General features: G+C 41.8%; 6 protein-coding genes across 7 annotated transcripts in view; 3 read left to right on the top strand and 3 right to left on the bottom strand.

Moving 5' to 3' along the window:
* Positions 1-31006: 31006 nt before the first annotated feature.
* phax (phosphorylated adaptor for RNA export) lies at positions 31007-33073 on the bottom strand. The gene is made up of 2 exons (XM_078281341.1): positions 32898-33073; positions 31007-32733 (listed from the first exon to the last, which is right to left on the bottom strand). The coding sequence occupies exon 2, from the start codon at positions 32724-32726 to the stop codon at positions 31503-31505; it is 1224 nt and encodes a 407-aa protein (XP_078137467.1). The 5' UTR covers positions 32727-32733; positions 32898-33073; the 3' UTR covers positions 31007-31502.
* A 531-nt stretch (positions 33074-33604) lies between these two features.
* pmpcb (peptidase, mitochondrial processing subunit beta) lies at positions 33605-44888 on the top strand. Its single transcript, XM_078281339.1, has 13 exons — positions 33605-33726; positions 34034-34171; positions 35754-35840; positions 36421-36550; positions 36807-37005; positions 43273-43352; positions 43530-43642; positions 43725-43868; positions 43955-44115; positions 44198-44283; positions 44371-44459; positions 44546-44621; positions 44707-44888. Exons 1-13 carry the CDS (start codon positions 33643-33645, stop codon positions 44769-44771), a joined length of 1452 nt encoding a protein of 483 aa, XP_078137465.1. The 5' UTR covers positions 33605-33642; the 3' UTR covers positions 44772-44888.
* dnajc2 (DnaJ (Hsp40) homolog, subfamily C, member 2) lies at positions 44828-63552 on the bottom strand. The gene is made up of 16 exons (XM_078281335.1): positions 63350-63552; positions 62439-62629; positions 59820-59895; positions 59631-59729; positions 59308-59530; positions 59099-59164; positions 58905-58996; positions 57698-57819; positions 56976-57125; positions 56791-56879; positions 56567-56636; positions 56228-56412; positions 54940-55040; positions 50499-50609; positions 50184-50335; positions 44828-44980 (listed from the first exon to the last, which is right to left on the bottom strand). Exons 1-16 carry the CDS (start codon positions 63402-63404, stop codon positions 44912-44914), a joined length of 1851 nt encoding a protein of 616 aa, XP_078137461.1. The 5' UTR covers positions 63405-63552; the 3' UTR covers positions 44828-44911.
* A 222-nt stretch (positions 63553-63774) lies between these two features.
* Positions 63775-69412, top strand: psmc2 (proteasome 26S subunit, ATPase 2). The gene is made up of 12 exons (XM_078281340.1): positions 63775-63946; positions 64249-64286; positions 64471-64552; positions 64724-64823; positions 65291-65422; positions 65535-65607; positions 65818-65913; positions 66097-66261; positions 66354-66441; positions 67118-67320; positions 67470-67566; positions 69124-69412. Exons 1-12 carry the CDS (start codon positions 63877-63879, stop codon positions 69279-69281), a joined length of 1302 nt encoding a protein of 433 aa, XP_078137466.1. The 5' UTR covers positions 63775-63876; the 3' UTR covers positions 69282-69412.
* A 2858-nt stretch (positions 69413-72270) lies between these two features.
* slc26a5 (solute carrier family 26 member 5) lies at positions 72271-90605 on the bottom strand. 2 transcript variants are annotated; one of them, XM_078281336.1, is made up of 16 exons: positions 90383-90605; positions 87549-87844; positions 86391-86530; positions 85390-85500; positions 81601-81782; positions 81154-81318; positions 80737-80972; positions 80330-80477; positions 78696-78809; positions 78504-78581; positions 78141-78236; positions 77458-77564; positions 77182-77251; positions 76973-77065; positions 74900-75006; positions 72271-72360 (listed from the first exon to the last, which is right to left on the bottom strand). In XM_078281336.1, exons 2-15 carry the CDS (start codon positions 87704-87706, stop codon positions 74917-74919), a joined length of 1788 nt encoding a protein of 595 aa, XP_078137462.1. In that variant the 5' UTR covers positions 87707-87844; positions 90383-90605; the 3' UTR covers positions 72271-72360; positions 74900-74916. The 2 variants fall into 2 exon arrangements, with proteins under 2 accessions (XP_078137462.1, XP_078137463.1); XM_078281337.1 differs by lacking the exon at positions 72271-72360 and adding an exon at positions 72790-73916.
* A 16369-nt stretch (positions 90606-106974) lies between these two features.
* Positions 106975-112592, top strand: part of LOC144512434 (chloride anion exchanger-like) — a 21090-nt gene continuing 15472 nt past the window's right edge. The window contains exons 1-5 of the mRNA XM_078243196.1: positions 106975-107105; positions 107924-108063; positions 110039-110149; positions 110233-110393; positions 111319-111483. Coding sequence (XP_078099322.1) covers positions 106975-107105; positions 107924-108063; positions 110039-110149; positions 110233-110393; positions 111319-111483 — 708 coding nt within the window. The remainder of the gene's footprint in view (positions 107106-107923; positions 108064-110038; positions 110150-110232; positions 110394-111318; positions 111484-112592) is intronic.

The raw sequence follows: 112592 nt of genomic DNA, 5'->3' as shown, positions 1-112592 counted from the left end.
CAGCAGGACATGCAGGGTTAATATCAGGGATGCAGCGATTGCAAATTTCTCAGCCGATACCCACGTGTAGAATTTTCATTTGACCGATGTCAATGTTTCTTGTTTTCTTTTGCGACAGCTAAACAAATAAATCTCATTATAAAAAAAAATATGGTTGGTTAACATGGGCAGAGTCGATCTGTTGGTCTGTGCTTTCTTGGCCTCCAGGTCACCTCTCCGTCTTTTATTAGCTTTCAGGTAATCGTTGTACACTTGAAATTAGGCCTGCACGATTTGGGGATAAATATGAATCAGGATTTTTTAGTTTAGAATTGATATCACAATTCTCTGCCACCATTTTTTTCTCACGAAGTGTAATGTTTATTGCACACATGAACCATGACAAAACAAAACAAATTGGCAGTACCAAACAGATTTTTTTTTTGGCACCTATAGCACATTGCTCATCACCACAAGCCTGTAAACATAGAGGCTTCAATGAATAACGAAAATAAAGTACATACTGGCCATTTAAGTACAGTAGGCTACCAAAAATAGTGATATATAACACATTGAACCAAATATGGCCCTGATATGGGCTCTATCTAAACTCCTTGAACATGTCTTTACATAATTAAAACATGTTAATGTCAAATGCTTTCAATAAATTAATTGAAGGAGAAAACAAATTAAAAAATCAAAAGGTAAATCGTGAGCAGGGGTGAATCGAGATCGCGATTTTATAACGATTCATCGTGCAGGCCTACTTGAAATGTCAGAACAGTTTTTGAAGCTGGGTAGGCTACTGTTGTATGAGTCAGACAAATGAACACAACATTTAGGCAGCGCAAAATAGATAAACATCGGCTACTGTCATCGGCACATTGCATCCTAGTTTTCCTTCACTTGTTCTGGTTGGGTTGAAGATGAAGAACCTCTTTTGTGAGTAAAGCCTGGCGAAGACATTTATTTATTGACAACAGCGTCTTTAACCTACAGTCTACAGTCTTCATAGATACACCGATTGTCACTCAAGAATGCCAATAATGGATTTAATAAAGGTTTATTTTAAGAAAAACGAGACAATAAAGGAGAGTTACAGAGGCACTGTGTTCACTTCTCCCAGTACAGTGTGGTAAGACTCAAAAGGCATTTGATTGAGACAATAGGCTCTTGAGGATTGGCAATTTCTTTTCCATTACTCATGTTTCAACATTAGAGCTGTAATGATTAGGTCAGTCATCAGGAAACTATTTTGAGAATGGATTAATCTCGTCTGTCGTTTTTCTGTCAAACATTCTTCTGTGAGGATTTGCTTTTCTTTCTCAAGTAGGATTAGTAAATTAAATCTCTTTGGGTTTAGACCGTAGGTTAGATAAAACAAATTTGGGCTCTGAAATTGGCATTTTTTATAATGTCTTATAATTTATAGTCAAAAGAAGAAAAAAAATCTGTGTGGCCAGGTTAGCTCAGTTGGTAGAGCAGGCGCACATATATCAAGGTTTACTCCTTGATGCAGCGGCCGCTGGTTCGACTCCAACCTGCGCCCCTTTGCTGCATGTCATTACCCCTCTCTCTCTCTCTCCTTTCGTGTCTTCATCTGTCCTGTGGAAATGCGGCCTCAAAATGCCCCAAAAAAATTAATAAATAATTTGATGGTAAACGGGAGTGTGGAGTCCAGACCGAAACCTCACAGCAGTAACTGAGCTTCTGAGTTTTAGTCTGGTTTGGTAAAAGAAGAAAAGGAGAAGAAAAAGTAACACAGTCTTGTGTTAAATCAAAGCATTTGTAAATGTGTCGACTGTTTTATCTTACACAGGCTCAACAACTACACTACCGGTCAAAAGTTTGGGGTCACACCTAATTTCCACCGGCTCCGGAACGGCGGTGGAGTCATTAGGTTTTTATTAAAATCAATGTGTGTATTTCCACTGACTGCAGAACGGCTGCGTTCCGACTGCGTCCCAGCTCCGGCGGTCCACAGCCCTCCGGAGCAGATACGCAGAGCTTCTATTTTTGCCGGAGGCCGAAGAGCTCCGCAGCAATTCAGCACAGGGCAGATAGTGCGGGACAGGAAGTCGAGCACAGAAACAAAATAAAACATCCGGTTAATTTTCAAAGTAAAATCCACCGTGCTCACGGCGGATCATATTTCTCTGCACTACACCTTGAAAACACAGCACAGAGTTGTTTCCCCTCTACTCCTCTGGATGGAAACAAACTGTTGTTGGTTTTGTGGTTCTATTCTACGTGAATTTGCGAGATCTCGTGGGTCCTCGTGACTACAGCTGTCAGTCATGGCCGCAGCTATGCCGCAACAAATCCGGACCTAGTGTGTATTGAAGGACGGCAGAGCACGGAGCCGACACACAGCGGAGCCGGTCCGCAGACGTTCTACATTCAGTGGAAATCCCCAGTTAGTTAGTTAGTTAGTTAGTTAGTTAGTTAGTTAGTTTCCATTCCACTCCATTATAGACAGAATACCAAGGGGCAGCAGTTTTCAGATTACATTATGTGCCTACATAATTGCGAAAAGGGTTCTCCAATGTTTTCTCAGTTAACCTTTTAAAATGATATCAGATAATATTTTTACAGTGTGGTATTAGTACTTTTACTTAAGTAAAGGATCTGGATTCTTCTTCCACCACTGAGCATTTTCCACATTTTATCGTGTCATGCAGCGTGGGATTTGCACTGGTCTGGTTTGGTCTTGGTCTTGACTCGGTCTCGATACACTCTGGTCTTGGTGATGACTTGGTCTTGGTTTAGGTGGTCTTGACTACAACACTGCCAGTATCAGCCTGCTTGATGAACCCTGATACAAAAGTCGATAATGGCTTCAGTGTTCCATTCATCAGCGAAAGCATTAAAAAGGTCTGAATGTGTACTGGCTGGAGCTGCAGGCTGAGAAGTCAAACATCATGCAAAGATGATAGATTCACTTTTGTGACTCATTGTCATGTTCTTCTGATATTACACCCGTGTGATGTTTACCATAATTTGGATGTGACTGTGAAGCCCCAGGGTGGATCTACTGCACACCTACTCCACAAGGTCAACTATGAAATCGTACAAATGGTCCCAGTCAAGAAGTGTCCGTTTTTTCCTGAATGCAATTCATTCCTTTAGAAATGCAATAATATGCCGCTGTAAACTAATACATGCAGAATTACAAACACAGGTTAGAATGGGAAATGCCACGAGGTAAAGACATTTAGACATCACGACATTATGGAGGAGCCGTGTCATTTGTGTTATGCATCTCTATTGCGCTGCTCCAGGCCGGCGTTCATCAGTCATGCAACAAGCCTTCAAGCCAAATAGGTAATGGAAAAAAAGTGAGATTACAACTGAGTTTTGCAAGGTGCTGATAGGAGGTAAACAATCTGGAGAGGAGAGGACTGAGGAGGAGGGGAAGGGAAGCAAGGTCCCTGTTCTAATGTGTGCTGATGTTTGTAGGTGGAAGTGTTGATTTATTGTTGCTGTGCTGGAGTTTTTTAAAGCTACACAGGAATCAAGAGTATACCAGAGTGTAAGACTAGTTATTGTCTTCTATGGCTATATTTGGGTGTTTCTTTCTGGGTGAAGGGACATAGCATTAAAACACTGTGTACGCACTGACAGACGGAAATATGCATACAAATGATTTTCGTCACATTTTTAAAGCCGTGCATACACATGGTTCTGTTTTTCTAATATTGGAATAGTTTGCATGTTCACAGGCCTGAGGCCTGTACTACGAAGATTTGGCGTTAACGAGGTAACTTGAGGTTCAACCCAGGGTTTTGTGTACCACGACGGTGGATCACTTGTTACCAGGCTAAATCACCGTGGTAACTCATGCTGAACACCTAACCTGCCCAGGAGCAGCTTATGTTGGAGATTAGAGATCAACCGGTGTTAAAGCACCGCCTACTGACCAATCAATACTCGATTGATAACGGCATCACCGTTCTTAGAAGATCCGGTGGAGCTCGGTGCGCAGAGAGAGAGGTGCGTTCATAAAAGTTAAAACATTTAAAGACAGACAACCCTGTTAACATTCCCTGATTGGTATTGTTATGAAAGATATAGATTTTCAGCGCAGGGAATTACGTATAGGCTATTTGTCGGCTTCTTGAGCCATGTGTTGCCAATGCGCACATCAGTTTGAATTATGTTTTTATATTTTTTATTTGCTCTCACAATCGCTTCCACTGCCAGGGTTGCAACTGAAATAATAGGCTAAAGCAACGGCAGTTTATGGAAAGCACAAGTGTAATTATGGTCAGATCTTGTGCCTGACTGATGGGGAAATGATATTGATAAGCGTTGTGATTTACGCATTTACAGCGTTGGCTATTTTTTTACCAGCTAACCTCCGAAGGACCTTAAGCTATCACAGAGCTACATTCAACAAGCGCCAGCCGCTGTACACCATCAGCTCCTCATTTACACTGAGGATGTCTGGAAAGGTCATAATGAAAAGACAAGAAAACTTGTCACCAAAAAGAGATTTCCATTATTTGACACCTGGACACCTGGAATAACGTGACATTTACTGTGGCTGATGCACAAATCCAAACACGTTCTTTTACATAGATAATCTAAATCAAACTGGCCTTGAGCACGGCGCTAAGTTTCATTCTTTTCATGTATAAGAACATCTTGTGTGTTTAATGTAAACCTGAATATCTAACCAGCAAGCGAGGACTCTGTGTGTGTGTGTGTGTGTGTGTGTGTGTGTGTGTGTGTGTGTGTGTGTGTGTGTGTGTGTGTGTGTGTGTGTGTGTGTGTGTGTGTGTGTGTGTGTGTGTGTGTGTGTGTGTGTGTGTGTGTGTGTGTGTGTTTGTTTGTTTGTGTTTATTGATATCTCTGGAACCTTTCATCCAATCGACTTTACACTTGCCGGGTGTATTGCTGGGTACCCAATGACGCAGGATTGCAGTTTTCGTGCAGTTTCGATACGCGACACATGTGACCTAAAAACCCCTACATGAGTGTAACTGTATTTGGAAACCTTTTGTATATGTACAGTATATTCATTTAAGCACCAACAAATGCAGTCTAATAACATCACTGCATTTACAGCTGTCTTGAGCTGTCTTAACTGACACTCGTACAGTCAACACTGTCTAGTGATGTATAAAATGGCACCATTTCTCCTTTTTTTCCTTTTTTCCATTTCACTTTTAATGGAATACTCCACGGCAAACCCAAGACTCCCTACATGGGCAGAGTGTGGCTTCAGCCAGGGAGCTGATGTGGAGTGGCCCACTGATGGAGGGTGAGGTAAGGTGTTATTGGCAGGGGCCAACCTGTTGTTAATGTACTTTTCTTTCTTTTTTTCAAATACTTTGTTTATTACAACTTTATATATATATATATATATATATATATATATATGTATATATCATGCATATATATATGTATATATATATAAACATTTAGGGTGGTTAAGATGCCACCAAATAAACCACAAACCTCTGTATTTGACTCACCTTCAAACAAACAATAACACATAGTATTGACAATTGAAACTATAGAACCATTCTAGCTTTTCGCTGTTTTTTCATATTAAGTCCAGACAATGTCTGACGAACAGTAAAGCACCCGCTTCCTGAAAACATTTTAGGTGAGAAATAATCAATACACTAACAGAGTCTTGGTTTAAATCTGATCAGCACTGCCTAGTTTTATAATTTCATCTGAGTTCAGTCTGAGTTTGAAAGAGAGAGGGGCGGCTGTCTATCGATCTGCTTCTACACTCTTTGTGTCCGTATGCTGAAGTACAATCTGTAGTTCAAGCAACATGAGGACATTTTTGCTGGCCTGTGAGTAGGTCGATCTGGGCACTGGTAAGACATTATTATGATACAGAGTTGGTTGAAGATCAGCAACGTATCCCTTTAAGTCAGTATTATACTGTACAGTAGCAACACAGCTTAACACCTGCGTAGAATATAGTCATTATTATAAAGCACTTCGCTGCAGCCTACGAAGATGTTTTGCTGTCTGCTGTTTTTTGCGTTTTTAATTTGTATTTTATCTGCACCACCACTTTCCTTCTGTTTCTTTTTTATCCATCATTAACATGGTGTTTGGAATGAGGGCCGCTCCTTTACTACCTACCTTACTGTAGACTTGGTCTGGTATTAATGGAGTGCGTGTATTTGTATAAGGAGACAGAGACCACAATCACTCACCTCCACTGTCTCTCTTTCTACACCTGTCAGTGTAGAAACAAATCACACTTACTGAGTGTTTATTATTTAGGGCGTAGTGACTGAGTGAACAAGGGAGTAATTGTGAACACAGCCCAGGTCACCACAGTCCTCCTTGAAGGAAGGAATAACAAACGTTTCAGGTTTGATGTGGTCATTACCTGTTTATGAGCCATCTCACAAACAAAATAAAGGACACACTTAACACAAAGTCTTGACACTGAAGCTTCTTGTCAGTGCAAATAAGTTATCAAGTGACTGTGTGGGGAGCTGCTGGCAGATGGTTTTAAAGAGACGGTGAGGGTTTTGACGGCGTAGTTTGTGTGAGATTTTCACGTACGTGATGTACAATAAGCAAGATCCTTGTCACCTGCACGTGTGTGCGTATAAGAAGGTCTTTGTCTTTTAAATCACATGCAGTGGAAATTAAGTGTGACAAAAGCTGTGTTCACACTTCATATTCATAACCATTCGCTGTTGCAATCCATGTCTGGTAACAATGCAACCTGACAGCAGTGATCTAAAGGCGAGTGACAATAACAGAAGACATCACATCTGTTTCTGTAGCTCAGCTTCTCCCTCTCTCTTGTCTCCATCACACTCCAATTTGTGTTTAACTGAGCTTTCTTCCCATTCTTTGTGTCCCATTGTCCTCCATGAAGCCAAAAGTACAACAGCTGTCTCAGGTGAAAAAACTTACTTATTGTCATGAGTTTTAAAAATACATGCGGGTCACTTGCTTCAACATGAGGATTTCCCAGATGTGACCCAGACTAACACACAAAAAGGGCTGTTTTTTGATGCCCATGCTGGTTAGAAAATATCAGATCTTTGTCACGTGTGGGGGCAAAAAGGAAATTATGGACACTGAGGTTGTGTGCTGTTCGATGACAACTAAAAACATGTCACAGGTTGTACGAAAACAGAGTGTCAGAGCTGCTGATCGAGAGAATAAACAGAGGCTGCTATTAACCGTAAGCAGGTGACAGTGAAATGTGTGTGTGAGTGTGTGTGTTGATTAGCCTCTTGTGTAGCCTAAGTCAAATCCGTTCACCTTTCTGTCAACACCTCGATTATCCAGAACCGCACACGCAAGACAGTGAAAGGAGAAATGCCTCGGTTCACACCAACAGAAATGGGGGGGCCAATTACATCTGCCAGTTACCATGCCGACGGAAGGCAGTCCCTTTCTATAAAAAGCCAGTAGTGTGTTACTTTACATAATTCCAGTCACTTTGGATTTTCCATTCTGCTCCTTTGAGACTATGGGAGCTACATTACTGAAGCAGGTTTAAGGAGGCACGTCCAATCGCATAGCTGCAGTGCCAGCAGCGCCACACCGTCACTGTCATCTCCAGATGTGTCTTTTTATTCTCATACCATTGGTGGGTGATGACCGTTGACACACCCCACTTAACTAGGGTTGGGCATTGTTTTGATTTGAATAATTCTGATTCTAATTCCGATTCTAACTTTCAATGCCGGTTCTCATCGCTTATCAATTTCGATGCTTTGAGGGGTGGAGAAACGGGTCACATGCTTATTTTATTTTGATTCAATGGGGATTTACAGTTTTACTGGGCTTTTTCACAATAAAAGGAAGCCACACTTTAGAGTGCTGCTTACTGTGCTTCATGGCTGCAACACAACAAGTGCCTGGAAGTACGGGGGCCGCTACGAAAACTGGTAGCACTGCATATTACGGCTCGGTAATAAGATGGTAATAGTGGGGTAACAATGTGATAATAAAGAGGTAATATATAGGTAATAACATGTAATTACCAAAGTAATAACTGGGTAATACATCACAGTAATAAGATGTAATACTGGGGTAATAAGGTGATAAGAAGGTAACAGATGTAATAACATGCAATTACCAATGTAATAAGTAGGAAAGGGTTCAATAATAACCATATGTATATCTGGGAAATGGTAATATAGTTATATTAATATTGTAATAACATGGTAGTAATGGGGTAATATATGGTGATGTTTTCACAGTATTATAGGCTACTATCAGCGTAATACCTTCCAAATTAGATAAAACTTCTTGGAATTTAAAATTGGTAATTACCATATTATAATGGAAATGCTTCTGGTAGTTTCCAGGTAATCTCTGCAACTCTGTTATTCTAATCTTACCACAAAATGTGTCTTTTCCTGCATGCATGTAACCCTGTGCAATCTGACCAGCAGCTAAACACCTTCCACCATCAAGCACTGGAGACTGGGATCGTCGTAAATCAGTTTATTTGACTTAGAAAGGGTGAAACTGGGAAATGAAACACAATGACTAGTTGCTTACATATTGATGAGTCACAAACATTATACAATCATAATTGTAAAAACAATATAACTACACGACATTGTAATGCCCTTTGCGTTTAACTGTATTTACAATTAGCTAGCTAAATTAACCAGACAAAATGTGGGTTAAGCACCAAAACGAATAGTTAAGATTACAGAAAAGTGAAGGGGGAGATCGGGCAGCTGGGAGATGTTCTCTTGCTGCTGGCAACAGCAATCGAACATCATAGCCGTCGCGGAGAGTCCCCGTGCAATCCCCACCCACACCCGTCTCTCAGCCTCGTTGAGTAGCTAGCTAGCGTTACAATAAACCCCGTCCGCCCGGTAAAATCCAAAAGCTAACATTAGCATGTGAAATATACTGTTATAGTGTGGTTTTACTCACAACTAAATCATTAGCCAGCAGCTAAAACCTGCTAACGTTAGCCCTGGCTAACTAGCTAACTAATACAGATTGAATCAAGAAAAACTTAATTATGTTGGGGAAACTGCAGCTATTTTATTGGCATGACATGAATAAACGTTACGAAACATAACATGAATAAACTTGAATGGGTAAACTCGTCCGTGCACAGATGCATTCTAATCGACGATAGCGTTTAGCAATAAAAACTCCCATAATTCCATACAACTTCCCAACGTCATCAAAAGTCTGTGTTTACAATCCATTGTTTTGGTTGAGAGACCCCTAGCGGCAGAAAGTTACATATTGTATGTTTAAGCTAGTTTGCCACTGTTATCTTGGGTTGTGCTACATGTAAGTATATTTTAGTTTATTTAGATAAACAATATAGGTTATACTATGTACATTGTATAACAATACATTACGTATTTCCTTTATTTCAGCTTACATGTTAGCTACTGTATATACTACTGCATTACAGTGGCGTGTAGTAGATTGTATAATGTTTGTGACTCATCAATATGTAAGCAACTGGTCATTGTGTTTCATTTCCCAGTTTCACCCTTTCTAAGTCAAATAAACTGATTTACGACGATCCCAGTCTCCAGTGCTTGATGGTGGAAGGTGTTTAGCTGCTGGTCAGATTGCACAGGGTTACATGCATGCAGGAAAAGACACATTTCATGGTAATATTAGAATAACAGAGGTGCAGAGATTACCTGGAAACTACCAGAAGCATTTCCAGGTAATCTCTACAACTCTGTTATTCTAATATTACCGTGTAATACAATAGAAACAGTCAGTTTTGCATTTTGCAGCACTGATTCATGGTTATTACACAGAAACTAACAGATGTGTTTCCAGGTAAGAAGTCACAAGATTAAAATATAATTTGTAAAATATTACCCTGAAACAAAAGCAAAATCTTTGGAACATAAAGGGTGGATGAATTTCAGCATTATAATATGGTAATTAACAATTTTAAATTCCAAGAAGTTTTATCTAATTTAGAAGGTATTGCGCTGATAGTAGCCTATAATACTGTGAAAACATCACCATATATTACCCCATTATTACCATGTTATTACAATATTAATATAACTATATTACCATTACCCAGATATACATATGGTTATTATCAAACCCTTTCCTACTTATTGCATTGGTAATTGCATGTTATTACGTCTGTTACCTTATCACCTTATTACCCCAGTATTACATCTTATTACTGTGCTGTATTACCACGTTATTACCACCTTCACTTAACTACAACCCTAACAATGTCTGAACTGCAGAGCATAAAGGTGTTGTGTTTCAGGTGTCTAAAATACATTTAGCTGCTGCCCCCGTCCACAGCAGTTTGCATTGCTTAGCTTCCATGTCTGTACTCCTGCTTCTCCACTAAGGGTGGGACATAATATTGATACGGCAATATATCGTTGTCCTTCTTCGTGTGATAACATAATCGATACGCTAGCGCCAAATATCGATATTTTAATGAAAAAAATAAGGCGTTCTAAAAAGATTCCCCTGCTCCCAGTGTCGCTACTTCATGGCTCCTCGAGGTGGCGCTCAACACGAGTGAGGGAAACTTGAGCATAAGTTAACTAGCTGAAGAGGAAGATGTTTTCAATGGGATGGCGGAAAGCAGTTTGAGGAAAATAACAGATGCCCCAGAAGGGCTGTCAAAATTGGCCAAAAATGACTTTTGAATATTCATTCTAAAAAAAGAGGTTTGAATATATTTGAATACCTTTTTTTGCGCATTATGTCCATAAGAGGGCAAAAAATGTCCTATATAACGTAAAACTTCATTACAACACCCTAACATTAGTCCTCTCTCTGGAGCGTGCAGGAGGCAGACATGACGGAGATTACACCGTGGCCACAGAGCTGTCTCTTGCCGTTCCCTGAATTTGTCCGACGATATGGGCGTCGGGTCTTACCAACAGAAATGTATCGTTGTCTCTGCAGATCAGATTTACATTAGCGTCTGTGTGCCGTCGTCTTCGCCCTCGTTGTTTGTTTACTTCCGGTAGCGGCAGCCACATGATAGAAACGTCATCAACACGCCCGCTCGCTGTGAATTCTCTTCCCGACCGGCTGGGCTTAGTCAGACAGGAAGCTGAACGTTAGGCAGCAGCGGCCCACGAACGATTGCACAAGGCAGATAGCCGCGGTAGTGCCCTTTTTTCTCCCTCTCTCATAATATTCAAATCTACATTTTTCTACAATCTACATACTTTTTGAATATATATTCAAATGTATAATATTCGTTGACAGCCCTATGCCCCAGCCATGTTAATGCTGCATGCTCTGTAGTATGTGAGTACCTCATAGAACCCCACTTCGAAAAAATCTGAACTATAGAGACGGAGCACATTTCATTTCCGCCCCTACCGGAGGGGAAAACAATTCCCCTCTCTCCATTGACTTGTATTGGGTGAAGGTGCCTCCTTGTCAATTCAGTCTGCTAGCAAACAACAACAAAAGTGCCAAAAAACTGCTGTGTGGTGGTATGAACTAACAACATAATAAAGAACCTATTGTTGTGGCTTTCCCCTCCAGTGGGTGTGGCTTTTAGAGTATAATGTGTTACGCTCGGTCTCTATCCCTTTAAGGTGACACCAAGCCATTTTTGAGCGTTTTTTGCTCCTGTCACATTGTTACTCACTGTGAGTTCATTTTTTACTCTATCCGCAAGTCTTGCATCTCAAATTAAAAAGCACAACCATGGCCAGAAACAGGAATAACTCCTAAATGTCTTTTTAGCAGTATAACCAGTTATAATGGCATAAAACAGGAAAAAACGAAAGTTAAATTTTTTAAATAATTTATTTTACAAAAATAGAAAAACAGTTGAGTCAGGTAATACAACATTTCACTAAGGGTAAACATGTATATCCAATAAAAAAGAAGAAGAAAAGAATTTTGGCTGCACATCATTCACACAAAGAATTATTTACATTTTAACAAACTTTACACCAGGCACTCTGCAGTCTAGTTCTGTGGTTTGCAGTCTCAGTCGTGGATAAGATGAATTTTTGTCACATGGCTATACACAGTAAACAATTATGGCTGCTCCCTTTAAGCTAAAGGCTTCCAGGCCTCAGGATGTGTGTTTTGATGGCAATGTCTGCATTATAAATATGTTGATATAAACATAGGCCTACTCTCTGTGGAACGCTAGAAATACATGGAGCGTGCAGTACAAACTTATGAGCCACAGTAATACAATTTTAAAAGCACCCACGTGACCATAAAGACTCACATTTATAAATACTGATTTTAGGTAGAGATGGTTTGAACATGAGCCAAAAAGAGGTTTCCGCTTCATGCTAAACCAGTAATGCATCTTTTTTTATTGCAGTGCATTGGATAGTGATTGGTCTTGTTGTTGTAAAGCAGCATCCATTATGGAAATATGCAAATGTAATCTCAGTAAACTGATTGGTTATGTGATGAGCACAATAGTAATTATGGGATGGTTCTACCATTGTGATTCCACTCTAACTGCACAGTAACACAATGCATTCTCCTTTGGCCACTGACATCTGAGCAGTATTGGCTGTCAGGCTACTGTTTCTCCATGGACGTACTTGATGGTGTTTTTTGCCCCCAACGGCTCCTTGGAGGCAGCGCTGCGACCGCTGCCTCCAAGGCACCTAACCCTAACCATAACCATAACCATTGCCTAATTGACTTCAAGGCAGCACTGCGACCATTGACTTCAAAGCACCTAACCCTAACCTTAACCTTAACCCTAAGCCCATTTTTAGTACAAACCAGTGATTCATTTGTTGAAAAAAACTTTTTTTTTTCTCTGACCTCACACTTCAATGCTTCTACTTCAAATTAATTGAAAATGAGTGTGCTTAAAAGTTTGTTTAATCTAAAGGTGTTCTTACCTGCATTCATCATCCATCTCACAGGCCTTCACGACGGCCAAACTGCAGCTGCACTGAAGCTGGGAGGATTTCTCCACTTCACAGACATGGAGATTATTAATCTCACACTGGAGTCAGCCCGCTGGCACTGATTTAATGAGCCAATTAATGTTAAACAGGAGTCGCACAGATTAGGCGCAATTCATATGAAAAATGATTCCTTAATGGTGTTGAACATGTAGATGTACTGTGGACTCTCCTCTCCCTCATTAGAATTAATATGGAGCAGTTACTTTGGATGAAGACCACTCAAAATGTGGGCATTGAATGTAATCTGGGGTTTTCCAGAATCTTCCAATATTGATCTTATTGTCTGACGATAAGGTTACTTCTGCATTCCAACTAAACTCAAAGACAAATTTCTCTTTCCCCCTCATTCAATGATACTACATTCTCATACCTATTGATATAATTCAGAATAGTCAAATGTGCCAATGGCAAAACTAAAGGTTTTGGACAACTGGCTTTACCAAATATAAATACAGCTCATTTATAAACACAAAAAAACTATGTAAAATGTTCAATATAGTTTACAGAATAACTTTATTAAGATTTCAAGAAGTAATGACATGGGTTTCCCAGAGCTGCAATCATAGTTGTTCAAAATTCAAAATGAGAGTTTGAACAAAATATGAACTTAAGGACCACTTGCTATCTTTCAGATGCATCTCATAGCCTTCATCAGTGAACGAAAACTTAATTTGCTGATGAAGACCAAAGTATTGTTCCCAAGATCAATAATGAACTTTCACACTCAACGTGAAATGATTACAGCTTTAACTGAAATGTTAAAGTTACTGACTACAGAAGTTAGTAGTCTAGCGAATCTATATTGGTTATAAAACCAAACACAATCCCAAGGGTTCATGGGAGAATCCTACTGCAGACTTAGAACCAATCAATATGCTGCCCTTGGCTTGATACAGTGTTATTATCAATTTCTCCAACACCCACTGTTTGAGATGTGGCTATGAACCCATCTCCTAACTCTATCTATAATAAAGAGGATTCATATTTGCATAGTTCTATACAGGGGCGTAGCACAAAATTCTGGGCCCTGTAGAAAGGCATTTTCTATGGGCCCCTCCCCGCATCCACAGCTATTCATTCTAGCATCTTTTTGGGCCCTCTTCACATGAGGGCCCTGGGTACTCAGTCCCCTTTTTCCACCCAGTCCGACGCCCCTGGTTCTGTAATATACCATTGGTCAAGGTTCAACCTATGTCCAGCTTTTAGCTGTTTTGCCTGCCAACCATTTTAAAGATGAAGAAATAAGTTCCAATGCCTTTCTGATGCCTTACAATTTATTGTAATTGAATCATGACACACATGCTCAAGCTGTACACTCAATTAGCGTTCAATCAGAAATGGACTCGACGTGTGACTCAGTGTTCTAGCAAACTGCTGACCAATCACAGCCTGCAGACATGCTGAACAGGATTTCCCTTGCATTATCTTTTCACCTCTCAGCCTCTGTTCTCAAAATGTGCCCGGGGAGAGTCAGGACAAAGCACACTTCTCTTAGCTTGATGCTTGTAAGATATACCCATAATTCAATGATAATTTTTGCTTTTTATTTTTTTGTCAGGAATGTCTGCTGTAATGTGTCAGACCATTTCAGCTGACAGGGCAGCGAGACTGCCTCAGACTTTTACACCAAAACGAAACATTTCTCTGGGTCATCTCAGCAAATTACCCCTGTTTATCTCAACCAGCTAATGGATGTTGAAAATCTAATAAACTAATACATATGTGAAATACTTAAAGTTGCAATAATTAATACTTTTATAGAAACAATGAATCAAATTACTATGCGTGATGTAAAAGGAGTCACTCAGAGAGAATTATCACCAACTCTGCAGTTCTCCTCAGTTCAATGAAGTAGTTTAGGGTCTTTCAGTTAATTGTTTTGGTTTTTACGACCAGCAACTTTGGTTCACTCTCATGGCTCTCATCGATTTCATTTCCAGCCTAAGCAGGCAGCTGTTTTCATCGAAACAGTTCTGATAAACCGACTAGCTGGTTAACACAGTGGAGCATTAAGCAGCTAAAGAGCCAGATTGGTTTCTTAGGAGTTGGTGGAGACCAAAACAGAGCTAAAAGGACAGTAACTTAAATTCATTAGGAAGCCAGAAACTTGACTCCAAATCATGGTTATTATAGTAAACTAAAACTGAATCCAAAACGAAAATAATCAGTGAAAAATATTGGTAGTAAACTGAAACTAAATAAAAATTCTAACTAAACTGAAAACTAAACTAAAACATTATTGCCTTGTTAAAAAAAACTAATAAAAACAAACGTAAATTCATTTCAGTTGTTTTTTTTTGTTGTTTTTTTTTAGCAATAATATTTTACTGCCGCAAGGTAAAGTAAAGGGGACAGCAAGAATTTCCATCAACTCTTGTGACATTGAACCATAAATTGAACGGACTTGACATTTAAGAATATGGCGCTATCCGCAATTGCTTTATATCGGACCCTAAAGTAGCATGAAGATTAAACTTTAAGGAAATTCCTTTACAGTTCTCCAATCATGTATTTTGTATGTATGTATAGTCTACACAGGGCTCCAGACTAACTTTTTTCACTAGGTGCACAGTGGCCTCCAACTGAAAATGTTAGGGGGCGCAACCAGAAAATTTAGGGTCACACACCGTAAATCAACATGCTAACCAAATATTCACATTTCTACTAATTTCCACTGTATTACTAATAAACACTTAATTGATAATAGATGCATAAATTACAATGTGCTGTTTCAAATTCAGTGTCACATTTTGTGCACTTTTGAAGATGCAGCATAGAAGGTAAACAGACCACAGAGCACCATCGCTGTCATGACAGTACAAATATAAAAAATATATATATATATATATACCATACATTCTGAATAAAAAAAAGTTGTATTTTTTGTTAAGTTTTAAGCCATTCTTCCTTTGAAGGTCGAGCTGGCTTTTGAATTTGGTGAAGGGTAGTTCCTCCTTACCAACGAAGTAGGCCGTGTTTAGGATTGGGTATCGTTTGGAGTTTTTCCGATACCGGTGCTAAAACGGTACTTTTAAAAGTACATATATATATATATATATATATATATATATATATATATATATATATATATATATATGTATATGTGTGTTATCTGTAATTTTATTTTCAGACACGGAGCGTTTCATTTAGTCGCCTGTCAATGGCGTCATATAACCTCTCACCCTCTAGTTACTCGTAACTTCCGTCAAAACATGGCACCCAGATGATATGTTCAGGAGTAATTGTAAATCATACAATGTCACAGAAAAAAATACTCGTAACCATAATAATGCTTTTTTTTGCCACGCAGCATCATTTTGTGATTGATTACATGCCACTTTGCAACACATAATACAACAGAGACCTTATTTATTGATACATATCAATATTGATCCAGCTTAACGTTACTACAATGTGCTGGTTGACAAGTAGCTAACGTTAATGCTAAAGCTTGGTGGATAACATTATAGGGTTACAACATCGTTCAACATGCTCATAAAGTTATTTTTAGTATGATTGTTTTGACCATGGTCTAATCCACGAATGAGTTCACCAGTAACATTAACGTTAGCTGTATAGATAGACGATTAATCTAATGCTAATTTAGCCAGCTAGCTAGCTAGCACACTCCCATGGCAGCTGACCGCTGCCGCGGGACATATAACTAGCTAGTTACCAAGTGAACGCAACGTCTGTGTTGTTTCTCCGACAACGGCAGCAGCAGACTGTTAAACGTCCCGGTGTTGGAATCCTCTACAGTGAAATACAGACAAACTTTTACACCATTTAACTGTCAGCATTTTAACCGTGTTTAATCCAGCTGCTAGCTAATGCTAGGCTAACGTTACCTGCTGCCAAGTGTAGTGTTAACTAGCGTGACATGCGGCGATGTTTCGGTTGCCTCTAACGTCCGTTTGGGAGCATCAGAGAGAAGCGCAGGCATTTAAGTGGCACTGACATGAGGCACCGAAATCCGCGTTGCTATTCGTTTCGGTAGATAGCAGTCGTTAAGGCACCGGTGCCGTATTAGCACCGGGTCTCGGTACCCAACCCTAGCCGTGTTAAATTTCAACATCATCTCTGCCTCATATCCTTCCCCGCAGTTCTGGGGTAGCGCTGCAACATTCGCAGTTGATGGAGTACCTCAACCAGCTGAATTCTTGCAGCCAGTCTTCCCGAAAATGGTGGGTTCGGGCCTTTTTCGCCACACAAACCTCTGACTCTGAATCATCAGCCGACTGTGACACTGTATACTCTGGCACTAGCACACTAGCCGCAGGTCGGAAGAACGAGTCAATAGTTTGCTTGCTCATTGTTTAGATGCACGTAGCAGGTTGTGATATCTGTCTCCTTCCCACAGACGTTTACGTACGCTCGATTATCTCTAGAACCCTCCCCCTCCACATATTAGCCACTTACAGTGGCCATTCCCTATCCTTCTCACACTCATTGGCCTGCCATAGATTCCGAATTCATTGACGAGCCCCTTCCACGTTTAACGTGTAACGTGTGCGACTGGATGTAAAATTCGGACGCACACTTTAAAATTTTGGTCGCAAAATGCGACCATTTGGTCGCAGTCTGGAGCCCTGCTACATACTTCTGAGATATTATACCTGGCCTGAACAAAACCAAACTGAAACTACTGTAAAACTAAATATATAAAAAATAAAACTGAACCTTTCTGGAAAACTGAAATTAAACTAAACCTAGCAAACTGAAAACTAACAAAAAAAATATGCAGATTTAAGAGTTGTTTAAGATATCTGTAAATGGACTTACAATGACCTGTACTGTGTTGTGATTTTTTTCCTTCCATTCCTACAAAGCTCTGATTGGCTCAGTTTTTTTTCCAACCAGGGAAACAACCGTTAATGAGTACAAATACTGACCTACTTGAATCACTGGAAAATAAATTGAGATGTGGGCAGTGATTCAGATGTCTGGAACCAGGCTAGGCTACAGAAAACATTGATGGGGATTGAAACTTTAATTTTGCCACATTAGAAACAAGAACAGACACCATTTTACAGGTCACAGTCAACTCCAGACAGACTGGAAACCCAGAATTTTTCTTTTCCATGCCGTCTCACAGTATGCTTTATCAGCGACCTATATTCTCACTTATGTGAGAGACAAATGTGAGACATGTGCAGAGCCTAGAGCATTACAGGGCCATGATGGGACCAAAGCAATCCTAGTAGTCTGAGAGTCTGAGCGATTACACACTGGTAGATATAATAGAAGCACCATTATGTGAGGGCCATAGAGGAATGACAGGGGTGGTGAAGTCACCCAGCAGATTAATGAGTTTGCCATCCAGTTCGAGGACACCGCCACTTGGTCCAAGCCAAAACATTTAGCAGAGAGTGACCTGTAAAGAGAGATGTCAGTTGGGAGACCATGCCAATATGCTCATATGATTTCAACACACTTAAACATAGTGAATACTGTTAGAAAGGTACTCTATCAACATATCAACCAAAAAAAATCGACTGTGGATCCAGAAGACTTATGTTCTCTCCAGATTATATATAAATCACGCTCTCCTACCCCCTCCCCTCAAACTGCCGCACGTCATGCCAAAACTGTGACAGAGAGTTGAAACTGAAAAAAAAGATTGAATAAAAAAAACAGACACTGAAAAAAAATGTTTGGTGTTAGCACCTACACCTGTCAGAAATTAAAAAAATGTAAGTCTTTGGTGGTCTATTTCCAATTTAGGGGGAGGGGGGGGTACAGGATCTACAACTAACATTACACAGTTATTCCAACAAAGGTAAACTAGCTAATGTTATGCTAATTGAAACAAAATATTGGCTAATCATGCATAATTAATCTACCGGTATCAGCAAAATGAAACACTTAATGTTAGCCTACCTTTGTATTTGACTGTATACCAGGGACGTCACTAGGACAGAGTATTTGTAACTTGCATTTGCAAAATCTTTGCACTCACATCTTTTGTTACTGTATTAGAGCTACACTTATGTCAACAACCAGTCAAGAAACCAATATGTTAACAAGTAAACAGTGACAGACATATCCTCTTCTTCCATTTCTAATCTGTTCCTTCTGTCTTATCCTTTAAGATAAAACAAAACCCTGATGCTAATTTCATGACTTCGAAATGCAAATTAGTCACATTAAACAACATACAAAATGTCCAAAAACAGACAAACAGAGGCCAGACGGCTAATAAGTTGGTAAGTTAAACAAATATGACAAATAGCAGTACAAGAAAAAGAAAATAATAGGCATCACTGCATACTTTTATCATGTAAGATATTAATAGGGATCCTATTAAAAGTGGCTACTGTCTAAATACAATAACCTGATGGCGGAAGGAATAAAAGATTTGGAGTAATGATTACTGTATATACTGTATGTACTGTATGTAGGATTGCTTTCATTTTATTTTCACATATCTGTGGGCATGTGCTCATCTTTAGCCTAGCCTACATTTAGGCAACATCTACATATTTATTTAATTTATCACAGCCAATGAATGCAGAAAGTTAAATTGGTTAGAATATAGCTAGCATATATAATAAATATAATGCAATAATTTAGTTTAGGCTATGCGCAGTACCTAGACCTGCCAACAAATGCTTATTGTTAGAAGAAAACCAAACAATCCTTAGACCTATAGACCACTACTGACCTCAATCATGCCGGCTCCCTCAGAATCAACTGCCCTGCTAATCTCCTGCTTCTCTTTCTCTCTGCTGAAATATCTTCCAATATCCATCTGCTCAAAGAATTGAAGGATACAACGGTAATAGCATTAACAGGGACCCTATGACATTTAGTTTTCAGTGACAACAACATTGTATGGGGATTGATATTGTTTTAGAATATGCCTACTATAGAGAGAGGTTATATTATTGGCAATGAATAAAGAGTTGTGATCGATTAACCATTTCTTGTATTTCGCTCGTTCACTCTAGCTAGACTATAGCTGAGATGGGGGCTGACACACAGCAAAGGGCAGCAGGTCGGATTCGAACCCGCGCCACTGCAGGACTCATGGGGCGAATGCTCTTACTGGGTGAGCTAGAGGCCGCCCCGAATGGCCTTCTTTTGACTGAAAGTACTGCCCAACAACACTTTTTTTGCTCATGAGTTCCATTTTCACTTTCTCACAGCCTACTGCATTGAACAGTCCACCTACGTAAACACCTTCCCGTAATCAACTGCGGCGTCATTACGTAGGGTTTCGGTACGGTGGAAAAAAATTCTAAGGTTTGGCAGAAACTGAACCTCATCAAAAAGCCCAATATTCGGCCAAATCCGACGCCGAATCCTGGTGCATCCCTAATCTAAAAGCAAAAATCCTATTAGATGGAGGACCCTGAGACAAAATCTTGTCAAATGGGGGTCCGTGGTCTAATTCAGTTTAGGGGGTCTTTGACATTAAAAGGTTTGGGAACCACTGAGTTAGGAAGCAGGCTTGCAGATCAGGTCATCAAGTAGTTCCATAAGTACCAACATTGCTGCCAAATTAATCGGTCTCCCCACTCTCACACTTTCAGATCTCAATTTTAAGGCCATCACACGCATGGCAACCACAATGGCACAGGAAAACACACTCCACTTCACCATTCTGCCCTCTGGACGCGGGTACAGGTCCCTGAGGTGCAAGAGAGCTCGCTTTGGCAAAAGCCTGGTGCAAGCCATAGCAGCCCTAAACGAGAGACCGAGATAAATACCTGCCACCTGCCACTGTGTTACCTGTCTGTATCATTCCCCTGTGCATGTCATTCTGTTATGTTTGTAGTTTTTGTTTCTCTGTAAGCGTGCTGTGTCCATAACGTACGGTTTGTGACAAAGAATTTCCCCTTGGGGACAATAAAGTCTAAAGTAGCCACTACTGTATGTTCCAACATGGTTTACTTTGCTGTGCCACATCTGATGTGACCAGGGAATTTAAAGACTTGTACGAGTACAGTATTAATAACAGGGAGAGCTGCTTTGAAGGCACGGTTAATGTCATTGATTGAGCTAAAACAAATTATTCAAAGATTTGATTTTCTGGTTTAAAAAAAAAATGTTTAATGTGGAAATGTAATTGCAGCCCGTTAGCAAAAAAGGAACTCTAGTCAAAATAAAGACACTATACTCTAAAGTTACTTATCTAGGAAAATTGTAGCGTTTTGGCAGACACCAACAGAATCTCTCTTCCATTCTCTGCCTATCAATCTGTCATTTCCTTTAGACTTTTCTGTCATACCACTCCCCTGAAGCAGTGTCCTTCAAACAGAAAAAAGTGGACACAGTGATGGAGTCTATATTGGTTTGCTCATCCATCATTGATTCATAGAGACACACTATTTGTATGCAAATTATCCCTCTTTCAGCTCTGAATTGGGCAGTTAATGGTGTTCTCGGGGCAATCTGTCAGTCTGTGTACTTGACGAGGCTTTCTCATTCGTTGACATGTCTGTCCTGCACTGTTGCGTCCGTGAGGCTTGTCTTTCACAGAGGAGTGATCCTATGTGTATTGTAGCGCTGATCATGGTGAGTGGTCTTTAGATAACTGTGACAAGCTCACTCTCACACATTCATAACCATTCACACACATTCATACCCATTCACACACTCCCCAACACCTCAACAAACAATTTACGAGTATACAGAAAAAGCTAACTACCAGATACAGAATGGCTGATGTGCAATCAATCCTCAGCCAATAGCAAAGCAGTGTGTGTGGTTGAACCCACTTGGCTGAGCCCACTCACTTGGAGTGAGCCAAGACGAAGGGGACGATGATTGTTGCTAGCCGGTGGTCACTCGCCTGCTTCTCCAAACTGAGCGTGCCGACCGCCATCTACAGTGACCCCGATTAAAAAAAAATCAGAAATTATGTCTATAATCAGGATAGGAATTTCAAGGCGGCCACGACAGCCATGGCCTTCATTCTTTTCGTCAGATTTATAAAGCCACATGTACACCTGGTTCTGCAACGAAATTGCAGTTTCCGCGTCATTATGCGTGACCGCTACGCACGGCCGTGGCTATTTATAAGGCACATACCACTTATTCATCACATGGTTCTGCAAACCATCATCGCAGTAAAATCTCAATCAATATATTTTGAAATTGAGTGTTGAAGTGCTTCACAATTCAGGATCAAATTAAACAATAATGAAGAGGCTTGTAGGCTTGTAATGATGTTCAAATGTAAATAAAAAGAATGATGAAATACATCACTCTTAAATAATTTAAAATTAAGTTTTTAAATAGCCTTTGACTGCATTGCATTTCACAGAACGCTGTGTAGCCTACAAAAATAATAATCAGACTTAAAATCATTGTTTTATTTGATGGATATGCTGCACTGTACGGAAGAGGATTAGGGCCACGTGAAAAAAATTATTTGAGTTCTGAGTTTAAATTCAGAATTCTGACTTTATTCTTAGAATTCTGACTTTAAACTCAGAACTCAAATAAAAGTTTCATGTGTCCCTAATCCTCTTCTGTAGCCCTGGCATTTCGCCTTTGTGCCCTCAAAAAAACCAAAGGCCATATGGTGAAAATGCATGCCTGCCTTTAATGCCTTGCCCTACCCACTGAGCTACATCTACCACAAACCACCCACTCACATTTGGTTTGTATTTTAAGAGATTTATTTTCCATGAATTTCTAATCAAGTTCGTCCCACGTCACAGCAAAAGTGTTAACCCACTGTATATCTGAATAATGAGAAAATGGAATCACATCACGCTTGAGGCTTTGTAAAAAAAATAGTCATAAATGGTGCCGGAATAGTTGGCTGCTTAACCGCAACTAAAAAGGCCACCCACGTCAAGCCATGAGGAACATCACGGGAGCACTTTAAAAGATGCCACTTATAGTTCATCAAGGGCTGTTTGAAAGGAAACCAGTGGCATTGGAGCGACATTCGGACAAAGGCTTTGTGCTTTATGCTTACACTTACTCTTCCTTTCTAAATCAACATCAACCAAAACTCCATTCCCCTACTACATGGCCAACTGCAGATGCAATGTTCATCAAACCCATTAGGTTCTTCTTATCGTTAAATCATTTTGTTTACTGTAGGCTACTTCATGTTAAGCATACAGCTAAGATAAACAAGGAACAAAAAACTAGAGATGAAGACTGGCTTCAGCTGTACCTAAGCAACCGGCAACACAAGCTGTGAGAAAAAGAAGAAGCACTCACTCACTATCACAACTGTACAAAATACAACTGAAAGACACACACACAAACTTTGTCACATTTATATTTCAATATTGACTCTTTACAGAACAACTTCCAACTGTAGAATTATCTTCAATTATATTCACCAGACAGGTAACTAACAATGAGAGCAATAGTGAAGGTGAGTGGTATTTGCACAACATATAGGGATCATGTAAGCGTAAAGTACAAGAAAATATATATTTTGTTTATTTTAGCCACTAGGGGGCAATAAGATGACTGTCCAATAAATCCAATATTCACTCTATTTTAGCTCTGTTTTATTCTCCATCGAGTCCTGAGAAAAAGATCTTACTTCTAAACTGCTAACTATTCCACCATGTCCACCATGTCACTTATGGCGCTTTTCCATTACATGGTACCTGCTCGCTGCACTTTTTTTGGGTTTTCCATTACGAAAAAAAGTACCTGGTACCTGCTAACAGGTACTTTTTTTAGTACCACCTCAGTCGAGGTTCCAAGCGAGCTGAGCCGATACCAAAAGGTGACGTGAAAGCGACAGACGGGTGTCCTGAACAAACCCGCCATTTTAAAATAGTTTAGCCAGCTGTGTTTTTTTTTTTTGCTGCCTCCAGCTTCATTTGAAACTAAATGTGTCTTCTGGCAACAACAACACACCTCCCACGTTCTGTGTGTGTGTCGCGTTAGGTCACGGCAGTTTACTGCGGCGCCGCTTGTTTTACACTTCTGCGGAGGCTCCAGGCAGAGCTTTCGCCGTAGCCTACGTACACACACATGCTGGCTCGACGCACGCACCAGCGCACAAGTATAAACATCAGGCCACTTACATAGGCTACGGCGAAAGCTCTGCGTGGAGCCTCCACAGAACTGTAAAACAAGCTCAAGTGGCCTGATGTTTATACTTGTGCGCTGGTGTGTGCGTCGAGCCGGCATATAAGACGACCAGCCACGCTGAGGCGGTACTAAAATCTGCAATGGAAAACGGACGCACAGTGTGTCGAGTCGAGGTGAGTCGAGCAGGTACCATGTAATGGAAAAACGCCATTACTTTGTCTGTGTGTTGTTTTGTGCTGAGCAGGTAGTGAACAATGGGTTTATCAGAGCTTTTTGTTAAACAGCTTCTGCTGGAAACAGTTAACAGTGAGCTAACAAAACACCAAAACAATGAGCTAAAAGACGCTAAAGAGCTCTGTAGAGCTGAGGGAAACTGCAGTGTGGTGATAATTCTCTTTGGGTTTGATGCTACGCGTGACAAAAATCACATTATTTCCCTCTTCCTCTTATTTCAGGCCACTATGATCCATTTCATGCTTGGTTTGAAAGGATGCCACTTAATTTAAATTGAATGTGTGAATTTCTTGTCAGCCTATGATCAATTTCATGCTTCATTTGACTAGAGTGTCACATAATTTGAGCTGCTGCATCACTACAAAGCAAAAGCAAAACTTTAAAATATTGACATAGAATCTCAATATTGACTTAGTATCTCAATATATTGACTTAGTATCTCAGAATATAAACTAAGAATCTCAAAGTAATGAGAAACTTTAAAATATTGACTTAGAATCTCAATATATTAATAATAGGGCTGTCATAATAACGCGTTAATTTTGATTAATTAATCAGAGAAAAAATAACGCGTTTAAAAAAAAATAACGCAGATTAATCCATTCCATATTGACGTTTGACCCGGAGCCGTTCTAGCCACCATTGGACTGTAAAATGAAGGAGGGAGACGAGAATGTTCTGCCTGGATTATTAATTGGAACATTTACTTTAAAAATCTTCTTCCTGCCAACCCTGGCTACCGAAATCTGGTGCCACTGATATGTCTGTGGTTCTCTCTGATGCTCTGAAAACGATACAGGCAACACAAACCCCGCTGCACGTGACGCTAGTTAACACTATACTCAACAGCAGCTAACGTTAGCCTACCGCTAGCTAGTTAACACTATACTCGACAGCAGCTGACGTTAGCCTACCGCTAGCTAGTAGCTGGATTAAACACGGTTACAATGCTGACAGCTAACGCTAAACGGTGTAAAGTGTGACTGTGTTTTACTGTAGAGGATTCAACACCGGGATGTAACAATCTGCAGCTGCCGTCAGAGAAATAACACAGACGGTGCGTTCAATGAAACTGATAAACTATAGCCTCGTGGTGCATTTGAAGTTATTGTAAATGTCCTTTTCCCATCTGGTTGTGGTTTTTGTCGTTCAACAGCAATTTACTAGTGAAATAAGTTATTGTTATACATTATTATTAAATCATTTCATTTTGACCATATGGCCTTAGCAATAAACAAGCCGTTCTTTAATGTCACCGACTGTTGTTTGGTACCCTTTTTTTTCTTTTCTTTTTTTACTTTCTTAAAAAGTATCGGTTCAGGCACCATTAATTATGTATGCGATTAATTTTGATTAATTAATCACAGAGTATGTAATTAATTAGATTACATGTTTTAATCGATTGACAGCCCTAATTAATAATAATAATAATAAATTTAATTTGTATAGCGCTTTTTGAGGACTCAATTGACTTAGTATCTCAAAGTACTGACTTAGTATCCAATATACTGACTCAGTATCTGAGAATATTGACTAAGAATCTCAAAGCAATGAGAAGCTTTAAAATATTGACTTAGAATCTCAATATGAGTCTAAAATCTCAATATATTGACTTAGAATCTCAATGTATTGACTTAATATCTCAAAATATTGACTTAATATATTGACTTATTAACTCAGAATATTGACTAAGACTCCCAAAGTAATGAGAAACTTTAAAATATTGACTTAGAATCTCAATATATTGACTCAGTATCTGAGAATATTGACTAAGAATCTCAAAGTAATGAGAAGCTTTAAAGTATTGACTTAGAATCTCAAAATATTGTAGTTGTGCATAAGCCATATGCAAAATGTTCCACTATAACAAAAAAGAGTCTTTTGGCCCAAAGTGACATCATCCCCAGAGCTGACATACTTTGTGAACGTGATCCATCGTCTCTTTCCTCCTCCCAACTAGGTCACCTTTGTTTCGGTGAAAGCGATGAGTCACTGCCTGTTCTCAATTGTCCTCTGATGATGTTATCTAACTCACCTTTGCTGCTGTTCTTCTGGCCACTTGCTACTGCTCAGAGAAGACATGTTACTGTGAGAGAAAGGCACATTGAAAATTACAACCTCTCCCTGCCGGAACATGGATCTGTTGTCTAATTGTGGTGGGAACGTTCTTGCCTCTCTGTCACCGTCTCCAAGATTAGCTCTGATGGGTCAGCAGGAGTGCACCGATAAACTTAGATTGCATTTCACTTCTGTTTGTGTGATCATTAGAGGAAGCAAAAAGTCTTTGAACAGCTTCCTCCGATTTTCTAATTTGTGTCATAGCAGGCGGTGAGCCATTTGTCCATGACACAGCTTGACGATTGTGAACGGATCTCAAAAGAGCAGATGCTCAAAGAGACGCGGTGTCTGTCAAAATAATGCTAATGTTCTGCACACATAAAAAAACACACATCACACAGTTATTTTATTTGTTGACAACCTCTCTGAATGCTGACATCATGCAGAACCTCCCTTCCTGTCCAAAGAATCAAGTCTTTCAACCCTGGTCCTGTTTGATCCTATGGAAATAAGAAACAGCGTGTTGTATCCTGGCAACAAGTTCGTTGCCAGGTGACAGATACAGAGGTCCTGAGACCAGAGACTGCATGCAACAATTCCACATGAATAAGACAAGGCAGAACATAAGTCACCTCCTGCAATTCACATATTTCTTTGATAATCCTGCTTTGATGGTCATTACCATTAAAGCAAACAATACAAGTCTATTGAACATATATGAACAGTAAACTCCCTCATTAGTCAATGGGGACAAATGCAATAAACCCCGCTCGCTAGCAGATGACAGGACGGTATTGCAGAATTCTGATCGCCGCACCTTTCGCAAACCTTAATCAGCTTGCCTAATTGCCGCATGGAATCATAATGTACACACTGGCGGCTTATCAGAGAAGACATATTCGCCAGCAAATATGAAAACAGCCATAAATGGTGAGATTATTAAACGTGTTTCTGCCAGAACACTGGGCCTTTCATGTGGCACCCATGAGCAGAGATAATGATCATTTCCAAGGCGCTGCAGCTGACAAATCCACCACCAAAGGCTTTCATTCTCCCCCGGAGCTGTGTGGGGCGACTGTATACTTTTACTTTGATTTAGATGCAGCTGCTTTAGCGGGGGCCATTTGTTTACTGAGGTCTATTTAGCTCAAGTAAAAACACATAATGTGTAAAGCAAATATTGGATGGTGAACTGTATGTTAGGATCACATAACTACACACGTAATTATGTGTAATGTGAAAGGTACCTATTAGTGAGAAAACACCAGAGAATTAGGGACCGTTTGGTATTTATGGAATGGACCACCAGAGGAAAATAGGGGAGGGTCATGTCTTTTTATTCTTTGTTGAGGGGAGGGTCACCCAAAAAATTTTAGTCTAGGGGGGAGGGTCACCGAAACTTTTGTATTCATGAAAACAGCAGCGTTTCAAAGTGGCTTGTTTGGTGCATACTTTTCCATGTAGAGCTCAGTCTCGGCCCCCCATCGCTAGCAGATGGGTCTGACCCAACAAAAATCCCAACATGACCGCAACACGAGTTTGGAGTTGCTTTCTTTGAGAATGCAACCCTATAGCTAACTGCGCCACCTGTTTCCAAAGCATCGTCACTGACATGAAGATGGAATATAATGAAGCCGACTAGCTGAAAGGTTTCACGTTGGCTCTGGACAGGTATCCAGGCTGCAGCCATACACTCTTGTGCGCCCGTGAGCACCCACGGAGGAAAACATAAATCGGCGCCTATGATAGAGGAAGACTGACAGATCTACATGTTATAATTTATTTACAAGACTGTCAAAGGGAGACGGGTATCTTTCTGCCCCGTCAGATGCTCTCCCTCTCCTCTGCCTGCTCCGTAGCCGGTCAGCGAGCTCGTTACGCCCGCAATCTCTTGTGGAGCATTATAACTTCAAAAAAACCACAGGTTCCAGTTAATCTTATAATGGATATGTGTGTTGAGATATTTAAACAAGCGATCGGGGAAATAAACGCTTCTTGTCCGCGAGTCTCCTGAGAGAGCTCCAGCCAGCTCACAGCGGGGTCTGTGAAGGTGGACAGGCTATGCGGCAAGCCAGCGACCCCGGCAGGCACCCGCCGGCCGTCACGTCAGACTGTGGAGCTTCTGAACCCCGACACAGTCGGACCAAATTTGCAATAGCCATCAATTTTCGTAATATTTGAGCTCTGCATAGTTGATTTCTCACATAAAAAAGTCTCTGAAGTGAATTTAGTAATGAAATAGCAGGCGAACAATGTATAAAGTTTCCAGTTGTAGTTCCAATGAGACAACCTGTAGGGGGACCGTAGCGCGAGCTGTAGTTCCAATGAGACAACCTGTAGGGGGACCGAAGCGGGAAACGTTCTCTAGTGTTGCTTTAACTTTGAATTTCTGATTGGGCGGCCCAGTGTGCTTTGTTGAATGGTCTCAATGTTTTATTTCATGTGAATACTAGTTTACTAGATGAGTAACTTAGTGTTTGAAGTAATGCAGGAAGTGTGCATTTAGTTTCCATGATTATTGTGTTTCCACAACTATGTTAGTGAGTAACTCTACTAAAATGGCCACCATAATAGTGGAGTGTGATGTGTAAGATGAGAAAGCAGATGTTAAATCGTGTATGTCATGGTTATCTGTACATCTTTGCCAAGCGTGAACTAGTACAGAAGGCATCAATAAATTGTTGGTGAGGGTCAGGCCTTTTTTCCCAATCATTATGGAGGGTCATAGAAAAATGTATTGCTGGTGAAGGGAGGGTCAAGTCTGTTTTGACTATAGATCCCAAAACTCCTCCGGTAGCCCCTTTAATAAAAAACAAACAGTCCCTTATCACTTGGATCTCTACGGACCTTTTTAGCATGTTTTACTTCATTCTTTAGGGTTTTACTCTACTTTCATCAACACTGTTTTCAGCAACAACAACAAAACAAGTTCTGATAAGCCCATTGTATGCCATCTGCCCAGCACCAGATAAAGTAAAGGAAATGTTAGCAACTAGCTACTGTGATTGGTTTAAAGAAATGCAAACCACCCCTGGCTGTTTTTTCTCCTTTCCAGGAGTGTATGCTCCTGTTGCCAGACCTTCCTTTGCAGCGCTGTGGAGATAGGTCTGGAAATGCGACACTAGGTAATGACTGAACATGACTCCAAATAAATGCTATTGTTGCTCCGTGTCTTCTGGATGTGTAAATGTTTGTTCGCGTTTGCTAACAGGTTAGCTGCAACAACTCGTAAGGCGATATGTCAACTTGTTCTTCTGCCCCTAAGTGGCCAAAAAAATAATAATACATTGATGCAATTTAAAATAATACCTTTGTTTTTTTAATTGGTACCCTTCCATTAATTTAATTCCAATGAAATGCTCTTTGAGAGTCTTTTGGTCAGTCCACTGCAAACTGTTTTGCTACAGGCAAACAATACAACAATACAATTCAACAAATGATGATGATAAATGGAGCTGTTCTTACAGTTACATTCCTTCAGAAATCCACAATTGCTTATAAACTCTGCATAACTAAACCAACTAAAATAACATTCTTATTTTCCCTATACTTAGTACTACATTCTATAGTTCATGCTAGGAAAGTTTCAGGATCTTATTAGGACACAACTGCCCGTAAACAAAAGTGGTATGAATAATTCTTCCTGCAGATGGCTTATGGGACACTTTTGTGTATTTTTGTGTTTTTAGAAGGCCATCAAGGACAAAACATAACATTAATCCCGTATTTGACTCCTTGCCGTTTCAAAGAACACCACAACCTTGTAGTGTACGGTTCATACTGTCGCCACCGCCATAACCAGCCCTTTACTGCCACCTACTTATTGAGTCTGGTAAATGGAAAAATAGATATTAAAAAAAGATGGAGACAATAAGCAACGCTGTGCAGATCTGCCATTCTCTGCCTCCCTCTAGAAATGCATAGCTCTTGAACAAGACAACCCCTGATGGAGGTATAATGCAACTGATTAGTGACTGGAATCATACCAAAAAACTCCAGTAGGAATTTGTACAGTTAATAAATGCATCACCACCATTTTGCTAAGAATGACTTATGTTCAGTATTAAAGGGTTGATTAACCCAAATTACAAAAAAACATTTCCTCACTTACCTCCAGTAGGCCTTTAGGTTTGGTTTCATTTGCCCATTTTTTACCTCTACCCCAATACAGGGGAGTAGTTAGAATTGTATTGTTGGTACTCACAGCGAATTGAAATATTTAAATAACATCCATTTTCTGTTTTTCTGTCTTCATAGAGACTATTTCTTTGGTGTGTGGATTATGCAGAGTAACTAAGACATTGTGTCTTTGCATTATAAATACGCTACCTGCTGCCACGGATGCTATATTATGCTGCTATCTATTTGAAGATCAGTCAAAGTGGATAGATTCTCATTTAAGTGCAGGTGCTGCTATCTATAGACACTTTATTCCATTATCCAATCCCACACTCTTTTTTTACTTGGCTTAATTCCTGAGTCAGTGTATTTTTTTATATTACAGTACACTTTTGTATATACCGTTTGTATATTGTGTAGCACCTGTATTGTATGTATCCTTTTATGGGATTACTACTTTATCTAAACATTAGGCATTTAATCCTTGTGGGAAATAGGGCGTGTCCGCCATCTAGCGGACAAACTTCTGCACTACAATAGCTGTCCAAAATACTGTATCTTTGTCTTGAGGTTTTCTGCTTTTCTAGCTCTTTTATGTAAAAAATAAAACCTGGATTCTCTATAATAACCAGGGACTGAAAGTATCACAATGCAAAAAATTAGCCAACAAGCAGCATTGAAAAAAAAAACAACAGTAAGCAATCCAATTACTGTTTTAAGTGATTTTACCCGAGTCACCTTTATTTATATTCCAGTCACACAAGTTAATTTCATAAATCAAGACCTCATTATATCCTAATGGAAATTATAAAAAAAGAAAGTTACTATATTTGAAAATCAACAAGAGTGCATCACTGTTACTCCAATATGCTTCAACAACTTAGGTAAGTTTTTGAAAATTAAGAATTTGATTTAAAAGGCAAACATTTGTAACACAAATCACACTAACTTGCAGAGAGCCATTCTGTGTTTACATGTGCTGAAATCTACATACCCATGCTGAACCAAACAAAACCAATATTTCTGTTAACATAAGCTCTCCTTTTATTGTAGTTAAAAGACAAAACAAAAAAAGGGACACTGGGGTGAGATTCTGTACTCAGTGGAGACGGTACTTGTACAGTGCTTTCAGTGTTGTGTTCTAATTTTAATCCTTAATGTCCTTGTTCAAACCTCCCAGAGTTCAGACAGCAGGCTCAGAGCTCAGAAGACCTCCAAGTCTGCAGAGTTGTACACCACAGGTGTCTCCTCAATGCCCACAGCAGCTTCCTCCTGACCCTCCTCTTCTGCAGGCTCCTCCAATGACTCCAAGGCCTCGTTGGTATCACTGGCGAAGGTCTCCCTGGAGACGTCGTCATGCTCCTGCAGGTTCAGTGTGCCGATGGCCTGCTTCATCTTCTTGGCCACCATGTGGCGCCTCCTCTTCTGGGCGGCCTTCTTGGTCTTGAAATCCTTCTGTTGTTCCTCAAAGAATATCTTCCTGACCTGGGCCTTGCTAATGCTGGGTGTGTTCTTCAGCAGGTTGAGATACACCCCACCAGGCGTCCGTCGCCTGCTGCCGTCTATGGTGTACACGCCGCCGCTTTCCTCCAGTGTGGCGGTCTCTCCGAGCAGTTCTATGGCTTTTTTCTTACCGATGACTGTAACAACCCGCTCTATCAGGTCTTTTTTAGGCTCTCGCAGTCTGTGCGCGATCTCATCAGTCACCTTATCCTCAGGGTCGTCCTCTGTGATCTCATACCGGCCCTTGATGTCCATCTCAGCCCTGGGGCCCAGTCTGTCTTTAGCTGGCCTCTTCCTCTTTGCATCACCTCCTGCCCCCTCCTGTGAGTTCCGGTCATTCATGTACTCATCCAGCTGGGCGTCCAGCATGCTCACTTCTCCCTCATTTTTCGACAGATTCTCCAGCTCCCTCTCCTTCTCCATTATCTTACGGGCCAGGACAAAGTTATAGGTCTCCACATTTCTGCTGGACATGCTAACTTCACCATCCATGCCAAATATGCCCAGCTCTGCAGCTACGGCATCCTGGCACTGCTCTTGGACCACAGAGCCCCAAATGTTGTTTACCTTGCGGCCTCCCATCGCGCCGGGGACGGGCATGCGAGTCGGCTCTGCCCGGGTTGTGCAGGCAGGTGGTTGGGGAGCGTCGAATACTTTCTGGCGCTTCTTGCGCCAAACAGCCGCCTCCTCGTCCGACGAGTCCAGGTCACTGTCGCTGGACTCCACCGTCCTACCAGTGCTGCGGTAGGCGGCGGAAGACTGCTGGGCAGCGGCTCTGCGGTGAAAGGACTGGCCGCTAAAAGCTGTAGGAACCTGGGGTCGAGCTTGTGCTGCGGCAGCGGTTCCCATCTCAGATTCCGAGTTGGACCCGGAGATCTCTCCATCTTCCATATCCCCGTCCATTAGATCTCCGCCATGCGCCATTTCTTGTCTGGAAGTCACACAGAAGATACTGGCTACTGACTGCTGGTTTAATGCATCAGCACTACGAATTAGCACTTGCTACTTGCTAACACAACCAAGCTAGCGATACTGTAGAACTTAACATTAAACCCGGGCAGAGAACCAAACAACTCTGAATTAAAAGATAAATACCTTTAAAGATCGGACACGGCAGCTGACTCTGTGCTCTGCATGTAACGTTGATTGTATTTAAGCCCTGCTTGGCTCTTCCACTCACTGTGAACGGCTAAGAAGAGGTTGATAATCAAGACAAACTTAAGACCCTCTGAAGAAAATTCGCGCTAGGCTAAAGTCACACTTCCGTCTTCCAACTGACAGACCCTTTCAAAGTAAACGTAACCACGGTAAAATAAAGTAGGAAAACGTTGACACTTTCTTCATTAATACTGAGAAGAAAAAAAAACTAAACACCAAGAAAGTAAAGTACGTTTAATATAATCAGTAAACAACACACATATTTTAACTACATGTAACAAGTAATTTAATTCATATCATAGACATAGAGACGCTTACTGCACACTTAATTATAAATAAAATAATTTCAAAATAGATTTTTCATTAACTCTGGGGATATAATTAATGACCAAAGTGCACTGAATAACATAGTTTCATCCATCTATCTATTAATTAAATATACCCTCTATATCTTTTTCATCAACCATTATTTCACGTTTTTACTTACCATTATTTACCATTACAACTTTTAATTATATAATGACTTTTGCAGGACTAGTTGTATCTTTATGTTATTTTTTTTAATAGTCTCAAAAAGTCTTCTGGTTTTTATTTTTTTAATAAAATCAACTGCTCATCCCGGGCGGATGTAGCGTGTATACTTGAGTCTGTAACGTCACTTGCGCAACTGTGACAGATAAACATGGCATCGTCCGTACATCGCCTCGCGTCTGCTGGGAGATATCTTCTTCAAAGACGTTTACTGAAGACAAATTCTTTAAGCAGGGTAAGAAGTATGAGTCTACAGTAATGGTTTTATGCACGACGTCCGCGACAGTTGTTATTCCTCGACAGTCTAACTGAGAAAAACCGGTCAGGATCAGTGTTTGCTAACAGTTAGCGTGCGACATGCTCGGCTGTTGAAAGATGAATTCTTAGTTATGCCTTAGGTTTGGTCTGTGCAATACAGTAAAACGACGACATAGCTCTGTTAGTTAAGTGTAAACAGGTGGCTGGTAGCAGCTGACGTCACTGTTCTAAATTTGCAATATCATTATGACGGCTGTTAATTCCTGCGTATCCTCCGCCCGCAGCTCACAGCGGGACTGCAAAGACCCTTGGCTACTCAGGCTGCTCACCAGGTGGTTCTAAATGTTCCTGAAACCAAGGTGACCACTTTAGAAAACGGACTCCGGGTGGCTTCTGAGGACGCTGGGCTTACCACCTGCACGGTAAGTTAAAAGTAACCCCCCAAAACAAAACACACACACACACACACACACACACACACACACACACACACACACACACTTACTTGATGTCTATATTGTCCGGCTACTTTTATGCATTTACAGTAATAATAAATAAAAAATCCAAGAATAAAATGTTATGCCATCTTTTATTATTGTCACAATAACTTAACTCTTTAAGTTAAAAATAATATTAAGAAGAATTGCCTCACAATTGAATACGTCCAAACTATTAAAGGGTAACTACCGTTTTTTTTCAACCTGGACCCTATTTTCCTATGTTTTTATGTCTAAGTGACTGATGGGAACAACAATCTTTGACATTGGTCCAGTATTAAGCAAGATCGCTGCAGTCGGCAGCGGCAAAACAAGCTACAATGTAAGTTAATAGGGCAATTGTCCAGCTGGAATTTACCTTCACAAAAGTGCTCGTTTTGCCGCTGACAGGCTGAGATTAGTATTCTACGTGGCTGACAACATTATGGAAAGGATCCCTACAGAGATAGACCTTTAAAACCTATTTGAGACCTTTCTGTTTAACCAGAAACAGCTCTGAAGTCGCTAGCGCTAAACCCACCAGACTCCATTTAAAAAGCAATACTTTAAGCGTGTATATTGCCAACATATTGCACATGTAAATCGCTAAACTATTTCAACCAAAACTAGAGTTGTGATGGTTGGGAAAGTGGATAGACGACCCACAACGGCTTTTCATAGTTTAATTTTGTTTCTGTTGACTTTGAATTGAGTGTATTTTACGATGCTAAAATTACTGTTTATTTACATGGAGTCTGGTGGGTTTGGCGAATGCAATTTTGCGGATGTTTTTATATTTAAAAAAAAGAATCTAACTCTTTAACAGAAAGGTCATAACGTTGTCAGACACTAGAATATAAATCTGATCCCGTCAATGGCGAAACAAGCACTTTTGTGAAGGTAATGCAAGCTAGAGAATTGCCCTATTAACTTACATTGTAGCTTGTTTCGCTGCTGCTGACTGCAGCGATCTCGCTTAATACTGGAACAATTTCAAAGAGTGTTGTTCCCATCAGTCACTTAGACACAAAAACATAGGAAAAGAGGGTGCAGGTTGAAAAAAACGTTAATTACCCTTTAACACCTTGGAACTTTTTGAAGTTAAAATACTGTTTTGTTTATATGTGTGGTTTTTAGGGGAACAAATAAAAAAAGCTGACAAAAGAACAAAACATTTTCATACAGACCTACTGTAATGTACAGGACAATATTGTTAGCACCTTTTAAAAAAAAAGATCATTCTTTCATTTGTACTAAAAGTCACCTGAGTTGCAAGTGTTTGTGAGATAATATCTAGAAAAATCCAATTACGTGTGTGCGTGCGTGTGTCAGACAGCAGGCGTGACATTAGATCCCCTTCAAATCGAGATGGTACATTTCAGGGTTCATTCCAATGCATAATAAAGAGATTAGCTCCATCAATACAGAAGGCAGCCTTTACTCAGGTATTTGTCTGAAGGTCTGGTACAGTAGCAGCGGAAAGTGTGAGGATATTAATCTGAGAATATTCATTTCTGACTTTGTCCAGGTTGGCCTCTGGATAGACGCAGGCAGTCGCTACGAGAATGAGAGAAATAATGGCACAGCACATTTCCTGGAACATATGGCATTTAAGGTGAGATGGAAACAGTGCAACACAGTTTTTACTACTGTTAACTAGATATTTTTTTGTCTTCTAGTGTACTGTATCTTATTATCTTCCTTATTTTTATGTATTCAGTTATTTGACCTGTGAAGCACTTGGGACTCTGTGATAAGTGCTATATAAATAAACTTACTTAGTTACTTATTTGCACATACTGTATTATGCAACAATTCTAAGGATAAGTTTACTTTAGATTTTAAAGTGCTCATATTATGCTTTTTGGCTTTTTTCCTTTCCTTTATTGTGTTATTTATCGTTATTCTATTAACAAAGATGGAACAGAAGTGAGACGTCTCACTCTGTAGCTAAAACAGAGAGCTCAACACACAGGGTGAAAAGAGGAGCTGCAGCAATGTGCAGTACAACAAAAATATGGTGTTCTTTGAAAATGAAACCATGTAAACCTATTCTGATATAACCTCTAAATACAATTATGAACCTGAAAATGAGCATAATATGAGCACTTTAAAATAATGAGCAAAATAGACATGTTTTGTCCTCCATGAAGCAAAACTTACCAAAGGTTTGTTCCCCTGTGTTTATGTGACAGGGAACCAGGAAGCGCTCCCAGCTGGATCTGGAGTTGGAGATCGAGAACATGGGGGCTCACCTGAACGCTTACACATCCCGGGAGCAAACTGTGTATTACGCCAAAGCTTTTTCTAAAGATCTTCCACGAGGTACAGTGCAGCAGGGCAGAGCGGCTGAATGTTACAGTTAGTGGTGTAACGGACCAACCCTCACGGTTCGGAACGCATGTGAACCGCGGATCAAGTTTAACCCTAATAATAGTGTGAAATATGTTTTTACTGGTCACTGCTGTTGTCTGAAAAACAATATATATATACAGTATATGTGTGTGTGTGTGTATATATAAACAGTGTGGTTTGCCAACCTTTATGTAAATCAAATTTTCCGTGTTTTCTTTCTCCCAAGCCGTGGAGATCCTGGCTGATATCATCCAGAACAGCACACTGGGTGAGGCAGAGATCGAGAGGGAGCGAGGGGTGATCCTCAGAGAGATGCAGGAAGTAGAGACCAATCTGCAGGAAGTGGTTTTTGATTACCTGCATGCTACTGCGTACCAGTCCACAGCTCTGGGCAGGACCATCCTGGGCCCCACAGAGAACATCAAGTAAGAGCAAACATGCACAGCCCGCTTTGGTCTACAGAACATGTCCATGACATTTAGATATACATTACATGTCATTTAGCTGACGCGTTCATCCAAGGCGACTTCCAATTAAGTGTTTTCAACCTTGAAGGTTCAAACTCCAGACTCATCCATCTGTATTCTCTGAGTCGTGATATTTTGAGAAAAATAAAGTTATAATAGGCTATTACAAGAGTAAAGTCACTATATTTCAGAAAACAATCTACCTGCACCATAGCCTGCTGTACAATACGTGATTGCTCTGCTGATACGGTAGATCTCAGACCTTCTGACAGACACAGAGCCCCGTTTGAGGCTCTGGTCTCTGAATCACACAAAGTTTAGGGAAGTGGCTGAACGCTGCTCTACATCGGAGGTGGAAAACCGTAACTACGGCAGAAATATACGGAGCTCAAACACGACACATCTGCTGCAGCAAGCCCACAGCAGAGCGCGTCCTTTATAAACCCGAAGCCGTTCGATGCGGACCTGCACTGCAGAGAGAAATAAACGCAAGTCGTCCTCCACCTGCAGCCTTGATCTGTATTTGTTTTTAATCAGGGTCAGTGCGATGCATTTTAAAGCTAATAGACGCACGCACAATTAACTATATCAATAGAGCTGCATACAGAGTTATTTTTTCTTTGCGAAAGAAAAATAGAAATGTAAGGAAATATATCTATGTATAAGCATTTACACATACATCTGCACCCCATACACTTCTAATCATACATCTATACATATATACGTATACACATACAATATATGCATACACTCCCAAACTTTTACCTAAGAAACATAGGAGTTGATTTGTATATATAAAAAAAAGTCAACACACAATAACTTAGTTCATCGATTCATTTATCAGTCTACCAAAAACACCAAGAAAAAGCAAGGAAGTGCATGAATGAATAACTAAATCTTTTTACATTTACATACATTTAAAATCCATTGTTGTTCATAATTCTTATGCGTGCGTATGTTCGTGCGCATATTTACTCCTCTTAGGTGTGTTTAACTACGCTTTACATTATTTTATCGATCTAAATTCTTCGTACTTTCCCGTTTTAGTCGTTGGCTTTATGTTGGATCCATTTAGCCCAGCGTCTTTCGTACTCAAATTCTTCATTTCTGATTCTGAATGTTATTCTCTCCATTTCTGAAATTTCATGCATTGTTTCTTTCCATCTCTGGACTGTTGGTATTAATGTTTCCAGCCAGTTTTCTGTGATCTGCTTCATGGCTGCAATTCAGAAAATTCTATATAAATACTGGTCCGTCTCTAGTTTTAGCTCAGGTGGTGATTTTCCTAGGATCGTGTGTGTTGGATTAATAGTTTCTTTCAGATTTAAAGTTGTTTTTATTGCCGTTACAACCGTTTGCCAGATGATTTTAACATAGGGCAGAAAAAAAAAAAGCGCCTTCTCTTTTTCTTTTCTCCAGCAGTGTGATCTCCTAGTGCTATTAATTTTACTAAGAACATTTGGCGTATTGACAAATCTGGTATATACTTTCCGTACAAATTCCTTCCAATATTTTGAGTTTGTTGTTTTACGTATCCCACCACACACCTGACTCCAATCCTCTTCACTCGGCTTCTCCCCCATTTCAACCATCAGCTTTAGTTGGCATCCGTTATTGATATTTGTATTACTTTCAATAGGAATCTCTCTGCCAACGAGAATAAAAACATATACGACCACAGCCCGTCACTGGTGAAGTCGACCTTACGTCTGAACGAGCATTAAAGGAAAAGCCAAATGTGTGAAATTGTGCGGCTTTCGCAAATCACATTCCGCCGATGCCCGTTTACTGTATCTAACTGACTACATCAGGTGGGAGGTTAGATAAAGGTCATTTTTGCCGTACGGTCACGTAGGACCTACAGAAGGCCTTTGATACCGTCGACCGTGGCATTTTGGTACGCAAATTAAAAGCCGTCGGTTTTACCGACTGTGGGGTCCCTCGAGGGAGTGTTTTGGCTCCACTTTTTTTTTCCTTCTATATACTATAAATGACCTTAAGTCTGTATGTTTGTGTGAACTTGTTTTATAAAGAACTCTCAGTCTAGAACTATTGAATGTCCGCAGGTGGATGTCAGACAATAGGCTATCTTTGGATCAAAGATAAAAGTGAAAAGATCCCCCGGTTTTAAGGTCTTAGTTGGAGATAATGAGATTAATGTAAAGCACTCAGTTAGTTACCTTGGTTGTGTGCCGGACTGCCACTTGTCTGGAGCGGGCGAAAAGCAAAAGGTACTTACCAAGGTAAATCAATGAGTACGTTTCTTGACCAGAATCTCTAGGTTTCTGGACAAGAAAGCGACGTCAACTGTGCCAAGTGCTCTAATTCAGCCTTATTCTGACTTTGACGGTAGGCTATCGGAACATCGTACCGATTATTCCATCGATTAATCGAGTAACAAAGAAATACTTTTGTTTTATCAAAGAGCAATGACGTACAATAGTTTGGTTACATTTTCGGAAAAAGCTACATTTTTATTGCCTACATTGCTTACGATAGCATCTCTGAAAAAACTAAACATTAAGTGCATTTAAGTGCCATATTACATTGTTTTTTTCAGACTGCTCAAAATAAGGTTATGAGGCTTATTCCGAACCTCCCCAGGAGATCTCATCTTGACACTTTTCATTTTGAGACTACAGACCCTTTGCACGCGACGTCACGCTCTACTCGCGCGAATCACCAACGCCACGGCGGAAGAGCTATGCCGTTACTGTAGACGGACGGCAAGTCAAACACGTACGTGTCGGCTCGTATAATAAAATGGTTAATTGTTGTTGCGCGGCGGGCTTCTGTAGGCTTTGCGTTACGTCTGGTTCGAGTCATTGCGTTAACGAGGGGAACGCACTTCAAGGTTCCTTCGACATTTAACATATCGCAAACTGGCCCATATTAAATCGCTCATTTGACGTAGAGCTGCCTTAGGTTGCCTTTAATACGATGGGGAAATTCAAATGTCAGTACAAGTTATTCACGTTTACAGTTTGACAGCAATCTCTACTCGCCTTTTTTAGGTTTTCCTTTCCGAAAAAAAAGTCCCTGGTACCTGTTCCAAGCGAGCTGAGCCGATACCAAAAGGTGACGTGAAAACCTGTAGACTACTGATCGGTCAGAGAGAATCGCCACTAATCACTGCGTCATCATTGCTAGCGACAAACGGGGGTGTCCTGAACAAAACCGCCATCTTTAAATAGTTTAGCCAGCGGTGTATTTTTTTGCTGCCTCAGCTTCTTTTGGAACAAAATTTGTCTTCTGGCTGCGGCAACAGCCACGTGCCGAGAATCCAAAACAACACGCCTTCGACGTTCTGCGCGTGTGTCGCGTTGGGTCACGGCAGTTTCCTGCGACGGCGCTATGACGACCAGTGAGCGCTCGCCTCAGGAATGAGGCGGTGCTAAATCTGCAATGGAAAATGGAGGACGGGGCACCGCGGCCGAGTAGAGTCGAGCAGGTACCATGTAATGGTAAAACGCAATTAGTGAGCACCAGTTGGTTTTTTTTGCGTCACATCAATATAAGTAATAATAACTCTTGCGATACATTTTTTTTAAATCTTTTTATTCATCGATTCCCCGTGTCAAAGACAGTCATATACTGACACACACACACAGTGCTAACTCAACAGATAGACCTACCGCAGCTCGTATGTAACACGCGGCTGTCCTGATGGCTGATTTAGTCACGTAGACAGTTCCTGGCAGCTGTTAGTTACAGCGTTCAGGAACCGTTAAGCAGAACAAAATTAATATTATTATTATTATTACTACTGGTAAAGTTACCGGGCACCGGACATTTTCTCACCGGTTCCCAACTCCCAACGTGCAACTGTCATTGTACTGTAGCCTACGTCAGCGTTGCATTATCTCATCCCATCTCACCAACAGTTTAATACTTACTCGCACATCCAAACATAGTCAGAGAAGGGCTTCTTCTTTCCGATCGCACGAACGTTCCGAAACAGCAGTCGCATCCTCTCAAACTGCGCCGCTCCATCGTGCCCTCCGGGCGGCGGATACGTCCCTCTGCTTCTTCCAACTTTTCCCGTATCCCGTTTAGAGATGGTCCGATGCCATTTTGTTTTTTGCTTCCCGATACCCATTCCGATACCGAGTGCCGATCTGATACCGGTGCGTCGTATATGTTATTACGTTTTAACAGCTGTATACTACTATCCCTGTGTGGATGCGATATGATTTCTAATCTTTGTCGTTGGTCTGGCTCAGGTTAACCTCTTTGTGAAATATCAACGCCACAGAACTGTCTTTTATTATGCAGTTTGACGGTCAGCTGTGATGGAAAAACAACATAAAGAAAGTACTTTAACGTAGATTTTCTTTGGGGCTTTATTACGTGGTATCGGATGGGTGAATAAACTCCAGCGCGTTCCGATACCGGTATCGGAACATCTCTGCTCCCGTTCACCGCGACCTTCAGTTCAGAGTTTGTTCGATAGCTATTATATCTGCGAATGAACCGAACCGTGACTTCAGCGTACCGTTCCACACCTAATGTTTTGTAGTTTTGAGTAAGTTGGAAGTCGTTTAAATGATTTATGAAAAAAGCTGAAAAAAAGTGTGTGACGATTTAATAGCAGTTTTTGTGCGCGTGTACATTTTTGCCACGAAGGTGTTTGGTGTTTGTAAATTTGAGGGCACGAGGGTTAAGAAACCTCAAAGTGAAATTTTCATGCCGTGGGACCTTTTAGAAATGACGTGACTGTTTGCCGTCGTCCTTAGATGTGCACACTATGTAAATATACTCTTGAGCACGATCATGAGGTGTGTGTGTGTGTGTGTGTGTGTGTGTGTGAGAGATATTGTAATGTTAAGTAGTAAGCCGTTTTTTGACTTAAGAAGGAAATTTCTTGAGTTTACTGCATGAAATGCGTCCATTCCGATTGGGGTTATTTTTGACCCCGCTCGTAGGCCACGCGTCTGAGGGTTAACTAACAATGTAAAGGTCAACAAGCCACTGACACGCGTGTTCAGATTTGATTCATTGTATCCCGACATTTGCAGCGACCTGAGCCTTTTTGGTAAGATTACATATGAAATGTCAGGCCAGAGTCATTTTATTGTACCCAAAAGGAGTTTCCTTTTTATTTTGAAAGAAGTATTGAAAAAAACGTCTTGTAACTTTTTTGGCAACTTTCACCGCGTCCTGCAACTTAATTGCAACAAACGTCCGAAAGACGTGGCAACTTTTTAACAAAAGCTCCCGCGGAATCAGGCATTTGGGGCCACAACAATTTCCAAAAAAGGGTTTGAAATCCTTAGGGGCCTGAGCAATGTCTCTGAGTGTTTGCATGTGCCTGTGTGAGGGATCAGAGTAGTTGCATCAGGTGTGTGATGGCGGGGGATGGGGAAAGCACAGCCAGCACGGTAACAGTGGAGGTTTTCCATTCTGTTGTTGTTCTTATGGCTTTTTTGTTAATGATTCAGATTGTAAGTTTAAAGATACGTTGTGCAGTGAGTCTTTTTCATGTTTAGGCCTTTGGCGTGTGCACTGCAATTCATCAATGTGTTGTTTTGGCAGTATGAGTTCAATTGATATTTATCTTCAGCTGTTTGGTTTGGCGGTGTTCTTTAACTGAAGCTGAAGGCAAGTTGAGATGATTGGGGCCGAAAAGTGTTTTGTACGGGGTGACTTTGTAGTCACATTTGAGTCGGGCATTGTGGCATGTGCTGTTATGAGGTGTGTGTGTGTGTGTGTGTGTGTGTGTGTGTGTGTGTGTGTGTGTGTGTGTGTGTGTGTGTGTGTGTGTGTGTGTGTGTGTGTGTGTGTGTGTGTGTGTGTGTGTGTGTGTGTGTGTGTGTGCGCGTGTGTGCGCCACTGTGAGCAGGCATGGTGTGCTCCTGGAGTAGTTAGAGTGCAAACAATAGGGAGATGTTGTCTTTTGAGGGGATGGCAAAGTACGTATGTATCTGTATCAAGGTGTTGCCTGGGGACTCGGACACATGGTGGAGTTGTGTGTGTGATGGCCCTGCAACAGTGGGGCGTCCTGCTGGGCCCGTGGCCCCAGCCGGGCGACTCCTAGGTCTTAGTCCTCCGACGTCTTCGTCCGCCGAGGCTGCCGCCTCGCGCGCACGCGCCTTCAAGTAGTGGCGCCGCTTCCATCGCTCAACGAGCTCCAGCTGGATGCTCGTCAACCTGCTTCCATCACTGCACGGCAAGGCAGCCGACCACACTTTGTGACTTCTGTTGTGTGTTTCTACATCCTTGCAGGACCATCAACAGAGGAGACCTGGTGGAGTACATCACCACTCACTACAAAGGCCCCAGAATAGTGCTGGCCGCTGCCGGAGGTCAGAACTGCTCCTTTGCTTGCTTTTGCATATCTTTCGGCTTGTTCTAAACCTGACTCTGTGTGTCTGTCTGTCTGTATATCTGTGTGCGTCTCTGTCTGTCCATCTATCCCTACATGTGTTTGTCTGCCTGCACATTTCTGTCTGGACATGCGTCTGTCTCTCTCGTTTCACCAGGTGTTTCGCACAACCAGCTCGTCGATTTGGCCCAGCATCATTTTGGAAAACTCCCGGCCGCGCACCGCGGGGAAGCCCCAGCACTTCCTCCGTGCCACTTCACGGGAAGCGAGGTAAGTCGAGCGTCAAACGTGTGTCCGGACTGACCCGCGACGGAAAATCCAACCCATCGACGTTCTCTTCCCGTCTCTTCAGATCCGCGTGCGCGACGACAAGATGCCTCTGGCTCACGTCGCCGTGGCGGTGGAGGCGGTCGGATGGCCTCACCCCGACACCATCCCTCTGATGGTGGCCAACACGCTCATCGGGAACTGGGACCGCTCCTTCGGCGGAGGCGTGGTGAGTGGCGATAAAAGCTCGGTCCCATTCGCTTGACTTTTTGTCTGTTTGGGTCAATTAGAAAACTGTAATCTTTGCCGACCCAGAATCTGTCCAGCAAACTGGCTCAGGTGGCCTGTCGGGGAAACCTGTGTCACAGCTTCCAGTCCTTCAACACCTGCTACACGGACACAGGCCTGTGGGGACTCTACGTGGTGTGCGAGCCCGGCACCGTCGACGACATGATGCGCTTCACTCAGATCGAATGGTGAGTGGCCGCCGAAGGGACCGGCGCCGCGCAAACTGTCACCGTGTCTAAATATCTCGTCGCTTTCTCTCCCCCTCCTCAGGATGTCTCTTTGCACCAGCGTGACGGAAAGCGAGGTGGCGCGAGCCAAAAATCTGCTCAGGACCAACATGCTCCTGCATCTCGACGGTAAGGCCACCGTACGTCGGGGCGCGCGTGCCGAAGATCCCCAAACGTCGACTGACTCCATTTTTTCCCCTTTCTCCTTTTGCCCAGGATCCACCCCCGTCTGCGAGGATATCGGCAGACAGATGCTGTGCTACGGTCGCAGGATCCCCCTGCACGAGCTGGAGGCCAGAATCGATGTGAGTTAACGTTGTCGTCTCATTTGAATGTCTGTCCCGTTTCGACGGATCCCAAAAGTTGACGCTTGTTTTCTGCCCGTCCGCAGGCCGTCGACGCCACCGCCATCAAAGACGTCTGCACCAAATACATCTACGACAAGGCTCCCGCCGTCGCGGCGGTCGGTACGTCCCTTTGAAGGCCAACTTTGGTTTTGCCCACGTGCGCGTTCTCCCGACCGCATCGTTAACCTTTTCCTTTTCTTCTCAGGTCCCATCGAACGGCTGCCGGACTACGACCACATCCGCAGCGGAATGTTCTGGATGAGGACCTGAACGACAGACAGAGGACAATGTTCTGGACGAGGACAAATTGCACACGGACACGCCTGCTGTATTTATGTAGCTTCTTTAATACAAAATAAAGACCGACACAACAATGTTAAAACAACAGATGCTATCGTTTGTGATTCTTGTCATTTTTTACTCTTGCCCGCGACGTTTTCCTGTGCAGCTTTCTTGGCTTTGACCATCTCCACCAGCTCCTGTCGGACAAAAAAAAAAAAAAGAAAAAAAATGGGTCAGGATGCCGATACGCCCTTTTTTGGATTCAGCGTAAACCTGTATTTTTACGTTCTACTAAATATTAAAACCGAGCCGAAATAACAGCAACCGCCTGCGCGGGCGAATATAGAGTGAGCTGACCCAAGCGAGCGACGGTAACGCTCGAGTTTCTCGAAACGTCGGTTACTAGGGCTCAAACGATTTGCCTCGAAGACGCTTCGGCATCTCGACGTAGATAGATTCGGAAACCGACTCCATCGCTGGAGTGTAATTTGCCTCCGCCGAATCGTCAATTTTAAGGGGTAATTCTAATACAGAGACAAATGAAGCCATCTCCAACTATTTTGGATTTGGTATTAAACGAGCGATGCGGCGACCGTTCCGAGTGGGATAAAAAACAAATCACGATTTCGTCGTCGATCTCGTTTATTTTAACGCCGGTGATGTTCCGATTGCTCCCGATGGCGATAGCCGAGGGCTCGATTGCTGTCGCGAACGCAAGAGGCGAAAGGGGACGACCTCGGCGCACGCCTCTCGAAAGGTTGGGATGGAATATCGTTAGTTAATGCCGACGCGACCGAGTCGGCGTGCCAAACTTTTATCCGGTTAGAAAAATAATTACCAAAACGTGCAACGGCTCCGTGGAGATATCGACGCTCGACTCGATCCAACGCTTTCTCCGTGTCGGGACGTTCCGTTTTCGCGGAAATAATATTGAGGACCCTGCGGACGAACCTGGACGAGTGCTCGACATGTAAAATGTAGCCCGTGTCTTACCCCTAAATCTTTTATTTGGTATAACAAAAAAGTATTAATCGGCAAAAAATCTATTATGTGGGCAAAAGCTGGAATAAACTTGCTTTGTGACTTGCTTAGCGAAAATGGATTGAGGTCTTTTGAAGAAATTAAGCGAGAATATAACCTTACGCAAGAGGACTTTTGGAAATTCCTACAAATTGGGCACTGCATTAAAGCTACTCGGGGGAAGAACCCTGACCCCGTGACCAGGATTCAGGAGTTAGTCCAGGTCATTTTATGAGATTTTCAGGGAGGCTTGTCCACCCCGCGTCAAAGGGTTGAGACTGTGCTGGGACAAACGGATCTCAGCTGATAGATGGATGAAGTCGGTTGCGTCCTGGCGTAACTCTTCTCGTGAAGCACGATCTCAGCTTATTCGGTACAAATGACTTAACAGAAATCCCCGGTAAAATGGCCAAACTAAAACTTAAGGACAGTGACGCGTGTCGGAGGTGTGAGAAGGAAGTGGGTACTCTGATACACATGTTGTATTCTTGTGCAAAAAATCTATTCGGATTACAACTCGCCAAGACCCCAGCTCTGTGTATTCTGGGTCTGCTGCCAGACAATAACACTCTGACCAGAAGACAAAGACTATGGATACTGCAACAGGATGTAGAATAATTCTGCGGCGCTGGAAGTCCTCTACCCTGTGCCGTTTTAGGGAATGGCTAAGTATGAGCGAGTCACTTTCAGAGTAATGGGGAGAGAGGATGTCTTTAATCAAGTCTGGGGCTCCTTCCTGATGGCAATAGAGGGGCTGTCTGTCTGAATATAAGGCACCTCTTCTGATCCTATCCAATACAGCGTTTGACTGGTAGAATAATGTGGTGTAATGTAAGGAAGTTCCTCCCCCCCCCCCCTTCATTTTGTCAATTGCTTAAGAAATTTCAGCTGACGCGATGGGGCAGGGGTCGGCAACCCGCGGCTCTTTCTTCCCTCTGATGCGGCTCCCTGTGGCTTTTGAAATTAATGAACGAGTATTTAATTCAAATGTATTTTATTTTACTTTGTTTCTTTTTAAAATGTAATTCTAAATTTCAAGATTATGGTGATCTTGTGACATCTAAATTAGAGATGCACCGATTGACCGGCAGGTGACCGGAATTGGCCGATTTTCACGTCGTCGGCCGTGACCGGAGACCTGCCGGTCAAATGCACTCGGGCGCCGCGTGATTTACATCGCCCAACAGCAACATCACACGTGCACACGCAGGGTTTTCGCTGTATGCATGTAGCAGCTGCACACTGCCGCTCAATCCGACAGTCAGCCGCGCTCTCTCTCCCCTCCGAGGCTGAAAAACTGGAACGTGAAAACCGCACTCACGCGGGTCCCGTGAAATATGACCGCTACAACTTATCGGAAAATAGCGTTGGGCGCGCCGACTTTGATGAATTTACTGTTTATCAGGATGACGGCACACGGAGAGAGGACGGCATTTTTGGTTTGCTGCCGATGGATAATTTAAGTTCGGCGTTTTTTCATAAGTACGAGAAGGACTAAAATAGACTGAGTATTTTACTTGAAAGCAACCTTCAACCCAACGTCTTTTTTTTTTGTGCGTGCAGAAATGCAATTTCGTTTTCTCCGCAGTAGTTCATCGATCTCATAAATGCAACATGTTATAGTTTGTTTATGCATAGCAATAACATGTCAAAAGGGTTTTGTGGCTCCCAGTGTTTTCTTTACTGTGGGAAACGGGTCCAAATGGCTCTGCGATAGGGGAATCTAAAATCAGCTTTAGCTTCTTCGCTAAGCGAAGGGAGCATTAACTGATCAAAAGAATCTTGAAGAGATTCATTAGTAGCTAAACGCTCCGATGAGTATTTTTGTGTACATTTTGTTGCGTTTTTTAGCGCCGCGCAAGTAGTTTCCCTGCCTTCTCTCCCTGATCGTAATAGGTCTGCTTCAGTCTAATTAAGCCTACCGAGGCTTTATTGGTAGATAGTGTACCTCCAGGTGCCGAGTGGGCTTTTTACAAGCGCGTTTTTGATTTAACGATATACGAGGCGCAGTTATTTGCGATTTCAATTGATCGTAGAACGTATAGATCGGGGCCCGCCGCAAAGGAGGGGGTAATTGAACCTTAGCAAAGTATGCTCTTTAAGGATGGAGCCTTAGGAGGGAATGGGTTTAAGAGGATAGGGAGGTGTCCGTGTGTTTGAGCACATTGAGGATGTTTAAATGTGTGTCTTAGTTTTTTGTCCCATCAATTTATGTTGGGTTCTATTGACAGTAGCTGTAGGAGCATTACAAAGGAGGTCCGTTAGATTGTTACTCTGTGGCTCGTAAAAGTATCGCTCGAAACCTTCCCGATACGATACAAATTGAGTACCTTAACGGACAACGGGTCGGGGAAGCAGAAGAGCGGGCATCTTAATATACGCAATCCATCCTACGCAGCAAAGTAGAAGGAAATAGAACGCGGTACGTATTCCTCTTCGAGCCGCGATAGGCGATGCCGCCTCGGTTAAACGCGCGGGTTTCCGATCCGCACCTCGCGACGAGACGGACGCCTTACGATTCGGATCTCGTACCCGTCGGAACGGACACGAGATTTCAAAAATGGGCCGAAAGCGGTCTGGTAAAATATAGTGACCTCTACAAAGATGGAGCGCTAAGAAATGTTCGGGATTTACAACAAATCTAGACTTCTACGGGTTTTTGCAACTTAGACATTATACCGACAAAGTGATAAATAAGGCGGACGTAGATGAGACAAATTCAGGTATTCCTGAAGGTCTCCTTAATGAGTTACAAGTCAGACCCAGGTCGCAGGAATATCTCAATACTGTATCGAGTGGAGAGGACTCGATCTATTTAAAAGATAAATGGAAAAAGGAAGAAAAATTCACTCTGCGCTCAAGAAATATGGGGGAAATTATTTAGACGACGACGGAGAAGAACGTCTGCGCTGTCCTGGCGAGAATCTGTATTTTTTTTTTTTTCACCATTTAATTATTGTGTGCGCTTGTATAACCAAGTTCTTTTTTCTACCTTTTTTCGAATTTTTCTTTTTCCTAATTTTCAAGTAATGTTCAAGTATGTCATTCCATCCTTTTCTACGTATATTATTGATTTAATTAATTTCTTCTTGTGCTGTATTACGTACGCCAATGTTTAGTGGTCAAAGTTTACGCGTTAAACGCGTCGGACTAAAAGACGACGCGGATCGAGCGTAGCCGCGAAAAAGATTCCGTTAGAAATGGATAAAGACAAAGCCCATATGGTATACTTGCGTTTAGAAAAGCGGGAACGCGAGAAGATAAACAAACGATCAAACGGCCAGGTACGGTATAGCTCGTATAACTCAAAGAGGAGCAGCGATATTCATTAAACGACGTGTGAACTTTGAAATAGAAAACTGCTTTACAGATAAAAGGAGGACGGTACGTTTTAGTAGTAAAATAGGATCAATGGATTTCTCTTGCGTAATGTATGCTATCCGCCGGACGTGGGTCCAGAACCGACGCTCGCGTTAATCGATTTGGCGGTTGCAAAGTCTACGGTAGTTCTAATAACGGCAGGGGACCTCGACCTGGCGAAAAATGCTAATATATCAAGGACGGCCCGTTTAGAAATAGGACTCGTAGACGTACGGAGAGAGCTCCGTCCCGATCGAAAGGAATATACTTGCTGTTCTGGAAGGCGTGGAATTTATAACAGACTAGATTATTTCTTTATGTAGAGAAATAATGTAACTCTGGCGAAAGAACGTAAAATTACTTCTATTGATATGTCGGACTGTGCGGCAATTTCCTCGACTGGGGTGAAATATATACGGGAAGGAGCTAAAGCGGTAACGAGAGGACGCGTCATTTCGTATTCTTCAGCTAAGACAAAGGAAAGGTTAATTGAAGAAATAAAGGATATAGAAAATAGACAGTATAACAAATAGCTGGTTAAACGGTCAAAACTAGAGAAGCTACGTACAACTGAAAAGGGAAAAATGAATGCGATTCGCACGACGACGCGAATGCGACTTTGGATTGCAGTCCTTCAAAATATTAGCTTATAAACAAATAAAGAACTCGCGCGTTACAAATTTAAGGACCGACCAATCTAAAATAATAACCGATAAGGATCGGATTGTAGAAGAATTTGTTCGTCGCTATGAAAACTTGTATGGGCCAGAGGCGAGCGAGGATAAAAGAGCCGTACGGGCTTATTTGAGAAAACTCGAGTACACCCAAAGTAGCACGAGAAAATAATGCGAAGCTAACGAAATTAATTACGCGACAAGAGGTTAATAAACAAATACGAACCCTGAAAATAGGAATATCCCCAGGGGGGATTTACAAATCAATTTTATAAAGTTTTTAAAGATCAAATTAGCTCCTTACTAGCGAACGCATACAATTACGCATTATCCATACGGTGCTTACCTTGTATCTCTTCATACAGTCTTTCTTGCTGCGTCCCGGGACGGCGGCAGCGATCTTCTCCCAGCGCTCGGGTGTGCTGACCGGGTAGGTCTTCAGGGCTTGTTCCAGAAGCTTCTGTTCCTCGGTGGTCCAGGAGGCAGCGCTACCGGAGCCTGAGGGACGAGACGCGGCGGGTCAATATGGAATATTTGACGTTTCCTTCGCTACGAATTCCGTGCACGACCACCCGCGCGGTGACGTGACTGGACTAGAGCGTTTCAGGTCTAGATCACATTCTCTCGTACAGACGCTGAGCAGCTGTGCAGATACACTCACCGTCAAACCTCTCCGAGGGCACAGCGTTGTCTATGGTGGGCGCCACTGCACCGTGTTCCTTCTTGAACTTCTCAAAGGCTTTCCTGTTTATCTCGTCTTTCTGTACTGGATCTGTGGAGAGGACATTAACAGGATTGATGAATTGATGTTTGTAGCTTCTTGCATGGCAAATAGTATTTAACGGAATGTTAATAATGTATAATAAAACATTTCATAAAATGATGTCTAAGCAGACATGTGTATGTAATGTTGATTGATTGATTTATTATGTACAATGTGTGTACAAAGGTTTTAAAAAGCAAGCAGAAAAGAAATGTGTGTGTCTCTCTCTCTCTCTCTCTCTCTCTCTCTCTCTCTCCTAATATTTCAAGCTCAGAAGAGAACTTGCTGTGGACCTGCCCTTTCACTCCCACTCCTATTCCACCCCATTTCAATGAAAAACTACCTTTTATTTAACTTAACTTACGAGCTTTCCCCCCGGCCGTGGAAGACGCAAGGACTCCGAGCCTTCCTACTCTAGCCGGCCAGACTGAAGCTCATCCACGGGCAGGATTGACACATTTTTGACTCAAGCGCCGAAGTCGAGGATTTTCTCAACACGAAACGGGCGAATGGAAATGACAGAACGGCCGCTGGACAAGAGCTTGCTGGAAGAACGTGCCCGGGACTGATGGCAGATCCCACGTGTTCAACTTTAACTAGGCCATCTATCGGACGCTGACGTACGTTGCTCGATGTAACCTTCGCTCTGTTGTTTTTTCCTTTTAACGGCCTAGCCTTCCTGCTCACTACCAATCTACAGTGCATTCAGAGTGTTGACTTATTTCTATCCAACACTGTTATGCAACTTAACTTTGAAGGTGAAGCTAACCATTTAAGCTAAGTTCATGGCCAACTTTGTACAGCTCCTATGGTTTGTATAGCCTTTACAATCTAAGGTAGTTCATTTATAACTGTCAGTATCTGACAGCTATTTTTTTCTTTAAGGGGGGACGGGCGGATTCGACAGGCAGTTGCCCCCTCTCTCAGTGCCAAGTGCCTGATGTTATTTTGGGAGAGATGTTTTTCTTTTTGTTTTGTTTTTTGTTCTTAACTCACCTGGTTCTCGGTGTGAGTTTTAGGGTTGTTGGCGACAGGGTATTGGGGGGGCTAGATCTTCTTATCTTTATTGTAACACAGCCATCATCATCTCTATTTGTGTCCATAATACAGGCCTATATGTTTGGACTCAATTGCTTAATACATTGTACAATGCTCAGCCCATTCTAGGCCTACAACTGAACCGTGCCAACTTTACAGTTAGCTAGTTGGAACACGAACGGATTGAACGGGCCAGTTAAATGTGCGATCCTATATTTTTCACCGCGCTAGCTGAAATTACGTCCGACGTGTGCGATTTTGCTATAATCGTGGGTGCGGATATGAATGCGGTTATAAGCCCGGCCTTAGACTGCTCGAGCCCCGCGGGACACTGTTCTCGCTCTCAAAGCTCTATTTCAGCCTCTCTGTCCAAATTTATATCTGACTTCAGCTTACTTGATGCATTTCGTGCTGTTAAGCCCTACAGTTAAGCAATATAGTTTCTATTCTAATATACATAAAACCTACTCTCGCATTGACTACATCTTAACCTCTAGCTCAATCTCCGAAATTCATAATGCAGGGCTTTCTCCTACTCCATTATCTGACCGTAGCATCATTTTAGTCAAACTTACCTTAATGAACACACCTACCGGAGCAGCTCGCTGGCGTTTTAACACGACTCTGCTCAAGAGTGAAGAATATTGCGACTACTTTCGGAGAGAGCTGAGCAATTTTGTGGCTGAGAATATAGGTTCCGTTAATGACCCTTGAATATTTTGGTACGCTCTGAAAGAAAATTTCTGGGAAGAGCTAGGTAAATTCATGCTGGATATGATCCACGCAGCTGTGGATAGGGGCTCATTTGACCGGGACACCAACTCTGCTATTCTCACCGTTCTCCCCAAACCAAATAAGGATCCCTCCCTCTGTGGCAATTACAGACCCCTGTCACTTTTGAATTCAGAAATAAAAAATATATGCTAAAGTCCCGGCTTCACGGATTGAGATACTCGTGACTAAATTAGTACGTCGTGACCAGACCGGGTTTATAAAAACGCGCCACGCAGCCGTTAACTTCCTTAGACTTCTCCGTACGATACATTTTTCTAAAGATATCAAGTCCCCGTGTGCTGTTCTATCATTGGGTGCGGAAAAAGCCTTTGATAGACTCGAATGGAACCATCTCTGGCTGGTTTTGGAAGCTTTTGGTCTTGGTACTAACTATATTAAGATGATTAAGGTACTCTACTCTAATCCCTAAGCTATGGTATTTTCAGGCAACGTATTTTCCTCCCCCTTCCCAGTTTCGAGAGACTCCCGTCAAGGCTGCCCTCCGTCTCCTCTTCTGTTCGCTCTCTCCCTCGAGCCTCTTGCGCAGACAATTAGGCGGCACCCCTCTCTCTCGCCCATATCCTTTTGTAACACTTCACATCACATATCATTTTTCGCGGATGACATTCTGTTATACGTAAATAACGCGCCAGTGTGTATTCCGACAGTATTGGAGGTGTTTGAGGAGTTCAGCGCTCTCTCGGGCTATAAAATTAACTGCAAGTCTTCGCTGACGCCCCTGAACTCATCTCTCGACACTTCCACATTGCCGACACACAATGTACCCCTTCCCCCACCTAAAGGCTACTGGGACAAGATGCATAGTATAATATCAAAGTTTACCTATCTGGGGTGGGGGACGTCCACGCGTCTAACTACTCTTCAGCTCAATAAACGGAATGGGGGTCTTGCCGTCCCTAACTTTAAATTTTATTCTTGGTCTTATGTGCTGCGTCCGCTTTCCAATTGGCTGGACCCCCAGATACAACTATCATGGAGACCTATAGAAGAACATTTGGCCTCCCCTCACCGTCTTCAAGATTTAATACACTCAGGCCTTTCCATTAAACGCTCCAAACTAAAGCTGGGCCCCATTATGTCGTTCCTTTTGACTGTGTGGCACTCTGTGGAGAGGGTGACCGGCTCTATGTTGAAGCGGCACGCGCAAAGTCCTATTTTTAATAACTACTCTCTACTCACTGGCGGGGTACCTTTCTCTTTCAGGGAGTGGAGTGAGAGAGGCGTTAACGTCTTGTCTGATGTCTGTGATGATGGGGGTCTGAGGGTGTTTACCGATCTGCGAGCTACTTATGATATACCGGGTACATCTTTTTTCCTCTATTTGCGCCTAAGATCTGCGATGCGAGCGTACGGTGTGCCCTGGGGTACTCCCCTCCCCGCTCACGAGCTACACACGTTGCTAGATGTAGGAGTAAGATCGAGAGGCCCGATTTCTGCTCTTTACTCTTTTTTACTAGCATCCTCTTGCGGACCTCTGGCAGTTCATCAAGTGTGGACCGGTGACCTTGATCTACCCAGTGGTGAAATGTGTTTGGTTGACTGTCTGGAACAATTTAGACGAAACATCAAAAAACCTTAATCGCAAACTTATACGCTTCAAACTCATACATAGAATGTATCCAACGCCAAAAAAGATACACTTCATGAAGCTTGTACAGTCGCCCGTTTGTGATCTATGCTCTCTGGGTCGTGTGGGATCATTCTTACATATGTACTGGGACTGTCCTTTTGGAAATTAGTATCTTCCACTTTATCAGCTCTATTGGAGGTAGACGTACCATGTTCTCCTAAAATACTGATTCTAAATGACACCTCATCATTGAGCCTGTCCTCTACTCTATTAGCAGGGTTGACTACAGCTAAGAGAATGCTGGCCTTGCGCTGGAAGCCCACCCACGCACTCACACGCACCCAGTGGCTACAGTCATTTTTGAGCATACTCTACATGGAGTTGTCTGTAGCAAGAATGCATGGAGCTAGTCAGAAAACAATCCAAACCTGGACCTCTGCGGTGGCAGTGGTTAAAGATTTACTGAGTTGAGCTGAAGAATGTGTCTTTATTTGTAATTCTTTTGTTTATTTCTGTGCACTTACTTTGGCCTATAGGACACTGATATGACCAATGTACTATGTGCTGTATCACTATGTGTACTGTATGTAACATAGACGATCATGTTGGGACATTGAGGGAGGGGGGATGTCGCTATTCTGGGGGGTATTCTGGAGGGGTGGGTGGAGGAAAGTGGATACTACTTGTTGTATTACTGTCTTTGAATTGTGTCATGCCCTTCTCTTTTGAAAATAAAAAACAATTGATCACAAAAAAAGAAGAGGACTTGCTGTATTCCTTAAATGCAAAATGGATCTTAAAGTGAATATATGTAACTGTTTTACTTTGTTTCTGAAGGTCTGTAATTTTTCATACAATGGTCTTAAATGACTTGCATTAATAAGTGGATTCGATTTAACACGCGACTAAACTTATTTTCTTCCCAATCGAGCTCACCTAGCCGTTGTAGATTCTTGGCTTTGTTGATGACGTCTTTGGCTGTCCTCTTGGTGCCGCTGGTGGAGTGTAGGTTCATATAGTTGGCGATAACTTCCCATCTGGAAGGAAAAACACAATCAAACCTCCAAACGCACTGCAAAGCAGGGCTGCGCAGTAAATTGTATTTAAAAATCCCAATCTTTTTACATTTTAACAATTCCGCTGTATACGAATTAGCGGGGAGCTCCGTTGCACCAAACCAAGCGCTTCTCATTTTTCCTCAAGTTACATTTACGGGAGCAGAAATAAAAGATAGAAAAGCAAAAGAGTCGGCAGAAAAGCTTTGGAGAAACAAGTTTGAAAGAAGACAATCCTGTCGGTGGTCAGGAGAAAGAGTTTGTCCAACGCCGGTTGTGACAAAATGAAAGGAAGGCCGAGGTCAGGGCGTACATTTCTCCTGACGTCTATTCTAACACGCACGCCTCGATGCAAACAACCAGGACCCCCTGGCGTCAACGCCTGTTGCGTTGATCCTTTGCGCCTGCCTCGTATAAATCAGGGGTCGATGCGTAGACTGTATCATCTGGATTGCCCCCCGGTGGCTGGCTGGCAGCAGTATAGGTCATAATGTTGGCGGAGAGTCGGCTACGGCTGCGTCCCCGAGATTCTACTTTTCAAAATAAAAGCTTGCGTCTGGTCCGCTACGACTTTTTGAACATAAATACTGCAATAATGCTTTGATTGTGCTAGCAAAGCAGTTCTGTTTATGTGCGGGCGGGCTTTATTCAGTTTGGGAAATTCCATAGTTACAACACTAGTGAGCTAGCAAAACAGTTTTGTGTTTAATGTTAAATATACGCGGGATTTACAAAGCTGGCCGACTAAACGAGGATGGACTAGAAATCGGCCTGTGTATTTTTTGTATTTTAAGAGCGAATTTCTCCACAACGGCGACGGCATTTTTGCACGCTCCGAAGCCCACCCTCGCTGGTGTACTGTCTCTATCGCTGCCACAAGAGAGTTTTAAAACACAAGCACTGAACTGCCCGGGAGTTTGTGTGACAACTCAGAGCCCTACGGCTCTTTTCTTTCTCCGTAAAATAAAAAGGTGCCTTCAAGTGTGGTCAGAAAATTTGACGTCTATAAACGATGTGACAGACAATTACTGACAGTAATTGCGAAATATAAAGTACTTTATTATATTACAGGGTCTGCAAGTAACGTTACGCAAATCAGCCAATTAAGGGACACTGTCGCACAACCCTGATGTGAACACAGCCTAAACATTGTGTGTGCGTGTGTGTACCTGGCGTTGGTCCCAGCAGGGAACAGGTTGACAGCTTTGATGAGCAGCTGGAGATCCTCCTCGTTCCAGCCCTTTCCCCCTCCTCCTCCTCCTCCTCCGCTGGCCTGCTCAGCGCCGCGGGCCGCCTGCCTCATCTGGACCTCGGCCTCCTTCTCCCTCTGCAGCTGGGCATTGACCTCCTGCACCTGGGGGGGGGGGGGCATTTATTTCACATACATCAGCAGATGCTCATTCTCTTAAAAGGGCGGCCCCCCCCTATGTATCTCCTCTATTAGCTACCAAATAAATAACATGGGAAACACCCTAAGAAAATATTTTCAAACAAAAGTGCCTTTTTACCTGCTTCTCCACAGCTACCTTGCTGTCCTCTTTGGAGCCTGAGGCCAGGATTTCATTCAGGGACTGCAGGCTGAAACAGACAAGCACCATAAAATACTGTTACACATCTCCCCAGGGCTGTTTCCTGACAGGCTCTCAGCTGAAGACAACAGGACTAGGATCATCTTAAATTAAAGAGGCCTCTGGCAAACGTGTCCAAGTGACGATCCCGTAGTTGACTGTACCTCGTCAGCTCCAGGCGATCGCAGAGCTTCTCCACTTCCTCCATCATTTTCACACTGTCGGCCTCGTCGTCAGCAAAGTAATTCCAGTTCTGTGGAGTGAGGAAACATTAAACACGGCGCTATTGCTAATGCCGGTTTCAAGTGTCAGGAATACTGCCGGTGTGAGAGCTGCAATGAGAGCGAACCTTGCAGGTAGTCCTGAGTTTCTGCCTCTCCTTCTTGATGGCTTTCTTTTGGATCTCCTTCTCTTTCTTGGCCTGCTGGGCTACCTGCTTGGCCTCCTCTTCCTCCTTCGCCTTCGCCAATCGAGCGGCCTCCAGCTCAGCCTGCCGGGCCTGTAACGCGCACGGGACACCGACTGATGAGCATGTGCCAAAGTGACATCATTTCAAAAAGCAAACTTCAGTCACCAAAACATAAACTCCGACCTATCGGAAGCTTGACATCTGTGTGTTACGCAGTCCGTCTTTGATATACAGCTCATGCGCTGCTGAAAATAGTCCCTGACAAATGCGCTATTTCCTCCTGTTTGACAAAAAACTACAGTGACCAGTTGTTTTAAGACATTAGCGAGCCTTTCTTCTTTTTAATGAAAGTACGTATTTGTGCGCTGACTAACATCTTCGGTAGGAACCGAGGGACTTGGAGATGAGAGCCACAGACAGGGTGGCGAAGTCAAGGTGTTGAGAGTAGGACTAACGCATGTTGGTTTTCGTCTTTTCATACTACAGTATGTCATAGTAGACATGCGCAACTTCCATATAACATGAACACACAACAACATTTTTGACTCTGTGTAAACATCCGATTGAAAGGTGAGGACGACGCTTATTGATTCACCCACAACGGACTAAGTGAATGGCCATGTTATGTCAGCAGGTTTAGAATCAATGTGAATGAGACTTACTCGCTCCTTCTCCTCCTGCTCTCTCTTCTTGGCTTCGACTTTAGCCTTCTTCTCAGACTCCTTCCTGGCTTTTTCTTCTTCTTTGAATTTCTTTATTCTAGGGTCACAGCTATAGGCAGTATCTGCAGAGAAGAAATACAAGTCATCAGTCTCAGGCTACATTTTTATTTTACACTACTGCGTTTTGGTTTTTTAGCGGCGTTTTGAGCCAAAAAACAATCTCCGTGCACACAAGAGCTTTAGCTACAGTAGCAGAAATGTTCTCCGTTTACGCTAAAACGGCTCATGACCGTTCGTGTATACTGGGCACGCCCACGACGGTGTAAATTGGAAGCAGCGTGTATACTGCGCCCAGTTGCTGGTAGTTGACATGGTAGTTGCTTTTACTACAGAGGAAGAGCAGCAATGGCGACAGATTTCCTCTTCTTTGTTTGCACCGACAGCGAGGTAGAATTGTCACTGAAAATAACACGTGGCGTCAAAGGCGGCAGTCTGTCTGACGTTAACGTTACTCTGTGGTTCAAAGTCACGGATGTACAAGTTGAAAACACGTTGGAGAAGGCACAACAATGGCCAAGAGTAAGAGCAGGGGTTTATTTAGCTTGGAGCAAGGACGAGGGGGAACTGTTACTAAAGGTATGTAAGCCTACCTAACAGATAAGACTCTCTGGGGTTGTTTGTAGTCTGGACGCACTAACCGTTTCTAAATGTCTCCGTTTTAGGTGCTCTGAAACTCCGGAGCAATGTAGTGGCGAGACGTAAACGTAGCAAAAAAGATTTGTTTTTTAACCAAAACGTAGTAGCCTCACTAATATTCAGCAGCAGTATCTGGGGATTTCTGCCCCATATTATAAACTGTTTCTTAGTATAGACATTGTTTTTTTTCTACTATCTATCTCTCTCATATACACATACATATATATACAGTACATATATATGTATAAATATTTTTTTGGGGCTTTTATGGCCTTTAATTGACAGGACAGCTTGAAGACAGGAAAGGGGAGAGAGAGGAGGGACGACACGCAGCAAAGGGCCGCGGGTCGGATTCTAACCCGGGCTGCTGCGGAGGACTCGGCCTAAGTATTCCTGGGTGAGCTACAGGTCGCCCCTTTTCCTACAACATTTAATATCCATACGTGGCCTTATGCTATTTGTCATGCGTTTCATTCATCTCGCAGCGTGTGCTGGCTCTGAGAGACTGTACCAACTAGTGTTCGTATTCTGTTCATCTCCTCCTTCTTCCTCTGAGCTCTGGAGGCTCGATTCTGCTTTTCAATCCATCTCCTCTCGTCTCGACTGCGAGAAGAAGAAAAACGTCAGTCGGACACTTAAGTTATTGCACAGGGTCTGAAATGCGTTTCAGTACAATGGATTACTGTCTCACGCACGCTAGCTTACCACTCGGCCTTTTCCTTCTCTTCTTCATCCAAGTATGAGAATTCCCTCCATGAATCAAAGTTGTACCTTTAACGAAAATTGACATACAAGTCAAAACGCTTTCTCTTCTCTGACTTGTTTTTTGACACGGCCAAATCAACCAGGCACTCATATCCCTCTGATCAGATCAACATTTCTTGTTAGGCAGCAGCAAAAACTCTCCCACTTACCAAAAAGAGTAAAAATTGTCGACTTCTTCAAAGGAGGACTCCATGGTTCCAAGTAAAGGGACGTGCTTTTTGGAAGACCATCTGGCATTTCTCTCGAAAACGGGAGAAAACACCTCCGTAAAGTTTTCCTTGCCTTCGCTCTTTGAAGGCACGGCGTTGTCAAAGGTAGGGTCTACGCTGTCGAAGGCTCTCCTCTTCACAGGGTCCGACAGGATTTCTATAGCTGAGGTTCAAACCACGACAAACAGAAAACAGCGACGGTGACTTCAGGGCCTCCGGTAATAATATTAGTGCCGATACCAATAAGAGGCAGTGTTGTGTACCTTTAGTTATACAGGTAAAGTAGTCATTGTCTCCCTCTACAATCTGCTCTCCTGCAGCTTTCCTCTTGTCAGGATGGTGCTTCAACACAATCCCCTTGTCTGTTGAGAAACAGCAGATGTGAGCGGAATACGTTACTTCCACCAACTAGAGAAATGATCCATGAGAGCAGAAGGAGGAAATATACTCACGGGCAGCTTTGATCTGTTTTTGTGTGGCTTTGTACCTCAAGTGTGGCAGTCCGAGGACAGCATAGTGATCTTGATTCTGACAAACAAGAGTAAGAAAAAAAAAAAAAAGAGTTCAAATGACAAGCTGATTCGTTGATTATATTTTGAGTAGTCTATAAATAACTCTACTAAATATGAATGAAGGGTTACTGCACCTACTGTAAACTCGCGTGTCCAGCTCAGAAATATCGATCAAACATCACAAAGTGGTACAAAAGTATTGGCTGCAACTAGCAACAATTGTCGTTTGAATGGTTTCCCAGATCCCACTGTGTCGCCTTGAGATGACTTTAGTCCAACCACCAGTCCCAAACCCAAAGCGACCGGCAAAGCACCGTCAAGCGTAGATTTGTGCCCGATCGCTCCTGGCTGTTCGTAGACGTGCGTTTCTCCGTGCCGGTTGTAAAGCGATCCTCTGCGTCTGTAGTAGGCAATTCCGAAAACGGCTACTCACTCGCGGCTCGCGAAAGAAATAGAGGAGACGCCGTAACGAATGCTGCAGCGCGCGGCCGCTCCTCTACTGATTGCAGCCGATATGAACTGACAGGTTGGATAACGTGGGCGTCGAAATGAAAATCGCTTCGCGGCGCGGCTTTCCGCAGTACTTTTGCCGTTTTATATTGTTAATTGAATATGATTGACAGTTTGAAACAAGCAGTTTGACGATGCCACTTTGTGACCTGTGATGGACAACTTCCACCAGTTTCTGCTAAGGGTGTCACGATTTCGATTTTAAATCAAAATTAAGTCACAATCTCGAATTTCGAATAAAAAAATGGAATCGGCAGTCGATGCTGCCACGCCCCCACGTCACGTCCGGTCGGCTTGTCAGGCGGCCACCCGAGCCCCCAGGAACAGCGCCATGTCTTAAAGCAACCATGGGCTTAGCGGTCAACGGTGGAACTGCACCCCTCTGACCCAGAAAGACTTTTCCCAGAGACTTTGCATGGCGAAATAAGCTTATTTGAGCGGATACATTTTTTTGGGGGTACATCAACTTACCAGCCCGAACACTTAAAAGGGTTTTTAACATTCACTAGTAGCTGAATCCAGACTAGGCATGATGAACGCGCATAATGAACGCGAGCAGACCCGCGGGACTCCGCCCGCCCACGTCGCCTTGCACGCCCCCATTTCACGTTCTGCCAAGCGGAAAAAAAAAAAACACGTGTTGAAGTGCTGCGAGTCAACATCCTCTAACTTAGCTACAGCCAGTCAAAAGAAAGCATGGCAACTGCAGATGCAGGAGACCCATCGACAGAACTTGGGCCCCCTCCTTTTTCACTGAAGTTGCCGGTGTGGAAGTATTTTGGATTTCCAGTGAGTTATGTTGACAACGTTCGCCTTGTCGACAAAAAAGCCACAGTTTGCAAGCTCTGCTATGTGCGTGTGCCATATTCTGTGTGTTTACCATTGCACATTAGCCTAGCAGCTAGCTGAGTTTCCTTCCGTTTATAGCTTAATCCCGACAAAACCGGACGGTTGAATTTCAGCCTGCATGCACGTTTTGTAGCCCAAACAGAGCAGCTTACGTTGGTAGAGAGAGCAACAAGTTAGCGGACTGCCGAGTCACCCTCTCTGCCTGCTCAGCTGCTAAGACCGCTGTGCTGCGAAGTAGAGCTGGGCAATATATCGATATTATATCGATATCGTGATATGAGACTAGATATCGTCTTAGATTTTGGATATCGTAATGTTGTCTTTTCCTGGTTGTAAAGGCTGCATTACAGTAAAGTGATGTCATTTTCTGAACTTACCAGACTTACCCACTTTGTCATTATAGCCACATTACTGATGATTATTAATCAAAACTCTCATTGTGTAAATATTTTGTGAAAGCACCAATAGTCAACACTACAATATCGTTGCGGTATCGACATCGAGGTATTTGGTCAAAAATATCGTGATATTTGATTTTCTCCGTATCGCCCAGCCCTACTGCGAAGCGTCTGCCCTCCCAAAGTTTTTTCTCTTTTTTTCTTTACTTTATTGACAAATTGTCAAGTTTCCAATTGACTGAAGATTCAAGTTATTGTTACATCATGTTAATAAATGTTTTAAATTTGACAATGTAGTGTGGTACATTGCGAACAAAGGTCAGATATTATATTGCATAAATGTCTAGTCTAAAAATGGCATAGCAACCTGTGCTTTAAAAAAAAAAAAAAAAAAATGTTTAAATGTAAAAATCAAGAATGTAATCGAACCGTGACCTTAGAATCGAAAATGTAATCTAATCGAGGATTTGGAGAATCGTGACACCCCCTAGTTTCTGCATCTACACACTATGTGTTCAAGCTCCCCAGTCAAACAACACAGGGATTACCAGTCTGGCCCAGTCTTAATTTATAGCAGTCACACATTTCTCAGTCCTACGTTCCTTTTCAAAAGGACAGGAGGAAGATGTAGTAGTCGGAAAGCTGATGTCAACTGTGATTAACGGAGAATAACTGATCAAAGTTAAGTTATTTCCTCAACTAATCAAAACTGCAGGGTGATGAGTGTCTCCTCCTGTGATACATCAGCTCTAAAAAGGAAGCAGAAACTTGTCTTCCTGCGACATAATATTCTGACCGATACCTTCCAGTCTTTGGGGTCAAGTGTTCGCAGCATCGGGTACTCCTCCAGCTGAAACTCTTCATCTTCCGACTCCTCTGAGGACTCCTCTTCCTCCTCCAACTCCTGGAAGGAGACGGATGCATTCCGGTTCCTCCTCCTCACGTAGGCCTCGAACCATCGACCCACAGGCTCCACCTGGATCTGCACGGAGGCTGAGGAGGGGACAGACAGGTCAGAAACCATGCCGGTTCTCATCCACAACATGGAGCCCCACTGGATACCAACTATGTTGGCCGATGCTGATGTTAATATTTGACTGTTTCTGTCACATAAGGATCCCATAAACTGTCTTTTAAAGAATTGAGACCGAGACATGTACTGTTCTAGGGTTTTCCCTATCATTATAGGGTTTAGGTGCAGCACCCGAGTCGTTTTTGGCAGCACCTAAACCGAATTCATGTCAAATCCCCAGTGGACTTCTTTAGCAAGTTTTGTCTTTAAGCTTTTTTTGAGTGTTATGTATCATCTGTTATAGCTTTTCCAACGTTTTAGACACAGACGTGGTAGTAATAATGGTCCAAAATGATGTCAAATGACATGTTTTTTAATTGAATAACATCACATTTTCTCAAGTGCTGCCAACTAGCAAGTGTTCAGCTCATGTCAAGAGCGCTAATAAATCACTGCGGCAAGTGCAGCCATGAGTGGGCAGCAGCTCGGTTACATTATGAAACATACAGTCGGAATGAACCGAGGAACAACACAAATTATTAACAATAAATGGACACTTCCCAGCTCTGAATTAGCTGATAAAATTAGCTTAGTCCTTACTGTCTGCGTGTTAGCTGCGTGCTAACGAGTAAAGCAACAGTCTTGAATTACATTGGAAAGTTAGCTTAGCTAGCTAACGTTACCTTCCTTTCAGTGCTTACCGGCAGCGGCTGTAAAGACAACTGTCTCATCACCGTCCAGCGCTTCTAACAACATCTTAGAAAAATGGGCTACGCGAACATTCAGGTGCCGAAATTATCAAGTGAAAGCTTTCTGATGTGCTGAAGTCTGTGGCCCGATCATTAACATACCACATGGGCCTCCCTTCCTTCAGAGTGCCGAAAACGGCTTGTGCTCTCACTCCGTTAACTCCGTGTTGCAACTATGGTTCCTAGCTGTTATAGTTCAGCATTAAGCGTTTTATTAAGCAGCGCCTCTTTGTTGGAAACCCACTGGTATAAATTAAAACTCATTTGCAATGATTGAGTAATATTTATGATAAGAGTAATGTTTATGTGACAAAAATATATTTGTTTATTGGTGGTACAGCCTGAATAATATTCCGACCTGTATTTCCGGTGACTGTCGGAAAGCGGCGGAAACGCAAAGCTGCTGTGTAATAGTACAGTTTGTCTGCCGGAGAGCTCGGTCTTTTTTTTGTAAGAAAGTGTTTATTCCGAGATAAGAAATGCCGGACTATTTGGGAGACGATCAAAGAAAAACTAAGGATGAGGAGAAGGATGAAGGACCTATCAGAGGTAACGTTATATCTAAGAAAAATAAATGTAACGTCAATGTTAAAAGCTGAAAATGAACGTCGACAATAGCTACTTGGCTAACGTTAGCTAGCTCTGCTCGTTAAATAGACTGCTCGTTTTCCCCTATGGCCATGGTAACTTTCTGCGGTAACATTTAAGATGTTTGCAGTGAATGCAGCTACTGTAAAACGTATAACCTTGATGTAACGTTAATGATAAGCTGCATCGCTAAGTTCGACAACAGTGCTTGCGGCCTAATTACAGAATGCAAACCCCCGTTAATGTTGTTTTCATCTTCACAGCTTTGGATGAAGGGGACATTGCCCTGCTGAAAACATATGTAAGTCCGGCCTAAGCAAAGATAGCACCAGTTGACATCTAAAGCGGTGAAATTGGTCACATTTGCATTATTATTCACATTTACACTCTGTTAGATTTTTCACGACACACACACAAGCCTGAAATACACACATATACACCTGCACATCCAATTGAGTTCTAATGTTGTTGCTGTGTGTCTTCAGGGTCAAAGCACCTATTCCAGACAGATCAAACAAGTGGAAGATGACATCCAGCAGCTGCTCAAAAAGATCAACGAGTTGACAGGTGGGCGATGAAACCAGGAATACACTTAAATGACAATAATGCCGTGTGTGACAGTGGGAAATATGTTGCTATTACTCAAAGTGTTCTCTCAGTAAATCACTGGCGTCAGATGTTGTGACTGGATGCTGGATTGGGTTTGAAATTCCTGTTGTGTTTTCTTGGCTTTGACAGGCATTAAGGAGTCCGACACAGGCCTGGCTCCACCAGCGCTCTGGGATCTGGCTGCTGACAAACAGACTCTGCAGAGTGAACAGCCGCTGCAGGTTGCGAGGTAAAACAGACTGGCTGATAGTTAAAAAAAAAAAAAAAATCAATCACATTGGTTTTGAGTCATTATTGGTATTGTGGCATAAAACAAAATAATGTGGCAATATTCTTTGGATATGGCTGTTTTAGCTACATCAGGAGGGAAAGTCAAAAATTGAATGTTATATGGCCTGTGAGGAACAACACTATCTCCTAGCTTTAGCAAGAATGTCATCTTCCTAACAAATGTGTAACGCCTAATTTCTCATTTTTTAAGATACTAAATATTTACTTTGAGAGTTAACTTTCTCATGTTTCCTACTGCATTCATCTAAAAACCTTGTGTATGTATTGTCCATCCCGTCAAAATATATTCCACCTCACAAAACGTAAACATTTTACAATAATGGCTTGTAAACAGCGTTTTACCATGCTACCTTGTTTTTCATGGTTGCATTTTTAAAGGTTATCCATTGTGTATTATTCAAACAGATGCACAAAGATCATCAATGCAGACTCCGAGGACCCCAAATACATTATCAACGTCAAACAGTTTGCCAAGTTTGTGGTGGACCTGAGCGACCAGGTGGCGCCCACTGACATCGAGGAGGGCATGAGAGTCGGGTGAGGCGGACGATTTATTTAAATGTCTCAAATATTATTTAAAGGTCACATTTATGTTGAACGTCTCTAGGGATATAATCTGCTAAATGCAGTGTCTCTTCTGGTCTTTCAGTGTTGACAGAAACAAGTATCAGATCCACATTCCTCTGCCTCCTAAGATTGACCCAACTGTCACCATGATGCAGGTATGAATCTGCTTCACGAGAGCAACGTTCTCGTTAAGAAGCCTGTGAGAAGTTTAAGCTCTTACGCCATCTATGACCTTTTTACAACATTGTCCCAATTCATTTTTGAAAAAGTGACAGCCGACGTCCACCTTTACTAAAAAAATTGCAACGTTGGCTTCTGCAGTTTCCAGAGTAAGCTGCAGCAACAACTCTGTTCTGGTGTTGTAGGTGGAGGAGAAGCCTGATGTGACCTACAGTGATGTTGGGGGATGTAAGGAGCAGATTGAGAAGCTGAGAGAAGTGGTCGAGACCCCCCTGCTCCATGTGAGTGTTCACAAATAAAGACAATCCCACAGCCTAATAGACAGACCTGCCATCATACATGTGTTCTGTAAAAAAAAAAAAAAAAGTTAAGTTTCCAATTTAGTACAGTTAACAGGACTATTGTCTGCCACGTGAAAGATCCTGACTGATGATCCAGGTTTGTCTTTCTCCTCTGCTCACCAGCCTGAGAGGTTTGTCAATCTCGGTATTGAGCCTCCAAAAGGTGTGCTGCTGTTCGGGCCACCCGGCACAGGAAAGACCCTGTGCGCCCGCGCTGTGGCCAACAGGACTGACGCCTGCTTCATCCGAGTCATCGGCTCCGAGCTGGTGCAGAAGTATGTGGGAGAGGTGAGTGGGAGAAGAGCTGGAGAAACACACCCGGCAGAGAATGGCAGCGGTGAGATCATGTATTACATTTGGATTTCTGTCTTTGTGTGTAGGGAGCCAGGATGGTGCGTGAACTGTTTGAGATGGCCAGGACTAAGAAGGCTTGTCTGATCTTCTTTGATGAAATTGATGCCATTGGAGGTAAGGCTCACCCCACTGTCACATTCTTTTATGTTACGATTTCATTTCAAGTACATTTTCACTAATGTGTCCGTGTGATGATCATTTTAAAATAGCTTAAACTAAAAGGGTCGGGAACAAACTAACCGATCAAGGCAGCGGTAGAGCAGCGACTCCTGTGTTCTTCGAGGTTAAATTACCGCTTTTGTCAAAGGTGTCTGGTGGCTTTTAGAGAACGTTATAATGGCTTCAGTTCCCCGTCATAAAGGGCGGCAAGGTAAAGCGGTGAAAATATTCTAAATATAGCATACACTTTAACAGATTGATTTTCGTAGGTGGTCCTCATTTTAGGAGCTAAAATGCATTTAGCTGCTTCCCCCCGTCCACAGCGGTACATTGCTTAGCTTCTGTGTCGGTACTCTTGTCTGCTTCTTCACACTGGGGGCCAAACTGACTATGGATGACTATGTACTTGTATCAAAAGATCAAAATCCCTTTTAAAATAACCCATAAAAATGTATATTAAAAACTAATTTTAGCTAGTTTTGTTACATTCCTTCTATGTACAATGTTTTTCTTTTGTCTTATCGTGAAATACTCAATGTTATTTCTTTTAAAGCAGTGATGGAAAAACCTATCCCCATATAACACCTGAACACATTGACATGGAAACGTGTGCTGTGTTTGAACCTGCCAGGTGCTCGTTTTGACGATGGTGCCGGCGGAGACAACGAGGTTCAGAGGACTATGCTGGAGCTCATCAACCAGCTGGACGGCTTCGACCCCCGAGGCAACATCAAAGTGCTGATGGCCACCAACCGACCGGACACCCTGGACCCGGCCCTGATGAGACCCGGACGTCTGGACAGGAAAATCGAGTTCAGCCTGCCTGACCTGGAGGTGAGTTACAGTAAAAGCACACCGGACTCGGAAGTGGAGCTATTTTCATTTCGGGGCCCATGTTATCCAATTTGTCAAGTTATACCAGCTGCGATCAGAAGCAAAGTAGCTGTTTTTCTAGCCTCAGCTGTTTTTGTTTTGTGTTTCAGGGTCGCACACACATCTTCAAGATCCATGCCCGCTCTATGAGCGTGGAGAGAGACATTCGCTTTGAGCTGCTGGCTCGCCTCTGTCCCAACAGCACTGGTAAGACTGACACAGCAGCACTCAATCTCCTATCTGACATTTGTCTTGTAAATAATCTTCCTATAGCTCTATTTGACATTAGTGTTCTCTTGCTTCCGGTTCTAAAAAGTATCGCTCCCAGTAATACTGATGTTTGTTCATCTTCTCAGTTGCTTATTTTACTGGTGTGGAGTATTGACTACGAGGTATTCTAGATCAGGGCTCTTCAACAGGGGGTCCTCAGAGTCAATGCAGGGGGGGCCTCCAAATTATTGTTAATTTTGGAAAGTTTTTTCAGAAATTTCAACAGTCTTAACATGAATCCAACAACATTATAAGCAAATATAAATCCCCACTGCTTACTAGCCTAGCTGGTCACCAATTCAATCCACAGATACATTTAATCCTAAGGATTCACTGTGCCACATGTATGTTTTAACATTAAAACATGATTTATAAACCATGCCAACAATTATTAGGCTTTTTTAATAGCTTAGTATTCTATGCAAAAAAGGTATGTATAAAGGCGTAAGGCGCCTTACACGTTATTGTAGACCCAGTTTAATATGCAACTTCATTTTATACAGTATATGTAATAGGGGGTAACAGCTCCGTCTCTCTTTCAGTTAAGGGGTCCTTGGCTTAAACGTTGAAGGCCCCTGCTCTAGAGGACGTGTGCACTGTAATGAGTTGTCACTGTCAAATAAAAACCACACATCTCTAAATTTAGCGATTTAAAATTTTTCAGTTAAACCAAAGGAATAAAGGTTTGTGTTGACAAAATGCTCTTCCTTCTCAAGCTATTTAAAGGATTTTGAATCAGTCGTCACAAAACTGAAACTCCGTTTTTATTAAGGCAGAATGTGTAGGGTTTGTTGGCTCGATGGTGTTTTAAGCCTCCAACCTCTCCTTCAGGCAGCGCTGCGACCGTTGACTTCAAGGCACCTAACCATAACCATTGCCTAATCCTAGTGCCGATTTGTTGGTTATAAAGTTGTCCCCTTTTCCACTGGCTCACTCTCGTTTCGGAAGAGCTTTGTCCGCTTGGCGTTTCGCCTCGCTACATTTGTGTATGTTTTTTAGACGCTGTGTCCGCCGTTACTGTAGCTTCATCTTGGATGCGCGCTTACGATCTGGCACCTGGTCGTTACGTTTTTATAGAGATTGAGGCCCAGAAATGTCCCGAACGTAGCAAAATAAGAAAATACAGGTCTTGACAGATGCAGATACACTCACACTTCTATTATTTGTGTATTATACATACATTGTTTTTTTTAGGAAAATCCTACTCATTGTGCCTTTTTAAGTTAAAATTAAAGTAAAATGAAAAGTTTGTTTTGGAGGGACATGGTTTTCACTGGACAGAATGACTTCATTTCAGGGGAAATCTAGGGTTTGTTTACCTCCTCCTCCAACAGACTCTCATAGGTATAAAGACAACACTGTCTTTATAAATGTTTTGGAAACACGGCACAATGGTCCAAAAGCTTGTTTGGTTGTAATGACGTCTTAGGTCTGAAGACATTTTTCTCAGCACATGTGAATTAAAAGCTTTTTGATGCTGTGTGTTCCTGCCAGGTGCCGAGATCCGCAGTGTGTGCACAGAGGCGGGCATGTTCGCCATCAGAGCTCGCAGGAAGATCGCCACAGAGAAAGACTTCCTAGAGGCCGTTAACAAGGTCATCAAGTCCTACGCCAAGTTCAGCGCCACCCCCAGATACATGACCTACAACTGAGTGTGTGTGAGAGATTGAGAGAGAGAAGTTCCACTTTGGCTTTTTACTGTCAAAAGAAGCCCAAAACGGAGTCAAAAATATTGTCCTTTTGTTGTCATTCTTGTTCACTTAAAAATAAAGTTTATTCCAGATTTGAGTCTGTGATTTGTAAAATAACCACATTGTAACTTTTAAGGCATCCTGTGTTCTACAGTAACAGCACAACTACAGCTTCTTTTTCTTAAATAGGAAAACACTTGTACAATATTAGTGTTGCACTCAGACTAAAACCGCAGTGCAGATTTACTGCAACAACATGATGCTGCAAATTGACCAATGATAGTGCTTTCGCTGGTTTAAATACACAATTACACAGACAAACATACAGCTGAAAATTGAAAATCCATCAGGACAAAACTTCTCAGTAACAAACATTACATGTGATACCAACAGGATATTGACGCAGTTTTAGTTTTCATACATTTTTACCAAAAACTATAACATTCTAACAAGGTCAGCTTACTGTAAAATGTACTTATTCCAACACAACTAATGTATTTCTGATTGGATAATAAAAGCCTCAAAACTGCCCTCTCTCACACTGCGTTGGCCACCTTAAGTTCACTAGGTTGTCAGACTTGTGTGCTTCATGAGAGGGAAAAGATGTTCTACAAACACTATTCAATATGAATGATTGCTCGGTTCATCCCTACTGTGATGCGGAAGCATCAAAAGGTAATCGCACCTACAGTACGGTTGTGTGGAGGACCTCCCAAATCTGCTGTCCCAAGGCAAGACCTTGCTGCTGTGATACAGGTGTCTTCTCCTGTCAGGTTGTTCCATTGGTTGGAGCAGCTGAAAGGCTGCCCTTTGAGTGCTGACAGCGCAGTACTGCATCATGGATGGTGGGGAACACCATCTCTGGGGTCATGACCCCAGTGAAAAACTGTAAGGTGTCCAGCTCAGACAGTAGGCTTCCTTGTAGATTAAAGCAGAGATACAGGATCAGTCAGACCACATGCAAACTGTGTTCACATACTACAGGATTTAGGTGACAGCATTTACATCTCACATCTGCTGTACCATGTGTACCATAAAGGAACCTGATCACAGCCCACCTGCAAAAACTAGGTATTCAGTTTGACCGGATTACACCACAGCAGTTGGCTACTTTTAAAAGAATGTATCTAAAACAGTACAATACTGCTGTGGAGAACATAGAGGGCCTTGCTAGTTTATAGAAAGAAATTCATGAATTGTATCATTGTAGTTTGTAGTGCCGTAGTCTCGCATTGCCAGACCCTCCTCCACAGCGCTGCGGACGAAGGTTTGGCTAGTCCACACAGCATTCCGGGATGGGAGAGAAACGTACTCTGGTTTATTGGCATTTCTTTAAACCAATCACAATCGTCTTTGGCGGTGCTAAGCGCCGCACGGTGCCTCTGCAAAATAGCCTCTGGAAGGAAGTTGTTTTGGTGGAACGTGTGCGTTCAAAAGTTGTTTTAGTCGTGCGAGAGAAAACTCAGATTGGACAGAGTCTAGCTAGCTGTCTGGATTTACCCTGCAGAGATCTGAGGAGCAGTTAACCATAGTCCTCACAAATCCACCGGAGTTTAGATTTTCAGCACAAAGAAAGCCGAAGGAAACGGACATCCGGCCGAAAAGAAGGACATACGGCGGAATTTCCAGCGGCAACGGAGCAATCCCGGAAGTGGAAGGTGATGGATATAGACTAGTAGTGCTGTTGACCTGTGTTCAGGGTCCAAAAATTTACGTTTTCGTCCAACAGCCAAATGGCGAGTAAATTTTACCAGCCATTTAATAGACTACCATTGTTTTTTTTGGCTGATGAATGAAGCAAATCTACCAGCCACTTGCATATTTTACCAGCATTTGACTGGTGGATTGTGCTAATTTTGAACCATGCCTGTGTTATACTAAAAAATAAATGGTATGGTGAAAGTATATAGTAAGGTATGGTGGTTAGTTGTAGCCTCGTCTATCTAAAAACTGGCTACTAAGTGCATTTGGACAATACTGATTAGGTTTGATAAAATAAACTATTCATTGATGGATTTGTCAAGTAAACCCTCTGCAATACATTCTTGGTCCCCAATATAATGATGATTATAATGTCATACTATAAACAATGGTGTGTACGTCCTGACTTTGCAGGCAGAGATGAAGCAAAAGTTTAACAAAGAAAGATATTTCCACATCAGAGTTGCGCGTTTAATCTGGGTAAGGCATCTAAACTAGGTTCCTCTTAATCATACAAATTAATCCAGGTTAGCCTGTATTTTAAAAAGGGTACTGTGTTTAAATATGGCCAGTGTGACTGTTATTACATTTCCACATTTAATAAATAACGTAGGAAAGCTTTTTATTGCACACCTTTGTCGGGCAGGTGCACAGGATATGATCAAAAGTAGCAGATCAGAAGCTTAGAGAAAGTCCCGCACACTGACGCAAGCAATAATTTATTTAGAAAAATAAGTTTCAGTCTTAGACCTTCATCAGGTAAATTTACCTGATGAAGGTCTAAGACCGAAACATCACATTTAATAAATGACAGTAGCAATTACTGTACAGTATCTCTATCTAACACAGAAACGTCACTGTGAAGACTTACTGCTGCAGCCGGCTATCACCACTCGAACGTCCACAGCTGCATATTCCTTAATAACCTGCAGAGACAAATACTGATTTACTCACTGAGGTCAAATCCTGAACCAGTGTTCCTTCTGCATCACACATTTTCCTACAAGCATTCCTGACTTACACTGGATTGGAGCATTTATATAAAACACTTAATTTATTCCTCCCCTTGTCGTCCTAATACCCAACTGTTAGAAACCCTGTTGCAGTGAACGCGATGTTAAAAAAAGGAAGGACGAACCTGTTTGATGGCTTTGGCTCCCACAGAGTCGATGTAGCAGGCAGGGGTCCAGTCCAGGATGATGGAGTGGACGGTGCTGAGAGGTTCAAGGAAGACAGCCTCCTCTGAGACTGACTCGCTGTGTCTGTCCCCCAACTGGCCGTTCCCCTGCTCCTTTTCCACGTTGTTATAGGACAAAACCTCATGCGTCACTCCCCGCTCCTTATTGTAGAACCATTCAAACAAAGTGATCTTTTTATAACAGGAATATAACCCTTGTGATGTCTTCCGGTCGACCAAGAAATGAACGCTTTTTAAAATGCTTTTGGCACTTTTTTGTCCCGCTTTTCAACGCTTTTTTTTTTTTTTTAAATTCATGGTCAATTAACCTAATTAAATGGCATTCTACCTATTTTTTTGTTAAAAAAAACAAAAAAAAAAACAGGAATTATTTAAACTAATAGTTAAGATCAGTGGATGTTGAGTGAATCACAGACTGGTTTGCAGTGGGGCAAAAAAGTATTTAGTCAGCCACCAATTGTGCAAGTTCTCCCACTTAAAAAGATGAGAGAGGCCTGTAATTTTCATCATAGGTACACTTCAACTATGAGAGACAAAATGAGAAAAAAAAAAAATCCAGAAAATCACATTGTAGGATTTTTAATGAATTTATTTGCAAATTCCTCTGGAAAATAAGTCTTTGGTCACCTACAAACAAGCAAGATTCCTGGCTGTCACAGACCTGTAACTTCTTCTTTAAGAGGCTCCTCTGTCCTCCACTCGTTACCTGTATTAATGGCACCTGTTTGAACTTGTTATCAGTATAAAAGACACCTGTCCACAACCTCAAACAGTCACACTCCAAACTCCACTATGGCCAAGACCAAAGAGCTGTCAAAGGACACCAGAAACAAAATTGTAGACCTGCACCAGGCTGGGAAGACTGAATCTGCAATAGGTAAGCAGCTTGGTGTGAAGAAATCAACTGTGGGAGAAATTATAAGAAAATGGAAGACATACAACACCACTAATAATCTCCCTCGATCCGGGGCTCCACGCAAGATCTCACCCCGTGGGGTCAAAATGATCACAAGAACAGTGAGCAAAAATCCCAGAACCACATGGGGGGACCTAGTGAATGACCTGCAGAGAGCTGGGACCAAAGTAACAAAGGCTACCGTCAGTAACACACTACGCCGCCAGGGACTCAAATCCTGCAGTGCCAGACGTGTCCCTCTGCTTAAGCCAGTACATGTCCAGGCCCGTCTGGAGTTTGCTAGCGAGCATTTGGATGATCCAGAAGAGGATTGGGAGAATGTCACATGGTCAGATGAAACCAAAATAGAACTTTTTGGTAAAAACTCAACTCGTCGTGTTTGGAGGGGAAAGAATGCTGAGTTGCATCCAAAGAACCATACCTACTGTGAAGCATGGGGGTGGAAACATCATGGAAACATCATGCTTTGGGGCTGTTTTTCAGGACGACTGATCCGTGTAAAGGAAAGAATGAATGGGGCCATGTATCGTGAGATTTTGAGTGAAAACCTCCTTCCATCAGCAAGGGCATTGAAGATGAAACGTGGCTGGGTCTTTCAGCATGACAATGATCCCAAACACACCGCCCGGGCAACGAAGGAGTGGCTTCGTAAGAAGCATTTCAAGGTCCTGGAGTGGTCTAGCCAGTCTCCAGATCTCAACCCCATAGAAAATCTTTGGAGAGAGTTGAAAGTCTGTGTTGCCCAGCGACAGCCCCAAAACATCACTGCTCTAGAGGAGATCTGCAAGGAGGAATGGGCCAAAATACCAGCAACAGTGTGTGAAAACCTTGTGAAGACTTACAGAAAACGTTTGACCTCTGTCATTGCCAACAAAGGGTATATAACAAAGTATTGAGATGAACTTTTGTTATTGACCAAATACTTATTTTCCACCATAATTTGCAAATAAATTCATTAAAAATCCTACAATGTGATTTTCTGGATTTGTTTCTCATTTTGTCTCTCATAGTTGAAGTGAACCTATGATGAAAATTACAGGCCTCTCTCATCTTTTTAAGTGGGAGAACTTGCACAATTGGTGGCTGACTAAGTACTTTTTTGCCCCACTGTATGTCAAAGTTTAGTCAGGAGACTGTTTTGAAACCATTTTTTTCAAATGCTATGAACCTGAATAAAACAATGGAAGTAATTAATTTTACCTGCAAAGAATGTTGTATGGGTTCCATACAACGTACATGCATTCATCCAGGTTATTTTGGGGCACTTAAGTTGTAAGAAACCCATATTTCTGATATAAAAGCTTTGAAAACAGGTCAAATTTGAACCTTAAGACAAGGGTTAACAAGCCACAAGGTATTTCACGGTGTCATTTTTGTGTATTTTTTTTATACTACCAGTGCGGGGAGCCAGAGTCCAACATTTTCTACATAGAGGCACATGTATATCTAGCTAACAAGACGAAAATGGCTTTTTTTTCCCCATTTCACTTTTACCAAACAAACTATAGTATTCATGACATGATAAAATAGTTTTTTTGCCATCTCTTTACAGAGTTCTCCACCGAGGCCTAAGAAACATCGTCAGTCACTTCCTGCTACTGTACAGCAGCCTTGGGAAACAAGGTTTTTACAATCCCTCCAGGATTTTACAAGCCCAGGCATAGGCACATAAATGCAAATATGCAGCATGCTGACTAAACAAAGCTGACTGTGTACATACTGAACAAGGAACCAGGGAGAGAAGAAAATTAAAGGAGAACTCACCTTGGCACACATCGTCTTCAGTGGAAAGCTGTGGTTGCCGTTTGACTTGTCCTTCTTTTTTTTTGGGCTTTCTGGGCAGCTTGCAAGTGCTCGGAGTTTACGCCAGTCTGTAAAGACATCATCAATATTAGCCAACATGTGAGTCAAACAGTTTGACTGCTAGAAGGGAGTACAGTATGGTTCCAAATTTGAACCATATACATTAACTGAAGAAATCACAAAATATTCTTGCTGTTAAGAGTTTATAGGAGATTTAAGTAAGGTTTTTTTGTGATCATTACATAAAACTCTCGCATTTTAGAAAGGTGCATTTTGTTAAAAAAAATTCTCACAATCCAGAGACCGTTTTAAAAACTTTATTTCCTTGTAATGGTTTGCCGAAAACCTCGGCTGAACACTCAGTACAATGACTGAAGTAGATCTAATGATAACTTGTGCGTAGGACATCTTATAGCCTAATCCAAACCAAGAAACACAATTAAGCTTTAATCTCTTGAGTCTCATTCTAATGTCCTTCATGACAATTAGCAACTGCTACTTTTCCTGTCCAGGCCAACAGCTGTTAGCCTCCTTGAAAACCCTTGAACACAGCCACTTGATTGAGTTGTTTTGATTCTCCCAGGATGCAGTGGAGGCCGAGGCAAGTGTTTCAAAAGTCATTTTAAAATTTCCACAGTGAAGTTGAATCACTTTAATCTTTTGAGGTTATTTTATTTCAGATTATCACTAATAATGTGTGTTACCACTCACCACCGTACGTAGATGTGACGTACATTTTTTAACAGGGAAACTAGGAACAGGAACTATGGAACGAAAGAAAAAGGAACCTTTTCTTGTTGAACGTTAGATGAGAAGATTGATATCACTCCCATGTCTGTGTATTCTAAATATGAAGCTACTTCTGTTATCTTATTTTAGCATAAAAACTGGAAGCAGAGCCAGTCTAGAGAAACGGCTAGCCTTGCTTTGTCCAAAGGTAAAAAAAGTTCTGTAGCTTCATATTAGCTACACAGAGATTTTCTCATTTAACTTTTCAGAAAGTGCGAGTTAGATTTCAGATTCCTTCTGAAATGTTATTAGTATTTCCTAAATTGTCCAACCGTTCCTTTAAATAGGATAAATTCACTAACTTGTTCAACGTGTTTTTGGACCCAGACATAGGTGCAGTCATACTGTCGTCCTTGTTTTTACACATGGACTTAATCTCAAAAACCTGAGCCCCATTCTTCAAACGTGGCTCTACTAATGAGGCTGAAATAATCCTGTTCTCTCCTCCAGATCATTTGGTTCTTTGAAATCAGTTTGAGGTTTGAGATGTTAATCCTGGATGAAGTTATCTTCAATTATTTTGAAATAAAAAGGCAAAATAAGTTGAAATCATTGAGTTTGTATTCATATTATTGGCTTAAGTGGCAAACGTGATTGCAGTTTACACAAGGTAAGTGTGTCGGAAAGCCTCCCAGCATGCACTGGTGCAATAGGTTCATAGACATGCTTCGGACGCAGAGACGGCGGCTCTGCAAAATAGTCTCAGGAAGGAAACTTGTTTTGGTGGAACATATGCACCCCGCAAAAGAAATCGCCTTATGCAACATTAAATGACGTTAACTGTTCACACAATAGAGTAGCATGAGTTATTTATCGCCCTGTGTCACGTTACTTCGTCCACAACAATCCTGTCACCATCAGTCCCAAAACGTCCCAGTTAGAGAGTAAATGCCGTAACATTAAACATAAACTTTGTAAATCTTTACAATTACTCCCCGAAAGAACCAAGCAGGCCTGCCTTGTTGCACCATCCAAAGTTTACATAGTTTGCAGAGTAATGCAGAGTTTTGCAAGGCGAGGGACAATACCCTGGACTCTGACAACTGCTCACAACTTTAACAATCAATCCGCCACCACATTGTTTTCACATAATTACATGTCACTGGGTATCAGTAGTGATGATCTACATGGTGCCAACGCTGTTTGTTAATTCCAGACTTCATTGCACTTTAAACAACCCGTTTCATTCCATCAATAAAAGTGTTTTAATATTCCACTCCCTCTATAGATGACATGACATGTTACCTTCTCCTTGAGGGCGTTCACATAAAGATCACAGTTGGCGAAGTAGATTGAAGAGTTATAGTGGAAAATCTTAATCCCCTCATATTCAGCCGCCTGGTAACAAAACACAAATCACAGGCTTTTAAGAGTTCAGAACAACAGACTTAATGTGAACTTTTTTAGCCTGGGTTCAAACTCAAAAAAGCATTTGTCTCTTCGGACAGTCTCACCTCTTCATACTCATCCACATCACAGTACAGCCCTGTGCCGGGAACATGACCCAGGATGGCACTTTCAGGGCTGGAAGGTGAGGAGAAAGGTCAGAAACACAAATAACTTTGACACTAAATTATTCTGTTAGCACTCTTGGAGCACCACCCAAACCAGTTCATACAAATGTATTTACATCAGGTTTATTCAGTGAATGTAGTAAATTATGTCACAAAAGAGAATCACACATTCGGACTAAAACACGAGAAAAAGACAAGCAGCTGCCTATTCAATACCTCTGTGTTCTGTAGATGACTGTTAGTATGGCGAATGCGATGGCCGCCAGGAGGCCATAATCCAGTCCCAACAGCACAGATGCTACGAAGGCCACGAGCCAGATGGCCTGAGGAAGAAAAGGGAAGCAACAGAAATATACCGACATGAAGTGTTACAGCAGTGACAGCTACATCCTCTTTTCCTTCTCTAAATGGGAAAAAACAGGGCGTTTTATTTATCACACACTGATAAGATCAATGGCATGTGATAGAGGATCCCAATCATATTCCAGTCAACACACGTCTCATGGCTTTCAGTAATTGAAGAGAGGAATCACATACAGTCTGACAATAATCTAATGATATTTAAGAGTTACACTTAGCATCTAAATAGTTAGATAGTAGTTTCATATCCTTTTTCTCACTCTAACTCCAACTAAAAGTGCAGAACGTTTTTGTTTTTACTTTATAAAACATAGAAAAGGTGGGTAGGACCAGAAAAGTATTTCTTTTAACTTCTTCCTTCTCCTTTTTGAACATGATCAATCATTATTTGAATCAGTTCCTGGAACGTTGAAAGATATTTTTGCTGATGATTTTGTTTGTGGAAGTTTTATAGCTGTAACTCAAATGCACAAGTTCTTAATTATCTGTTCAAAATAAACCAAATAAACTAAACTTTTGATTTTGTTTTGGCGACTGACCAGTTCGATCTTGCTGTTCCTCCACAGAGTAGGAATGTCTCGGAACTGTTTGAACATCCCCAACAGGTTCACCATGATGATGGCGGCCAGTGCAGTCTGGGAAACAGATCAGAAGATAGTACAACATGAGAACTAAACAAATGCCAGAAACAAATTAGGAAAGACTCTTGGCAGTCTTTTTAACTCATTACAAGAAATATTACACATTAACTAGTTATTGTGACTTGTAATCTGTATCAGTGGAGGTGTCAGCCGTTGTTTGTTCAACAGATTGGGGAGAAAATAAAAGGGTTCTGCAGCTCCACCTGTGACGCCGAGCTGCCAGACAGGAAGCTCTGCGTCATCAGCAACAACGTCACCCACCTGAGGGAGTGGCTGGAAGACAAAACCAATGGCCACCACCACCAACAGCACCATGAGAGACCCGAGCAGTCCGGCTATCTGGAGAGAGAGACACACACACACACACACACACAAATTACAGTTTTACAACACCAATTTAGTCTTATCAAGTAAGATAGTGTAATCACTCCTGTACTACTGTGTGTGCGTTACCTGGGTTTTTCCACCAGTGCTCTCCTGCACCAGACTCCTCGACATGGAACAAGTGATGGCGAAGGTTTGGAAGAAAGAGCTGATGAAGTTACACAGGCCGAGGGCAATCAGCTCCTGAAAGCAAAAAGACACAAAGGTTTGGTCTCAGACCATTAAGATACATTCAATGGAATGTGAATAATGTAAACGTGTTCTGCAGATTGTTACCCTGTGAAAACAGCTCTAGGAAATTACCCCAACCTATACTGTAGTGTGTGGGTACAAGTAAGCAGATGACAGTAAAGAACGCATAGAAACCCACAATGAACTCCAGAAAGGGTCAGTTGTGCTAAGCTGAAGTTACAGTGATTTTACATATCTAATATATTGTAACATACAGCATATTCCCTGAAATAAGGTCTTCTCATTGCTGGGATATTTGCCGATTTAAATAGCCTAGCGCCGCCTGTGAATCTATGTGACTGTAATTGGGCAGTACTTAGTACTTAGTTTCCACCGTGGCTCAAACAAAACAATGCAGTACTTTACATGCACTGTCGTAACCTGATTACTGCAAATCCATGTGTTTCGATGCAACAGATCAGTGACCAGATTTCCCCTCTGCATTGAACCTTATTTTAGAGGCGTAACTTATTTTGACGTTATTCGTGACAGAAGACGCTGCATTCAGTTTATTTTGGCGTGTTGTAGCAGACTGGCAGGGCAGTGAGGGACAGGCAGAGCACAGCTTTTCCGCACAGCACCAATGTGTCTCAATTTTACAAATGGTTCATTGAGCATCGGAAACCAGCTCATTTAGACACGTCTTAGTTTTGGTTTTAGTCGGACTTTGATTGGAATCAATTTAAATACAAAAGATATATCGCTAACGTGTATTGATCTTTTTGTTCATCCCACCACTCTTTTGTCAGCAATTTTTTCACCGTCTCAAGTCTTTGTCCTGCACATGCTCACATATAAAAAGCCAATTAGAAACCCTTATACTTGGAAAGAGAAATCAGCCTTCTCTATAGCCAAATCTAGCTCGAGAAATTAATCTTACTTAATTACAGAAAAGGAACCAGGCGGGGCGACTTCTAGCTCACCCAGTAGAGTGTACGACCCATGTAGGCTGAGTCCTTTGCAGCGGCCCGGGTTCGAATCTAACTTACGGCTCTTTGATGCGTGTCATCCCCTCTCTCCCCATTTTCCTATGTGTCTATACTATCTAATTAAAAAACAAAAGCCCCCAAAAACAATTATCTTTAAAAAAAAGAAACCAGGTTTCTCTTTTACATGACATTTGAGAAATCAGCTTATTAGAGGAGGCCATCTGTGACCACTATTTTCCACCAGGCGCCATCTGTGCGGCGTACCGGAGATACTAACTTAATAATAAACACGTGATTGTTCTGTAAAGTACTTGTAGAGACAATAAAATCTGCAGGTCAGGCAGCAAGACTCTCCGCTTCTGAGAAGCTCCCGGTGTGGTTTGCCACGTGGCGGAGGACGGAACAAAACCGAAACGAAGCCGGAACGCAGCGCAGACGTGCCCAGTGGAAATAGGGGTTACTCGGTTACTTGTCAGGTTAGCGTTGAGTTCATTGTGCCAGGATGCGTAGCTCGCCAGCAGCTCCTCAGATGTCCAGACTCACCTGGTTGCCATCCACGCTGTAGCCGTGCTTCAGGGCAAAGGTCTTGGCAAGTGAGATGCCCATTGAGAATCCTACAATGGCTACAGCAAAGGAGTCTGTGACCAAACTGGGTAACAGAGAGAACTCCGGGGCCGTAGGAGGGAGAAGCCTGAGAACACATAAGATAACACTTCTAGTTCATCCATCCCAGTGTGTCAATATGTTTTGGCTGCAATGTTATGATGGTTAAGGCTTGATGTGGTAAACAAGAGCCTAAAACTACAAAATGAATACAATTAAGAAATATAACACAAGTCCCAGTTGTAAAGTCCCATGGCTTTCCACGACATGCACACAAACTACACCGCTCTATATTCCACAATATTTGACAGAAAGTCCCCTGACAAAATGAGAATGTAAGAACCTACCCGGTTGGTATCTTCCCAACCACGTCCACTTTGTAGTCATCTGCTAAAGACATGCCATAAGAGACGCTGGTTGACACAATGACTACGATAATCTCTCCAGGGATGGGAATGGGCAGTTTCTTCTTGAAGCGCTCGTTGAGGTCTTTGATCACGAACAGGAAGACGAAGCACACGAGGCCCAGGATGAGAGTGGAGACATTGGTGCTCGTGATGTCATAGAGTACCGCCTTGACGCTCTGGGGCAAGAGTGTGACCATTTATGATGCATTTGAGCAATTACCAAACAAACAACAAAACCAGACCAAGAAGAAAAAAACAAAAAGGCAGTAAAAAAGGTGAATTCCCTTCCAACTCAAATTCAAATCAAGTAGTGCACACTTTCCACCTACAAACCATTCAGAAGCTATTGCAACTCACATAAATAGCAGAGAGGGGCCCACTGAAGCGCTGTGTTTTCACCCCCAGCAGGTACTTTAGCTGAGAGATAACAACGTGCACCGATGCTGCTGTAGTGAAGCCTCGCACCAGGGGCTCTGTGAGGTAGATCGCCACAAAACCAAACCTGAGAAGACCTAGCACAAACTGAAAGAAAGGAAAACAAAATGAGAAAGAATGAGGTAAGGGGATAAAAACAAGCGGTTTCAAACAAAAACACCAAGTTGTTGATACATCAACAGTGATTCAGACACGCTGCTGCTTTGGGTAAACAGTGATTTTTGAGCGTGAGAAGATTTCAGCAAGCTGTATCACTTTACTGCTATGTTTTTACCAAATAAGACACTCTGTGGGGGCTGAGGGAAGATAGACCATCTCAATAGCAGCTTTGAGTTGCTGCCTGAGTGTGCCGGTTGTTTTGAGGCTGACCTGGATGATTCCCACCAGGGTTGTGAGCACAACGGCGACCTGCACCCTCCTGGCATCACGAGCCTCCACGTCCAGGACGGCAGACATGTTGGATCCGTTGGCAGGCAGGACGTAAAACATGGAGTCTGGGGCCTCCCTCACTGCAACACTCCCGATCATCAGACTTATCACGGCAAAGGTGCCTGCAGAACACACAAAGACAAACAAAACAGTAGTTTTGCATCACGGCTCAATTGTGTTAAGTACTTTCTTTTCAGGCTTTGTTCTGTAGAGTATTATGATGTCCACTGTAAGTGTGAAATCATGCATCTCTTTGAGTGAAAATGCCATCTTGCCTAGCACTTGAACAGCAGACCAGTTATTCCCTCTCCCTTTCTGTCAGAAGTTGAGGTTATTATTTCCACAGCAACTTGCTATCAGACTACTTTACAGTGAAGCCAACTGCTTCCTGCTGTTCTATCCAGATCAGCTCTTTTGTTTAAAAAGGTTGAGGTTTGGTTTATCATATCCTTTTGTCAGACTTGGAGTCCTTGCTTGGAAAGAAAGTAGTCAGATGGGTGAGATGAGGAGAGTGGGGTCACTGAAATCACACAACCCTGCTGCTCACATCAACTGTGGCCAAAACAAGCACATCAAACCCCTCCTAATCTAGACAAGTGAGTAACTTGTGAAGCTCTAGGTAACTGAGCTGACCCTGTGTGTGGGACAGAGACAGTTGGCAGTTTGAGCTCATTATACTGTTCTTGGCACTGACTATGGAAGGCAACCTGGCTGTGTGAAAAGGCCACTGCCTGCCTTAAATGCCACCATTAATTTATACCAGGATACATATGAACAGACTTAACAACATGAGGATGGGATTAGTACAGCAACCAAAGGTTGATGATGAACCCATACTGACGTTGCCAACAGTTTTTTCCACCTCCAGCCCTCAATATACAGCTACACGAGGGAGTAAGCAGCGGGTGGGAACAAAATGTAAGCACAGTTATAACCCAAGACCTTTTTATTAAACATCCAAATTAATAGAATATGTAGCAAGCACAGTGGCATCTCTGTGTTCCAGTAACAGAACATGTGTAAATATACCTGTTGTTTCCTATATTCTTACCAAAGCTGTAACTTACATACAACCTACATGTAGATTGTGGGGATCTCTGAATATAGGATATGATACATTAATGTCAATCAAGCTTGGCTTTGCATTGGAACATTATGCCAAATGTCTAATCGTTCTAGTCATGTGGCCAGGCACACAGGCTCTTATCAGTGTTGGCCTTCATTTGCAAAGCAACACCAAACCAAACAGTCCTCCTTCAAACATCCTGTCTGATTCACGGACGTATTTCACCTTAACCCTACTTATGCATGTGTGCGCGTTTGTGCGTGTGTGGGTGCGTTACTGCGTGCATGAGTGAGTGAAAATGCCATCTTGCCTAGCACTTGAAAAGCAGCCCAGTTATTCCCTCTCACTCTCTGCCAGAAGTTAAGAGGTTATTATGTCCACAGCAACTTGCTATCAGACTAAATTTGGGACATAGAGCACTTCACAATGATGCCAACTTCTTGTCGTTGTTCACTCCAGGTCTGCTCTTTTGTTTAAAAGGTTGAGCAGGTTTAGTTTATTGTGCGCATGTGTCATATGGACTCATTGCTTAGAGCTGACATTTGAGCCCTTTCCAGGAAAGAGAGCAGCCGGATAGGTGAGATGTCAGGGTGGCGTCAGTGAAATGTCACAATCCTGCTGCTGAGGTCAGCTGAGGACACGGTCATCACATCAGAGTTAAAACATTTCCTCCACATGGCATCTCAAAAACTTTTATCTCCCAGAGCAGTGTGTGTGTGTGTGTGTATGTGTGTGTGTGAGAGAGACAGAGACGGTTGGCAGTTTTGGCTAATCATCGTGTTCTTGGCGCGGACTGCGGAAAGCAACCTGGCCGTGTCAAAAGGCCACTGACTACTTCTTAACAGCCTATCCTCCATTAATTTAGAACGTGAAACATTCCAAGAAACACGGGATTAGGACACCTCAGGAATCCCTTTCCAAAAAATATTATGCTACAAAAAAAAGGAACAAGACAAGTTTGTTAATGTTTATCATTTTCTAAATCAAGATGTACAATTAAAAGCTGAAAAACATGGGGTAAAAAAATTACGGGAACCCCTTTCCTGGAATACTGCGGCAAAGGCTGGCCAGGTGCCAAAAGTTTGGGTCAACCCAAAATCTATGATCACATTTAATTGTTTGAAATTTTTATATATGCTCAAGTCACGCTTTGGATTTCTCCGCATGTTTAAATGTCCATAGGGCTGTAGAAAGAGTGATACTCAACACTGAAGGAGGTTTTTTGTAAGCCTTTCCAAAACCCAAAACAAGTGTAAGGAATGAATTAAACAATGTGTCTTAACTCACTTGCGTGCCCAGCTAACCAACTTACCAACTAGTAAATGAGCAGTTTAGCCAAGGACCACGTCATTAACTAACTTCATTATTTTGTGGGGTTACAGGTTACGTTAAAAAAAGCACAGTTTAGGAAAAGCACATCCACTGTGTAGGGCTTCCTCACTGTGTGGAAGCTGTTTCTGGATGCTATCAGAGTTTAGGGTTACATTAGCAGCTCTGTGCTGCTGCCAACATTTTATGAGACACATCAAGTACTCCTCTTCCTAAGACCTTTAACTCTTGTAATGTTACAAGTGAAAATACCAACAAGTATGCAAGTTAAGCAGCCAAACAGAGAAATGTTAGAACGTAATAACAGTGTGATTAGATTGTTCTATTATACATACAGCTGCTTACAACAAGCTCTGCACTGCAATACAAGATCAGTGCTTCTTATTTCCATGGCGATTACATGGATCATCAGATAGTGAGGATGCTGGCTTTTTGCCTGGGATCTGTTAGCTTTAGCCCCACTCTACTGGCATGATATCACATAGTAGGGCTGCACAATATATTGTTTTTTTATCATCATCAACTGTTGCATAAACGCATCGCAAAAGGCTGCAACATATCGCGAAAGACACTCCGAACATTCTCTTGTTAGTTGAAAGAAAATATCTATAGAAAACTGCACTTTAAAATGTAACTGTCATTCTTTTTTATAGGGGTGCCTTTTATATTTAATTCAATGTTCAGTTTGTTCAGAGAAAGAATGATGGAAATGATTCTCTTTCATTTGTTTTGAATTCAACATGCAATTTGTCGTATTTCAGCAGAATACTAAAGGCAGCAGAAAGGCAGAACTGAGTACACTTTAATATCCGTTTATCGCAAGTTATCGCGATATTCATAAACGTTATCGCAGAGTGCATATTTTCCTCAGATCGTGTAGCCCTTTCACATATGTACTTGTAACCACGAAGTGCACTTTTAAGACCCTTTAACAAGATTCTCGTTTTAAAGCAAGTCAGCTTGGAACATTAAAAAGTCAGCCGAGCAACAATGTTGTCATTTTAGCCAGAATCAACTAATCAACCAAAATCAACTGTCCCCAGCTAGAAAAGAGAAGCTACTTTTGTCTACCTCAGTCTAAAAACAAGGACCTACTGTTTCTAAGGCGTTTTACTGAGAATTTCAAAAGTTCAATCTGCCACCTTCATATTGTAAACTGTATGTGACGTGCGAGAACGCAAAACTAAGTGGGCATGCAGAGATTAGGCCTAAAGGGATCGGTCAGGTGTCTCTTTGCTGCTTCTTTGTTGTTTCTTGAATCTCCATATTAACTAGGAGGAGATTTATGACCCAAAATCAAAGCCTCTACAAGAGGTTTTAAGTTCATTTCTCACCTATGGAGATGTGTCTGGATGTTCCAAAGAAGGTGTAGAGTAGGACGGGGTAGAATGACGAGTATAGACCATAAACTGGAGGCACAGCAGCCAGCATAGCATAGGCTAGACCTGTGGAGCAGAGGAGAGGGAGAGATGTCAATAAACTGAACAGTCCCAGAAGCCAAGTGATTGCATCACAACCTCAGAGCTACAGAGGTATCAAAACAAAGACAGTGTGAAGCTGAAAGCAGCCCATCAGGGGTTGGCAGCTGGCCGTTCACACATTTAACCCTTCTGTCATTCCAGATGACTAGCCTGGCCAAACGTAGTTTGTGGCTACCGTACAAAGCCTTTGAATGCATAACATTTCTGGAAATCTGTAAAGGTAACGCTTTTTAGGCTTTCAAACATACAGATGGGTGACAAATGAAATGAAGTGTCTTAGTAAGGTGTTTTTTCCAGCACAATCCTCAAGACCTTCTACTGCTCTCCGTCATAGATTCCTTAAGTAGGGCTGGGTATCGTTCAAATATTTTTGATACCGGTACCGATACAATTCTGTGACTTCGACACCCATTTTATAAAACAAAAATAAATTACATTTGACATTATGGCACAAATCTTTTTATTTATTTTTCGGCTCCTACTACGTGAGCCTGTCTCGGTGTGTAACAGAGTTTTTCTTGCGTGCCTCTACGGCATGTAACGTTAGACAGCCAATCACAGACATTATTAGATCATAGTAGAAGCATGCTGCATGCTTATTGGCTCACTGACTCTGATGAGATTAACTCCTAAAAAAGGTATTGAAATTGGGTATTGAATGACGAGGCATTTTTCGATCCTCAACAACTTTAGAGGCAATTCGTCGGTGCCTAAAAAGTATTGAATTCAGTACCCAGCCCTATGCTCAAGTCTGTAGAACTCTAGAGAGATGAAAACCATTCTTCCAGACGATATTCCCTCATTAATGCATGTCTGAAAAGGATTTAAGACAGCTGGGACTGCACGGCACTAACCTTGAGGAAGCTGCACAACTCCTGTGCTGAGACCTGAGACCACATCAGAAAACAGGTACTGCTTGACTGGATAAGATGGCAGCCATGTCAGAATAGGCAGAAAGCTCAAAGCTGCCGCCTTAGCCTTCTTTGATGAACACCTATGAAAGGAGACATGTGGATTAACTTATCAGTTTGTGATTTAACCGTTTTAAAAATTTTTAAAAACTGCCCCAATTTAATGACTGCAAAGAGAAATGCAAACAAGTAGTACACTGCTCATTCATTGTTAGTTACTAAAAATAGCATAGAATTTAAAGAGATTTTTCTATATTCTAATTATTTGACTTGGCGTTAACATAGCCATAGCTTAACTCCTAACTGCAACCATTAGAAAACATGGTGTGTGTCTTCATCCGTTTTCACATTTCTATGTAAATGTTTTGTAATATCTCTACTAAAAAACAAAAGGTTACTAGGTCTGAACTAGTAAGGTTGCTGTCGTAACTTTAATGGAGAAGTCACATACCAGTGCAGAAATACAGACGTTATACGTGTGTACACTGGGAGGGTGAAAAGTGAGTAAAAAGCATTTTAAGTATGACAGGAGATCACAGGCACTCCCAAATATCTAGGGGGGGGGGATCTGTTCAATCAAATCAATTTATCCGATCGACTGAAAATTCATCAACAATTAATCAACTATTTTGATAACTTATTAATCATTTAGGCCAATTATCAAGTACATTCTTCCTGTTTTATGTAGCTGATTTAACAATCAGACAAAACTAAAAGTTTAATTTGTCTCTTCGGGCCCTGGGATATTGTGATGGGCATTTTCACATTTTAATATAGACTAAACCATTAATAAATTTAACGAAATATAATAAAATGGGAGACTGAATAAAAGTAATCGTTAATTGCAGACCTCAAAATACCCGACACTTGGATTATACTAGTTGACTTCCAGTGACATTAATCAAAGTAAAGAAAAATCTTACACATACATTTTAGAAGCAGCATATTTAGCATTTTATGTTTAATAGATGACTTAAAATTATTAAACCATTACCAAAAACTGTTGGTGAATGTTTGTTGATCAACTAATGGATTAATCAAATGCATATTTCTGACTTCGGCAGGACAAATCCAGAGGTAAATTCCTCAGTGTAAACTTACCGGAACTGGTGTGCCAGCCTCTGTCCGAGGGTAGTGGAGTTTTCTTTGCGCTTGAGAAGCTGCGACCGGATGAGGGCTTCATCATAGATCGGGCGCTCTATCCTGTACATCAGCTGGGAGTCTGCGTCCTCCAGAGCTACTGCAGCGTCCTGCTCCATGACAGAGGCAAGAGGACTGATCGTATGGAGTCGGAGTTTGGGTCGCTCCGGTGTTGTTTAGCTCTCCCACTTTATCTTCTCCGTCATTGTTCCGGCCGGTATATCTTCATTCCTTTAATCAGTCTGAACTTGCCCTTTCTGCTCAGAGGGCAAGAGAAGACAAGATAAATTTTATCCAACACATACTGGTTGCCTTCTGGTTCACTACTTTTAAATAACAACAAGAACAGCCATGGTGATAACCAACTATGCCTGCGTGTTTGTACATTTTGCATTGATAAGAGAGACGTCCATTGGATTTTCAAGGCTACCGCCTTTGACTGAATGTTTTACCAGATTTTTAGCAAATATTTGGTCTTTGGCCAGTTCATAGAAAGCTTTTGTCAGTGGAGAACATTTCTCTCAAAAGTTGGCAACTATATGCCTTCATGTTGCAACATCTATAGAACTATAACATATATGCAAATCTAGCAGGAGATGGAACCTACGACTGTATGGCATTACTGAGACTCGCAATGAAGACGTGAGGAAGGGGTTCGTTCAAACACTAGGGGCACAGGCTGTGCACCAAAATACAACACCACATTCCAGCCAATCACCGACTAGATGGTTGGGGGAGGGGGTGGGGGTTAGTGACAGTTAGTCAGTGTCACAACTGTAAAATGGCCTTAGTCATGACAGTTACGGAAACATGGGAGGAGGGGCGAGCTTGCTCTGTTCTGTTTTGAATTTACTTGAAACGTCAACAGAAGTGACGTCATGCAAGAACTCATAGTGCACCTTTAAAATAATCTGTTACAAGTAAAAGTCCTGCATTGAAAATGTTAGTTAAAGGAACACGCCGACTTATCGGGACTTTGTCTTATTCACCGTATCCCCCAGAGTTAGATAAGTCCATACATACCTTTCTCATCTCCGTGCGTGTCGGAACTCTGTCTGACGCCCCCACCGCTAGCCTAGCTTAGCACAGATCCTGGAGGTAATCGGCTCCATCTAGCTTACTGCTCCTAATAAGTGACAAAATAACGCCAACATGTTCCTGTTTACATGTTGTGATTTGTATAGTCACAGGGTGTACAAATAACAAGGTCACTATGCTTTTACTATCTAGTAATTGTTGACTCTATTACTCCAATAGACTCTGAGCGAATTCCAGGCAAACTATCTGCTCCTCACCACGAGGCTTCAGGTGCTGCGAGCAAATCACTCCGCCCAAGTAGCAGAAGTAGCAGTACTTCGCTTTCTGAGAATATAGTTCCCAGTTTGTATACAGTTAGAAGATGGCTGTGTCTCATGTGACCTTGTTATTTGTACACGCTGTGACTATACAAATCACACCATGTAAATAGGAACATGTTGGCGTTATTTTGTCACTTATTGGGAGCAGTAGGCTAGTTGGAACCAGTTACCTCCAGGATCTGTGCTAAGCTAGGTTAGCGGTGGGTGCGTCAGACAGAGTTACAACACGCACGGAGATGAGAAGGTTATGTATGGACTTATCTAACTCTGGGAGATACGGGGAATAAGACAAAGTCCCAATAAGCCGGCATGTTCCTTAAAGTTAAAAGTATGTAAGTTTCATCAGGAAAATGTACTTAAAGTATTAAATGTAAAAGTATCCTCCATTTTAGAAACTGGAAACGATCCAAACTGTTCTGTCAATCAACTAAGTGATTAATCAGCTAATCATTTCAGTTGTACATGTAGGCCTGCATCTTGTTGGGTAGTTTTTAATAATGCATCATTTATAAACTGCATGTGTATTTGTAAAGTAATTAGTAACTAAAGCTGTCAGATGAATGTAGTGGATTAAAAAGTCCAATATTTCTCTCTGAACTGTAGCGGAGTAGAAGTAGAAAGTGTCATGAATAAAAAGACTCAAGTAAAGTACAAATCCCTCAAATTTGTAATTAAATAAAGTACTTGAGTAAATGTACTTAGTTACATTCCAGCACTGGTCACAAGTATCTATATTTGACTTCATAGTGAATTTACAGTAACCTTACATTCTGTAGATGAAAAAGCCTTTGTATAATACGAAAGCTTAACATCCATTTCTGTATCCCTGAATGAATGCATTATGAATGAATTAGCTAAATGGGTGATGTCAAACCATTTTAACAGGGATGTTTTCAAGGTGTGCATGTATGTAAGATTGTATCTAATACGTGTTGCATGTGATACTTCTATGTTAAAAATTGTATCTACTCTCGGCGTGGAATTGACTGATAATGCTGTGTAAACTATGCTATTGCTAGAGGAGACACTTTATAACGTTCCCTCTTACAATATTCTCAAAGTGACAGGAACGCACTTGCATGCGTAACCATTCGTGTTCTGGTGTTTTTTTTAGTTTACCGTTTTCATTGTAAAATGAAGCAGCTTCTTTTTTTCAGGTTTATGGTAGGACTTACCAGTTTTCCGGTTCAGTCAAGTCTCTGACGCACAAACAGTTAAGCTTTCCTTAACGTTAGCTAGCTAACACGAAATTTAAAAAAGAAAAAATAGAGAAAAAGAAACAATTAAAATAACAGCATAATGGTCGCGTTACAAGTATTAACCGGTGTACAACTATACTGTCCTCGCTGTGACAGGAGAGATTTTTTTCTTCTGGCTCTCCACAGTTCAGCAACAGTTAAGCTAACATAAAGATGCTAGTAAAGACAGAACTCTTACCTCCGTACTCCAGCTCCTGTTGGGATGCTGCTGTCGGCTTAAGGACAATATAAATGTATGGCTAAACTGACCTCTTGAGTTAAAGTTTAACAAGGGAAACGCATGATTAACGTCCTTCGTGGAAAGCGGACAGCAGTAACCTGTTACGATACGCAGATAGTGTATGTTGAAAGGATTAAATACTGTAGTGAAATTCCTTTTCATCTTCCGGTCTGCAAAAATAGGCGTAGAACCGCCAGCGTCATGACGTGTAGTAGTCACGGGGCTCCCTCCTGTGCTCTGTTTTTTTGCCTCATCACATGGTCCAAAATGAACGAAAACTATAAATATATACTTTAGGCCTAACATTTCTTCACAAGGAATACAAAAATAACAAAGTAAGGTTTCCCCACCACCCTTCCCCATATCCTTCTGACAAAGATTTTGTTTCCCAACCATAGTTCCCAACACATGATGGTGATGATGATGATGGAAAATGTCACGCTAGGCTAGGGTTGCACAATTAATCGCAATATTATCGAAATCGCAATATGGACTAGTGCAACACGCAATTTACAGGGGGGTCACAATATTTGAAAAATAATTATTCAAAAATGATCATTCCCTCCAGTATCGTGAATCATATCGCAATCGCAATATCAGTCAAAAATAATCGCAATTAGATATTTTCCTCATATCGTGCAGCCCCACACTAGGCTACTTCTTATTTAGTTTGGTTTGCTTCAGATAAAACCATCTGTAGTTAATTATTCATAAGTGTGACCACACCAAACAATCATTTAGAAAAGTTCTGATCATACTGATACAATGGTCCTTAAATACAGTTGGCCTCTGCAATATCAGTGAAATTAATTCCCAGCCAGCAAAATATTACATTCACAAATAAAAAGTATAAAGACCACAGAAATGGTAGTATACAGCATATATGCTGTTCATATAGCTTAGTGTATGGTATTTCAGTAGACAGTGTACACATTGATGCCATCTGTCTTTGTGTATTAACAGTGTGTTTCCATTAGGGGGCAATACCAGTCAAACTTTAGAGACTCTCTAGAGTTAAATCCTAATACAACAAGTGTTTTGTCATGCTTTTAGCTGGATTTAAATCAGCAAAACACTGCTTTCACTGATAGTGGAACCCTGAAAAGACACGTGATAACTCACACAGGAGACAACCTTTCAGCTGCTCAGTCTGTAAGAAATCTTTTACACAGAGTGGAGATTTACGGTCACACATGGCAGCCCACACAAGAGAGAAAAGATTCAGCTGCAGTGTTTGTAACAATAAAATGTACTGAGGCTCTAGAGGTAGCTGCTAGAGGTGAAGCTAGTACTATATATAATATACTATATATAAGTTAACTAGTTTAGTCCAACCTAGGGGTCGGGCGCCTCCAAAGGGCCACAAGATAAATCTGAGGGATTGTGAGATGATTAATGGGAGAGGAGAGAAGAAAAAACTCAACATGTTTGTATTCATATATTTTTTTGCATATCTATTAGGTAATTTGACATAGACATAGCTTTTTGTAAGGGATCAAAAGCCAACAAGGTTGGGAACCATCTGCCTTTTTATCTAATCTTTAGTTATTCTTAATTCTATTTTATAAGCTTTTTTTTGTTGCTATATTTGTAAGTAAAATCTGAATCTGAAAAGTCACTAGTAACTTTAGCTGTCAATTAAATATGGTGGCGTGAAAAGAAAACTAGTTTCCTCTGGAATGTAGCGGAGTAGAAGTATGAAGTAGCAGAAAATGAACTATCCAAGGATCTTGAATGTGCACTTAAATACAGTACTTTGTAGTGATTTCCCACCGCTGCTGAAGAGTGCTGTAGTAAAAGATAAAGTGCTACTGTAACTGCTTCCATCTTGGTCATTAGGTCAAAGGGAACGAGTGCAGGCTGTTTGCTGAAAACTTTGCCTCCATCACAAACAAGCTTCTGCTGCAGCCTTGCGTCCAGCTGCTGTGCTTTTTACATCACTGCCTGTCTTTAAGCACAAGTACATGCTTTATAACACCTGCTGCTGAAGACCTTTTTTTTTATGCTGCCTTTCTTTAAATAATTTCTTAATTTCTTATACTGCACTGTAACTTTTATTATCGTATTTTATCCGTTTTTAATTTTTTTTAATGTAAAGCACTTTGAATTGCCCTGTTGCTAAAATGTGCTATACAAACAGTGTTGGGGAGTAACGGAATACATGTAAAAATTATGAGTAACTGTATTCTGTTACTGGAACAAAAACACAGACAGAAGATAAGGACCAAAATCCAAAACACAAAACACACTCAGTGGTTCCTGTGACATGGAGCACATTTTCAAAATACTAAATGTTTAAAAACAGAAAAACATCCATAGAGCTACCTATAGGGCCGTAGCCCCACCTAGTGGACAACTCAAGCCACGCCTGTTTAAGCATTAAGTTCGTGCGGTCGCTGTTGTCTTGGTTGAAAATAAAGCAAGTCTAAGATCAAACAAACACAGAAAACACTGGATTGGATTCATTTTTAAATAAATATTCCAGACATGTTACTTGAATTCCAGCTAAACATACTGTATATGTGAAATAAGTCAATATGATTAGCTCATATCATTTGTTTTTATAAAATGATAATGTAATCATTGGGTCACTGTGTGTGTGTGTGTGTGTGTGTGTGTGTGTGTGTGTGTGTGTGTGTGCGTTTGCGCGTGTGTGTGTGTGTGTGTGCGTGTATGGACTGTGATTTCAAAGCCTGTGTTATACATATTTTGCAGTGTTGGGGCAGTAAAAACATCGTCATCATGATGAATTTTCCCTGCAGCTTTTTGGCCTTCAGCCTGATGACCACTTCCTGCTCCCTCCAAATGGAATCGCAGCGGTGCTACTTAAAACCACTGTGTCCCAGTCTGAATCAATTACCCTGGCAACATGTTGTGTATTGTCTCCTTAACGCACATTCATTTCTCCATGTTTTGGCAGCAGTTATATCTTACGTCACTGGCCTAAAGCGTCAGTGCGGCGCTAGCATTTTCCGAGTGAAAAGCACTTCCTGTTCAACGTCCTCACATTGATTTGTTTTATTGTCATCACTGCTAAGTAATAGAGCAGACATGGTCAAACATGTGCTGCCGGAAATAACAAGGGTCAATGAGTCCAGTGCATTGAATCAAACTGCATTCATATAGCCCTTTTCTAGTCTTAACGACTATTCAGAGTGCTTCTACAGGCACCATTCACACACATTGAGCTGACATGCAGCAAAGGGCCACGAGTTGGAATCAAACCTGCTGTATGAGCCTCTGCCTACTTTTGCCCTCTTTGACACCCCTCTGGGTTTTTCTTTCACATCCACACAGACTGAAGAGAATAAATGTCAATGTAGAATTCTCATCAGCCAACCTGTCTTTTAGAATGATGAAGGCCTTAGATCTATTTCAGACCATATTTTCCTCTTTCTTTGTTTTGTTCCATAAAAATGTATAGAGCAGCATTTGCCCAAATCCACCATCGTGGTTCTACTCAGCCAGTGTAAACATGACAACATGGCTACCATCAATATGAGAAGGCGATGGAAATGGATTGGACATGTAATACGTAGAGCGCAAGAAAACATCACAACTGCCCTTCACTGGACAGGCCGACCCTGGAGAAGAATACCTGGCGCAGGACGGTGGAGGGAGAGCTGAAGACCCTACAGCACACCTGGGGCTCTATAAAGATACTGGCCCAAAACAGACAAGAGTGGAAATCCTTTGTTGCTGCCGTACATGCCAACAGGCATAATGGGCAGTAAGTAAGTAAGTAAGTACCATAGTAGTACACAGTGTAGAGGCAATATTCACATCATAAATATTGATGATTTATTGATGCTTGAAGGGTAAATGTAGCACCTGTAATCACTCTGCAGGGGCCTCTGCAACAATGAAACAAAATTGCAGTTATTTATATATCAATCCATCTCTGTTAAACCAGCCCGCATCTTCTGGCACAAGCTCAATGTTGATTTCCTTCGGCAAACGTCCTACAACACTCGTTTGAGTGTGAGTTGAGGGCTTGGAAAGGAACAAAAACATTAACGTGAAACACCACTAACTGCTAGTTGACAACTGCTCACCACACGTCTGTGGTTGGAGGCATAACCACTGTGTTTCCTCCCTCTGATGGGCCACCAGACGTCTGAAAACACCACTGGCCCTGAGGAGAGAGACAGAAACACCCTGGCGTGGGTTAAGAGTTATCTTTATCTTTCAGCAGTGAATCATTCTGTGAGAACTACAAGAAAAGATCAGATCACCTGGTTGGTGCCACGATAAAAACAGTAAAGATCTTTCACACCTTTGCTTTTAAAAGGTGCCCTGCCACACAAAACCGTTTTTACTTGCATTTTTTGAAATATGTTAGGCCCATATGTGTTTGTGTTATGTGGTGAATGTGAAAATGAACTGCTACCTCCTCTGTCAGCTCTAGCCACAGAAAAGAAACAAGCGGAGAAATCAGGCCAATTACAAAAGCTGGTCAGTCTGACGTGGCGTTGCCTGAGCTCATTACTATTCATGAGCTCGCCCAGTTGCGCTGGGTAAAGGATGCTGATAGCCAGGCTCTCATTGGCTAGCTGTTAGCCAATCAGAGTCAAGCTGCTTAGCTTGTTGAATATTAATGAGAACTGGCACAAATCGAGCTGAGTCTTCCTGCAGGCTTTCTATACCACGCTAGCATGGCTTGAAACAAGGTAAGGTGTGTTACAGAGTCCATGGTAGAACTTCAGACATTACCACAAAGTAATGAAATACATGTGGCAGGGCACCTTTAAAAACGACATATTTCAAAAAAATGTAAATTGTGATTACTAATTTTTATTTATTTTTAACAACACACAAAACATACAATTTGCAACATGAACTTCACCTAAGTAATTTTGTTCCGCTTGAAAACGTGTTTAAAACAGGAATATCCTTTGCCCTTGGAACGTAATTGAGAATGCATTTTGGTTGTATGGGAATGTAATCTTTTAGGAGACAGAGTTGTAATTGTCTCTATCTCTCTCTCTCTCTCTCTCTCTTTATATATATATTTTTTTTATTTTTTTATAAACATTTCTCTATAATCCACCCTGACATTTTGGATCATGATTTCCAACTAAATGCAGTGGGATTTAGGGTTACATGTAGAATGAAAACAACATACCTTTCTTTCCGCTCATGGTTGAAACTATTCCTAACTTTTATGTTTGTCTTTACTGTTATTGATTTTTCCCCCAGCCCATGTGAACCTGTAAACTTTGTACTCCTTGTTGGCATCCATTCCTGGTTGGAAAGCTTTGAAGGTCCGAGCATACAGTATACATTGTTCCACTAATGGTAGAACAATGTTTACCTTGCCCTCGACATTGCTACAGCCACTGTGCGAGAGAACACTGCATGATTGGTAACATCAGTCACAGAGGCAAACATGCTCACATACACAGCTTTCTGTCCCGCGCACCAAACCCAACAAAACACACTTTAAGTTTGTGTACACCTCGGCAGTCAATGGTGCTTTGGTGAATTCTCAGTAGGCAAATATATAAAGACCAGAGGAGGAGGAATAATAGAACAACACCTTTAAACCTGTACTAGGAGGCCTGATTATGAGTTGAGTGACCTGTCTGTATCAGTAAGTGATATTTGAACTGCTCAATATTTACACTTTTTCTGCATCTTCATCAGGGGCTTTAAAAATTCATATCTTCATTATTATTTACTAAGAAATTGCATTACATTTCTCCAGAGCTGGAAGTCTGGAGCCAAAACCTGCTGTTGATCTTCATTATCCATCCATTGTCAATAATCTTTGATTGCATCTGTTATCTTTGTGTTGAACGTTTATTTTTCTTTTTTGATTTACTGTGTGTAATCTGTAGAGCACTTTGGGTTTCCGCTGTACGGAAGAGGATTAGGGCCACATGTAAAAAAAAAAAAAAGGATTTTAAAGTCAGAATTCTGAGTTTAAAGTCCCAATTCTGACTTCTTTTTTTTTAACTTAAACCCCCTCTTTTTTCTGAGAAAAGAATTAATTTTGAGTTTAATGTCAGAATTCGGACTTTAAACTCAGAACTCAAACACATTTTTCACATATCCCTAATCCTCTTCCATACTTTTGGGTATAACATGTACTATAAAGATACATTTCCCTTGCATGGCCTTACACCTTACACAAGATCCACCGGTTGTTGTTGCTATTTATTGTCTTTAATAGGTTTAAAGTCTGTGCCATAAAAAAATAAAAAAAACACCTTCCATGTGTCGAGCCTCAGTTGCCGACAGTGTTTAGTGTACACGTAGTATTTAATCGGAGAATCACTTGGAGAAGCATTTATTTTGATGGACTTCCTGACTATATTTCTTTATAAAATCTAGCTTTCATATTGTGGATTATGAAAATGTGTGGTTCCCTCAAACTTCCCTGCTTGCTATCCATATTGTGTCTGTCTCAACTTTTCCATCTGTCTAATCTAATCTCACCCACCTGGCAGAAGAGATAACAGCATACAATGCACTGATAAGGTGTTGTTAATTCTTAGATATTAGACGTTTTACAGCATCCTTGACAGTATTTCCACATGATCTTTATCTGAATTGTTTCAGTTGTTGTGTAGTTTACTTAGGCCAGAGGGTGCTCCTGCTGAGTTCTTCTTTAGGCTAAGACTTAACCGCTATCTATCTGCCCGTGTAAATGTTTGGTAAAGTAATACCATACCTAATCCCTCTCTTTATTAGATAAGTTGCAGGTCAAAATAAGACTATCTAATTACTAGGGGTGTAACGATACACGTATTCGTATTGAACCGTTCGGTACGAGGCTTTCGGTTAGGTGCGCATTATAAACCGAACGATTCGTTGGACTAATCCTATTTCATTTTTTAAAAAAGAGATTAAATTGTGGAAAATATAATGTTCTCAGTGCAGCCCAAATGACGAAACAGGCAACATGCTGTCTGCCCTTCCCACTCCTAAAGAAAAACATTACTCCAGTCGGCCATGATACGCTGAACTAGCTCGTTGCAATATGGTCGACAAGGATTTAAAGCATGTCTGAATTAATAACCTGATGGCGAGATGAATCAAAGTTCTAGTATGTATGTATGTATGTATGTATGCTCATATATAGCCTAGTCTACATTTAGGCAACATCTACATACTTGTTTAATTTATTACAGCAAAGAAATGCAGAAAGTTAAGTTGGTCAGAATCAAGCATATATAATAAATATCATGAAATAATTTAGTTTAGGCTATGCCTTGGTGCCTCTCTCTCTCTCTCTCTCCCTCAAATATCTTCCAGTATCCATTTGTTCAATGAATTGAAGGATATACTGGTACAATAGCATTAACAGTGACAATATGATATTTAGGGACTTATATTGTTTTAATACTATAGAGAAAGCAGACTATATTAATGGTAAAGAATAGAGAGCTTTGGATACCTTACTAGGCGAGCTATTTCTTGTATTTCACTCGTTTACACTAGCTAGACTATTGGTTTCTATAGCCAACTAAAAATATTCCTTTATCTTTACCTCAAGTAAATGTAGCTAAAGTAGCTAAACCCTGATCTCCTCCCTCCGCTGACTTTGATTGGAAACATTTGTGATATTGTAACATAACAGTGACACATAACATATGTGTCACTCTTCCACTGTAGCAAAAGACAGATACATGTTTTTGTCAGTCTTCTGTAACTGGGATAGTCATGACTATAAGAGCAGAGACCTTACAGTGTTGCAATGTCAAACACATTTCTTCCCCGACTTCACAGCCCCCTGTAACCGTCTCATCACGTTCTGTTCACGCCAGCAGGACAGACCAGGACACTCTGTGTGCTCAAGTTGCAAGTTGTTCTTGATCTCGGGGAATTTGCTTTCTTTTTGGCTGCTGATAGTAGTAAGAGTACATTCTCTTCTGTCTGATAAGAAATTAATGTGGGGGCGGCCTGTTCGCTCACCTGGTTGATTGTGTGCCCCACGTACCTAGCTCAGTCCTTACCACAGCGGCCCAGTGTATGATTCCAACCTGCGGCCCATTGCTGCTTGTTGTCCCCCTCTCTCTCCCCCCTTTGATTTGCATTGAGAGATGATTTTATGGAAAGTACCCCATGCCAATCTCTAGGTATGGTGAAGGGGATGTGATGATGTGGGGGGGGGGGGCTATTTTAATTCCAAAGGCCAAGGGAACTTTATCAGGATCATAGTATCGTGGATCCATGAAATAACTGGCCTTTAAAAATAAACATCTGCCTGCCTCTATGGGAGTTTAACATAGGGGTGTACTGACTTATGCTCCCTGTATTTTAAGGAAGAACATTTATTTATTTACAATACATTATTCATTCACAAAGAAAATTGGTGTCCTTAAAGGCTGGATTTTTCCTCTTTTTTTTTAATTAAGGCACTAAGATCAATTTCCAAAAGATGATTTTTTTATTCCTCTTTTTAGTCAACTTTAGCATGGGTTCATAAACTTACGACTGCCACTGTACCTTTAACAAATGTCAGTTAAGGTCTTCAGTGCGGTAACAGACAATTGTAACATGATCTCCATCTCCGACATGCGCCTTCTCAAACGTTCAGCATAGCCCAAAAATGTATTATTTAAAGTATTTCATTATATGCCTTAAACAGAACATTTTTCCTCATTAATGAGGGGCGGGAGTCGGGACTCTCTGGACTGTTTTAGGCAACTGCTGTCAGTGACATGATTTTCAAACTTTACAACTGATAATAAAAGGCCACACACAGTGGTACACATCCCATACAATTTTCATAACCTCACACCGATTATAAGATCTGCATTAAAAACAAATAAACAGCGAGACATTTTGACAAACCCAACCCGATTTAAGCCCAGGGGAGTGCTGCACCATCACAGCTCATCTCTGCACGCGGTAATCTGTCCATTGCTCTGATTGGTTGTAGGTCAGTCCAATTGTATTCAGAGGCATTTGGGTGTACGCCGTAGATAACGTCCCTTGGAAATCAAAAAATGGACTGAGGTTTCAGACAAACTCGCATTTGTGATTTAGTCTTGCGATGTCACTATGACTCTAAAAAAAAAATGTTTTAGGTTTTAGAAAGGCAAAAAAAAGACGCCACCCTTTATAAATGCAGAGTATTGTTCTTACTACAGAAATCCAAAACTTGACTGAACAGCCGTGCCTAATTATGGTTGCTAAGCTGTGATTGGATAATCAATGTTCATCTTTTTATCAATGGAAATAAAATCATAACAGGTGGAAAATGGCTGACCTTGGCAGATAATTGTACATCAGATATCAATCTTTGATCACTGAACATGATGTGACAGAACAAAGGCCAGCCAAAACCACCTGATCACACCTATACAATCAGATCACACTGGTTTATTATAGTCATTTGTCTGGGCTGGGGGATTTTACCCAAGAATTATTAGGCTTGTTCCAGATGAGCTGCGCCTCGCCTGTAAAGTGGACGAGAGCAGGCGGCAGCAGCCGGGGGGGGGGGGGGGTGACAAAAATCCGCTCTCAAGTCGGACAGTTTCCAGCCGATTCCAGCAGCCTTCAGGCTCAACAGGAAGTCACAGAAACACTCACATCCTGATTTATTAAAATGTTATCAGACCCATATATCAGCTTGTACACAAGTCTCCAGTTGTTTTTATTATGACAGAGTAGCTGTCTAAATGCTCTACATGCGATCTGTTGCTGATGTTACTAAACAACAGACTGTAGATGATCAGTAATCTGAACATATTTAGTCTCTCTGACTTCTAAACGTCACTATCAGCCACACGACATGTGTTCTGTACAGAATGAGCCTTTAAATCAGACAAATAGCAGTATTCAATACAATTTTCATGACCTCACACCGATTATAAGATCTGCATTAAAAACAAAAAAACAGGGGGAAATTTGGACAAACCTGACCCGACTCGCATTTGCGATTTAGTCTTGCGATGTCCCTATTGGCGTTTCCCAATACCAAGAATGCAAAGAACAGACTTGTGTTCTTGGGGAGAACGTTCTTGCTAGTTGTACCTGTTCACAAGCACAGAAAACACTGTTAAGAGTTTGAGACGATGCGTTCTTCCTGTTATTGCCCAACCCCCCCCCCAGCACAGAGGCTACCTGCAGGGCTCCAAAATAACAGCTAGAAATAAAAACCACAACAATATAACCACTTTGTATTAAAACAATCTCTGGACAAGAAAACCTCATAATGCTACAACTATTGCAATAATATTGAAAAATAAAACTTACTGAGCTTTAATTTTATTGTTTATGGTTTAGCTCAAACACCCCTTACTTATTCAAAAGAGTGGAACGCGATCCCTACTATTATTAGTGTATAAGTCAGTTTAAATTAAAAAATAAGTATACCTATGCACTAGTGTGTCCTATGTGTTCATGATCATGATCATAATCATGATCATTTCTATATTATTGTAGTGCACTGTATATGCCCAGGGAGATGGAAATTAGCAATTCAAATTATAAAGCTTGGTGTCTCCCCTTTAGTCTACATAACATGTCATAGCATGTTACCACTTTATGTACAACTGTTCATTTATCATACCGGCTGAAACTCAACTTCTAATAAATCAGAAAACAAATACACCAAAAAAATATTAACTAAATCGGGAAGAGAAAAGAGAAACGGGTAGGCTATACCTCTCTCCCGCCTGCTGCGCTCTGTGTGTGTGTGTGTGTGTGTGTGTGTGTGTGCGCTTGCTTGTGGAGTTTAACTCGGAAAAGACAGTTAACCACAGGTTCCCGTTAATCTTCTGATGAACATGTGTTGTGATATTTAAACAAACGAACCGTCAACGGCGAAATAAAAACCTCTTCTTATTTACGGGAGCGGTCTAAAAGACCTCCGGCTTCCAGCGGGGTCTCTGAGCGTGACTATCCGAGCGATGAGCTAGCGGCCCCGGCAGGCGCAAGCTGGCGGCCTCCTCATTTCATGGAGCTCCGAAAACTCCGAAAACTTTGGAGAAAATTGTCAATTGGGCAAAGATTTGCCCAAGACTGCCTATATTCGAAATCTAAACCGTTCATTTATCGCCTAAAATGTTCTCAGAAGTGAATTTAGTGATGAATAAGATGGCGAAAAATGTTAAAATTGTCCCGTTTTTGGACTGTCTATGTACCGGAAACCCGACCATCATTGAATGCCGAAATTAATGTTGGGATACGGGTGCTGCGACATTCATACAAGTTACCAACCAATGCATCCTCGGTAAAATGGGCGTGTCAAGAACATTTCCGGGAATCTTAACTGTTCTTGGTGAAATGCGAACTTGTGTATTGGGACAGTTACTTTGGCAACACGAGATGACGTTTCACAGAGACACAAGAACACAAGTCAATAGAAGAACACAGATTGAGAAACGCCCTATGAAAATAAATGTGTTTTAGGTTTTAGAAAGGCTAAAAAAAAAAAGACGCCACCCTTTATAAATGCAGAGTATTGTTCTTACTACAGAAATCCAAAGCTTGACTGAACAGCCGTGCCTAATTATGGTTGCTAAGCTGTGATTGGATAATCAATGTTCATCTTTTTATCAATGGAAATAAAATCATACCAGGTGGAAAATGGCTGACCTTGGCAGATAATTGTACATCAGATATCAATCTTTTATCACTGAACATGATGTGACAGAACAAAGGCCAGCCAAAACCACCTGATCACACCTATACAATCAGATCACACTGGTTTATTATAGTCATTTGTCTGGGCTGGGGGATTTTACCAGGGGGGGGGGTGACAAAAATCCGCTCTCAAGTCGGACAGTTTCCAGCCGATTCCAGCAGCCTTCAGGCTCAACAGGAAGATTACATTTTGTTAATTGCGATTAATCGCTGAAGTTCTATAGTTAATCGCGATTTATCGCATGTTTTATCACATTATTACAATTCTATTATTTTGCATTTCAGAACTGTTTTTAAGTACATATTAATAATATAAAGCCATTCTTACCAGTGGATCTTGATTGGGAATCAAATAAATGCAAAGAAAGTGACTTAATGAACTTGATTTTAAGATTTGTATTTGTTTATTATATATTTAATCTAGTCACACATTTGAATCTAGAGTCAATATTAGGGTTGGGTATTGTTTGGTTTGGATACTGGTGCTAAAGCAGTACTTTTAAAACGGTACCGGTGCCTGAACCGATACTTTTTAAGAAAGAAAAAAAAAAAAAGGGTACTAAACAGTTGGCGACATTAAAGAACGGCTTGTTTATTGCTAAGGCCATATCGTCAAAATTAAATGATTTAATAATAATGTAATCACTATAACAATAACTTATTTCACTAGTAAATAGCTGTTGAATGACTAAAACAACCACCAGATGGGAAAAGGGCATTTAACAACTTTGAATGCACCACGAGGCTGTAAATTACCCATTTCTTTGAACGCACCGCCTGTGTTATTTCTCCGACGGCAGCTGCAGCTTGTTACATCCCGGTGTTGAATCCTCTAAAGTGAAATACAGTCACACTTTACACCGTTTAGCGTTAGCTGTCAGCATTGTAACCGTGTTTAATCCAGCTACTAGCTAGCGGTAGGCTAACGTTAGCTGCTGTTGAGTATAGTGTTAACTAGCCAGCGGAAGGCTAACGTTAGCTGCTGTTGAGTATAGTGTTAACTAGCCAGCGGAAGGCTAACGTTAGCTGCTGTTGAGTATAGTGTTAACTAGCGTCATGTGCAGCAATGTTTCTGTTTCCTGTAACGTCTGTTTCAGAGCATCAGAGAGAAGAGCAGACATATCAGTGGCACCAGAATGAGGCGCCGAAATTCACGTTGCTATTCCTGCAGCAGCAGGATGTGTTACGAGGAAGTACGGCAAAAATAGTAGCCTGTTAGGCACGACGCAAAGCCGAGTGAAGTGAAAATAAATTAATAAATGGCGGCATGAGATTAATACGATTAAAAAAAATTAACGCATTATGCTCGACCCTTAATCGCATCACGATTAACGTGTTAATGCTGACAGCCCTAGTTTTTATTATGACAGAGTAGCTGTCTAAATGCTCTACATGCGATCTGTTGCTGATCTTACTAAACAACAGACTGTAGATGATCAGTAATCTGAACATATTTAGTCTCTCTGACTTCTAAACGTCACTATCAGCCACACGACATGTGTTCTGTACAGAATGAGCCTTTAAATCAGACAAATAGCAGTTAAAATCCCTCCAATTCAAAATCAATAAAAAGTTGATATAAAACGTCATGTTGAGTCGATTTTGAACCAATCAGCTGTTAGATCAGCTGAAAGCCAGGCGTTTCCCAGCATGCCCTTGGTTCGCCTGGGTCTTGCATTCGGTGAAAAGCAACTGCGCTGCCTGCGTCTCAAACCTGCGGCGCCTTGATCTCGTGGGGTTATCGTTGCCCACGTGTGCACAGGGACGGACTGACAGGTGGATGGGAAAAATTCTAAGAAAAGAGGGCCAAGTATCTTGAAACTGATGCAGCAAAATGCAAAAATCTCAAAGAGCATCCACAGCCTGGTCGTGATGAGGGACAGAAAGCAGAGTTCATTTCACATCAGCAAGAGGTACTGGTAAATGCCAGGAGCAGGACACATTATAATAGGCTGCCTTTATCCCTATCTTAGCGAATTGCATAGTCAGCTATCAACATCGGTGTGCATCATGATTATGAAAATGATGGTGCCATTTAGTGCAAGTTTAACCAAAAACTCCTCGCTTGCACTTTCTGACTGTCTTCCATCAGAGTGCAGTTTTTCCTTGTCTTTCATATTTAAAATAATTTGTTTATTCAGGTTGAAGATAGTTGCAGCACAAAAGATGACAGGGTAGTAACGAACACTCTCAGTGTAGTTTTGGTATAGGCCTACAGAATATCTAATCCCCACGTTCAGGTACAGCAAGTAGCCTACTTTATCTCTGAAAGTGTTGTAATACTCTGTACTGTAGTTTGTGTAATTTGGGGTTTCTGTAGCCAGTGGCATTTCATTATTTGTATTTTCTTTTCAATGCAGATGTAATGGCAGTGTACATGTTTTGTTTTTATTTGAAGGCTGAGGCTTCATTAATAAACACAATCCCAATTATCATCATTGGTTTTGAGATGTTACTTGCTGTGAATACCTTGTCTGATAGGCTACATTATTGTGGCATAGTATCAGGACTTCCTGGCTGGTGTCTGTCGCGCACGGCTAGGGGCGAATGGCCGGATGATGGGCCTATTTGGGAGAAAGTCCAGGGGCCTCATTTATAAAACTCTGTGTAGATTCTATTCTGAAAGATTTTGTGCGCCAAAAAGTCAGAATTTTCGTACGCAAAAACAACATTCTGATTTATAACACCATGCGGCGCACACCTGTACAGACTCTTCTCGTTTTAAATACGGACGTGCGTTACCTTATGCCGTCGTGCACGAGCCTCACGCTCCTCCCAAGGCCGTCCCATATTTGTCCTAATAAGGTCCATGTCAATTAATCAATGAATATTCCAGCCTTGTAAAGGAGCCCTTGATGACAATGCTTAACAGGTTTTATAAATGAGGCCCCAGGGCTGTTTTTTAGCCCCAGTCCGTCCCTGCGTGTGCATGATGTCAGAGCAAGTCAGGATCAAGTTGGACACAAATCTAACCGGCATGCACTGGGCGGCGATCGCCGGTGATCGATTCTGCGCAGACCTGGCTCATCTCGAACGAGCCTATTGTTCCAGTGAGTAAGCCATTGTAAATAAGATCCTGTTCTTAATGACTTGCCTGTAAAAATAAAAGGTAGAAAAAGAAAAAAAAAAAAAAAGAAAACACACATCCACAGTCAGATATCCACATGAGCACAAATGCACACGTTAAAAACATAATATGTGCATTCACTATACGTTCACTATCCGATTAAAAAGAAAAAAATGCCAATCCCCAAAACTGGAGATTATATTTTCACAAGATGTATTCATGCATCTGGGTTCCCACACACACATTTCCCATGAACCTGGCCTGAACTGTGCTTGACAAACAGGGGCAGGCATTACCTCCCCACTTAATTCTAAGTAGACACTTCGATAAGATTGCACTGAAACCAACAACACCCACACACACACACACACACACACACACACACACACACACACACACACACACACACACACACTCCTACAGTTTCTGCTCTTTCTTAACCATTTGCTTGGTTTTCAACATTCATGCCAGGAATCTGATATCAGAGTATCACTGTGTCTTATCGCACGCTAGATAAATGAATCTTGGAATACAAATCTTGCATTCTGCAGTGTTTTCCTCAAACAAATCTGGGTTCCTGCAGACTATTTTTTACCCTTGACGTGCACTACAGTCAAACCTTTAGTGGGCTTTTCCATCCTGAAAAGCTACTTGATTTCCACTTCAATGAACAATGACCCTGCCCTGTTCTGTCCTGTCTGTTCTGTCCACATCCTCCCTCTCCCATCAGTACAATGTCTTCCAAACGCTCTTTGGGGGCGGAAAGTCTCCACTGAAAGTTGCAGGTTAGAGATATCAGTAAGAACAATGGTCAAGGATAAAGCAGGCGTCGGAGCTGTTGTGCGAAACATCATAATTGCAGTTAATAATTACAACCGTGATAAGCGGCAGAGGTGGCATTTATTAATGGAAAAGCCAGCTGATAGCGCAGTAGATCTCCAGGAGCAGGACGAGGAAGAAGAAGACAGAGTGGAGAGTTTGGATTTGAGACAGATTAGGACACTGTCAGGTATGTGGGACAAGCTGCACTACTTTACATGAGGATATGAAAGTTACTGGAAAAAGAAACTACTTAAGTACTTTTTTGTCTGAGCTTTTGGTTGGGAAATCTTTGAAATCAGAAGCAGAATTCCAGAGGTGCTGATGTATTTTGTACAGAAGTGGATTAGGGCCACGTGCAAAATCTATGTGAGAGAATTCTGATTTTTTTTTCTGACTTGTTTCTCAGGAAACCAGAGGTGCTGATGTATTTTATATGGAAGCGGATTAGGGCCACATGTGCAAAATGTATCAGAAATCTGACTTTAAAGACAGAATGAAATCTGACTTTTAACTGAGAATTCTGACTTTCAACTCAGAACCCAAATACATTTTCCACATGTGGCCCTAATCTTTTAATTTGTCATAGAAGCAGAAAGTTTAAAAAGTGACTCATTTGACCCTGTTCTCCCCTACGAGGTGATGCTCTACCAAGGTCCAACTCTTCTTCTTGCTTTCCTGCCTCATACTTTCAACTCAGACTACGGACTTTCAACTCAGACCTCAAATACATTTTCCACATGTGGCCCTTAATCCTCTCCCGTAATTTTGGGCTCCAGTTGATTCAGGAAAAGTCAGAGACACAGTTCAGTGCTAAAAATTCAAAACCAAGCCTCTCTGGTGTTCTTGTTTCTAGAGCTCAAATAGAGCCTGACAAGGCCTTACCTGGCTCATGTACCTGCCACTATATTTGTGGGCCTGGCCCCTTTGTTGTTCGCTGTTAATGTTATTTGATAAGTGATGTTCAAAGGCAAGACAGGAGCCTCTTCCTAACCTAATGTGGTTAATGGGTCTCAGAGCCACATAGAGAGGCAGCAGCGGTGCCCCAGGCAGCAGAAGCGAGATGATGCGAACGGGAGCGAAGCAGTTTGTGGTGGTCCGGCCGCTGTACTCGGAGGAGGCCTTCGCCCAGGACCATGAGAAGGTCTACAGGCACGGCAAGACCATGCTGGACCACGTCAAGGACTACTTCACGTAAGGAACACACCTGTTTTCCTGTTCTTTGACTTGTCATCACTTAACAATTAACCCTTAGAGTCTGGTTAGGCTGAGGAACGTAAAGGGGTCGGGGAGCGAGAGAGAGAACTTGAGTTTCTGGGAGAAGTTAGTCTCTTCTTGTGTCATGAGTAAAAAAAAAAAGAAAAAAATTATTATTATTATATATTATATTTTTTCCATATGTGTCTAAAACATTGGAAAAGCTAGAGCAGATATTAAATGACACTCAAAAAGCTTAAAGACAAAACTTGCTAAAGTTATATAGCCAGTGCTAGCTATATATATATATATATATATATATATATATAGGGGCTGGGCGATATGGAGAAAATCAGATATCACAATATTCTTGACCAAATACCTCGATATTGAGCGATATTGTAGGGTTGACAATTGGTGGTTTTTACAATGAGATTTTAGATAAATAATCATCAATGTTTCATCAAGTGAAATTATAGAGAAAAAATTAATATTTTTTCCCCCAGCTCAATACCATGTTTACATGTATGCACAAAAATAGTGTGATGTTAAAACCTGCAATTCTTCAAATGATAGTCCCTCAAAATGTTTCACAACAGAGTTTTGGGGAAAACCGAGTTAGTACGTGCTTGTTATTATCAATTTAGACAATGTAATTGTATATCACGATATCTCGTTATTTGATTTCATCACGATATGATTCCATTGATAAATTATCATATTGAATGATCGCCCCAGCCCTAACCTAAAGCTTCAGAGACAGTGCACTATTTAACATGGACCTTCTGTTTGGGCCCACTATTGTGCCATTGCAGATGTGACGCCAAACGAGCCAAGAACGCAGCACTCTCTCTCCTGCCGGTCATCGGCTGGATGAAGATCTACCGAATCAAAGAGTGGCTGCTCAGTGACTTCGTGTCCGGTGTCAGCACTGGCCTGGTAGCTGTCCTGCAAGGTAAACCTTTACAACTTTAAAGTATCGGAGTGTTATTTACTTATTTCTTCTTTAAACCAAATAGATGCATAAAAGATGCATATTAGCAGCCTTAAGGCAAGTCTGTCTTTCCTCATGTCACTGGCAAACATGGAAAACAACAGGGACAAATACCTCACTTATGGAAGATAGTTGTATTCATAATTAAAATGAAAAGTCCAAAGAGACAGACTGATCTCATGAAATGGCGTATGTATGACACGCCAATTCGTATGCCATTATTGGCGCGTTATCAAGACGCATACTCGCTTTTTAGCGTGTCTATCAACGCCGTTTGGCCTCCATTGACTTACATTACCTTGTGATTGCGTGTGAATTTACGCTGCAGCGAGTAGTATGAAAGGCGAAAATCTGCATAGGGAGATTGGTCGGGGTGGAGGATGGGTAAAACACAGGACTTTCACCCAGGAGACCGGGGATCGTGTCCCACGTGTCACGTTTTTCTTCGGGTCCCGCGTGTCCTAAACTCAACCGTCGCTTTCTTCTTTTCCTAAACCCAACCCGTGTGTGACGTTTCCTGAACTCAACCGTCGCTTTCTTCTCGCGATAACACAGCACGTGGCGATCACATGGCACATATGTTTACGTCCGCTGTATACGGCGTAGACATACACGCGGGTAGCTCAAAATGCGTACAGATAACACGCCACTTGGCTTAAGAAAGTGGGCGTGTATGTTTACGCGAAGTCTTGATGTCATGTTGAAAGAGAAAATAAAAAGAGATCAAAATAACATAGTAAAATAGTAAAATGTCATGCGTAGCAATGCTCAGTGTCTTATGAGTTGGGAGTGAGAACGGATTGATATGACACCAACAAAACCTGGATGGCACTAATACAGTGTCTAAAAGTCCCACTTATTGGCACAATGGCTGCTGGCAGCATCATGTGTCCCAGAGGTCTGTTGCAGCCCCTCCACAGACCAACAACAGCAGAGCCAACAGTAACAAGGGCTGTAATGTCAATGGCCATTCCAGAGTGGGAAATCACAGAAATGATTCATTAACCCTGTTACGCTGAAAACACACTGGGACTTGGCCCGACAGCCTCATTCCCACTGCATGACCTAACCAAAGCAAGGAGACAAATGCATCTGTAATCACACGGTATTGGTATCGATAGGAACAAAAATCTTGTGTTTGAACATTCCTTTAGAATCTTGTTACCGATTTGCTTGACGAGTTCCTCCATTACTCATGGGGATCAATGAGTTGATTTATTAGAAAGATTACTATTGTTTTTACTTCTGCACAAAGCTGGAAATCTCACCTCTGAAAATTACGACTTTACAAAAAATGCAGTAAATGTTAACATTTTAGACATTATACTTTACTGACTTTTAGAGGCGATATATTTTATAGAAGTTATTCTTTTTATTTTCATTTCTTGTTGGTTTTAAAAGGTATTTTTACTTTAATAGTGGGCGATACGGTAGTCTATATCGACGATGTTTCATTTCCAGGATGTCCCTCACCTTCCTCTTCCTTTGTGTTGGCGTTCTAACCTCCGGTGGATTTGTGAGGACTATGGTTAACTGCTCCTCAGATCTCTGCAGGGTAAATCCAGACAGCTAGCTAGACTATCTGTCCAATCTGAGTTTTCTGTTGCATGACTAAAACTACTTTTGAATGTACACGTTCCACCAAAACAAGTTCCTTCCTGAGGCTATTTAGCAGCGGCACCATCATCGTGTCCGGCGCTTAGCACCGCCCATGACGATTGTGATTGGTTTAAAGAAATGCCAACAAACCACAACACGTTTTTCTCCCATCCTGGGAATGCTGTGTGGACTAACCAGACCTTCCTCCGCAGCGCTGGCAATGCAAGACTAGTGATACGGTAACCATAGCTAACAGCAACTACCAGAGAAGTGAAGTGCAGGAAACAAGAGCATCATCTGTAAATGTGTATAATAAGTGCATGTTTTTGTGTTTCAGGTCTGGCCTACTGTCTGCTGGCCTCTTTGCCACCCTGGTATGGACTCTTCTCTGCCTTCTTTCCTGTTGTCATTTACTTTTTCCTGGGCACCTCCAGACACATCTCAGTGGGTAAGGGATATATGTGTGCATCCCTAGTTGCTCTCAAAAGGCTACAACTCAGCTAATCTGCTATCCTCTCTCTCTTTCTCCAGGTCCGTTCCCAGTCTTGTGTCTGATGATCGGCTCGGTGGTCACCAGGATAGTCCCAGACGAGGGTCCGGCCCTCAACATCACAGGGCTGGAAGGCCTGACCCGAGACGAACAGAGAGTGCTGGTGGCTTCTTCTCTGACCTTCCTTACTGGTGTCATGCAGGTGAAACACAATCGCCACAACCACTCCGACTATCCCTTCAATAGTCTCGCATTGACAGACCTATCTCCACAGCGCTGTGGAGTAAGCTCCGGCTACACCACAGATGCATTCTGGGATAGGAGAAAAAAACGCTCTGGGTTGTTTGCATTACCAATCACAATGGTCTTGGGCGGCGCTAAGCTCCGGACGCAGAGACGGTGGATCTGTAAAATAGTCTTGGGAAGGAACTTGTTTTGGGGGAACATTTGCACGCCCGCAAAAGAAAACACAATACAGTAACGTGAACTATTTAAATTAGCTGGATACATGGTTAAAACTCATTAGCTCTTACCAGTGTATCGCCATGTCTGTACTTCGTCCACAGCAATCTCACCAATAGCTCCCAAAACGTCCCAGTTAGAGAGGAAATACCATAAACTTTGTAAATCTTTACAATCATTCCCTGAAAGAACCAAGCAGACCTGCCTTGTTGCACGATTCAAATGTTCTTCAAAACATACCATTTTCAGCATGTGGCTAGTACATTTAACATTTAATATTGTATGTGGTGATTTCTTTTGCGGGTTACATGTTCCACCAACACAAGTTCCTTCCCGAGACTATTTTACAGAGCCACCGTCGCTGTGTCCGGAGCTTAGCGCCACCCAAGACGACTGTGATTGGTTTAAAGAAATGCAAAAAACGTTTTTTTTCTGCTATCCCAGAATGCATCTGTGGTGTAGCCAGACCTTACTGCACAGCGCTGTGAAGATACTGTAGGTCTGGCAATGAGAGACTAGCCTGGCTCTGCCTTCCTACGTACTTCCGCTCAATTTTCATTTCCCTTCAGTACTGTACGAGAGTCTGGTAGGACCAGGATAATGCGAGACTACCGTGTCTTTTATATACTACCACCCCAACATCATGACCTCTCTGTCTCTTCCAGCTGGCAATGGGTCTTCTGCAGGTGGGCTTTGTTGTCATGTACTTGTCCGACACTCTGGTGTCCGGCTTCACCACAGCCGCTGCTGTCCACATCCTGGTGTCCCAGCTCAAGTTTGTGTTAGGGTTGACTGTTCCAGGCATCAGTGGTCCACTCTCTCTCATATATGTAAGTACAAAAGAGAATACACGTTATTACCATCTGGCTTACGTTTTAGCACTCCCTTGGCTCTTAAACAGAGATACAAAAACTCTTTTATTCCTCTTTTCATTAAGGCACTCAACTCAGCTAAGAGGACATATAGCCCTTGCTTGTATTAATGGCCCCTGTATTCATTTATTTATCATCATCATCATCAATTGTTTGAGTTTTTGTAGTTATGTTTACTTTCATTATCACTCCAATACAACTCTGCAACTATGTATTCTTTAACTCAGGCTGAAACTGCTGTTTTTATTGTGTTAACTGTTGTGTGGTTTGTGTTGTATATTCTTCATGTGATGTCTTCCTGCTGCATACAAATTGCCCTTTTGGGACAAAGAATAAACTGAACTGAACAGAACAACTTTCTCACTGATTCTCACAGTCAGGAAGTGAGGATTCATTCACAGAGGCACAGTCAGAAGTTGTAAACATTCTGGTCCCAGCCCAGAATTACAGGAGAGTCTGGGTCATGCTCCGTGTAGGCTACAGCAGCTATATGCACCATTTTTCAAGCCATTTAACAATAGAATGCTTACAAGTCCGTGCAAAAAATTATCCTGTAGAGCAGTGGTGTCAAACATACGACCCGTTGGCCAGAATGGCCCACCAAAGGGTCCAATCAGGCACACTGGATGACTTTGCAATGTGTAAAAAATGATTCCAATTCCAAATTTACCACTTTAATCTCAGAGAATATCAGAGTTCTTCTTCCGTAAATTTACAACTTCAGTCTAAGAAAGTTTTTTCTCTGAATATTTCCCCTCTCTCCCGGGTCCGTAACATTATTATTTTTCCTACAATGGCCTTAGAACGCTGTCGGAGCAGAAGCACCTTGCGTTTGCCAACATCAAGCTGACAAGAAACTCTGTGGCAGATACAGTCTCTGATCTTTCTGGAGTGGTTCACTGGTCTGGCCCACTTGGGATCAGATTAGGGGGATGTGGCCCATGAACTAAAATGAGTTTGACACCCCTGCTGTAGAGATTACATCCTATTTTGTATCTAATTGTTCTTCAACCATCTTCATCATTCTGAAACCAAAACATTACAAATGTTGAGGATGACTCATTTTC

The sequence above is a fragment of the Sander vitreus genome, chromosome 23, assembly GCF_031162955.1.
Source record: "Sander vitreus isolate 19-12246 chromosome 23, sanVit1, whole genome shotgun sequence".
NCBI lineage: Eukaryota > Metazoa > Chordata > Actinopteri > Perciformes > Percidae > Sander > Sander vitreus.
This window is presented reverse-complemented; position numbering and strand designations above follow the sequence as displayed.

Excerpts from the sequence above, each read along its gene's own strand:
- dnajc2 (XM_078281335.1), bottom strand. The coding sequence starts at position 63,404 with ATGTTGTTAGAAGCGCTGGACGGTGATGAGACAGTTGTCTTTACAGCC. Across the intron at positions 59,165-59,307 it reads GACAATTTTTACTCTTTTTG|GTACAACTTTGATTCATGGA; the intron begins GTAAGTGGGAGA and ends TTTTCGTTAAAG. Across the intron at positions 56,637-56,790 it reads GATCGCCTGGAGCTGACGAG|CCTGCAGTCCCTGAATGAAA; the intron begins GTACAGTCAACT and ends TGTCTGTTTCAG.
- pmpcb (XM_078281339.1), top strand. The coding sequence starts at position 33,643 with ATGGCATCGTCCGTACATCGCCTCGCGTCTGCTGGGAGATATCTTCTT. Across the intron at positions 36,551-36,806 it reads TTCTAAAGATCTTCCACGAG|CCGTGGAGATCCTGGCTGAT; the intron begins GTACAGTGCAGC and ends CTTTCTCCCAAG. Across the intron at positions 44,460-44,545 it reads AGCTGGAGGCCAGAATCGAT|GCCGTCGACGCCACCGCCAT; the intron begins GTGAGTTAACGT and ends GCCCGTCCGCAG.
- psmc2 (XM_078281340.1), top strand. The coding sequence starts at position 63,877 with ATGCCGGACTATTTGGGAGACGATCAAAGAAAAACTAAGGATGAGGAG. Across the intron at positions 65,423-65,534 it reads GAGGAGGGCATGAGAGTCGG|TGTTGACAGAAACAAGTATC; the intron begins GTGAGGCGGACG and ends CTGGTCTTTCAG. Across the intron at positions 66,262-66,353 it reads TGCAGAAGTATGTGGGAGAG|GGAGCCAGGATGGTGCGTGA; the intron begins GTGAGTGGGAGA and ends CTTTGTGTGTAG.
- slc26a5 (XM_078281336.1), bottom strand. The coding sequence starts at position 87,706 with ATGGAGCAGGACGCTGCAGTAGCTCTGGAGGACGCAGACTCCCAGCTG. Across the intron at positions 78,237-78,503 it reads TCTTCCAGCCACTCCCTCAG|ACTGCACTGGCCGCCATCAT; the intron begins GTGGGTGACGTT and ends TCTGTTTCCCAG. Across the intron at positions 77,565-78,140 it reads GGAACAGCAAGATCGAACTG|GCCATCTGGCTCGTGGCCTT; the intron begins GTCAGTCGCCAA and ends TTTCTTCCTCAG.
- phax (XM_078281341.1), bottom strand. The coding sequence starts at position 32,726 with ATGGCGCATGGCGGAGATCTAATGGACGGGGATATGGAAGATGGAGAG.